We start from the raw sequence: 121,896 nt of genomic DNA, 5'->3' as shown, positions 1-121,896 counted from the left end.
AGAGAGTCATTTCTCACCAAAATTTACCATTTCTGGTGAGATTGGGTGATAAAGGGAATGAGCCAATAAATTTTTTTTTTTTCAAAATTTTGTATTTTCTCCCTATTTTCCATCAAAATTCTCAATCCAAATGAAAGATTTGGCTAGAAATCACAATCTTTTATTTTTTTTCCCTTTTAAAATCACTTCATCCAAAAGCTTTGTTAGGTTACTTTCTCCGTCCCGATTTGTTTGTTCTTTTTCACTATTTGGGACATTTTACAAAAAAATTGTTTATATGTTCGTTATATATATAATGTTTTGTATATGCAATATGGATCTTGTTTAATAAATCTCGATTAGGCCTATAATTGTATAAAATATTATGGATTGTGAGATATAGAAAATTTTTTAAAAGACACGTTTGTCAAAATTAGACAAACAAATTGGGACGGAGTGAGTCTGCTAGCAGTATGTGCTATTTGCCTTGGGGTTAAAAAGGTCATTTTTCCGCGATCTATACCTCGATGAGGGGAGCGCGTGGGTGAAGTAGTAGTAATAACGAAAGGACAGGGACTGTAGTGTCGACGTCGGCGATTAATTCGGGGTTTTCCCCTCGTTTTTCGGGTTGTTTTTTTTGGTTTTCCCGGTTCCTCCGCACACGCTGACAACTACTACTACTGTTTTACCGGTAAACCGGCCTAATAACTCACATTTGCCATTGTTAGCAATTTTCTTTAATCACGGGAAAAAGGGTGATTATAAATTGTTTTCATAAGCGGCGGAAAATTCCACTTTTCTACCATCACATTTCTCGATCCTACCGTATGTTTATTGTTCATCTGAACCGTTCATCTTGGAGACTTCATTCCAAAAATAAACTTGATCGAACATCGATAGGAGTATTAAAAATTAAATTTTTCTTTGTAAAATGGATAGTGTATCTTTATTATTATTAACAGAAATTAGATCGTCCATTATATAAATCAAAATTCTAATTTTGAAATATTTATCGACTTCCGACCATGTTGATTTTTTGCATGGCAATACTATATCGCGGGTCTTAAAATATGAACGGTTCAGATCACAACAATAGGCATTTGGTGGGGTCCATAATAGGCGGAGGTGACAAAGTAGGGTTTAATACCGACGGTGGATAGAATTTATTCGCAAAAAGAAGAGGGCGAAAGTAAAACTATTTTCAAAAGGTCCAAAATATTATTTAGACTGAAATTATTGCATCGGGGCCGCCGTTAGTCAGGTAGACGGGAGGATTGGTCCTCCAAAATTAATCAAAGTGTACTTAAGCTGGTCTGAGCACTTGAGAGTTATCGAGAAGAAATATTAGCGGCAATTTTTCTTGTACGAAAATGGTAGTTATGCTTTTTCCCGTTAGTTTTTGTCCCTCTTTTGTTGGGCGTTTACTAGAATAATATGTAGCAAATTTTTTTTATTTTTTATTGTTATAGTACTACGTAATGCAGCTTGATTGATAATTAAGGAGTTTCATGGATCCGCAGTTGGTTGAAGTTGAAACCATGTATTTTGAAATTTAACTTGAACATCTTAAAGGAGCTTGCACATCTACAGAATTAGTTCAACAAATTTCATCTTTCATCAGGCCGGCGGTTTCATAATTCGCCGTTAGGGAATATACTCCCCGTGAAGGATATATGGAGTTTTGTTTGTGCTCCAGCTTTAACTGGGCTTCTCCACTAGTAGCCGGTGAAATTGAGCCTCCTGAATTAATCGAGCGCGTAAACTGGCCGGTCTGGACACATGAGTTAAGTTTTGCACTCAAATTTGTGCTGTTAAGTGGCACTGTTAGAAACAAACTCCTTTGATCATTTTCTTGCACACACCAAGGGAACAAGAAACCTAGGATATGCCTCGCAGTCACCCCTATCTCCAATGACATGAAGAACTAGCTAGCTAGTAGGGTTGGCACCCTCTTCAAATGCATGAGGTGATAGACCTTTCGTTGTTAGTGTGGTCTCGTGGTTGGCATGTTAGTTGGAGTTAATACCCGCTCGTACGCCTCTTTGTTTGATCGGATATAAGTATTGATTTTGATTTTACAGTAAAGTGATCGCAATTAATTAGTGTTTCGTTAAATATTTTAAATTTTCATCGAGAAAAAATAGAACGACTTTCGTAATGGACTAAAATTTTAGGACTGCAGGCCAGGAATATCTTTTTTCTTTATTATTCTCTGTCATTGCGATGATTATCAAACCAAGTTACGTTATTTTTAGTCACCTTGATAACTTTTTTCCGTTGATAAAATTAGCTGTACGTTCGGGCAATCGTCCCAAAGGAGTTAATAGCATCAACGAAGTTTCAAATCTGAGACATTAGGGGTGGGAGTCAACCCCGAAGTCCCGGCCGGCCCCTGGCTACTATATTGTCACCTTGATCATAACATGATATATATAGATTTCAATTACAATACAAGTAATTAATTAATTAATTCTATAACATGCTACGAGGAGTTAACACCACCAACGAGTTTTCGAACCTAAGACATTAGGTGGGAACCAAACCGTGAAGTCCTGCCCGGCCCTTGGCTGCTATGTCACCTTGATCATAACATGCTACAGATTAAAATGACTACAATAAAAGTTTTAATTTATTCTTTTTTTTAATAATTGAGGAATAATCCTATAGCCGAATTATAATTGGACCTGACTGTGCAATTCAAACCTTGGAAGGAACTAGGGCGGCCACACAAGTCACGGCCCCCTACTTACTATTAGGATACTCACCCGGTGGGAAATCGAATTCCTGACCAAGGAGAGTACTCCCCAAGTCAGTCATTCGCTTTTACCACTGGGACAACCCCTAAGTGATGTGTAAGTAGTACTCCAGTAATTTATTCTATCTTGTTTTTGTCAAGTTTAATTAAATTCCAAATCAAGTACTCCCTACACTGCCCAGAGCCCTAGCTAGGTGAAGGCAGTTGGGAAATTTGTTTGTTGTTTTGCTGGTTGTAAGTGCAGTGTTTGGACTGTCCAGGCAAGCAGCTAGCTGGTGTTTTCAGGTGGCAGGCAGGCTGCATGGGGTGGTTGGGTTGACCTGCAATTTCTATTAATTAATTTTAACGGGTGTTGTGCACCACTCAATGAATTCTATTATTAGTATTATTTTGCTTAATTTTAAATTTTCCCCACAACAACGCATGGTAAGACTTTGTTTTGTATCTCTTGAAAGCATATGAAGTGAAATTCTCTTTGAAATGAAGCACAGATCATTCTTTAATCATTCTTAATTTTAATTTTAATTTTTTGTTTAGTCAAATAAGTGGTAAGTTTTAACCATTAATGTTGGTACTTTTACTTTATAGGGACTCCTAGCTAGCCTCTTTGACCTACGACTACACTCGTAGAGCCTTTGAATCGCAATGGGATCTCCCTAGAGAGCGGTGCAGAGCGGTCGATCATCTCGGCAATCGACTGTTTGGATCTTAACCGAGTAATGAATAGTTTAAATTTGTATGTGATTTGTTTGTGCTCAATCAGATTCGGTCCGAGCCATCAGTGCTGAGATGAACGGCCAGATCGGCCGCACTGCATTCGCTCGGCACGGAACTGCTCTGCAGCATCCCGGGTCCGAATCGCTATTGTCATGAACTGAAATAGGTCCTTAATAATGTTTAGAAACCAATGGCCTGCTCTGTATGTTTGGTAATTTGCTTCCAGGGGCTTAATTTATAAGTTCTTAATTATTGTTTCAATTGAAACTTTTCCATGCAAGTTTTTTAACCTCAATCTTTTCGTTTTGAATTTTGAAAACAAGTACGGCTATATTTAATGAAGTTCTTGCTCTTCCATCAAAAAAATTAATTAAGTACAACTACATTATCATTTTGTTAGAATTTTTGAAAAGTTTCAAAAACTATTACTAAAACAAAACTAATACTACAAAACTCTTTTGATGTTTTGAATCGTTCAATTTTTAGAACCCCTCAAGAAAATCCGTTACGCCAAAACTCATGTTGATTGGAATATACCTTGTATGTTTATGAATTACAGTAATGTTAATAAAAAATAATTGCAACGCTAATCCTAACCAATTTTATCAACACAAATAAACGGCTCCGATCATAAAGAGGGTCCCTCAACATGACGGCCTAATCTCATTTTGAATGGCATGGATCCTTTCCTTTCTTTTTTATACTTCATATATTTTTTTGAAACCACAAAAAAATTTGCAATTTTGCTGAACATCACCTTAATTACACAAATTAGCAATCCTAAGGATTTAGTCAAGTGGTTGTGAAAAAACAATAAGTGCTCCTCCATGAGGTTATATGTTCTATTTCTACAGAGGTCAAACATTTCAAACCTTGAAGTCACTGGGGGTTATACTCAGTCGTTACTTTTAGAACTGCAGAATAAGTCAAGATGTGCGCAAGCTGACCCGGATATGCGGTTGTAAAAAAAAAAAAAAACACAAATCAGCATCCTCAACCTCAAGAGGTTGGCCAAGTGGTATTCGTCACGGACTTAATAGTTTGTTCAATTTTAAGATTTCAGGTTTGATTCTCCTTACCAATAACTATTGAGGCCTTCAATTTACGTTTCTCAATGGAAGGATATATAACCTTGGGTTTTGTCTCAATGGTTGTATCTTTTTGAACGTGAGGTCTAAGGTTCGATTCTTATGAAAAGGAGGTTGACTCTCACCGTAATCTAACATTCTATCGTGTGTAAAAAATAAAAGAAAAGAAAAAATCCATCCTTCTGTTTTGTAGAAGCGTGGGAACACGCCCTATAGGTGTTAGGTGGGCCTAAAACAAATTCTGCCCACTTCCTCTCTCCCCTCTCTATAAAGCATACGCAGCCTAGGGTTGGTTTCATGCCCCCCCCCCCCCCCCCTCTCTCTCTTGTGAGTATGGTGGGCTAGGGTTTCCGAGGGAGAAGATAACTTTCATTCTCTCTCTCTCTCTCTGGTAGAGATTTAGGGTTTGTGGGGGGTTATAGAGAGACAAAGAAGTGGTATTGGGGTGGAATATTAAGCGGTTTGTGGGGGATGTTGGCTGGCTCGATGCACTCACAAGAGAAGATCAAATTGTATCTTCAACAGTGAAGGAATCGGACCAGGCTTCATTCCTCTCAAACCCCATATAATTGCCTCTTTCACTTTGATCCCTTTTTCCCTTCTTATGAGAGAGAGAGAGAAAAGAGAGATGATTTCTTTTCCTAACCAACCCCTCCTTTTCTCTCTCAAAGTCTTCAGGAACTCAACCCATTGGACATGGTTGATGGTAATTCATCTCTCTCTCTCTCTCTCTCTCTCTCTCTCTCTCTCTCTCTATAATTGTATATGGAGTTATGTACGTCTGTGTGTATGTATATTGTTTTGCAGAAAGTACATTTGTAGTTGATTTAAATGGTATCTTTGCCAACCACTTTCTAGCAAAGGGTACCCAAGATAAGAGATGATTTTGACTTGATGCCATTGACTTATGAAAAAGTTACCACAAGTTTTCCAGGTTGACATTTGGATTCTTGCTTTTTCCCCCTCTCTTGTTGTCTCCTTCCACACGTTTTTGTTGGTTTCCCCCCTCCCCCCACCCCGGATCCTTCGAGGCTTATGAATATCGAGGACTGGGACTAACTATGGTTGCCGGTTTTTTCTCGTTGTGAAGCCACCGCTCTTTGGCTCCGTTTAATCGTTGTAACTCGTCTCAATGATTAATAAAAAATCTCTTTTGCCGATAAAAAAGAAAAAAATTCCGGAACAGATCAAAGCCGAGTTGGGCTTTTCCCAGAGTGAAATCTATGATTGAAATCCTCCTCGAGAATGTCGTTCATTCCAACAATAAAATTTTGGTCGGACAAAAAAATATTGATAAGTGATTTTTAGAATATGCTCGGTTGCATTTTTGCTCCTTTTTGTCCCGGTGATATTTGTACGTGTACGTGTGTTCGATAAAATATAATTTACCCCAAAAAGAATGCGCGTGTACGTGTGTTCGATAAAATATAACTTACCCAAAAAAGAAATGCGTTGAGTGTTTGCTACTGATGTCCCATCAATGTCATTTTTTATCTATTAAACCGTGGATATATAGTTCTAGGTTCACTGATCTGCAAAGATAGATCTAAAATGATCATGGCACGGGTGCAAGTTCCTCGCCACACACAAAAAAAAAGAGCACAAAATAATTCGTACATTATGCATTGTGGTTCGCCAATTACCCACCTTTGAATCGTAGATTGGTGATTTACAGGAGTCCATACATAAATTATTCTTGTCTTTGTATGATGCTTCACATGCACACTCTCTCACATTCAGTACTCAAACTGGTTCCGAACATCCTGTTATTTAAAAAAAAGTCAAGTATTCCCCCAGCTATTATTTGCACCCATGGAAAAGTTGTTTTTTTACTATGATATGACACACTTGGGCTAGATTTCTCAAAAGTTTCCCTTGGGTATTTTTTTACTGCTTTTAGGAGTCGAGTGTATAATAATCAGTTAAGGCGGCACAGAAGATGATGGAAGGGTTTACTGCATGTGAAACCCAATGAACTTTTTCAAACTCTGTGTTTTGTGTTCAGTAATAATCTATCAATTATTTGGGTTTTGTCACAACAACATCCCTACTTATTCTAGCCTTAATTATTCTCTTCATTCACCCTCCTCGTCTTTAATTAACTACTGATTCCCTCTTCTAGGTGCAACCTCTCTCTCTCTCTCTCTCTCTCTCTCTCTTGACTGTTCTTGAGGTTCACAGCTGTTTTTAAGATTGAGTTGTGATGTGTGAAAAAAGTGCATACTAGTAAAAAAGTGAAAATGTATTGAAAAGATAAGAGAATGTATTGCAATGTGTGGGGGTTTTTTTTTTTTTCATTTCCTTTAGCTACTGGGCTGTCAATAGGATATATCCTTTAATTGAACCTGTAATTATAGCTTGATTTTCTTTAGCTTTTGAGTTTTCAGAAATGATTGGGGATATTTAGGCACGTTCCACTAAGAGAAGTACTTACTTTTTGAATTAAAGATATGTATTAGGAGAGAATAATCTTTCTCGTAAAAAGAAAAATAAGAACATTGTTCCGCGCGGGACGCTGACCTTTTAGCAAGTTTTCCTTAGATAGGACATGGAGTATATGCTTTCACTCCAAAGTGAGAATTCTGAATCCAAGGCAAACCCTAGTAGATAGGCCTCAGTTTTCTTCACCGTGGTGTTAAATGCTCTCTCTCTCTCTCTCTCTCTCTCTCTCTCTCTCTCTCTCTCTCTCTCTCTCTCTCTCATTTCTGTTGAGCACTGATCTACTGTATTCAAGGTGAAAGTCATGCATTCATTGCACCCATTAGAAGTTTTACAGTGTAAATATTGGTACAAATGTCCTGTTTGAGTAAACAAAAAAAAAAAAAACACGATGAACATTTAAAATCAGTTGTAATCGAACTTTAATGGTTCATCTGTTTACTGGACTGTCATTTATCATTAATATCCATTTTTCACCTTAAATTCTGGCACTGAACCCATTAGTTTGGTTTTTTTGCGTTTTTCTGCGGAATTATGTAACCGATGAATTCAATGCTCCGGCCCTTACTGTTTTCTAAAAGCATTTAAAGCTCTTGGATGACTTTCATACGGAGAAAGATTCCTTCCCCTGCATAGATATCATCCGAGAGAGAGAGAGAGAGAGAGAGATATATTTTACCCATTCCAGTGGCTAGAGAGAGATTTTACCCATTCCAGGGGCTAGAGAGAGAGAGAGAGAGAGAGAGAGAGAGAGAGAGAGAGAGAGAGAGATATTTTACCCGTTCCAGTGGCTTGAAAAATGCATGCATAAACATATATATGGATCACAGGCCCATAACGTTCACTGTTGTATAATTTATGAAAAAATACTACACCCACTGTTCAATATTCACTGCTCCCCCACCGTTCGTATCTCACCGTTCAAAATTGTTTTGGACGGCTCGGGTTTTAAAAAACTCTTTCAGGAAAGAGTTAGGAAGAGGTTTTTTAAATCAGACCATTAATCGATAAGACGGACGGTGAGATATTGAGCGGTGAATGATGAGCGGTGAGAGTAGTTTGGTTGTAATTTTCGTGACTGAGCTAGCATAAAACTTCTAATTTTGGGGAAAAAACTGGACAATGTTTAGAGTAAATACCTTATTTGGTAATTGGAACTTGCATTTAGATTTATTATGCACAGATAAATGATTATTGAGATTCTTTAGATAATATTTTGCTTACATAACTTTTCAAATATAGCTTGATTTTAATTTTGCTATCTTTCTTGGAAATGCTCTAAATTTAACTAGTGTCATCGTGTGCATGCAAAACTAGATCTATAATTATCAAATTGTAACAATCTTCTGGGTAAATTTAAAATACGCATCCTTATTTAGGTGTGTGTGGTATCACCCTCGTAAATCACTTTGAATTCATTAACATGTATAAAACTTCAAATATTGATTCTGAATTCCTAACTTTTGTGTCAAAATTGTAACGTTTTCTACATATTAACATCAAGCTCAAATTCATACTAACATTTTTTGCATTAATTGTTTTGTCTTCATATTATGGATCTTTAAGAAAATATTATGAATCATTCTGACAAATGTTAATGAATTTCTATGCAAAGGTTATAGAAGTATTATGAATTATAATGCAAAACGTTATGAGTTCAATGAAAGTCAAGAGGGTGCACACCGTAGATAGCTTGCATATGTGAATGTAACAGACCGATCTTTTACAAAACACTAGAAATTGTCTAATTAGATTCCGTTTCGCTAAAATTCTTATTTTTTAAGTACTTATTTTTTGTTTTACGAAACATGTCATTTATTTCTTTTAACGGAACGGTGCCTAATATTGGGGAAGAAGAGTTGATCAGCATAACCCTAGCTATTTGGTGCACGTTATGAGAATAGACTTGGCTTTAGAAAAGTCAAGTACATTTTTGTCAACTTCTTTTTACCCGTTTTGGGTCGTAAATAGTAAGCAAAAGCTGCTAAAAAAACTTCCATGCAATCTTTGAAGACATTTTATTACCTTTTCTAAAGAAAAAACTTTTAATCATTAATTATAAAAAAAAAAACCTTTAAGCAAGATTTTGAATACCGTATTGGATAAAGTATCGGTTTTTCGACGGGTACAGTACAGTGAGATACCGGATACCGTTTTGAATTTATTGTTATTTTCCAACATCAATGAATTTTGTACAACATATACATTTCTTAAAAATAAAAATAAATTAAAAATTAGTCCAATATTGACCGGCACAATCTAGCGGTATTGACCCATATTGACCAATAATCGACTCGAAACGAAATTAAAGGTGTAGGGTATCAAATTTTGTCAATATTCAATACCCAAACCTACCGGCCAGTACCATACTAGATTCAAACCCTTGAGTAAGCGCATGAAACTGCAGGCATACTGGGCCAGTAATGGCGTCTTCTTGTCCCGTGTAACATGCAACTAACTGTTTCCAAGTTCATGCGCCGTAGCTCTTAATAACCTAACTGATCAAATACCAACAACTCCTAGATTCCTATCATCTACAAAATTTATGGTCCATTCAGTCCATAATTGTTTCAAAAACAGTTGTTGTCAGGTTTGAGCACATATAAGCTGAAACATACACCTACCGTACTGGGTCAATAAAACCGTACAAGTGTTGTGTTATTTGGTTCACGAAGTCGGACCCGGGGTGGGGGGAGGGCTGTTGCTAGCTTCAGCCCTCAATTTTACCGTCCAAAAATCTTTTGGATAGTCAAAGAAGTTTTTTTAAAAAATCCGAACCATTGATTGCCAAGACAGACGGTGAGATTAAGCACTGCTGAATGCTGCTATCTCTAAGGGGTGGTGCAATCATGGATGAAGTCATGGATTTTGGGGGGGGAGGGGGGCAATCATGGATTCAAACATCTAAGGGGCGGTGCAATGTTAAATGTCACAAGCATGGGACATAAACTTGTAAAAATTAAATAAAGAGTAGAACACCGAAGCAGAACTAAATTTTTTCTTGACATCAATGTATTCCGAAAACAAATCAATTAATGTCTGATGCATAATTTTTGGCGTCATTAGAGTTTCAAAAAGTGAACGGTTTGAATCACTGGGGTGAGCCGAGCCCATAAATCCTTGAACGGGATCCTTGATTCATTTACTTTGAAGTGCCCAACATACCTGTCATATCTGTTCAATGGGAACTTCTTTTTCAAGAAAAACTAGAGTGGGGCTAGCTAGCAGATCAACATAGGAAAAAAAAACAGTGACAATAATCCAATTTAATTCCCAAATGGTGGATGCATCCACAGCCCATTATCTTGTAATTGTCAGACCCAGATAGGTTAAGACAGGGCTGCTAAACAGCCATTTAGGCTGCAAATGGTGAGTAACTAAGAGGCAAAAAGCAGCAGCACAAGTATGGAATAAGAACGAATCTACAATCACCAAATAATTGCGGCTTTATTTCCTTGTATGAACGGTAAACGAAAGAATTGGATACATGTAACCCTCTATGTGCCAATTTTGCTGTACAAACTCATCAGAAGGCATATATATACAATGCGATAACATTGCTTTATGGTGTGTGGTAAAAAAAATTACACGCGGTTCAAGCATGCTTAATTATACAGAAGACCACAGCTCTACGACCATGATACTTGTGAAAACAAAAAACAATTTACCCACCTTCAGGATTATTCCGATCAGGGAAAACCACTTTATCCAGAAAACCAATGAAACGCTTGGAATACGTCTTGGGATCGACAGAAGAGATCGACGTAGGATCATGTTGCAGCGATTTGTACGCGTGCTCTATTTTCTTCTTCATGTTGTAGTTCTGCAATATATCTATTATGCCCAGATAAATAACAACATCGTAAACCTCAAAGAGTTCCACCTCCACTGAATCGGTCTCTTCCTGCAGAAGCTTGCGATTTGCTTGTGCTGGCATGTTCACTCCTAATTGCACTCGCAACCTAAGGAGATTGGAAATAGTTGGAAATGAAATAATGCTCTCATAGTAAATCAGTTCAATGGATCACCTTTTAGTGCTAGAACAGAGCTAGTAGTTATATGTAAGGGAATGTTTAGGAATTTCCATCTCAGGACCTAGAAAATATTGGTGCTGGTTTGAGATTAACCGTCAGAAAAGTGTCGAGAGCGTCTCCGTGTCCAACACTGTACGTTTCCGGTGAAGTGTCTGTGTTACACATGTAGTAAGCTAGTCGAATTTAGGTTTCTGACAAATATGCGATTAAAAATTGTTATGGTAAAAAGCAAACAAAACTACCTCTCATTATCTGTATCCCATAAAACTCTCTAGCTTTCTCCAGATCTAAGCTCGTTGGGGGAGGGGGATCCAACGCCTACCATTCTCTCCAGCAATGAGGTTCAACTTCGGCGACTTTGGAATCGGTCTCTAACGGCTAATTTTTATTTTGGAGTCACTTGAATTTCTCCTTCCCCTCCCGTTGTGGAATGATTTTGTTTGGTTAACGAAGTTTAGATTTCATCTGTGCCTGAGCTGGGTTCCTTATGTGATTCTCTATTACCAAATCTTTGACTGGCTCTATATATCCCCGACCTTGTTGGTCTGCTTTCGTAGAATGTGTCATTGAGCTTTGCATATGCTTGTAGTCTAGATTTTGGTAGTTTTGGTTTATTCCTGCATCTTGTGATGAAATCTTTGTAATGCCTTCGGGCTTTTGAAATGAAACTGCCTCTTGTTAAAAAGAAAGAACTGTTATGGTTATTCCAGTTTAATGAGTCCCCATTACCAATGTAAGTTAATGGCAAATATGCAACTGGAATGTGATCACTTAATTGAGTACACTGATAAAATAAAGTATGGTTCTCATCCATGTATAAGTTGTTATTTAGCATCCAATGGAACAAAAGAGAATGCCAGCTACTTTATTTTTTAGTATTCTGGCGAAAGGACTGTGAAGAACAACCATGTGACAGCAATAAGAGTGATATTGAAAAGAAAATGTCCTCCAAACCTTCGTAGGTATACCAGTTCTCAAACCGATCGACATGGAATTTAACCAAAAAAGGTATACTCAGATGAAATCATTGAAATATGGTTCCAGGTTTTATGTTTAAAGTGTTAATTAGGACACTGATTAGAAGCAGTAGCAGATGCAGGAATTTCGCAAACAAAGGGGCAAGGCAAAAGTACTGAGATTTTGGAGAAACTATGGAAAAAGTATTTGAATTCGGAAGGAGCTAATGTAAACTTATCATGTTATTGGAGGGGCCAAAATGATAATTACCATTTTCTAGTGCAATATCATTTATACCGTAAAATCATGTGTCCACCCCCATTTAGAATCGTCTGATTTATCATTAGGATTTAATTAAACAGGAGGATAATGTCCTACAAGTTATTGCAAATAGGGAATTCAACTGTCATGCTACACTAGTGAGATTCTTAGTTTAAGAAATGGTAGAACAGAAGGATGGAGTGAAAACTGAGATCCTTCACATACTCCCTCAACCTAACAAATCATGGATAAGTTCTCTGGAAATGGTAACAACAAAAAAAAGAAAGAAAAGACATCCAAAATAAAGAGTTCCTTATAGCTTTTCTTCATACAATCTCTATTTACTATATACGGAAAAAAGTTTCTTTTTTTTCATTTTATGCATGAGGTCCATGACCCCCAACTGAGCTAAGCACGGGTGCATTGGCATGTAGGGTCACTTTACCCCACCGAGTAGAAATAAATTGCTAAAGTACCTTTAACTTGAGTGTTCTATTTCATATTTGATCCCATAAATATTGCCCGATCGCCCCAAAGAACTTTTGGAAACTTAAAACTTTTTGTCTTTTGTCATATCAAACTATAGATGGCTGCAAGTAATTGACCCATTTGTCAATTAATCCTGGCTCCATGCCTTGAGCTAAGCATAGTAAGGAATCAGTACAAGCTAAATAGGTTGAAAATAGAGTTAAGTTGCCAATGAACCAAACAGAGCTTTAAGCTTGATCATGCATCAGCCTTTCTGTTTATATTTGTCCATGTTGATTTATATTTACAAAAATACATACATTCATACGTAGATGTAAACACATATTATAGACATGCAAAAGCAAGGAAAAGGTAAGTTACCTTGCAGTTCCAGGCAGAAGAAGATCAACTTCTTTGTCTCCAACCGAAAATGCTCTCAAAGTCTGCCCTCTACAATGAGGTCCTGGAGCAGTGTTGACAGAGCTGGGTTCATGAGTAACTAGGAGCAGAGCCTTTGGAGGAATCGAGATCTCTTGCGAGTTTGAACCTAAAAAAGGTGATATAAGCTGAAAACCATAAGTTAACTAAAAATACAGAATAAAACTGAAGTCAGGGGGTGATGATTTTCCCCCCCCAAAGTAAGTATGAGCTCGTTTGGACGTATCAGCATGTGAACACTGAATATTCTAGGAAATTACAGTTCACACAAACAGTGACTGTTGCCGATCAAAAAAAAAACAGTGACTGTTGGTCGACTATAAAATCCCATCGCCAATTGACTGAAAAGGAGGTGAAGACTATTTGTTCTCCTTTTGTTATCTTCCAACTATTCCCTTTCTCTGCCAGAAACCATAATCACAAGTACCCATGAAAACAACAATAGAAAACATCACAGCACAAAGGAAGAGGAAGATGGTGAGGCACACAAATGGAGCTGATATACCATTGTCCAGCTAACATCACATAGAGAGTTTATATCCTCACATCCATCTAGTCTTCAAATGAGTAAAAATCAAATTCCATGCACAAAAAATCTAATGTAACATGGTCTACTCAATGACCTTATCAATCACTACTATCGCCAAAAGCAAAGTCCAAGAAAAGAAATAACTCAATGAGCCACAATTTTCGAGATATTATCCAAGCTCAAATATTGACTACACATATGTACTACCACCAATAGAAAATAGATTAGTACAACTCCCAGCAGAAGATCTACACACAGAAAGGGATATCTACCATCAGTTTCATGCGAGGTTTGATGCTTGAGCAGTGCATTGGGGGGTTCCAAGAGCGCATTCAGTTGTTCAGGAGCTCTAAAATGTAATCCCAATAGAAGGCTGTAGTCAATTATCTGTTGAGATTCAAGGAACGTGCAGTCTAGCTTCAGTTGTCTGCAGTATAAGAAGGAAGCAAAAACCTATTAGACCGTGGATGAAGTTATCCGCATGTTCAATGATATGTGGAACAGTCTAAGGTGGTGTTCCAAATCAACAGTAAAAAGAACTTTTAGAAAAAGAAGATTTTTCAAGCTTAAATATAATAAAAATAAAAAATATTTTTTAAATTTTTTTTGCACCGTTTAAAAGATCTCAATGAGATCTATCAAACAAGATCCATATTGGTAGGAAAATTATTTACATAAACACATCATTTTTTGAGCTTGAAAAACCTTCTTTTTCTAAAAGTTCTTTTTACTATTTATTTGGAACACCACCTAAAGCATCAACTCGGAATGACAGAAGTTTGTTCATTCATTTCTTTTCGCTAATTAACTCCACTATTTTGTGAAGTTTTCTTATGGCCTATCTCTTGATGTCACTTCTTCTCGAAGTATAAATGTGTAATATGCAGATATCACAAACTGCAGAAGAAAGGAACGCACTTAAAAAGTGACTCGCGGAGTAATTTGTCCATATGAAATTCATAGGGCAAGTCTTGATCTTTCAAAGTGGTATTCTGGTTGATCTCATCCTGATTTGTGGTTCTTCCCAACGTTGAACCCTTCAAATCGAAACGACTATGTATTCGCAATTCAGTGCAAAACATATTCCCCATGACTACAAACCTTACCTGAAATTGAAATAGATTATAAAAACCTACACTGATCCAAATGTACCAATTTCAGAACTGAAGAATATGAGACCAGTATGATTACAACAAACCTTCCTCCCACATAGCAACGTTATTTGATGGAGGCCAAAAAATTTTGTTATCAGGGTGTTCTCATAGTCTAGTACATGTTCATAATATCTAGGAAGCATCTTCAATAGAATCTGCAGAGCACTAAAGAAATCATGGTCAACCTCTTTTCTTCATGTGGATCGCTAATCAGTAATCACAATATAAGTCAACTGATACATCAATATGAATGTTCCTTGGTGACCTCAAAGTCTTTCAATTGAAACACAAAAATGAGTTGAATTACCGAGTAACCTCTACGACATGGAATGGTTATGTTTGACTGTTGGGTTCATCACATTCTCAACACCCAGTAAACATCACAACACTGAAAAATTCAGGATACTAAAAGCTATAATCAATTCTATCTAATTATCCAAAAGGATCATTCAGCTAGTAGGTAGAGCACGAAAATTGACTTAGAAGATTATCGATGGTGTGATCAATTCTGAAGAGCAGTAGTGATATTACTCTACACTAAGAATGCTAAAGGCAAGAGACTCCTTCTCTGCTTGTACTCATCAGATTTGATCTTTCCTTCATTTAGGGGGGGAGAAACAGTTTCAATATGCACAGCAAATCTTATTACATCTTTCTCCAGGTGAAAATTCTTCTTTCGATCTAAATTTACTACTACCACTATCCTCTCTGAGTCCGTAAAAGGTGTATATTGCACTACGCAAGAGAAGTGTAATTAACAGAAGAAAATACTAGATGTGATTAACTCTACCACATAAAAAGGATTACAAAAACAACCAAGCAATAGGATTGTCACATTTTGCAGTCTTGACAATAAAAAAAGGTGCATTGCAGTTTTTAACCGAACAGAAATTATCTAGCTGGGTTCACATTTTGCAGAATTAGTATGAAATCTGAAGGATCAAAATATCGGGTTCGTTGTCTTGTTTCGGCAAGCATAGAAATGGAAACATTTAGCGACAATTTGGGTAATATTTCAAAAGAGAAAGGACATTGACAATACAAGCAATGTTAGAAACACGAACTAAAAACCTAAGAGCATCAAAGCCAGATAAATGGTAATCAAGTATATTAATATTTATACATCCCTTGAGTAACTCATTAGAAAAAAAATTGCATAAAATAAAAAACCCGTTATGAAATGAAAATTGTGAAGTGTATTCAAATAATTCACATCCGTGTTGACACTACTTCGGTTTTGCTTGTTTTCCAATGCATATCTCTGTATTCTAATGTATTTGTTGGAAATGCTGGAATTTCGTTATGCCATCCGTGTTTCGTTATGGTCTCCTATGTAACAGAACCATTTCAACCATTTCGATGAAAACAAATGCAAATTTTGTTCCTTGCAGAAACAAAAAAAAAAATTTATTAGGAAAAGAAATCAAATCCATAATGCAAGGAAAATGTCATCTCATTTCCATATAACGAAGTTTCATGCAAGATTCCTTTTCTCCTTTCATGTGATAAATATTAAGTGGAGATAATCTGACTACTAAATTCAAGTGCAGAAGCAATTATACTAACATGCTGGAAGAATGTATTGTACTTTCAAACCTTCAGTTCAGATCTTCGTAAAGTCTTAATGAAGAATCTATCATCATGAGAAATATAGAAAATGCTGCCACTTTTCCCTGGAGAAGAAAGTTCCCTTAGACCATCGTCACCACAGATGGACATCATGTACTCTGCAGCATCGAGCTTGAACATCTCCCTCAAGTTCCTATGAATATCCATGCATGGTTCAAGTCATTAAAAAATGACCATCATGCTCTAAGAAAAGGTACTAAAAACATAGGGCTTGGGCATTCACAACATGATAGCATACGGAACAAGAAAGATACATCCTTTAAGTAACATATATTAATTCCAAAATATAGAGAATGGATAGGGGCTGTGGAGGAAAGTCCTTAGATGTATAACGCATGGACATATGATGGGAATACCATTGGACGAACCAGTAGGGCACGGCAAAACTAAGATGACTTTGATCTAGGGAAAAAAGAGGTTTGTCTTTCCCATCCACGTGAGATGCTAGATTTTTGGTTCATATCAAATGTGAGCTTCTAACAAAACGTTACAATACAAAGGAAACAAATGTCTAGTATTCTGGGGTTGGACGCCTATCACATACCCTTGTTATAACAGGTGGACACAGTTACAATTGGAAGAGTTCATGTCACACTGGTCATGCTAAGACGTGTGTAGCATCACCATATCGATAAATACCTGAATACCATAGGGCAGTAGTCCTTCCAATAGAAGTCAATAGAATGATGCGAAGGTGTAAACTGGGAGCCCTTCCTTGGAAAATACATTTGTATTCTAGCTCGTTCTCCAAAATCTGAAGCTCTCACTTCACGCATTGGTACTGGGGTAATCTTTCCAACAGTGTACCTGTAAACTTCAAATCAGATGTTCCAGCAATGAAGAATAAGAAAACAATAGAACAACAAACAAATAGGAAGCACTTTCACGGACACCAGCTCAGATACTCCAAATGACAACCAAACAAATTATTAATAGTAGCACCCATGGTAATACTAGAAGGATAAAAAACTTTTTCTTCAGTTTGATTACCTGATACCAAGTTGCAGATTAAGCCTTAAATAGTAACTCTTATGACCTTCAAAAATGTCCACACATGACCTCTTTTTCACTTCTTTCGTATGATGTTTTCTCCGCTGTTTACTTTTGAATGTACTTCTTCGAATCCTCTCTTTAATCAACACTCCTTGCATGTATTCCCTATCAAATACAACAGTAGTATTATCCAGCATGTCATGCTCACCTCCATCAGAGGAATGAGATAACATGTGTGAAGTGTCACAAGATGAAAACTCTCTGATGGAATCGCGACTACTCGAACCCCCATCCAGTGATGCAGTCCTGTGTGATATTCGACCAGAACCTCTTACAACACTGCTAATAGAAATCTTCTCAGAAAGACTACGCTTGACGCCAGGACTTGTAACCCTGTCCTGCAAATCCTGGGATGAACTATGAGATAGCAACTCTTTCCTCTTGCCCTTGTCTCTGTCAAAGCTACACAACCTTCGTAGTGACGGATGTTTGCTTCCAGCAGGATAGTATGTTCCTTGGCCATCCTTTAGGCCCGTAGTCCATGTCCCGAAATAATAACTACCATCTGCAAACCTGTAACATCCTGAACCATGTCTAAACCCATTCAACCAAAACCCATCAAAACGATCTCCATTTTCCCATTTCATAACCCCTCTTCCACACATTTTCCCACCCTTCCAATTTCCAATATACGTGTTACCATTACTCCATGAATACCAACCACTGCCTTCATACACTCCCTCTTTCCATGAACCATCGTAAACATCAGAATTACAGTACTCTTTTCTACCAAGTCCGTGTTGAACATTCATCCTCCAGTCACCTCTGTAGATAGACCCATCAGAACAGGTTAAGGTGCCAAAACCGTGAAGGTAACCCCCAGAGAAGTCACCCTCATAAGTTGCACCTGAAGGCCAGAAAATCTGTCCTTTCCCAGTCATTTTTCCCTCTTCCCACTCACCCTCGTACACCGTTCCATCCGACCAAGTGTACCTACCTCTGCGATGGGGAAAGATTCCCTTGAAATTACCAACATAGCTGTCTCCTTCTAAGAAGAGTTTTTCGCTCCTGAAAGTACATGGTAGACTTCAACCAAATAATCAACAAAATTACCGTGTACTTTAGAATGAATATTTTTTTTGAACGGCGAAAAAGGATTTTATTAATCTTTGAATGTGAATACAAACTGCCATTTTATCACCATAGGGAAACACAGAGGCTATAGAGTTACAAAAGAAAAACCTTTCGCTGCTCTCCATGAGTGGTGTGTAATAACGGATGTAGCAGTCCTTTTTGACTTTTATGAACTCATCTTAAACATCCTGCCCAACTTTAAGCAATGAGACAGAATCTCTTCAATACTAGATCATGATGCTCTGAACAATGAAAATAATTTTCGTATGAAAACTGCAAAAACAACCTTTTAAACACAGTGACTATGAGAACCCTTGAAAGAATCCAATTCGACTGTACTACAAAAGAATTACTGGGTTTTTATGCTTTTTATCCTTTCAACTGAAAGGCATGGCTGAAAAATAATGGCTGCACATAGGGTACTACCTTGAAGGAAAAACAATGGCTTCCTTTGTATTATGTTCTTGTTGTGCTACATGTGATTCATTTCGTAGAAAGATGTTGAAATTCCACAAAAATATACATCTCTATTTCCAAAATAAGTGAACTAGTGGGAGGCACACAATTCTTGAACAAGGATATACATGTATCCATTCTGTTTTTTAAAACATGAATAGCCAGCTACCTGTCTTACCTAAATCAGGCCGAAACATATGGATAATGCCAGACATATAAGATAAGCATTCGTGCACATTTTATTATGTTCTTGTTGTGCTACGTGTGATTCATTTCATAAAAAGATGTTGAAATTACACAAAAATATACATCTCTAATTCCAAAATAAGTGAACTAGTGGGAGCCACGCAATTCTTGAACAAGGATATATGTGTATCCATGCTGTATTTTAAAAACATGAATAGCTACCTGTCTTACCAAAATCAGGCCGAAATATATGGATAATGCCAGACATATAAGATAAGCATTCGTGCACATAAGTAGAGCTTTAGGCATTTGAAGTTCACATCAAGTTTTCATTTTACCGTACGTCTATTTGTCTATTTGTCCAAAAGGTGGGGGAAAAGAAACAGGACATAGAGAGTGCTAATATAAACTCCCCCTGCCCAAAATCATTGTTCGGTCCCAAATTGAGAGCTAAAAATCATTCCCAAAATGAGAACTACAAATCATTCATTTTTGTCAAAGAAAATTCAAACTTTTTTCATAAATTCAAGGAACTCATTGATATCAAGCAACTTTCCGGATATCCGAAGTTCCAGGTTCGTTCGGAAAATTTTTCAACGAACTCGAGGTGAGCTCGAGCTCAATGAAAATTTGACGAGCCGAGCTCGAGCCAAACTTGCTGATGAATCAACCACATACAACATACACAGCTCTCTCTCTCTCTCTCTCTCTCTCCCTCTCTCTCTCTCTCTCTCCCTCTCTCTCTCTCTCTCACATGATTAAACATCGATTATCAGTGCTATAGAACACGGATGATTACACTAACTCAGTAACTCTACACCTATACGATCGATTCTATTGAATTAGATATCACAATTTCTGTTCAATTCAATTACAATGGTTAAAGATTCAAACCAACTCACCTGCAACAGATTGATCGGACCATCCAGTGAATGAAACCAATCGGAACCCTAGATGTTCAACACCAACCGAATCAACAACAGAATTCTCTGTCCAAAAATCTCTCTCTCTCTCTCTCTCTCTCTCTTCCCCCTCTCTTGTACTGTTGCCTGTAAATTAAGCTTGACAAACAGTTCTATGTTCTCCTCGTCTTTTGTCTTCTCTTCCCCTGTTCCGCACACTACTCTAGAAGAATAAAAGAGAGGAAAAGGCCAAAGGCACAAGACATGTGTCGATCATACAGACAGTGGGATCCACCCCTTTTGGAACCGGCCGGTCGAGACCGTGGGCCTCTATTGGGTCGTCGTGAGGGAGGAGATGTGTCCCGGTTGTACAGGATTCGCGTGGCGTTGGAATGTCTGCCACGGAAAGCATAAAAACAAAAGTTATGTTTTGGGCGGGCGGGCGGGGTGCGGCTCTCTGTTCCCCATTCTCGATCCTAATCTCGTGGGGTCCATCAAATACATTTTGCCCCACTTTGTTCTGTTTTTTCGAATAACTCGGTTGTGGGAACCACCTTAAGGCTAAGGTGGTGGGCCATAGCTCATGTGGTTTTCCGGAAAACACAAAAAAAAAAAAAAAAAAGAAAGAAAAAAAGCGGGGGGGGGGGGGGGGGGGGGGGGGGGGGGGGGGGGGGGGGGGGGTGTGTGTGTGTTCTGTTTGTTTGAGTGCTGCGGCGTAAAATATTTTCAAGTAAAATGTTTTACTTATTTTTCAGTGTTTGGTTTTAAGATTTTTTATTAATTAGATGAAAATGACTTAGTTTAACTTAAATCTTCGATAAGTTATTTTTCGAAATGATCCTGCTGTCTTCCACTGCAAGACCCACGTTCAATTCTCTCTCCTGAATTGAATTCCATCGTTAAAGTTTGTTTTTTGGAAAAAAAAATTTACATTGAAACAAATAGCCCAATTCATTTTTTCCTTTAGCCCAATCTATTCTACCAACCCATTTTGGCCCAGTCCTCTCAACCACTCTGTTAAGATACGTTCTTTCTTTTCTATGTTCTCTCCCTCTCTACTACCGTCAAGGGCTGGGTTTTTGATGATTTTTCAGAGTTGAAAATCCAGTTTAATCAACTCAAGGAACTTTAGGAAACCTGTGCTTGATGTTCTTAAATCGAACTTTAGGCGCATTAAAAACACCATTGCATTAACTCTTAACAAATAGATATCTGATGTCCTCACTCGTTACAATCTACACTATGCGAGGTCAAGGATATGATGGTGCTACAATATGCGCGGTACATAGAATGGATTACATGCCTTATTTCTTAGAGATTGCCCATATGCACATTATATACACTGTTTTGCCCACTAAATTTTTTTTTGATTTAGCCCAGGCAGAATCAATTGTTAGTTCTGCCCTTGGTTGTCTAAATCAGTTTACGTCCACTCCGATTGATCTCGGCTCAATTGCATTGCCTACTTGCGAGAACACAATTAAAGCTGGCCCTGTTCCATATCGAAAGTCTATATAAATGATCTTGTTATATAAAAAACATTGTGGGTTGGACTGTTACTAGTACCTTGGGCTTAAGTATTTTGGGTCATAGGGCTTGTGAATCAAAATCAAGTTATTGGGCTAGTGGCCTGCTTGGGGCATTACAAATGGTATCAGAGCAATTGTGTAGGACTTGGTTTGGTAATTTTAGTGCTCAACCTTTCGCGCCCTCACAAGGCTATAAAGGTGGATGATCTTGGGTATATAACCGGCAACAAAAGAATTGATATTGCTTGAGACCTTCAGAGGAAACAAACTCCTAAGTCCATGTCTTGAACGCGGGGTTCATTGATCCTGTGTGCTATTTTCCCTGTTCAAAACCAATCATCTGGTTTGTAAACAGCTCTTGCAAGGGTTCTCTCAACTTAGATCCTTAGTTAATGCTTATGCATTGCCTTCTATGTGTTTGACATGTGAAATTGTCCCAATTTGGACTGTGTTACAGGAACTGATTTTACACCATGAATGTCCATATGAAATTTCAACTGGGTATTATCCTAGTTTGTAGAAGAAAGACGAACAATTTTGCTCGAGTTCAACTTGCAACTTTATGTGCTTGACCACCTGAACTATTGTTTGTAGGTTTTGTTTTATCAAGTTTGCTAAATGGCTTAGGATACTTTTGGGTGAAATCTCATGTCGGTTATGCAATAAATGGACAAGATTGACATACTTAAACTTTGAAGATATGACTAAGGCTGTTGCCTGTACAATTAGTTTATAGGCACTTTTCTCTTTTTGTACCTCACCCAACAAAAGAAGCAAGGATTTGCCTAATGGTAGGTAATACGTCGAGAAGTTAGTGGCAACTTGCCACTGGCAAGGAAACAACATAATTTGAATTTTGAGATGACTTGGCATATATCTTTTGTTTTGGCACGCTGTTGATCTGGTTGGTTTGTCATGTATTTTTAAAGAAATGTGGACCCTAAGAGAAAACTATCGAGAGGACTCGGGTTGATTGTCCTGGTAAATGCGACTTTTGTGGGTGCAAACACAAATATCATCTTTTAGGTTTCTGCTTCTGTCAAGTACCGAACATTAGCACGTAGAAGCAGTTGACTGGTGACTAGCATGAGCAAGTGAGCTCCTTCCTACTTGAAAACAACCATAGGTAAAACTGGTTCTTTTACATGGTCCTCAATCTCCAATCATATTTCTCCAAGTTTGTTTTTCAAAATCCAGTTTGTGAGCTTCAAATGCTTCTCTAAAATTCAGTTTTTGAGCTTGAACACACTCCTAAAACCCACTTGGGAAAACTTTTCTTTTCCCTCACTTGCCTTAATTCACTCTCTGAACCACTTTCTTGTAAGTTTTCAAGTTCTAACTCTTTACCAGAATAGCAAAAGCAAGAAGAAGAATATAAGAGTGTAGCTAAAGGCAGGAACTCAAAGCTTTTCTGCTAGCTTTGTTTCCATCTTTGTCTGGAACAGCCTAATGTACCTCGATCTCCATTGTACCAACCATTGGTAAAGAAATGTAATAGGAAGTAGACTCTCTTGATGATCGGAACTCGGAAGTGTGAATAGAAATGGTTAGAGAGGGGTAGCTGGGTAGGAAAGTAGGATGATTATCTTGTGGGGTAGGGAGCTGGGATTATGCTTTTACAGTTTATGGCATTCTGGTAGATTATAATTTAGGAAAATGCATGTTGAACTGCCAAAAGAATCAACTTGTCGGGCTTCTGTATTCATTTACAGGTGAAAATTACTGTAATGGTCATTGCACATGTTCTTGCTTACTGATTCTTTTCTTTAAGTTGCATGTTCTATATTACTCAATGCTAAACCTTGTTTCTACGTCACTAGTCCTACTCCTACTCATGAAATATGGCAACATTTACACTGTGATGGGGAAGAACTGCGTAGAAGGTGAAAAAAAAAATGTTAGTTCATGATCAGGACAAATATAATATTGTCGCAGACTTAGCGAATCAATGGTCAAAAACATATGGGATATCGATCGGATAGGATTGTATCTGACCATGCATTTCTCACATTAGGATCAAGTTCCACAGTACTATCCGCACTGCACTGTTCACTTGAATCCATTACCGAATGCAACTTGCCAAACCTGATTCCCCATCTCTACCCTTCCTTTTGCCTCTAGATAACAAAGCTCGTACCAAACTGATGAAGATCAAGTATTACCAAATCTATACAATATCTTCCTTGATGCCTCTGTATCTTCCATACTTAGCCAGTTAGCCTCGAATTGTCCTCAACTTTATCAATGACAGCCCTTCCGGGTTCCACAGGCATGTATGCAAAAATGTACAAAATCCTTCTTGAAATTCGGCATGTAAATATCCTTGCCCTTTTTGTAGTCCAAATTTTTTCTGCAAATCAAGACAAGTGGACCCAAATTTGATATGTTGATTTTCAAAGAGTTGCCTTATAAGAGCATCTCCAATGCACCCTCCATTCCTCTATTTCTTCATTTGAGAGGATCATTTTTGGAAGAAATACCATTCCAACCCATCCTCTATTTTCTCCTCCATTTGAGAGGATCAAGTTTGGTACTCCAAATATGGAGGATGGAGAAAAAAATAGAGGATGTCCTCCATTTCACTATTCACCCTCACCAAATCCCATTTTGTTCATCAAATTAGTTTTGATACAGTAATCATTTATAAAATTGGTACCAATCAAAAGATATGTACAATATCTTCAAAATAAGACCTATATTGAGTATTTTTTTTAATGAAGTTAGAAAAATGAAAATTTGACTTTTGGAGGGAAAGTGGGGAAGTTTGAGATTTGGGATGAGTTTTTAAAGAAATAGAAGGAGAAATAGAGTATTGGGTTGGAGTTAGATTTCCTCCAAAATCGCTTTTGCAATAAAATATATTATTTTAATACTCTCAAATGAAGAAATGAAGGCAAAAATAGAGTATTAAATTGGAAATGCTCTAAATGTAAAAGATCCTTTGACAGTGACACACCCAGATTCCCGTCTTCATCCACTTATTGGAAGACCAACTTGTAAGCTTGATCATTATATCCCATGTGGGTCCAGACAGGGTGTTGCAGCACTATGTTGGAATTTGTCCCATATCGGTTAATTATCACCTCGAAAACTAGTATATGAGCCTGGACGGCCTCTGCCCTCATCGCTAATTGGTATTGCATTGGATGCTTTAACATGGTATTAGAGCTAGATTTTCAGAGGCTTTTCCTCTTTATTTGTGCCATAGTTGCACTTTGTTTGATTGTGATCCAGTATGTTTTGGATCCTTTGTTGACTTCTCCACTTGCGAGTCGGGGGTCGCACATTCAGAGGAGTGTTAGAAGTGTTAGACATCGGTTAATTATCACCTCAAAAACTAATATATGAGCCTAGAATAGAGGCGGCTCTACATAGAGCCTTCCATGGTCAACTGAACACCCTAACAAAATTTTTTTGCTTAGAATATATGTAAAAATTATGGGCTAACCTTTTTTTGAACACCCAATTTAAATATCAATGAACACCTAATTCTAATAGTTTTGAACACTTGAATCAAAAAGAATTGAACACTCAACCTAAAATCAGTTGAACAATCAATCATAACCCAATTACGGCCCATCAATCCACGTAATTCATATTTGAACATTAAACACATTAATTACTTCAAATAAAACTCATAATCATAATAATGAAATTGAAAAAGAAAGAGAAAAAAAAGAATCTATTGGTGTAAGTATTATGCTCTGTGTTACCTCTCCACCTTTATTATCGATGGTCTAAATGTGTTAATTCCACATTCATGACAATTATAACTACTTCATTGGTTTTTGTCTTATTAGCTAATAGAATTTACGGACATAGCTTTAAAAAAATTCAACTCCATTGCAAACTCCGTTAACTTGAATAATATTTCTTCAAATTTCAGACTACGATAGAAAATTAAATCTCCTCATGTTATCCTCAAGAACACCATATTTTCGAGAAGGTCAGTCTCAACATACTCACTATAGTTTCTTTCAAAAGTGTTTTAGTAGATTAATACGCCGATAAAACGTTGGCACAAAATATGAGATCTCATCTAAGACAACTGTAAAAAAAATCCTCCTCCATTCTCAAAACAATATCTACTATGCAACTTTCAAAAAATTTGAAAAAACAAGTATATATTTTTAAGTTATCATTTTGCCTCGTAGTTAATTTTTTTTAGAATAAAGGCTATTTTTTTTACCGCACTATTTATACTAGTATATGACATTTTGTACTTATATTATTGGTTAAGAGATTAGCCAGTAGAGTTAAAGGTAATTTCTGAACACTCTATTACAAATTCCTGGAGCCGCCACTAGCCTAGATGGCCTCTCCCATCGTTGCCAATTGGTATTTCCTTGGATGCTTTAACACACTGCATCCCATTCCACTGAGGCTTATGCTTTTGACATGCTCAGAGTCCAACCTTGTTTGTTATGGTAGCCGTAATGGATGGTGTGGGACAGAAGAGGATGCAATTCGATATGACAGTGTCAGTGGTTTTGGAATCTACATTGTGTTTGCAGAAAAGTATTTCGACAACTGTGAAGTGAACCGTTTCGGTTTTTAATTTCTTGGTTGGGTTCAGAGCACTTATCAGGTGTGATTTTGTGCATTGCAAGGTGCATGCAAGCCTTGCCTCCCATCCTTATTCTCTTGCCTACTTTCACTTGGAAATCTATGGCCTCTCTCTGATAGTATTTTACAATCAGTTCGCTGTGTTCGATGAAAAGAGCAGTGGTGACTTGCAAGCAGGGCCGGCTCAAGAGTTTTGAGCGCCTAAGGCCAAATTAAAAAAAGTTTACCCCTAATATTTAACAATTTTTACAGTAACGATAAAAATACGAGAAAGCAAAATCAATTTAAAATTCTACTAATTATTACATACGAACACAAAATACAAAGTTTTTAAATAGGCAAATATATATTATCTCAATTATGCATGAGTATCACTTGAATACTACTTGTCTTGCATTTCTAGAAGCAAAAGTTCTTCATGACAAATTCCTTCACTTGAAATCCACATCTACGGAAACACAACCTAACAATCTATGTGACCTTTTCTTGCTGAGAAAATAAATGAAAATAGTACTACGTTAAATTTCAGATCATCTACTACATTACGAGAAATAAAAACTCATGTATTCTTCTATCGCTCGTAATCAATAGGTGGATCAAGCTCAATTTGAGTGCTTTTACATTTCGTACATGTCTAGATCCGATGATTTCAACCACATCAAAAGAGCCCAAAATCTCCAATGCAAACAAATCTAGGGCAAAATACCTCAGATCCAGATTAAAAAGAGAGAGAAAAGAACAGCTTAATTCTCATAAATTATTGCACTCAGATCCGATCAAATGCGATATAACAAGACGCACGAAATGAATGAATTGCAGTAAATAAAGTTAAAATTGTGAGACGTAACGCAAATGCATTGACAACAAGGATCGGCGATTGGTTTACCCATCATGAGGGAATAGACGAGAAGGTAATTGTTCTTGAAGGAATTGATGGGCTGAGATGTGTTGATCCGATCCTTCTTGTGCTTGCTTGCTCTAGACCTGCCACTACGGCCGCGAGGAATCCGAGAAGGTAATTGTTTAGTCAATTTGAGGCTATAATGGAAAAAATGTGCCAGAGATTTGGTTTTCTTTTTTTTCGAAAATGGACTAATTAGTTCTCTGATTTACAAAAATGTCATCGAGTTTTTGGGTCATCTGAGTTTTTGGGCCTTTATTTGCATGTTGGATGACATTTTTTTTATGGTATTGGGCTAAAAAAGAGTCATAGTCAAACCCAAATACTAAAAAAATTGGAGTGCCCCAAAAATTGGACGACATTTTTAGGGTGCCCAAGGCCCAGGCCTTGGGTTGGGCCGGCCCTGCTCACAAGTGATCAAGGTTGGTAACACGAGAAGTCGATGAGGTAAACGTAATTGAATTTGGAAGAAAACTTGTAGTTGATATGGTTAAAGGTATTAAAGCGTGGAGGAAGAGTAGGAGGATGAGAGTGGTAAGGAAGTACACGGTGTCGATCGGTGGTGATGGATGAATGTATAAGAAAGAGAAATTTGCAAAACAGTAAACACAATTAAATCGTGACATTTTCTTCTCTCTCTCACACACACTTGTGGAGATGTGTAGAGACCCGTAAATTCGTAAAATCTATTTAAATGTTTTATAAGGAATAAAAAGGAGGAAATTGATTTGAAATATCGAGAATTGGGGCTAAAGTGATAAGGTGTTGCAATGGAGGGGTGAAAGTGTGATGTGTGTGTAGTGTGTATATTGTGAGGTTGTAGGGAATAACTTTCCCATTCTCCACTCTCTCACTCTCCCGACTCCTCCCTCTCTCGGCTCTCATCTCTCACTCTCACTCTCACTCTCACTCAAATTCCACCCAAATCACCCAAAATCCTTACAAACCAGCCTTTAATCATTCACTCTTACGCGGATTGTGGCCCGTCCTTCGCTGGTTTGAGCTTGGTGGAGGCGTATTCCATTCGGTTTCAAAATTTGAGGCTAGGGCTTGGAAAACCCTTAAAATTCGTCCTTTAATCTTGAGGTTGGGAGTTCTAACTATCAATATATGTTTATGACTTGTTTCTTGTAGCTTGATTCTTGCCATTGATCGTTGTTGATATTGTTGTGGTTGTTGTTGTTGAGAAACCCATTGAAATCTGCAGAAAATCTGCTCGAACAGCTATGTTATCGATACCTTTACGTTACCAAGCCCAGAAAACCCGTTGTTATCGATACCATTTTCATAGGTATCGATACCTTTGAACTCCAAAACCCAGAAAATCTATTGTTATCGATACCTTTGGCCTTTGTAATCAATACCCTTGCGTCTGGAATGATTCTGGACCAAATGGTATCAATACCATTTCCCTTGTTATCGATACTTGTTGCTTATCTCCAGCTTTTGCTGTTTTGATTTGTACTTCACCGTTTTGATTTTCAATCACTTCCAACCCATTCTAATACTCCTCGAATGATCCCTTAACTTGAATACTCGTACGTATCTATGACCTTAATGCTCATTTGAACTTGATTTCACGAGAATCATTTTATAAATGAAAGTTGGATTTGAACGATACGAGCGTGTTGATAAAAGGATTTTGAAACTTACAGACACGACGAGAACATTCAAGACATCCCGAATGGGTAAAGAGCCTGGCAGAGGACATCGGGGTCCTTTAATTGGCCCGGTATGAGCTATACGCTCGTGATTGATACTTCAGGACATCCCGAATGGGTAACGAGCCTAGCAGAGGACATTGGGGTCCTTTAATTGGCTCAGTAAGAGCTTCGGCTCATGACACGTGTACGAGACACATTTGACATATGGTGTTTTCAAAGTTTGTTCTGTAAGACACACGATTGGTTTTGGAAACGAAAGGTTGATGTTGAATTGTTATTGTTGTTCTCCCATTGGATATTGTAACCTTTGTTCATCCTATGACCGTTCCTGCATTTCATCTGCATACATTGTTAGATTAGAACTTTCTACTGGGCTAGTGTTGCTCAAACCTTACATTATATTTCAGGTACTAACCTTGGGCAGTAGTTGCATGCTTGGAGTGCTTGAGCGTGGACACTCTTTTGAAAGCTAACATTGAAGAAGTTACTTAGCCATCTTTGTAAATCACTTTTTGGAAGATGTATTTGTAACTTTATTTGATACTTTTGTTGGTTTCGGAGCCATTGAGCCAATGATGTACTTTTTGTAAACATTTGAACTTTAAAGTGTAATTTATGGAAATAGACTTGTTAAATCCTTTTTGGGATATCATAAGGATAATTGTGAGGTTTTATTTATGAAAATCCTTTATCATTATGTTTAAAATCGAGGGTGTAACAAGATGTTTAAGCACAATGAGATGCAGCTACCTGTTTTCCACAAAAAGTGCAAAACTAATTTAGCTAATATTGCGGGCGTTCCAAAACCAAATGACGGTCCAAACTTGTAGTCAAGGCCTAATTGCCTCGATCTGACTTCTAATCGACGATTGTGCTAGACCTAAAGGGTAAGGCTTGGAGAAGGTTCGTTGTTTGCCTTTGCTGGATAAGGATTTGAAATTTCCTAATCGTTGCTAGAAAATGGAAAGAAAGATAAATGAAACTGAAGTTGAATCAAACGAATTCCATTAACAGTTTAACAAAGTTTAGGTGCAAGGATTACAATAAGAAAAGTTTTAACTACTTTGCAGTGAATTCAAGCATTGTTCGTGAAAAGAAGGAATGAAAATATGGTTGCATAAGCCGTGGGCTCTTGAGGTCGTGGACCCTTAACAAGGCCTTCTGTCTTGGAATTTATAGGCATCCACTTCTGGACCTTGGCAGCTTGAGCAGCTTCAAAAACGTCCAATGAATGTGCACCAACTCCCCTTTTCTTGCATTTTACTCCAAGATCTTTGTTGACATCTTTGCCTGAGGTCTGCAATATCCCTTTTCATGAGGCCTGCAATATCCCTTTTCAGGCCCAATTCTTGCCAAAATGGAGATATTGGGGACTTCCAAGACTGAAGACCAAGACCTTTCTGCAAACCCGTAGATCCCTCAGTTATTTTTTTTTCACTTTCGAGGTACTTTAAAGGCTCCGGATTGGTCCATTAAGGGAGCAGCTTCGACACAAAAGGAATTTTTGGGACTTGATCCATCTTTCCTCGTGCAACAAGCTGAACAAGGCCAAGGTAAGCTACTTGTGAGCAGCTTCCTTTTAGCCGGCCACGAGTTGAAGGCCCACCTTGAAACTTGTGGCATGGGACCCATTCCTTCTCTTAGCAAGCTTCTCCTTAAGCCTTAAGCTACCCCTTTTCTAGAGACTTCATCAAGATTCTACACAAAAGAATACTGTCCCGGGGCCCCGAAACGCTGGGCCTCGCATAGGGCTCGTTATGATTCCTTCATAAATCCAATCCATGTAGGACCCAGGCCTCCTGTCTCGCCCCTGGTCCTTTAAGAACAAGCCTGCCCTGATATTGGTTGATTTGGACCTACTGAGAAAGATGACCTAAACAGGGGTTGGACGCACTACTTCTAGGCCTAAACGACCTTTGTTGAATTTTTATTGCAAAGGTTCAGGCCTTGTCATACTTCCCTAAATATTGGCCATGAATCTGGGCCATGCTCTACATCAAGAATGGGCAAACCAAGGCTCTGGGCTTGAGTGAGAGCTTCTTTTAATTTCACTACTGACCTTTAGCACCATAGATGGTGTCTAACAGTCATTTCTTTATTTCGGCCAAAATTGGGTGTAAACACTACCATAAATACAAGCATGTGAATCATCAATAAACAAGCCCATCACAATGTGGTCCATATATCTGGCCATGATTCTTTTGTTTTTTTTGATCAAATGTGGTCCATGATTCAACAAGTTAGAAAACTAGAAAAACATATAATTGAACAGTACTACTTATGGAGACTATGACTGAACAATCGGAGTACATTTCCCCTTTTCTCTTCTATCACATGGTGCAAGTTGTTACGTGTCATGGGGGGCGTTGCGTAGTCTTTTGCGTATCATAGTTGGCCTTTGCGTAGTTCTATGATTATATCATGGTTGATTGGTTGGCCTTTGTCTTCTATCATGGTCGGCCTCTGTCTGGCTGGCCTTCCTATAATGGGCTGAAAGATGTGGGAAAAATCAATCTATGACGTCCCCTCTTAGTTTATGGCAAAGACCAACCCTCCTCCATCAGTTATATATATATATGTCAATGCATAATCTGTTTGTGCACAACGACTACCCAAAGAATTATTCTTCCATTTGAGAAAATGTGCATATCACAACTTCTATTCTTCTCCTTCATTCTGAGTGCACATGTAGCCAATGGGTACGTACAGAATTCCTTCTCTTTTCCTAGAGCTAATTCACTGCGTTTCTTTTTTTTTCTTTTCCATTTTGGCTGTGTCTTTGATGGTGTTTGTTTCTGAAGAGAAACGGACACGAACACGTATTCACCGTGGGTGGCAGACATGAGATGGGGGGATCATGTCACAGTTGGTCAAGTTCCAATTTTCCGTCGATGCCTTGTTCATGTTTATTTTGTAATTGGGTCAAGTATTATTTTCGTGTTTGGGCTAAATGTCATATTTGTAATGGGCTAGCTCAATTTATTTTGTTATTATGCTTATTTGTTAGGTAAAGCCCAAGTCTATTATCTTGTTTAAGGATCCCACGTTTGATTGTCAGATTAGTTTTATGGAGGATTGGAAAAAATGGGATTACGAATGAAGATGGAGAGGACAAGTGAAGTCGACTGGATAATAGATGGGGTTACGTGAATACTAAAATTAGTTGGGCTGTGTTTGGTTAGAGTTGGGAAAATGGGATAAAGACGATGAAGATTACTTTTGACCGTTGGATGCGGAGGGAGATAATAAGGAGGAGGGGGACTAAGCTAATATATTACACATCTCTCCCGGATGTTAATCCCCCACATGGGGTACTAAATGGACAACTAGTCTCACCTTGTCCAGTCCAATGATTAATCGTGGATGTAGCAAACACGGGACTTAGGAATAATGGAAAGCATGTAGGCCGTTGTGTTCTCCCTAATCCTAATCCCACCTTCTAGTCCAGAATAGTATTTTGAATGTAAAAGAACAGCAGCTAACTAAGAGTTGCCCCCTAGCCCTATTTCCCCTGTTTTCCTCTTCTACTGTTTTGGGCAACCACTATTTGCTCCATTTTCTTGCATCTACTCCTCTAAAATTCAAGATTAGGTTAGGGTAAAACCAACATTTACCGATGTTGAACGAATTTGTAACCAGCTATTAAATAACGTGAGGGAATTTGAACCCTTTTTGTTTTTTGAAGATGAAGGGTATTTGCACTTTTTTTTTATATTCATAGTGACTACTGAAAAAATTATTCTTTCATTTGAGAAAATGTGCATACCACAACTTCTATTCTTCTCCTTCATCCTGTGTGCATATGTAGGCAATGGGTACGTATGGAATTTCCTCTTTTCTTATTAGAGCTAATTCATTGTGTTCTTTTTTTTTTTTTTGCTTCTTGGTCTGTTTCTTTGATGGTTTGTTTCTGAAGAGAAACGGACACAGAAAAGAACGCTTATTCACCACGGGTGGCAGACACGACGGTTTTTGAGGGAGATGGGGGATCATATCACAGTTGGTCAAGTTCCAATTTCCCATTACTTGGTGAGTCTAAGGTTGGTGCTGGAATTCTTCTTCTGCATCCACATGGCTTTGTTCTGCCCCACTATGCAGATTCCAAGAAGATTAGTTATGTTCTTCAAGGTAAACTCTTCCCTAACTTCATTCACGTATATACTTCGTTTGCACCGAGAATCACTGTTTATTTAGTCAGAATTCTTGCTTGTTACGATTAAGTTAATGGTTCAAGTCTTGCCATACGTATGATCGCTTCGTTCTCCATCAGGCAATGCTTACCAAAAGATAGAGATAGATGCATATATACTTTGTAATGCTACTACACAATATGTAGAACAATTTTATCTCTTTGCTTGGCAAAATAATCATTTGAGTGACTTTTCAACATTAGGATCTGAATCGGAAGGCCCTTGTTTGACCTTAAACACTAGTTCAATAGCCAGAAATCGGAAGGCCCGACATTCCACATGAACATTATCCTGTAATAAACTCGATAACTATAAGAGAACACTAGAAAACCATGAAAAGAGGGAGGGGAAGAAAAGAAGACAAACGAATTTTCATGTATTTGTTTAGCAAGAGATCAGTGGTAAAAAGTGCAAGAATTTCATTCCCCTACAGTGCATATATTCACTGTTATTCGTTGTTCGTTAGAGCTGTTCTTTTTTTTCCCGGGTAACTTCTTTTTTGTAATATGGTAATTTTAGTTGAAATGGGTATGTTGAATTTAGGGAGATAGTAAGAAAAAATTCTGATGGCTTTCATTGTGTGAAAGAATATCTTGCCTCCTAATCAATCAAACATATGCGACAAAATATGTTTCTATTTCCCTTTCAAGTCTTTCGCTTCACTTTCTACCACTTTCACCTTTTATGATTCCTCAGGGAGTTGTACAGTTGGAATGGTGTCCCCTAGCGCTTCCAAAGAAAAGGTGGTGGTGATTAAGGAAGGAGATGCGATACCAATACCTATTGGACTAGTCTCGTGGTGGTTCAATGCTGGGGACTCTGATACAGTCATCGTATTCATCGGGGAAACTTCCATATCTCAAATTTCAGGCGAAATGACCTATTCCTTCTTGACCGGGACTGTAGGTGTCTTGAGGGGTTTCTCGACGGAATTCATCTCCAAAGCTTATAACTTGAACCCAAACGAAGCAAACAAGCTGGTGGAGAACCAAACAGGTGAAGAAACAAATTATCCAAGACTTAGTTATTACGTGGATGGATAACTCATTTCACATTCGAGTTTGGTTCACCAATTTCAAAGCTCATTTTCTAAGAAAAACCTTGTTTTTTGGAAATCTTTGAGAAATTTTTTTCCTTTCTCGAGAAGAACATCCAAATGATGGAGACGATTTTTCGAAAAAGAAAATACAAGATATGATAACCATGAGTGTTTTGCTTTTAGCAATGATTTTTGAGAAGTTTTGCTTTTAACAAGAACGAAACAAGGCGGCCGGGCCAGCTGAATCTTTAAGCACAAGTTCGCATGAACGAAATGTATACTATGTGAGGTTTTTCTTTTTCTGTCTCAAAAACTGTTATATTCTGTGAGAATTGAGATCAATTTTCTGGTAACAGGAGGCGTGGCCGTCAAGCTCAGCGAAGGAATTCAAATCCCCCAGCCACAAAATTACGCCGAAAACTATGATGAATTTGCTTCGACTTTAACAACAGCAGTCGAGTTTACATCACTTGAACAAGTCGGACTCAGTTTCAAGCACGTCAAGCTTGGTGGAAATGCAGTGTTCCAGCCTGCCTACGTGACGGATTTGGTTCAAGTGGCTTACGTTATCAAAGGCAGCGGAAGGGTCCAATTTGCCGGTGCCAACGGTGAGAAATTGCTCGACGCGACAGTGAAGGCAGGTGAATTGTTTGTGGTTCCGCGGTTTGTTGTGGCAATAGAAATTGCAGATGCGCAAGGAATGGAGTATTTATCAGTCTTAACATCGTCAAAGTAAGCATTCACGGAACTAGAAATTCGTATCAACTTCTAAAAGCTAATTAAAGAAAATATGTTCATTACCAACGCTAATTATCCAACTATTTAATTTAACGCAACTTTAGAAGGTCAAGAATTCAAATCTCGCTAACGTGCATTTTGTGATGATATAATTTTTGCGCTCGTCTCTCATTTGCAGGCCTGTGATTTGGGAGTTAAGTGGCAAGACATCAATTTGGAAAGCTTTCTCCCCTGTGATTCTGCAAGCTTCTCTGTCTGTCAGTCCAGAGTTTGCCCACATTTTCTTGGCCAACACGGTTCCCATGCCTACGAAGATTGAACTCTAATCAGATCAGATCTTAAGCATCAGGATCCCAGTGAAGCATTGCGATTTACTCATTCTTATAATGTTGTATTTGCTTTCTAAGAAATAAATTGACAGTTGAGCTCTTTTTTTATTCTCGAGTATGATCGATACACAGGTAAGTAAAAAGTTTGTCCAAAACTTTAACAAAACGATGTCACTATCGGCTTACTTTTCATTTTGAAACAGAACGCAATCGATTTGTTTTTTGTTTTTTGTTTTTTTGTTTTGGAACGACACATAACGCAATCGATGATCATTATGATTTTTGAACTTGCACTGTCCAAATCAATTTGGGAAGAATTTGCAGAGAAAATTGCACTGTCTCAATCCCAATACCTATATCCAAGTTATCCCATCTTAAACCTTAAAATGGCCTCCAGCAACCACTTGCCACCAACTAAATCCACCAGTGGCAACCCACTCCAACACCTTCCCATCCTTCAACAACCTTTCCCAACACCTCCCCTCCCTCCAAATCTTTCAAAAACTACTGGGGCCTGTCTCCCTCCGATGAACGACGCTTAACGATATACCACAATGTATGTTCGGTGGCATAAAATGAAGATCACAAATCGATTTTTATGGCCTATTACCAATAAAAACAACAGGGTTAACATAAGCCCCAACACAAACAAAAAAGAGGAATATGGAAATATTGATACCATTAGAGGTAGCTAGAGTGGGCTGGACTTTGGGGTAGGTAGAGTAGGATCGGGCTGCTGCTTTTTTCAGAACTAGGGGTTTGGTTTTAAAAGTCTATCTATGGTACATCAAAGTGTTTTGGTGCATCCGTGCAAGGTATCCCAAAAATGAATTGTGCTAAGTATTCCATACGGAGTGGTAACAATTCCAGTGCAATGGTAAGTATATTACCACTGAATTCGGGGTTCATGACAACACGTGTGTTGGGCCCTTTTGGGCCGTCCGTGCTCAGTAATGGACGACCTAGATTTCATCTTGACCGAACAGATCTCAGCCATCGACCAAGATAAAATCTGAGCCATCTATTGCCGAGCACGAACTACCCAGATTGGTCCAACATGCATGTTGTCCCTAAGCATGCTCCCCCAATTCCTTACCGGTCCATATAGAATACTTACAACTGTATATCGAAAATACTTACCACAACTCACCTTCGATACCATACAGCAAAACATGTTTTTCAACCCATCACAATGACAATGAGTGCTTCGTTTTTAAGAATGATTTTTAGCAAATGCCATTCAAAACTCACCGTGAAAACAAAAACCAAACCAGGCACGCCAGTTGAATCTTTTAAGTGCAAGTTTGCACTCTGTTTGGTTTAACATTTTGAGAGTTACTTTTAACTCTCGGCACAGTTTCTAATAAATCTTTCTCTCTATCTCTCTCCATTCATTACCACTCCAACTCTCAAAAATAACTTTCTAAAATGTAAACCAAACAAAGCCGACCCTCTAACTATTACTAGTTGCAGCGTATCAGATCCAACTAAAAAGTTTAAGCTACTCTGATTAATGAATTCGTTCGCTTTGAAGATCTAAAACTATAATCATGCAAAAAATCATGTTCATCGATCACATTTTTGTTTTTTGGGTGAAATATTTATATTTTTGTCAACACATTGCTATTACTAAAACCGAACAAAAAAATGGATTTGATCCGGTGTGACTGAGTCCGTTTTCCTTATTTAAAATTTGTTTCCAAAAGACATTGAGCGATGCCCGATGAATATGATTTTTGGTATGATTAAAGTTCAGGACGAGACCTACAAAAGCTAACAGATTAGATCATCAAAGCGAACCAACCACTAGCCCATAAAATGGGTTGGATTTAGAATTAGATTTTTTGAAATGCGGATTTATAGAATCAGATGATGTCTAGATTTTTGTCATACCTAACTGCCTTTGCAATATCAATAACAAAAAGTCTAAGATACACAACAATCCAACTATTGTAGTTAGATTGTTGTATATATAGTCAGAAGGGTTGGATTTAGAATTAGGTTGGTGTCGATTGTGTTGGATTTAGAACTTGGATGATGTGTAGATTTTTTCTACAGAAAAAATGATTGGTACACACTACATTTATACAGATTCAATCACACTCCTCTCATATATATGTGGGCCTCACCATGTGAACTCCATGCGTGTGGCCCGCTTGGATGATGTATATGATCGGGTGAGATTGGATATGTGCAAATTTGGTGCGTAAGTAGAATAAAACTTTTCCACTTGTGACCCAAAAAAAACCGAACGGGTGGATACATAACAAAAATTCCCGAACCGCCGACTGTACCGGTCCGATACCCGGTCCGTTATTCAGAAGCTGGAACCGCCCTATGTGGCGGGAAAAGTTCTCCGCTCCCACATCCCTTCATCTGCCTTCTCTCTCTCTCTCTCTCTCTCTCTCCATTTCTACCTATTCCGCCATTTGCATTTGATTCTCACTCCAGACCCATGTCGAAGTTCGAGTACCCTCGTCTCCGGCGTGCCGAAATCATCGGATTCCTAGCCGAATCACACATCGAAGACCGCATCGCCGAATCCGACCTCCGCAACCCCAACCCCGACTTCATCCTCAACCTCTACACCAAAATCTTAATCCACCTCGATTCTCTTACGTACCTTCACAAAACCCTAATCTCGGAGCACCACGCGCAGTGCTCTAGGGGCATTCCCCATCACGAGGGCCACTCGGTGGTCGAGCCCGCACCTATATGTGGTGGAGAAGCCCTTGCGTGACAGTGTTCCAGGGGAATTTTCCGTCACACATCGACGTGAGGCCACTTCATGGTGGAGCCCGCACCTAGATGTGGTTGGAGAAGCCCCTTGGTGCACTACGTGGCAGTGCTCCCGGAGCAACTTATGATTTTACAATTTCTAGGGTTTGCTAGGCAGTTAATCCAACTCTGTGTTTTTTGCCATTTTCTGTTTCAGGGAAGACTACGGGCAAGTTGATTTCGCTGCCTTGGAACAGCTGGAGAACCCGGACCTCCACGTGGACTCGGTTCGGACCATGAATTTGTTTAGAAAGATCAAGGAGGTTCTGGCTGCTCTGGATTGTCCTAAGAAATTTAACCTCAGGGATCTGATAAAGCCTGACGCGGACAGGACGGAGTTGTTTCTTAGTGCCCTGCTCAATTTCTGTATCCATAGGTAATTTTGCTGCTTAATTCATAGTAGTAGTTTAGGAAATTAAGTCGATGTTATGTGGAATTTTTGTATTGTGTAACATAGAACTTTATAAGTCCAGTTTTGGTGGTTGTTTTCAGGTTCAAATTTTGCAAGAAGCGATTCTGAAACATTTCTGGGTGACATTTTTAATCTTGCTTGGGGATGAGTTTTTTGAATTAAGAAAAGTTTTCAGATTTTCGAAAACCATGTTTGCTCTGTAATTTTTTTTGCTAAGCCAAAAAGGGTGGAGGAGGAGGCAACTGGGCATAGCAACCCTCCTCTGGGTGTGACCATAGGGACTCCAGACCCGCAGAAGGGACCAAAGAGCTATCTCAGCTACCGCCCCACCAAAGGCTAGTGGACCACAACCGGGCTTCACAGGATAACCAAGTTCGAGAAGGCGTTGTTAGCATGACTTGCCCGTGACGTCCTGGACACCCAAACCCCGTGGGAGTGAGCCATGAACCACTAGGCCACCACCCTTGGTGGTGTTTGCTCCATAATTAGTAACATGTAATCGCTAACCGTTTTATTTTGAAAACGGTTTTCTGGAAGAAGTTATGCAAAAGTGAATCATAGCAGCTAAATAAACAAGATAGTTCTTGCTAAGCTATTCTACGGAGAATGATGTGTACATAGGTTCTATTATGGCATGCCGCATGCTTGGGCATCCTCTGTGCATTTTAGTTATGCATGAATGCGGAAGCAGGATCAATTTACTTCTTAGATATGGGCATGGCCCGCATCTCATTAGTATGATCACTTTGTGATATCTTGGTATTGCTAGAATCTTCTATCTATTCGATTTATCAACAACTAATTTGTGAGATCAAGGAAGATTGACTTCAGCATAGTGTTGGAAAACATGTTTCCTAATTCTTGAAAACCATGTTTGCATCGTTTGTTCAGCCCGAACCATTAAAGGTAATAATTTTTCATCAGTTATCGGGTTGACTGTTTTGAATACAGAAACAAGTACAATCTGCTGACACTGTCAGCGTTTAGTTACTTTAGTACTTCACTAAGTATCAGTGTATTGGGGTTTTGATATTCCTTTGGGTGATGGCTGCTATTTTCTGTCATCTTCCCAATTTTTGCGGTGATTGATTTTATGTTCTGAAGTCTTAAAGACAAGGTACTTATTTAGCTTCAATTTGATGAGTGAATGCACAGCTAGGAGCCTGGGATTGCTTATTTTGAGAAATCACGTGCTAGCTTGTAGACGATAGCTGTGTCTTTAGAAAGAAAGGACATCATGAAGTTTTAACATTTCTTCCGTTTTTAGTGTCATTTATTGTATTTAATGTTTTCAGAGACACGAAAATGAATCTTCTGAGACCAATGGTGGAAGATCTGACCCTTCTTGATGAGAAACGGCAACAGTTGGAGAGCAGGATTTCACAGGTATCTGGGAGGATTCAAACTGCTCAGTTTGAAGTATTCAGTAGATGATTGCAATTTGTATGTGATTACATATTCATCTGTTTTGCAGCTGAATGCAGAGATTGCTGAACAGAATGAACTAAGAGAAAGGGAAATGCCACTTGTTCAGGATGTAGAAGCTAAAGTTAAAGAACTAACCCAGATCATTCCTGGTCTTAACAATCATCAAATGTCCTTGAAGGCTTCTATCAAAAAAATGAAGGAGAAGGCGAAAGAAATGGATGAGAAGGTGTGGTTTTGACCTTTTATTGCTGCTGAATTTGTTTCTTAGTTCATTAATAAAGGGACAACACGTCAGCTTGTTCTTTGCCTTCTTTTTGAGATCATTAATAAAGGGACAACACGTAAAATTTTATGTTCTAGAAAACAAAGCCATGTTGTCTGAGGGTAATAACTAATGTCTAATAAGGTAATTCTTTGAACAAGAATTGTATAAACTATAAAGCTCGTGAAAGCAGTAAGGCTTATGCATTTTTCAAGAATGTATTCAGAACTATATTACAAGCAGAAACAGCAATTTTGATATTGCTGTTGCATTACGTTACAGGTTTCCACGCTAAATTTCATGGCTTCACATTCCGGCTTCCTTCCTAACCTTGTTGTACAGATTGTGTCTTTGTATTCCTTATTTCCCTAATATCTTCCACCGGATTATGCTCAGGAGTATACCCTTATGACTTTGCTTTGTTATTGTCAGAGGTTTTAGTAAAGAATAGTTAGCAAATGGTGAAACTTTTGTTTCTCTCTTGAATTATTGTTGGCGTTTTGGCTTGTGGTATGAAGAGGATCAGAGTCGCTGAAATTTCTGTGTCGGCATTTCGCACCAGAAACTATTTGCTGCTTAAGAGCTTTACCTTTGGTGCCTTATAATTGTGTTGAGATATAACGTTTAGCTTTTGCAGTCTCCCTGTTGTCTTTTTTGTGTGTTTTCAAGTTGTTGACATTCTGGAAAATTGGAAAAAGAAAGGTGGTTGAAGCAAGTTTTGGGGATGGGGTTTCTTCTCAAGATTAGACCTAGTAATAATATTGGTAAATAGAAAAATAGAAGGTTATATATGCTACAGGATTTGCTGTCTCGTTGTAAAAAGTTATATTCAAGTTTTACATTCTAGCAAAACCATATTTAGACAGACTTCCTTAGTAGTTTTAGCCATTAATCATAATTCTATTGGTGTTTTTCTTTCCAGATTTCCAGTGCGGAGTTTGTGCTGGTGCAAAGTGTCCAAGAAAATGCCAGTTTACGCTCTAAAATTGTTCAGTCGCCAGATAAGTTGCAGGTACCTTATATTGCAAATTGCATCATTAAGACATTAAGCTTCAGATACCAATATTTGTTGCAAGGTTCCTTTTGAGCGTATTTGCTGCAGTGCTATCTCTGAAGCCGGTTGAATGAATTGGCAAGAGATAAGCCCGAACCCCAGGCAGAATAGGCAGCGGTTAGAGAAAGGAATGCAATGCTTGTCTCACCTGTGTTTTTCCAACTATCCAAGTTTGACTTAGAGACCAGCTTATGACCAAAACATCTATATGGATGCAATATCCTCGCAATATCCTGGCTCCTGAGGTCCCGTAAAGGGATAATATATCCTTCTTGTTCAATGTTCTGTATTCGAGAAGCCTAAATACAAACAAGCAGGACATAGGGTCAAAAGGGAGGTTTTAAAGTCAAGGATACCCAATTTATCCTGTTTGTCTTTATTAAAGTTCTTTATTTACACATTCAATTCTTGGTCATCTACTGAATAGTGAATACTTCTGATCAGAGAATATTCTGTATTGTGACGGCATCCAACAATAATTTCTCCCATCCTATTTGACCTTCTTCCAACATATGATTTTTGCTTGCAGAGGGCTTTGGAGGAGAAGAAAGTAGTTCGAATTGATGCAAAAAATGCCGAAAGAGCAGCAATGCAGTCGTTTCAGGAGAAAAGTGCAGTTCTTGAGGTTTATATGAAGGTATTTTGAAGTTTTCATTGAAACTCTTATTGCCATTCATTTTGTCAGCTGGTGATATGGTAAGAGTGGTCGAATTACCTGTAGTTACCACTAATAACCGTAAAAGTGGAACAAAGGGATGGGTTAAACTAGAAAGAGGAAGAAGACAGTTCTGTGGCGTTCTTTCTTTAACCTAATACAGCCTTGAACAACATGGTGACAAGGTAATCGATATTGTCCTTTTGCAATATTCTAGTAAAAAATAGGTGATGGGGAATCCCACAAGGCAGTCATGGATATAAGGTGTATATATCTATCCACAACGTTCAAATAAAATATAGATTTAAAGAGCATGAATCACCATAGTTCTAGTTGAAGCAGTAGGTTGATGGTCCCTTTGTTTACTTTCAAATTCTCAGGCTTGCAAGAAATTGTCAAAGAACCTTGCTCAGATGCAGGCAATACAAGAACAGGTATGCTTACATAACATATCTGATTGTGCTCTGAATTTGCGTGGTTGTGTTTTAAAGCTTTAGTCAGTTATTTTCCTCTGATCTAGCCCCTTGGAGTACATGATATGAAGTTTGTATTGAGTAACTGTTTTACATCTTAAAAGTCTCTTATACATTGTTTAGTATTAGTAGCACGATCTTCTTTCACCATATCATTGCTTTTTACTTTAAAATCCACTATACATCCAAGATGTCTTTTTAATTTTTTTGGGGTGAAATTCTTGACATGGACTAGACTGGATGGTTCCTTTTGGTCAATCAATTTACCTACAAAGACTGGACCGTTGCCTTTCTGCAATCAAATTTACCTACAGCCTAGAGAGGCCTTCACCAAAGTTGTGTTGGTGTATATCAACCAGGCATTCAACTACTGCTGAGTATAACTATTGATCTACACGTGCCCTTGACTTTTGACAGGTGAACTCTGCCAAATCCGTTGAAAAAGATGTGAAGGTTCTGAAGGTTAAGCAGAGTGAGGCAGGAATGCTAGATAAGTCGCTCGAGGCCAAGCTTGTTGAACGACAGGGGAAAGGTAGCTTTATTCTCTCTACTTGCAACTCAGGATTTGTAGGTTATACAAGACCCTGAAATAAAATAAAAATACCAATCGCAGTGGAACAGTTGGATGAAATGAGAAAGCAATTAGAAAAAGAAAGAGATATCAGGTGTGAGGAAGCTACTAAGGAACTCAACAATGTGAAGTCAGAAGTGGAAGAGAAGAGGCGAGATCTTGAATCAAGGCAAACTAAGCTTCAAGCTGTAGTTGCAGAGGTATGTTCTTGGGGTTTAAATTCCTGTTTTGGACCACGTAATTTTGATCAGAAGTAGCATTATTCGAGTGTTTTATTGGGGTGTCAATTTACTAGGCTGATGCCATGTCTATGAAGTCAAATTCAGAGAAAGAATCTGGGGCGGCCAAACGGCAAGAGTTATGTCGTAAATCTGAAGAAATTGTGAGTCAGGTCAGTTTTGCCGAACATTTTTCTATTTTTGACTCTGTATTCATTCCTGTCATGGTATTGAAACTAGGGCTACCTTGCTTGGCTTAATCCGCTGCAAACTCCAGAAGGTTAAAAACTTTAATGGTGTTTCAAGTTCCAGTAATTTTTATGTTAACCATTCTTTTAGAACTCAGTGGAAAATCATTATGGTTTGATAATAGCAGCCAATTTGGTGCAGTATGTTAGATGTATATGTTTTGATAGATGTTGCTCTTATGATCTGTGCTAATTTTGAATTTGAAAACGGCTTCTGTATCTCTGGTTGTAGTTTTACGAGTATTCAAACTCCATCGGGGGCTTGTTGCCTAAGAACTGAGGCGGAGCCTTCACTTTGAGCATGGAAGAAGCAGATTCTCCTAACATTTTCAGCTTGCGCCAAGTTCAATAGCTAGTTGACTGCACTGAGACATCTCTGTGAATCATGTTGAATTACAGGAACTTGAACTTAGGAAACCTGTAAATCTAGATATGCTCATAAAGGTAATTTAAAAAAAAAAACAAGAACGATGTGTGCATTAAGGCTTGTCGGTTGAGTGCTTCCCTTGAAAATATTCTCTTTACGCGCTGTTTTGTATAACTATTGGGGGCATGATTATGCATTTTGTTCCGGATGCTGAGTTTTGGCTAGTTCAGTTTTGAGTAAAAGGACCAAGATCTCGAGCAAGCCCAAGCCTTCATATCCCTCCCTGTTTATTTTGGCTTTTTATGAGCAAAATTGAAGAAAAATTATTTCTCTCGTATTGGATCAAGACTAATCATTTTTGGCATTCTGGGTAATGTAGCATACACTAAGCTTTTACTTTTAACTGTCATTCTAGCCAGCATTAGAGATGCTCTTATTGTCTGGCGAACACTCCTACTGTCGATATCTGTGAAAGGTGCATTTTTTTTTTTTTGAAAGGTGCATTTAACTTTTTTCTTTTTTGGGTTTGAGAATATTGAAAATATAAAATACTTGCGAGTGTTTGTCTTAATAACAAATTTAGGTTAACAAAACGTCAATATTCTACTAGTATGGTGCGCGCATCACCTTTGTGTTAGAAGTTAGAACTAGTAACACCATTGATACATTTAGATCCTCTCATAAAGCTGTTCATTTTATAGGTTTTGATGTGTAGTGTTCATGAAAAATTTAAATTGATCGAAAATTATAATCTATCCGAACGAGACCATATTTGTCTAATGAGTTACTTGGTGGTTGGGCTCGGACGGTTTGTGTTTCTTTTCTTTAGACGAACTAAGACAACATTTCAAGTATATACCATACTGTATTTTGGACTACACCATGCGCCACAAAATTGTCACAACTTTAAAAACTTACTACCATCATATCAAACTTTCCCTCTCTCTCCGCACTCAATTATCACACCAAACTCGCACTCTCAATCCTCATTCTTGTGAAATTTAGTAGTTTGATATGTGTTTTAAAAACACTTTAAACTCATATTCGTGATCCCGCTCATGTACGCGACATCTTAGAGAGCATCTCCACTCGTTAACCAATTTTAAACTCAAACTCAAGTTTGAGTAAAAACTCCTTAAATCACAACTTCACTCCTTACCCAAACCCATACCAAATTTGTGGTTTACTCAAACTTTCCCCCAATTTGGTCCTTCATCAAATCCTTCACGGCTGCTTTGTGGTGGTGTTTGTCGCCGGAAGTACCCCGCCGCAGCCGCCGTCGTCAACTCAAGCAGGGATACGTCGCCGGAAGCGGGTTGTGCTCGTCATCGTCAACCATTACCCGACTTAAACCTGACTTGTTGCAGCTCCGGCGACGTTGAGCGGCGGAGGACGGTGGTTAGGGCTTCAAATTTGAGCCAAGGGCTGGATACTCTCGTACCAAACCAAGCTTTGACCCAAAATTTCACTCAAATTTGAGTGAGATGCTCTTACTCCGACAGCCATTATTCTTTTTTTCTTTGCTTTTTTTTCTTTTTTTCCATAGAGAGTGTTTCCCCGCCCTTCTCTCTCCAGTCCGTCCCATATCTCCACGAGTGTTTCTCTCTCTTCCCTCTCTGAAATTCTCTGGACCTGGGTTTTGAACACTCTCAATGAAATGGACACCACCCCCTCCAAAAACCCTACTCTGCACCCTTGTACAACCACTCATGGCCAAAACAAACCCACCTCAGATTTTACCCTACGCACCAATCTTCGAGCTCCTAACCGGCCACAAGATTCCCAACTCCCTCAACCTCGGCCGCCAAGCTCACGCCCACATGCTCCTCCGCGGCCTCCACCCCACCGCCTTCGTCGCCGCCAAAATTGTAGCAATGTACGCCAGCTCAGGTGATTTAAACTCCGCCGCACTTACATTTGCTCACATCACTCACCCATCATCTTTGTTATGCAATTCCATTATTCGGGCTTATACTGTTTGCGGAAAGTTCAAGAAAACAATCGAGACTTACTTCAGAATGCACTTGATTGGTTTGAAAGCTGATTACTTTACGTACCCATTTGTGTTGAAGTCGTGTGCGGACTTGTCGCTGGTAGGCTTTGGTAGATGCGTTCATGGGCACGGTTTGAGAGGAGGGTGGGGTTTTGATATGTATGTTGGGACTTCTTTGATCGATTTTTATGTGAAATGTGGCGAATTGAGTGATGGGAGGAAGGTGTTTGATGAAATGCCTGTGAGAGATGTTTCGTCTTGGAATGTGTTGATTGCTGGTTACATGAGTGACGGAATGATATCTTACGCGGAAGATTTATTTGGAGGGATGGGAGAGAGGAATGTTGTGTCGTGGACCGCGATGATATCAGGGTACACTCAGAACGGGTTTGGGGGACGGGCTTTGTGTTTGTTTAATGAGATGTTGGAAGAGGGGTCGGAGGTGAAGCCCAATTGGTTGACAGTTATGAGTGTGCTCCCCGCGTGTGCCCAATCGGCTGATCTTGAGCAAGGTAGACGAATTCACAAGTTTGCTAGTGGGGTTGGTTTAGACTCGAATCCTTCTGTGAAAACGGCACTAGCTGCAATGTATGCTAAATGTGGGAGCCTCTCTGATGCCCATATCTTATTTATGAGCATGCCTGCAAACAAGAAGGGTTTGGTTGCTTGGAATACCATGATTACGGCGTATGCTTCCCATGGATATGGAATGGAAGCTGTGTCAACTTTTAAGGATATGATAAGAGCTGGGGTTCAACCTGATGAAATCTCATTTACTGGCTTGTTTTGCGGATGCAGCCATTCTGGTCTGGTTGATATTGGCTTAAAATATTTCAACTGCATGACTGCAGTGTATTCAGTAGAACCTAAGCATGAAAATTATGCTTCTGTTGTGGATCTTTTAAGCCGTGCTGGCCGATTATTGGAAGCAAAGCAGCTTATTTCTCAAATGCCGATGCAAGCAGGACCAAGTATCTGGGGTGCATTGTTAGCTGGTTGTAGAAAACACAGGAACTTGGAGATAGCAGAGATAGCAGCCAGAAATCTCTTTGTATTAGAACCGGAGAACAGCGGGAATTATGTTCTGCTCTCAAATATGTACGCAGATGTTGGAATGTGGGAAGAAGTAGACAATTTGAGAGCTCTATTGAAAGCTCAGGGTCTGAGGAAGAATCTAGGGAGCAGTTGGGTTGAGATCAATGGGAAAATGCACTTGTTTCTTGGAGGAGATACATCTCACCCGGACTCGAACAAAATTTACTTGTTGGAGGCATTTCCGGAGAAGATTAAGGCAGCCAGTTACTAACCGGAAATAGTTTTGTGTTGCATATTAGTCAGGAAGGGAGAGAATATTAGCCACAGAGTCACAGTGAGAAGCTGGCGATTGCATTTGGGCTTCTTAGTTCTTAACACCAGCCCAGATAAAGTTTCATAGAGTGACGAAAAACCGTTGGATCTGTGGTGACTCATGAAATTTGTTTCGCAAGTCTACATGCGGGAAATCATTGTAAGAATTGTACATCTGTTCCATCATCTTACAGATGGGGTTTGTTTCTGTTGAAACTATTGGGGATTAAAAGGACGTGCTTTCTAAGATTTTTTTTCCTACTTAACAAAGTACTGATCTCCTACTGTCAAGTGAACTTGTACAATTTGGTTGGATAAGGCTGCATAATCAGAGAGCTTGTTTAGGAAGTCAAGGCACACATAGTAAGGTGCAGCTTGGTTTTGATTAAAATTTGATTCAATTCTTTTGGTCCTTATGGATGAGATGGCGGCCTCAGAATATGAAGGCGGCTTGGTACACCGGTCACTTGTTTTTAGTCTTATCACCACTTTGAGAAGCTAGCCACTGCCAATAATAATAATTCGTTTATTAATTGGTGGGAGAACCTTCAATTCTATGGTGACTGTTGTGTAGCCATGAAGGCTCATTTCGACTTTTGGATAATTGGTGGATAGGTTATGTTTTTATGTTAGTGACACATTAGCATGCTTTTTATTGATCTATTTGAATTTTGGTGATTAACAAACAACAATGTTAATACGAGTGGAGTCGATTATGAATTGCAATGTGGTGATATGTTGGTTCCACATAAGTTATTCTAAAGTCATCACAGTTTTCAAATCCATCAATTAGGGGATGTTGAGTTAGCAAGCATTCTAGAAATGACGTTGAGGCTCAAATGCTTATGATCCTATACTAGAGAAGACTCCGGCGTGACAATCTTGGGCATCATAACCACTATCGACCAGTGTTTTCTTCTAATAAATGTGGCCTGCAATCCATCTGTTGCCCTCCCTCTCCGGTGCCTGAATCCGAAAGGTTAATTGGCAAAGGGCATCAATTTAGTTCGGCCCAGTGCTAGCGATTCTGATTGGCTGTGGTGAAGAAGCTGTGCTCGAGTTCTAGGGTTCTGGTGCTGAGATGGAAAAATATTAGAATGGAACCACAGGTATGGACTCACATGTTTGATTATTTCTATAGAGTAATCATTTATTCCCAACCTTAACTGATGCAGGTGAACCCTTTACGTAAGTGTATATCTAAACATGATTAGTCAACGATAATTTAAAATATTCCATAGGCAGATCATATTGATGATTATATAGTATACTCAATACCTGTACTACTTTCAGCAACTGGCATCATACTTTAGTTAGAATAGCTACACCAGTACAAACTTTCTTTTTTTTCTTTTTCTTTTTCTGAGTGGTTTTTCTTACAATTAGATACTTACTGCATTTGTTCCATGCTTTCTTTACAATCTGAGGTAAAATAGATGAGGAGAAAGTTGCTGCTCATGACGGTAAGATTTGAACACCATGCTTAAGTCTCTGTTTGGTTCGTATTCAATTATCCAAGCAACCCTTTTTTCTTGATGGATAGGACGGCCGCAGCGAACGATACAATAATGCCGGCGCAAACCCCGAAAGTGGTCATATAGAACTGCATAGGGACACCGTCTCTGAAGAGCGGTATGCTGATGTTCATCCCAAGTATACCTCCAATCACAAGGCCTATATTCAGAAGCATTGTTGCTGTGCTCATTACAACTCCAATTTGCAGCAGCTGGTTCTGCTTCTCATCCAATATGATGTTGATGTAGTCCTCCGTATCGTCGACATATTCCCGCATCTAAAGGTACCATGAGGGCAAAAAGATAAAAAGAGAGAGAGTATTAGAACAGCAGACATTCCAGGCGAAATGAAGGGCTAAATACGGTGGGCTTCCCTCGTTATGCCCTGAAACTAAAGGACCTTAGTCCTGCCGAACTTGTCCCTGAATTATCAGGCATAACCATCAATCCCCAAAGGTACCTTAGTTCTGCCGAACTAGTCCCTCAAATGAATGTAGCCTAGAGTTTGAAGATTTGTTTTTAGGCCTATGAACAGATCAGTAGATCTATTGACACATTAGAAAAATCAGTCTTTTGAGTTAGGAAAATTTATAAAAATGGTCCTCCTAGTTTCACCCGAGTCTCATTTTCGTCCTCCAAGTATCAATTGCAACTCTTTTGACCTTTAGTTTGCCAAGTTGGTCCAATTGATAACATTCGTCACTCAAACTGGATGGAAAAATCAAATTGAGGGTAGACGTCATCAATTGAACCAACTTGGTACGAACTGCAACGTCCAAGCTGCCATCAATCTGATTTTTTCCGTCCAGTTTGGCTGACAGAAGTTATCAATTGGACCGATTTGGTACGAAAACCAAACTTGAAGATCAAAAGAGTTGTAATTGATACTTGGAGTACGAAAATGAAACTCGGATGAAACTACGAGGACCATTTATACAAATTTCCCTTTTGAGTTATCAGGATGAATTATGAGTTCTATAAGATAAGAAATAGTGTGCTAAACAATGTGTCCATGGCATCCCATGTTTCGTATGACCGGATTGGAGTGACGATGTATACTGGATATCTTTATCGTAATTTTCTCGCACCTATCCTTTCTCATGGAATTTAGTTATCTTCAAGTTGATCAGCTATAGAATGTCATTGTAGATTCATATTATGCTTTCCCATTGTCGAATCTAGCAATCAAACGGGTGATAGAGAATTTGACAACATACAGTGGATAGTTTGCTCAAGGCTCCTTCCAGTTGGGCAAAGTATGCTTCCAATAGCATCTCCAACTCTTCAACTTTTGGCTTCTGGCCACTTAAGTCTGCACTGCTACTTCTACTGCTCCCTCCGTCTTCATCGCTGAAAAATAACAAGTAGAGAAAGAGACATTATTAAACGGAAAAAAAAAAAAAAAATAGAAAGTTGCATACAAACTTGTATTCATTTTTCCTCATAGTTTTAAAGTGCGACAAAATTTGATTAGTATCTTGCCTGTCATCCTCGGTATCATCTTTTGGTTCCGGTTCTTCAGCGTACTGCTTATTATGCTTATCGGTAAGGTACATTTCCGCCATATCCATATCATCATCCAGTAAATGTTCAAGTTCATCTCTCACCTAAGGACATGATTGTATGTATCATTCCAGTTGCATTTTGTAAAAGCTAATTAAAAGCAATAGAAGCTCATCTCAAGTTTTGCTAATTCTAGAAAAAACAAATTCTCTCGATCGTTATTATACAATGCGTACCTTATTATTCTTCTTTTTTTTCCCAATAAAAGGTACCTTATTATTCTTGAAATCAAGACATAGTTATTACCTTCTGGACGCGGGCATACAGAGCAACAAGACGACTCTTTATAGTTCGAACGCGTTGGAGATTAAGCGTGCTGACACTTACTAATAATTCATCCAAAGCTGGATATGCTTCTTGCTCTAGTGTGCTAGCCTGAATTAACAAACCAAACAAATGAAACGAAAAATCGCGAATTTTTATTTATTTATTTATTTAATGAATAGAGTATTTTCATTTAAGTTCTTTTCGATACATACCTCGGATTCTAGACACTTGCAAACAAATTTTAGGCAAATTTCAAGCACTCTCAACTCAAAAGGTAGGACCTTGGAAGTACCACCATTTTTTGATGAGAAAGTTGGTGAATCCTCCGTTGACTTTTCAATCCCCTCATTATCCTTTGCACAGAAACATGATTAGTTTATCAGGCCTGGTTTAGTCCGGAACACCGGATCTATGAAATTGTCTATCAAAGAAACTGGACAGTTTCACAAATCCGGATCCTATCATGTTTGTTGGTTTATTTGCCTTTCACTGAAAATGTGATAATCTATCTCAAGAAATCGAAGTCAAATGTAAGAACTTCTTTTACATATGATAACTGGTCAAAAGTTGTTGTTCCTGCAAGATCATGAGTTTAAATTCATTCACAAAATTTCGTTTTATGCTAGAGTAATCTACAAGAACTCATGATGTATCTGGGCTGGACTTTATTAACGTATCTGGGTTTTTTAGGCCTCTTGGGTTGTGTATGTTTTTCACTATTTTATCTGGGCACTATAAGCCCTCAGGTTGTATGGGGCTTACCCCTTTGGCTGTTCAGTTTAATTTTTGGTTGGATTCCCTTTCCTTCCCCTAATAAAATGTTATTTTCACTGATTAAAAAAAAAAAAAAAACTCGTGAAACTCTTACCGGTTATCATATTTCATGCACTAATCACTCATCGCGTAATTGTCTTAAAAATTGGAGCTTTGTACAACGAAAAGAGTGGTTAAAAACTATCCAAAATTTTCTTCAAAAGGAAAAAAGGAAGGAAGATAGTAAACAGTTACGTTAGAACGCATATTAGAATGATCAAGATTGCAAAGCTTGTGCTCGAGATCGCTAACGAAAGGAGAAAGACTAGGATCCCTGGGATTGAGAAGCAACATTTCACTTGCAGTGACGATGGCTTTGATGTTTTCCAAGTTCACCACGATGGCGCGCTCCCTGCCAAGCACGGAAGACGGGTACGAGAGCGCCGGGTCAAGAATCCTCAGGTCACGCCCCGGAATCCCCGTCCTGCGCCTGATGTGGTGCTTCCCGGCCTCCTCGATCCGTGACTTCCCGGACACTGAAATCACGAGCCAGGACTTTGATGCGACGTTGGTGGTTCGCCTCGACGCCTGAGGAGGAGGAGGAGGAGGTTCCAGAGTGAGCTCCTTTGAGCTTGAATCATCATCCTCCATGAGTGTATAGTACCTTGTTCTTGGGTGTTTTGAGAGTTTGAATTAAGGAAGCCATTTAACCATCATTCAAATGAATAATTTATTTATTTTTGCTCGATTCAACGAATAATTGTAGTATGATTTAGAGAGCAAATACTTTTAATACCATTTGTTGCAGGATCATTATTTCTTTAGAGTAATCATTTATCCCCAACCTTAACTGATGCAGGTGAACCCTTTACGTAAGTGTATATCTAAACATGATTAGTCAACGATAATTTAAAATATTCCAATCAATAGCTACCCCAGCTACTATTTTTTTTTTTTTTCTTTTTCCCGAGTGTTTTTTCTTATTACAAAGTCTAGTACTACTAGGTACTGCAGCATTTGTTTCATGTTTTCTTTACAATCTGTGGTAAAATAGAGGAGGAGAAACTTGCTGCTGGTGACAGTAACAGTAAGATTTGGAACACGACGCTTAAGTCTCTGTATGGTTCGTATTCAATTATCCAAGCAACCCTTTTTTCTTGATGGATAGGACGGCCACGGCGAATGATACAAGAATGCCGGCGATAACCCCGAAAGTGGTCATATCGAACTGCATAGGGTCACCGTAATCGAAGAGTGGTATGCGGATGTTCATCCCAAGTATACCTGCAATCACAATGCCTATATTCAGAAGCATAATTGCTGTGCTTATTACAACTCCAATTTGCAGCAGCTGGTTCTGCTTCTCATCCAATATGATGTTGATGTAGTCCTCCGTGTCATCGACGTATTCGCGCATCTAAAGGGTACCATGAGGGCAAAAAGATAAAAAAGAGAAAGTATTAGAACAGCAGACATTCCAGGCGAAATGAAGGGCTAAATACGGTTAACTCTTTATGCCCTGAACTAAATGGGAGATAGAGACAACTTTCAGTCCCTGGATTATCAGACACAACCATCTATCCCCAAAGGTACCTGACTTAGTCCTACCGAACTAGTCCCTCAAATGAATGTAGCCTAGAGTTTGAGATTTGTTTTTAGGCTTTTCTACGGATTAATAGATCTATTGACACAAAAGAAAAATCACTGAGTTATCAGGATGAATGAGTTCTATAAGATAAGAAATATAGCGCTAAACAATGTGTCCATGGCATCCCATGTTTCGTACGACCGGATTGGAGTGACGATGTATGCAGGATATCTTTATCTTAATTTTCTCGTACCTACCCTTTCTCGTGAAATTTAGTTATCTTAACGCTGATCAGCTATATAATGTCATTGTAGATTCATATTATGCTTTCCCGTTGTCGAATCGAGCAATCAAACGCGTGATAGAGAGTTTGACAACATACAGTGGATAGTTTGCTCAAGGCTCCTTCCAGTTGGGCAAAGTATGCTTCCAATAACATCTCCAACTCCTCAACTTTTGGCTTCTGGCCACTTAAGTCTGCACTGCTACTTCTACCGCCCCCTCCGTCTTCATCGCTGAAAAATAACAAATAGAAAAAGAGACATGATCGAACGGAAAAGTACAAAAATAAAAAGTTGCATACGAAATTCGTATTCATTGTTCCTCATAGTTTTAAAGAGCTAGTACAAGATTTGATTAGTATCTTGCCTGTCATCCTCGGTATCATCTTTTGGTTCCGGTTCTTCGGCATGCTGCTTATTCTGCTTATCGGTAAGGTACATTTCCGCCATATCCATATCATCATCCAGTAAATGTTCAAGTTCATCTCTCACCTAAGGACATGATTGTATGAGTCATTCCAGTTGCATTTTGTAAAAGCTGATCAAAAGCAATAGAAGCCCATCTCAAGTTGTGCTAATTCCAGAAACGACAAATTCTCGGCCCTCGTTTGAGTTAGATGTGGTGGGATTAGTAATGAGATGAGATTAGAATTGGATTGGTAATGAGATACGATTCCTAATGAAAAGGTCAATCCTATGTGCATGTTTGTTTTGCACGGGATTAATAAAGAGGATTGTTATTTGCATGTTTGTTTTATATAAGATAGGATTGGATTGAAAGTATCCATTTCCATTTTTACAAAAAAAATACCCGATTATTATAAAAATGCTCCATCTTTAAATAAAATATGGAGAAACAAACAAAGAATAAAATTTAAAAATTATTAACCCAAAAAAATGGTATTATTTTCGTTACTTTAACCTGCTCTTTTCTTTTCTTTTTTCTTCTCATATTGCATATTATTTTCTATCCTTTCTCTTTAAAACTAAGTACGAGAAAATTATTTCACTTTTTTTTTTCTTTTTCTTTGTAGGCCATTTTATTTAAAAGTCTGAATGAGATTGGATTACGACCATGATACGACCACTGCACCACACGGCCGTTGCACCCCTGCGAATTCAAGAAACATATTTACCGATATCCGTTGAAGATGATTTTTTGCAGGCCCTATAAAATATCGTTTTGAAATTTATGAATATTTTTCTGTATTTTTGTGGAGCCCGAAGTGGGCCCAATAAAAGTGCGGTGGCCATGCGGTGCTATGACTCTAGACATCCAGTTATAAAAAATAGCATGGGCAATGTGGTAATTTGGCATTAGAAACCATGGGATAGGATTACTAATATCTAGTCCAACATGGTATTATGAATCCCAGGTAAGTATGGGATTACTAATCCGTTGTGATCACTAATCCCTTGTGATCACTAATCCTCCCCTTCTTTTCTTTGTGCAACCAAACAAAGTATTAATGACCCCTCAGGATTAGTAATCTCATCCCAAGGGCCTTGCACACTTCTCAAACAAGCCCACTCAATTATTATACAACTCGTACCTTATTATTCTTAAAATCAAGACAGAGCTATTACCTTTTGGACGCGGGCAGACAGAGCAACAAGACGACTCTTTATAATTCGAACGCGTTGGAGATTAAGCGTGCTGACACTTACTGATAATTCATCCAAAGCGGGATATGCTTCTTGCTCTAGTGTGCTAGCCTGAATTAAACCAACCAAACAAATGAAACAAAAATTGCAGATTTTTTTTTTAATGAACTATGAATTTTTTCATTTAATTTTTTTTCGATACTTACCTCGGATTCTAGACACTTGCAAACAAATTTCAGGCAAATTTCAAGCACTCTGAACTCAAAAGGTAGGACCCTGGAAGTACCACCATTTTTTGATAGGAAAATTGGTGAATCCTCCGTTGACTTTTCAGTCCCCTCATTACCCTTTGCACAGAAACATGATTAGTTTATTAGTACTACCTTCTACTGAAAATGTGATTATCTATCTCAAGAAATCAAAGTCAAATGTAAGAACTTCTTCTACATATGATAACTGGTCAATATTTTTTGTTCCTGCAAGATCATGAGTTCAAATTCATTCACAAAATTTCGTTTTATGCTAGAGTACTAACTCTACAAAAACTCAAACTCGTACCGGTGATCATATTTTATGCACCAATCACTCATCGCGTGGTAAAAGTAGTTGTCTTGTCTTAAAAATCGGAGCTTTGTACAACCAAATGAATACCATCCAAAACTATCCAAAATTTTCTTCAAAAGAAAAAAGGAAGGAAGATGGTAAACACTCACGTTAGAACGCGTATTAGAATTATCAAGACGGCAAAGCTTGTGCTCGAGATCGCTAACGAAAGGAGAAAGACTGGGATCCCTGGGATTGAGGAGCAACATTTCACTTGCAGTGATGATGGCTTTGATGTTTTCCAAGTTCACCACAATGGCGCGCTCCCTGCCAAGCACGGAAGACGGGTACGAGAGCACCGGGTCAAGAATCCTCAGATCACGCGCCGGAATCCCCGTCCTGCGCCTGATGTGGTGCTTCCCGGCCTCCTCGACCCGCGCCTTCCCGAACGCTGAAATCACGAGCCAGGGCTTTGTCCCGATGTTGGTGGTTCGCCTCGACGCCTGACGAGGAGGAGGTGCCAGAGTGATGAGCTCCTCATCAGAGTTCGAATCAATCTGATCCTCCATGAGTGTATAGTGCCTTGACCTTGGTCTTGGGTGTTTGAGAGTTCGAATTAAGGAAGCCATTTAACATCATTAATCGAAATCATTCAATGAATAATTTATTTTATTTTTGTTCGATTCAACGAATAACTTATGATTTAGAGATGAGATATTGCTGATCATTCAATTGTTTTAAATACGAGATTTCTTGCAGGACCATTATTTAATTGGTACGGTTTCCCTACGGAAACTGTACCCCAGATATCTTTTCCGTATTTGAGTACTACTATCTGCACCAACGGTTTCCGTAGGGAAACCGTACCGACGGCCACGCGTGGCCGTCTCCGGCCACCAGACGGCCGATCCGAGCCGTCCAAAAATTTAAAAAAAAAAAAACGAGGGGGCTTACGCGGGAATCAACGACATCCGAGGTGTGTAAGGTGCTTGATCGGAGCACCATTTTTTCCTGTATATATGTATATTCGCGGAAATATACATATATACACGAAAAAAGGGTGCTCGGATCAAGCATCTTACACACCTCAGATGCCGTTAATGCCTGCGTAGGCCCCCTCGTTTTTTTTTTAAAATTTTTGGACAGCTCGGATCGGCCGTCCGGTGGCCGGAGACAGCCACGCGTGGCCGTCGGTACGGTTTCCCTACGGAAACCGTCGGTGCAGATATCTTTTCCGTATTTAATTTTTGTGAATGTAACTAGGGATGGTCTTGACCTGGCCATATGGAATTTGGGACGGCTCAAGTGAGGAATGCCTTCCCAATACAAGATAGTCAATTATTTAATCATAATCTTAAACACTTAACCTGCAAGTTGGTCAATGTGCAAATTGAATTGCAAAGAAGTAGGAACAAAAGGGTATATAGGATACATCAAGGCTCCGTTTACTTGTCAAAAATGTTGCTCGAGAAATGGATTTCCACGCAAAGTGAAGTGAGATGAAATAAACGAAAATAAAATTTGTTTTCATGTGATTTTGCAGGAAAACAAAATTTCTCCCTTTCGCCAGAATCTAGCAACTGGCATCATACTTTAGTTAGAATAGCTACACCAGTACTCACTGTTTTTTTTTTTTCTCTCCCTGAGTGGTTTTTCTTATTACAGTAAGATTTGAACACGACGCATAAGTCTCTGTTTGGTTCGTATTCAATTATCCAAGCAACCCTTTTTTCTTGATGGATAGGACGGCCACAGAGAACGATACAACAATGCCGGCGATAACCCCAAAAGTGGTCATATTGAACTGCATAGGGACACCGTAATCGAAGAGTGGTATGCGGATGTTCATCCCATATATACCTGCAATCACAATGCCTATATTCAGAAGCATAATTGCTGTGCTCATTACAACTCCAATTCGCAGAAGCTGGTTCTGCTTCTCATCCAATATGATGTTGATGTAGTCCTCTGTATCATCGACGTATTCGCGCATCTAAAGGTACCATGAGGGCAAAAAGATAAAAAAGAGAGTATTAGAACAGCAAAACATTCCAGGTGAAATGAAGGAGCTCAATATGGTGGGCTTCACTCGTTATGCCCTCAACTAAATGGGAGATAGAGACAATTTTCAGTCCCTGGATTATCAGACATAACCATCAATCCCCAAAGGTAGTCCTATGAATGTAGCCTAGAGTTTGAAAGATTTGTTTTTAGGCTTTTTTACGGATAAATAGATCTATTGCACATTAGAAAAATCTCCGTCTTCTGAGTTATCAGGATGAATTATGAGTTCTATGAGATAAGAAATATAATGCAAAACAATGTGTCCATGGCATCCCATTTGTTTCGTATGACCGGATTGGAGTGACGATGTGTACTAGATATCTTTATCTTAATTTTCTCGTACCCACCCTTTCTCGTGGAATTTGGTTATCTTAATATTGATCGGCTATATGATGTCATCGTAGATTCGTGTTATGCTTTTCCATTGTCGAATTGAGCAATCAAACGCGTGCTAGAGAATTTGACAACATACAGTGGATAGTTTGCTCAAGGCTCCTTCCAGTTGAGCAAAGTATGCTTCCAATAACATCTCCAACTCTTCAACTTTTGGCTTCTGGCCACTTAAGTCTGCACTGCTACTTCTACTGCTCCCTCCGTCTTCATCGCTGAAAAATAACAAGTAGGGAAAGAGACATCATTAAACGGAAAAAAATAAAAATAAAAAGTTGCATACAAACTTGTATTCATTTTTCCTCATAGTTTTAAAGTGCGACAAAATTTGATTAGTTTCTTGCCTGTCATCCTCGGTATCATCTTTTGGTTCCGGTTCTTCGGCATGCTGCTTATTATGCTTATCGGTAAGGTACATTTCCGCCATATCCATATCATCATCGAGCAAATGTTCAAGTTCATCTCTCACCTATGGACATGATTGTATGTATCATTCCAGTTGCATTTTGTAAAAGCTGATTAAAATCGTTAGAAGCTCATCTCAAGTTGTGCTAATTCCGGAAACGACAAATTCTCAGCTCGATCATTATACAACTCGTACCTTCTTATTTTTCCCCCCTAGAAAATGTACCTTACTAGTCTTGAAATCAAGGCATAGCTATTACCTTTTGGACACGGGCAGACAGAGCAACAAGACGACTCTTTATAATTCGAACGCGTTGGAGATTAAGCGTGCTAACACTTACTGATAATTCATCCAAAGCTGGATATGCTTCTTGCTCTAGTGTGCTAGCCTGAATTAAACAAACCAAACAATTGAAACAAATGAAACGAAAATTGGGTTTTTTTTTTAATATATATTATGAATATGAGTTTTTTTCATTTAAATTCTTTTCAATACATACCTCGGATTCTAGACACTTGCAAACAAATTTCAGGCAAATTTCAAGCACTCTGAACTCAAAAGGCAGGACCTTGGAAGTACCACCATTTTTTGATAGGAAAGCTGGTGAATCCTCCATTGACTTTTGATCAGTCCCCTCATTACCCTTCGATCGCACAGAAACATGATTAGTTTATTAATACCTTTTACTGAAAATGTGATAATCTATCTCAAGAAATCAAAGGCAAACGTACGAACTTCTCTTTTACATATGATAACTGGTCAATATTTGTTGTTCCCGCAAGATCATGAGTTTAAATTCATCAACAAAATTTCGTTTTATGCTAGAGTAATAAATCTACAAGAACTCAAACTCATACCGGTGATAATATTTTATGCACCAATCACTCATCGCGCAGTGACCATAGTTGTCTTAAAAATTGGAGCGTTGTACAACCAAATGGATACCATCCATAATTAGGGGAGGATTCAGCTAAGGCACAGGTGGGTCACAACAGAATGAAATTATCGGGATTTTTTTTGTGTGAATCAAAACAGAATGTAATATATACTTATAAAACTACCTAAAATAAGGCAAGGTTGACGTGTAGATCAACCGGTACGCCATCTAGTCCCTTACCTGAGTGGTTGCGTGTTTGAAACTCGTTGGTGCCTTTGACCATTTGTTTTTTTAACGGCTTAATATGGCTACGCAATTAGGAAGAAAAAACAACTCCTCAAAACTTGAGGCTAGTAAGAGTTGAACCACATTCATTCTGGATTTTAAGTATTTGGTAATACCGCAAAGCCAACACATACACATCTACAAGTTAAACAAACAAAAATATACTGTAATAAGTTGTTTAGTGAAAATGTAAAAACACTATATAGTACATTCATTTTTTACTCGTTATTTATTTTGAACACATGTTTTCTTTTATATTGGATTGTCAGTATTTTTATTAAGTTTATGCTCAAAAGGTAACCCATATGTCCAAATTTTTTGGATCCACCACTATCCGTTACTATCCAAAATTTTCTTCAAAAGCAAAAGATGAAGGAAGATAGTAAACACTTACGTTAGAACGCAAATTAGAATTATCAAGATAGCAAAGCTTGTGCTCAAGATCGCTAACGAAAGGAGAAAGACTGGGATCCCTAGGATTGAGGAGCAACATTTCACTTGCAGTGATGATGGCTTTGATGTTTTCCAAGTTCACCACAATGGCGCGCTCCCTGCCAAGCACGGAAGACGGGTATGAGAGCGCCGGATCAAGAATCCTCAGATCCCGCCCCGGAATCCCAGTCCTGCGCCTGATGTGGTGCTTCCCGGCCTCCTCTACCCGCGCCTCCCCGAACACCGAAATCACGAGCCAGGACTTTGTCGCGATGTTGGTGGTTCGCCTCGACGCCTGACGAGGAGGAGGATGTGCCAGCTGAGTGAGCTCCTTATCAGAGTTTGAATCATCCTGATCCTCCATGAGTGTATAGTCGTACCTTGATCTTGGTCTTGGTGTTCGGGAGTCTGAAGGAAGCCATTTAACCATCATTCAAAATCATTCGATCGATGAATAATTAATTTTATTTTATTCTCGATAAATTCAACGAATAATGCACTATGATACAGAGATGATATTGCTGATCATGCAATTGTTTTAATACGATCGAGATTTGTTAAAGGATCTATCATTCATTTTTGTGAATATATAACTAGGGATGGTCTTGACCTGGCCATATGGAATTTGGGACGGCTCAAGTGAGGAATGCCTTCCAATACAAGATAGTCAATTATTTAATCATAATCTTAAACAATGATCAGACAACATGTTTTATTATTATGATATCAAAAGTAGCTATCTATGCAACTTGTGAGTCAAATCTCAACATGACAAATACATAACAAGTTGAAGTCAATACTTCTTTCTTCGGGGTGTATACTCTCTCCTCTCATATAACATTCATATGGGGTATACATTTAAGTTGGTGGTCTACGTCCGAAATTGTGTATAACCAAAATGGTTGAGATTACAAGAGTACTATATAATTGAATTGCAAAGAAGTAGGAACAAATGGGTATATAGGATACATCAAGGCTCTGTTCAGTTGTCGCGAATGTTGCATGAGAAATGGATTTCCAAAGAAAGTGAAGTGATGTGAAATCAGTGTTCTAAATGGCGGCCTCCGGCACCTCGGTGGTAGGTCGACGCCATGATTTCACCCTCGACGGCTTGTTCTGCGGATAAGGAGATTTGGCGGAGCTTGGTAGCCGTCTTGGCGGAAAGTGCATGGCAGAACTTGGCGATCGTCTTGGTGGGCTTGGTATAGCTTGATTGCCTTAAAAATATTTAAAAAATACATTTTGAAAAAAAAAAATGCCAAATCACTCAGCGGCCTAGGCGTTTGGCTGCGGGTTGCCGAGCGCCATTTAGAACACTGTGTGAAATAAAGGAAAATAAAATTTATTTTTATGTGCGTTCTCTTGACATGAAATTTTGCAAGGAAACGAAAATTTCTTTTTTTTTTTGGCCGAATCTATTTTCCAGGAATTTATTTTTCAGTGAGAAAATTGAAGTTTTGAGTTCTACAACATTATCGGTAATTAAACACACAAAAAGTCACGGGATAATTGATTTTCTCACTCTTTCCGTACAACTGAACAAGGCCCAATGAAACGACTATTACTCTTGACCCATGGTCGTGTCTAGATGTGTTGTTGGACCTTTTTACAAAAATAGCCATACAGATTGACTCTAGTACAAGGTAACTGGGAGCGAGAGAGTGTAGCCAATGTTGCAAAAAGGAAAATGAACACTTATGGGGTGAGAGAGGCTCGAACTCTCGACCTCAGGATAACTCAGAAGCTATGAGACCTACGCGCTAGCCAACTGCGCCACCACCCCATTGTTGTCTGTAAATTCATATGTACGATAATAACAACAAAGTACAAAAATAAACTGCCATGATAATAAAAACTCTCTCTCTCTCTCTCTCTCTCTCTCTCTCTCTCTCTCTCTCTCTCTCTCTCTCTCTCTCTCTCTCCATTTTTCTTTCTATCCACAATTGCCAAACATCGCAAGCCTTAATCCCTACAACCAAAGCAGTCCCTAAAAGTTTTATCCGGATTATTAACAGTCCCTAAAAGTTATTAAGCCTATAATAGGAAACATTATTGAATGACTCTCGGTATCACCACGTGTTGCCTCATTTCATTCTTCACCGCACGTGTGTGTAGGGACTATGGGAAAAGTGTATATACCCCATTGCATGGACTTTAAGATCTTATTGACATAACTTTTTAGGGATTTCTTTAGCACAGTCTTTTATTGTTTTCTAATTCTTACTAGATTTAGATTAAATTTTTCATTACATCATTTGTACGGATGAGAAAAATTGAAAAATAAATAAATAAATTGATGTTGAAAAAAAATCATATAAGATGACAAAAAAAGTCTAAAAAGACTATCTTTTCTATGTAAGATTGTCTTTTTTAGGTCTTTTTCATCATTTTATATGTACTTTTAACTATGATTTATACTTTTAGGGCGTGTTTGATTGCATATTTCATTTTAGGGGGATTCGTATTAAGGTAAGATTAGAATTTGGATTGAGAATGAGGTGGGATTATTAATGAGGGGATGAATCATTTATTCATATTTATTTTGCACATGATTTAATTATAGAATTGTAAAGAACATGTTTGTTTTGGCTAGGATTGAGGTGGGTTTTAGATTGATCTTGCTCAATCCCATGGAAATGGGATTCGTAGTAACAACCTCCATGGTATTGCTAATATCCCCATTTTGAGGATTAATAATCCCATGGGACAACTAGTCACACCCACAAAAACCTAACCAAACAAGGTATAAGGGCATAAGATTATTAATCCAACCCCCCTCCCAAACCTCCTGTCAAACATGGCCTTATACATTTTTAGTTCTTCTTATCGAGCCATAAGACCGTGAGGTAAATACTAATACTTATAATCCAATTTTAAAAAAAAATTATTCCTAATAAAATAGCTCAAAATTTTTAGTTCTTCTTATCTCGAGTCATAAAATATGACCGTGAGGCAGTATTACAGTACTACTTATAATCCAATTTAAAAAAAAATTATTCCTAATAAAACAGCTCAAAAGGGGTCCTATTTTCTGATTTTCTCAGTCCCGAAAATCTTATACCGAGAGATTTTCCAGTCCCAAAATCTCCCTACCGAGGGATTTTTCAATCGGTAGATTGCATGTTTTTTTTTTTTTTTTCTTTAAATTTTAAATTCAACAACCAAAAAATCCCTCGACGGCACAAATCTCCGGTTATAGCGCGCAGTAGTATAAGCTGAGAGTGCGAAATGCTTATGGTGGGAAATATGCCTTCTCCAAGCTACCATCACTGCTACTTCTCCACTCCTCTCTGTCGCCCACTCCATCCCCCTCCACCACCACCAACGCCACCGCTACGACCGCCGTCAAAACTCCTTTGGGCTTCACCGCCGATTCTCTCCCATCGCCGCTCCCCCAACGGTGCCTCTTGGATTCAGAATCTCTCTCACACACCTCCATCTGCCTTGCCTTTCGACCTCTCCCCTCCCCCCATCGACCACGACCTCCTCGTAAACACTCCCACTCTCTTTATCTCTATTAGTTACCTTTGTGTTTATTATGGTTTGAGAATAGCAATTCAACTAATTGATTGAACCTTGAGGGCTCGGTTGATTTTCGGAACTCATTGCGTAGCGCACTTGTAAGATTGGGTAATTAGTTTGAATGCGCCGGCAGTTAGGATGAAGTAATCAATTGATGAGGGGACGGAACCAGGATTTCAAAAATTTAAGGTTCAGAGTATAAAAAAAGTATGATGTTAAATTAATACCCAGTAGAGAGAAACATTGAGGTGATTGGTGAGTTTTTCTTTTCGTGATCCGAGAGAGATGAGTGGCGGGCCTGTTTGTCCTAAAGGAGAAAGAAACGTGTGAGAAAGTCGTCCAAGTTTGTTACTCCTATCTAAATTCTTTTGTATATGACACATTATGGGGCCAACATGTATGTAGAAAAATCATAGGTAATTAAAGGTTTTTTTTTTTTTTCAAATTGGGGGTGGCCGTGGCCCCGGGTAGCCAACCTTTGGTTGTGTCTTTGAGCTTGATGCGATTTTGTGCTAATTGGTTGCAGTTCAATTGCAAGTGGTTGAAATTTGTTTTCGAACTGCTAAATGCTAATGTGTGAATGAGTTGAATAAAGAGAAGTTTATACCAGGTGGTCTAGTTTTGTGAAACCTTCTTGTGATTTTCTGCTATGTGGAAGATTTGGTTATCATTGGCTTTAAAATTCTATTCTTTTGAAGGCTATGGTTTTTCATCATTTGTTACAGGTATCATGAATGTTCCTAATTTGAAATCTCGACTTCCGAACATGTAACTTTCATGGTGCTACCGATCATGTTATTTTGGCTGTAAGCCCATTTCTGCAGTAGACGTGCATGCGGGTCAGTTTGTGTCTATATTGCTGTGACCAGCAGTTCTTGGTAATTGGTTGAGAATTACAATGGTAAAACTCAAAGAAGTTTTTAGGCTATGGTCTAAGGCTTATCAATTATAGTCCACTTATCAGTATGAAACAGCTTCCTTTGTCTTTTGAATTTGACTGCTTAGTTCTGCTGGTGCTCTTACTCCTTCAGTCAGTACTTTACCCTTTTTCAATTCATTTGTTTGGTCTCTGCAGGATACTGTGACTGGTTTTGGGGCGAAGCTATCAGAAGATGGGATAGTTGAAACATTCGACAATGATGATGATGCATTGGATGCAGTTGAGAATGGTGTTGTGGTGTGTGACTACTTTATCTCAACATTTTATAAGTGTAACTAACTGACAGATCCACTTCAGTAGTCTCTGACTGTAACAGTTTAGAATCTTAAGATTGTGGCTTTCGCTTTTAAAAGATTTAATACATGGTTTATGAATCTCTGAGCCTGTTATGCCTTTATTCGAGGTTTTATGTTCCATGATTGAACTTCTGACAATCAAACATAAAATTCTCAACTATGCATGAACCTTGTCCCTTAACAGACTATTAAACTATTTGAAAGGTATCCTTGTTAAATTGGCATTTTATGTGTACCATTCCCTGAATCTCATCCCAAGTATGACTCTCTTGGACGAGATGGCATTTTTGCTTCAACGATCAATACTTATGTTTGCCAATATGTAGTTGCCAATGTTGCTAAAGTTGGACTTTGTTAGTACCTAAAATCAATCACGGGGACTTAGGATATCTGTGAAGTTCATGGGGGGTGAAATTATATAATAACAATCTTCAGTTAGAAGATGAGAAAAGTTCTATTTTTAGGGGTCTTGAGTCTTGACCTTTTTAGGAGTTATCATAGGGTTGATTGCAATTCACACAGAACATGAGTTGTATTCAAAACTCTTAGATCCCTTTAGTTCCATGTTTTATGGATCAGCCGTCTGTTGCAAGATAGGTATATCATGTCAATACATCGATTAGTTTCTGTTTACCTCACATTCTCCTGTCGAAAGATTGTTTCAATCTTGTTGTATCAGGGATCTTGTTTTTGTGATTTGATTTCTGTTTATCGGTAAAGGATAAAAACTCATCTTCTCATCCAACTTGAACGTGAACTTTCTGGAACTCAACCTTAAATGCATTGGACGCATATTTTTACACTGGACAGATTTGCCATAACAGTTAGCCAGAATGATTAAAAGCTTTCCATGACATTTGGTGTTTTAGGTTGTGGACCTTTCACATTTTGGACGAATTCGAGGTAAACTTCCATCTTTCACTTCTTATCCATGACAATTGAGACTCTTTTTTCCTTTTGGTTTCCATTGCGACATGAATTTTGTTAATGAGGGGATTTCTTTGCCATTTCTGGACTGAAAGTGAAAAGTGATGCACCCATTTGAAACTGATGCAAATTGTGTGAATGCCAAGTCCCCTAAGCATTCGTTTTTATACACTTAATGTATATAGATGAATCTGCTGTCACTTAATGATCTCCAAGATCATTCTCCTTGGTGTGTTAGTGACCACCGTATTTAATGTAATTCTTCGCTCCACAGTATACTCCTATCACGAGTTGCCAGATTATCTGAAAATCACCATAAAGGTGTGATTTGATGGATTTAGGAGTTAAAAGGGCACATTTATAAGGATGAGGAACACTAAATTGCGATTAATATTATTCCTTAGTAGCCTCGCATGAGCTTGCAGCCTTTTGAATAGGCTTCAATATTGGAAGTTACTCTGATGTTTGTCACCATTCTAATATAGAAATCCACTTGATGAAAGTTTGATGGAGAACAAGGTAGGATCATGATGCTCAAATGCCAAATTACTGTAGCAGTAGGATACTTTTACCCTACAACTCTCGGATCCCAGTGTTGAAACTTGAAACTAACTTGGTTCTGATACCAAACCTTTGTAGGACAGCTTTAGGAAGCTTGTGTTAATGCTGCATGCAATATGAATCGTGGAGAGTTTTAGTTGTTGGAAGTTTGTCGGGGTTTAAGGTTCTAAGCAGGATACGAAGGTTTCTAGGATTTGAAGATGACTAGTTATGATACTAGTTGTAATTTTTGAAGTAGCAACTTACTGGATTTTCAAAACAAAGGCCCTTTAATGGCTAAATAGTAGCGAACAGCGTACTGTTTAAATGGCTAATTTGAATGCCAGTAAGAAGGATAAGGAATCATGGTTATTTGGGCGTGATTTGATGAGGTTCAGGAGCTGAAAAGGGCACTTTTCTAGGGCTGTGAACAGAAGTTTGAATAGTATCCTATGGATTTGTGCGGGAAGAACAATTTGGGAAAAGAGTATTAGTCCTTCAATGGTGATAGAGAAGATACTATTTTACGGGTTGTATCCCCTGCTTGATTATCTACCCAAATCGAGCAAGGGAGCTGTCACTGTCACCAATGGCTGGCCTGATTCATGAGGAAACTATTGTCAAACTCAAGGATGCAATTCCAAGAGGAATTATGGGCTTCTTTGCTAGCTACATGCTGATCCGCTGTTTTTCTGGAAAATAGTTTGTTGTTATACATGTGCAAAAGAGAACCGGGAATCCTCTCTTTTGCAAGCTTAACAAGAATAATAACCATGGTGAATTTTGCAAAGCAATTTTCATCTTTGGTCATATTTACAGGAATTAGACGACCTATAACTACACTCAACTACCAAACTGCTTAAGATGATAATTTATTGCCCGCTTGAACTTCAATTTTTATCTCAGGTATATCCAATGAGAGAACTCCTTCAGTTATAGATAGTTTTACTGCTTTTCCCATTTTGTGTGTGTTAAGTTGTTAACTGCTAAAAACTTGAGGTTCTTGCTCTTGGCTCTCAGCAAGTAGTCTGATGTTTTTGTTTTACCTCTTTGTCTGACTGTTGTTGGTTAAATTGTCATGAAGTCAGTGGAGAAGACCGTATTCAGTTTCTTCACAACCAAAGTACTGCAAATTTTGAATGTCTTCAGGAAGGACAGGTTGGTTGCTAAGGGATTGGACACTAAAACTCAAGATATTGCCTTTGTTTTTTTACATGAATACAATATTTGATCTTATATTTTAAGTTGGTGGTCGAACAGCCTTAACAGATAGGATTTGATTGGATATGTAGGGATGTGACACTGTTTTTGTGACACCTACAGCTCGCACTATAGATATTGGCCATGCATGGATTATGGTAATCTTCATGCCATCTTTCTTGTATAATAGAGCTTTTCTGAGTTGGCAAAGTTCCTTGATTAGTTTCTTTAATAAGAAGTTTACATGAGTTTACATGCACAGAGGAATGCAGTTACATTGGTAGTCTCACCGATGACCAGTGGAAGCATAACTCAAATGCTGAGGAAGTATGTTTATAATATTATTGTACGTCTTCTGTCGATGTCCTTGTATTCCCTGTTTGATTCTGATTCACATTCTCTTCAGCTTGTCTTCTTTTCCTTGGATGATGTTTAGTTTAGCCACCGAGTTGTACAGTCTTCTTATCATGGTACCTTTTAACTAGAACACAACTAAAGTAGCAGGAAGATTCTTGTGGAAACTTTATGTTCATCTCAAAACCAATTGACAATGAGTGGAGATATCCCTCATGTTATTAAGTGATCACCCATTCCACTCTCAAGCAATGTGGGACTATATTTCCTTAATATCCCCCCTCACGTGCAGCCGTGTTTGAGGTCTGTTACGTGTAGCCTTTTTGCTGGTCTGTCATCGTGGAGTGTGGGTTGTGAATTTTATAAAATGTGGGGTGGAATCGGGCCCCGCTCTGATACCATTTGGAAACTTTATGTCCATCTCAAAACCAATTTGCAATGAGTGGAGAGGTCCCTTATGTTGTTAAGTGATCACCCATTCCACTCTCAAGCAATGTGGGATTATATTTCCTTAATAATTCTCACTCTCTTCCGCTATCCACTAGTTTTTATACGTCCTTATCGTTGTGTTAATTGGCCACTATAAAAGGATCAAATTTATCCTAATTGTTTTGTAATATAAGATTTTTTTTCCCGGCCCCGTTTTCTGGTACCTGGTGGCATGTCGCTTGTTTTGGTTAAGCCTTGATTAAACAATTTCGAATCAATTCTCCCACTACAAGACCACAGCATAAACTTAGGTTCGTAGGATTTCTCATGGAATACTGATTTGCATTATGGAAAATTAGGTGTTGTGGCCTGGTTGACCATTTGACATGGTCCAAGAGTGAGTTTCCAACAAATGTGACATCAATTTGAACACTTCTGTTTCTGAAATTGGTTTCAATTACTTGAATAATAAGGGCAATATGGAAAGTGTTTAAGTCAAAACACATGTAATGAGGTTACCTAAACTTGTAAGTCATGTAATGGTTTAGTGTGTTTTTGTTGATGTTATATGTATTTAATGCACTTTCATGTGGATGCACTCTATTGCTTTCATTAGGAAATGACAGAATTTTTATCAGTTGTCCCCATTCTACATGATAAAATCTGAATTTACTACATATGATGGAATTATGTGGCATTCTTTTCCAATAATAAGAATGCAACTAGTCTTCTTATGTGGGAGTTTGTTCAATTTCTAGGTATGTGTTTTTTGCTGACAAGGTAGAAATTGAAGACATCTCTAAACAAACATGCTTGTTTGTATTAGCGGGAGCCAGAAGCAACCAAGTATGGTGTTGTGAGTTGATATTCATTTTCTTTTGTTTGTCAATGTACATGTTTTTACCCATTTGATATGGTGACATCAGTACTCATAATTCATGATTGTGAATAGGTAATGATGGATCTAAATCTTGGTGATATGGTTGGACAACCGCATGGCACACATAAACATTATACTGTAAGAATCTTCTACTGATTGATCATACACCCTGTGTGAGGAATATTATTTAGTTGTTTCTCTAAAAGCGTAGGGGGGCCACTGTTTCAGTGGTATTGTGTGAGCAGCCACTTTGTGCATATCGCCAAAGGTTAGGTCCGTCTCCAATCTTCCTCCGCCCAAACCCCCAATGATTGGGGACTACATGGGTTCTGTTGTTGTTGTTGTGTTGTTTCTCAAAAAATGTCTGTGTTAATGTCCAGTTTCTGGTTAACATCATGTGTTTAATTTGCTTTTATGTATTAATAACTTACTTCAAGTCAATTTAACAAGGTTTATGGTGATTGGTGGGGTTTAGATGTGGAAATAGGAATAAATCATGAACACAGATGTCATGTTCTCATCATTGCTTCCTGTTGTCATATCCAAGCTTCATTGTACCAGCTGGTTAGATGTGCCTAAAGTTTCGTCCTCCTCCTTCTCCTCCTTTTTTTTTTTTTTTTTGAATTTTTCCTCTTTTAAAAAAATAGTTATGTCTCCAAATTGATTCGATGTGGTTATTTTTTAACTATTTATGGCCCGAAAATTTCTACATATGTGTATATCCCTGTCTTAAATTTTTTGGAACAAGTCAAATTGAAAGTCCTCGTCATCATAGCCTTGTAAATTTTGCCTGAATTCGTACAATGCTGAGCATACATGTTATTGAAGAAACTATTTGTTGAAAGTTCATGCTGAAGTTACTTGTGAGATGTATGGTTGATTACTTGCAAGGGTGCCAGGACCGGTGTAGATGAGCTTGGTGAAAGCTGTGGCAACTTTTGTATAAGAAGATAGAGAATGGTTGTAAGTGATGCTGGGTGATAGAGAATTCAAGAATCTAATACAAGTGGGATCTTAAAAGAGTAGAATCACTAGCTACCCGATGGAATCCCACTAAGGGAATACGAGTCAAAGAACTATTCAGAATAACTGGAGAGCCTTTTATCTTCTGTACGGGGTTTGCTTAAAGCATCATCTTTGAGAAGTCTTCCAAATGAATTTTTCCTTTACACGTAGAGTCTGTCTATAAAACCTGTACAAAAGTAATAAAAATCTGCGTTTTTGCTTTAATGGAAGTCGGAAAAAGTGGCTCAACAGGATATCTGTTCTGTTTGCAGGTGAGCAGGATGCCAGTTACTGTAGCAGCAGGAAATATCATCTCTGAAGAAGGTTTTTCGCTGTTGATGTCACCTGCTGCTGCTGGATCTGTTTGGAAAACTCTTCTAAGTCAAGGTGCAGTTCCGATGGGTTCCAAAGCATGGGAAACATTCAGGGTTTTTCAAGGTCGTTAAATTCTTCACTTATTGTTCTGGCTTGTTTTTCATTTGTTCAATGTTTCTTCACATTCTTTGCATTAGTTTTGAATGTTCTCCGTTTTTTAGTTTGCTGCTTCAAACCCCGTATGATTAGAGTCAGGATTATTCATCAGGTTGTGCAGAATTCTTAAAGTTCATGCCATTTGGCTGTGTTTGCATGAACATCATAATATATATAACCATTTGTTCTCACTAATCGGATTACTTCACCAGCAAAATATCCCAAATATTTCTCTTGATTGATGAATATTTTTGGCAAATTATTCACGAAAATGTATTATTCTTTTAGATGCACGATTGTTGAACAAGAACAAACCATATGTGTAAGAGGGAAAAACAAATTTTATTCTCTCGTGCACGCTGAGCATAGAGGACGGAATGGGCAGAAAAGTAACATGTAAAGAGTATACCTTGTGTGACTATAAATTGGAGTTGCAATCTCATACTATGTTCCACAATCTTGTCCTGCGGTTTCAAGTCACTGCAACCAGCCTTCCCACAAAGAAATGGGAGTAAGGTGATGACACTCCTTCTGCCAAATATTCTCTCATGCATGCTGAGCATAGAGGGCAGAATGGGCAGAAAAGTAACATGTAAAGAGTATACCTTGTGTGACTAGAAATGGGAGTTGCAATCTCATACTATGTTCCATAACCTTGTCCCGCGGTTTCAAGTCACTTGAACCAGCCTTCCCACAAAGAAAGTGGGAGTAACACAATGACGATCATTCTGCCAAATAGCCGTGAATGTAGTAAAAAGACTGGTTGGCTTGCCTTCTTCTCGCCCCTATTCTCATCTTTTTTTCCTCTTCCCGCACCCCTTCCCATTGTCTGGGTAATCAGAAGGAAGATTCTTCATTTTTCTGTGTCTGAGCCCGGGGCAAGGGAGGTGCTTCAGCCCAGATGGTATGGGGCCGACCTATTACCTCTTCTGGAAGAACGAGGCTTGTGCTTTGGATATTGCATTTTATGATATTTTCTTTGTTGATTTTTTCATGTATTAAGGTGGAACCACCCTAACTTATGCAGGAAGGCCAGCTCCTGGTAAAGAGCTCACTGATGAATATAATGTTCTGGAGGCTGGTTTGTGGAATTCCATTTCAATGAACAAAGGTGCTTCATTCCCTCCCTTAAAATATGTGCTCGAACGAATGCTGTTGTGTTTGTCTGAATCCTGAAGTTTCCTCAGGGTGTTATAAGGGACAAGAAACCATTTCTAGACTCATAACTTATGATGGCGTCAAGCAGAGGTTGTGGGGAATTCGTCTATCGTCACCAGTGGAACCAGGCACTCCCATTATAGTGGATGCAAAAAAGGTATAAAGAGTTATTTCATCCTCTAATTTTGATTTGACTACTGAAACACGAGCAAAGTAAGGTTTTTCTGGTCACAATGGAAAGCCTGTCAAATGGTTGGAAATAAATTGAACAATTACCACTGACGATGTAGGTTGGGAAACTGACAAGTTATGCAGCTGGAAGGAATGAATCCGAGCACTTCGGTTTGGGATACATCAAGAGGAAAGCTGCTTCTGAAGGTGATACAGTCAATGTGGGTGACAACGCCGTTGGGACAGTGGTGGAAGTTCCTTTTCTAGCTCGCCAGTGTCCGCCGCTATCAAAAAGCTCGAATTCTTGATTTCAGTGCCAGTGCATTGATTCCCAGTGTTTTTTGGGGAGCTTTTTTCAGGGCGGATTTCCAGTGGTTACTGAAACAGAGCTGTGTCAACTCCTATACATGTTTCAACCCAATAAACATTAAGTCCTCATCATGATAACAATGAGGAATTTGGGAAGTCCCTCAAACTAAATCTTTTTTTTATTATTATTTAAAATTTCGGGATAACTTGTCCGGTCCAATATAACAGAATGCATCTTCTTGTCATTATAACTAGGATACAGATGAAAATCAAGTCATATGAGGATGTAAAATCAACAGAAGAACAGAGCTCTTATCCCTTATCGAGTTTTTCCTACGTTCCAACAGAACTACTTAAATTACCAATCTATCGCGGGATTGGGTGATCACCATTTCAAGGAATTCCTATAACTTGGAATACATTGGTACATGTCATTTTCACATGTCTATAGCTGACTAACAGACCGCCTAAAAAGCTACAAACACTTGCAATTTCACCAGGCAATCAATACAAACGCCTTACAGAAAAAGAAGACGACGACAAAGAAGAAGAAGAAGAACGAAACAAGATTTTGAAGGTCAACAACAATCGTTTAGAATACTAACGACATCAGACAGTTGCTCATCGCTCAACTCTGAAGGGAAACCGACAAGAAACTTGAGCCGGAGATCGCCTCTCCTCCCTCCTTCCTTGGATATCGGCATGCCTTGACCCGGGATTATCTTTTCGTAGCCTGGAAATATGATGTCTTCAAATGACAGTGTCATCTTCTCACCTCCTAGTAGGGGGACAGAGATGGTACAACCAGTTAAAGCCTGGACTAGAGGTACTTCAACTCCAAGCTCCAAGTCATCACCTTCTCTCTTGAAAATTGGATGCCTCTTTTCATCAATGATGAAGATGATGTCTGCTGGGAGAGTGCCTGGCCTTTCATCACCCTTTCCTTCAAATGTGATTTTGGTTCCTTTTTTCCAACCTGGCTTTATTTTTATCTTTAGGATCTCCTCTTCTTGAACAATCATCCTGCACACAAAAATAAATAAATAAAAAATAAATAAATTCATTTTTGCGGTTGAATGTTATTAACAACTTAGTTTTGCAATGAATTCATATAAAATTATCTTGCAAACTTATTTTTCATACAAAAAAAAAAAAAATTGTCCAAAATGATATGTCATGACCTTTTGAGTTGTGTGGTTAAGACTAAGGGTTACCAAGTCAGTTGTCGCATGTCGTTACATGAGACGAGAGCAGGATACTATAAACTTTCATGCAAAATATTAAGTTCAGGCAATTTGAGAGGTGCATAGTGTATAACATTTTCCGTAAAGGATATGTTTTCAATTTGTTCCCAAAATCTTATATAGCTATTGTCAATGAACACAATTTCAGATACAACTGCGTTCGAACAATTTTAGACGCAGTTGTGTCCGGAACCGTGTTCTAAAATTTTGTTCGTAGACATTTTTTTCCAGAAAACAGAGTCACATACCCAGAATCAGAAATAGCATCTCTAGTAATCTTGATCTTCTTCCCACACCCATGGCACAACTCCTCCAACGTGCACTCCAACCTCTTCTCAATCGGCGGCGGCTTCCTCCTCGCCGCTCTCGACTGCGAGTAAATAATCGGCGTCGAGCTCCGCCGGCTCGTCACCTTCGACAACAGAGCCGGCGGAGCCCCGCCGCCGCCACCTCCCGCCGTCGGCGTCCTCGGAGTCGTCGGCGTCCTGGGCGTCATGGGAGTGCTGGTCGGGGTGGCTGCGCCGCTGCTGCTGCTGGTGGACGTGGTTCTCGACAGGAAGTCGGCCGGCGTCGGCGTGGTGCTTCTCCGGCTGGCGTTTCGGGAGAGGGATTTCTTGAGGGCCGGCGTCGGCGTGTGGCTTCTCCGGCTGGATGATCTTGAGAAACGGGAGAAGAAGCTCTCGTCGACGGGTTTGGTTTGGGAAGGTGGGGTTTCCGGCGTGGTGGTTGGGTCGTCGGAGAATTTGTTGGTCTCTTCTTCTCTCTTCTTGGTACTGAGAGCCTGAAATTGGATACAATGACTGCCCATTAAATAGTTTTAAGAGAAAACGACTTACAAACAATAATATTCTTTTCTTTTTCCTTTACGATCACAAAGGCTTCAATGAAACCCACGAGAAAATGACATCCAAACCATTGCTTGATGGAGAGGTTCTAACCTTATAAACTCACCCAAACTTTCTAAATGTGGGAAGCGTCCATGAAATGAACCGAGCAGCTCGCGAGCTCGGCTTGGCTTTGAACAAGTTGAGATTGAGTTTGAGTTTTTAGCTCGTTTATCCACTCAGTTTGTTCGACGATCAAGCTCAGCTCGATTAAGAAGTCTCATTTAGTAAATGATTAAACTCAACTCATTAAAAGCTCGAGCTCAAGTTTTTGGCTCGTTTACAGCCCTAGTGGGAAGCCACCATGTCGCCCTAGTGGGAAGCCACCATGTCGGGAGCAAAGAGTCTCACCGACGAGTATTTATTTAGTGGTCTTGGGGCATCGCAACGTGGTGTCCAACCCTCTTTTTCGCCACACATTTATGTAAGATTATTAGTACAGAACCGCACGGAAATATGTGATGAATAAGGGTGTCAGTGCCCAAAATCACCAAATAGTAGTTTTGTCTCATGCACCCATTAGAAGGGTGGGCACTAGGATGTGTTAAAGGGAGACATCATAGGCTTTATAAAAACTCTCACATGTACATTTTATACAATATGCTAAGTAAAGGGGTCAATTCGTGAGGAGAGCTCAAATAACTTCATGTGTATCCCAATTATTGGCTATTCAATTATATTTAAAGTGGATATTGAAGCTCTTCGGCAAGATTGCGTAATCCCATTAGACCACTCAATCCCTTGAAGCAGAAGGATTCACTTAAGAAGACCAAACCTTAATCAAGGCTACATTTATAGCCACATATGGCTTCCTAAAGCCAGAGTCATTTTCAAATTATTTTTTCTTTGCTTATAGAGTCCAAAATCAATCTTTAGAAAGTCCAGAATATAACCAAAAATCGGCTAAGATGCGTCATCTGTCCGGACATGATTGATTTTCGCCCGGGCGGTATTTTCAGGGAGCTCAGAACCAGAAAACTGCCAGAACAGGCCATGAATCCCGCCCAGGCAGGATTTAACGTACAGGGAATACATATCGAGCCGAAATCCCACAGATTTATTTTTGGCTTTGGAGCGGTTTGTTGCTTGACATTCTACTTAAGCTTGGGGATTAATTCCCCTATTCTACTTGAGCTCGGTTTTGCCTCTGCCCTCAAGGGTGCATGAACAAGATTTTATCCCTTCTCTCGTGGGGCATAAATCACAAAAGGTTTGGATCAAGGGGAGATACATAAACTCGCCCAGTACCTAAAAAAAATAGTCGGAGTTCGTCCCAATCAGAGCAGAGCGGGTTGGGTGACAACGCTGATCCAATTACCTGGTACAAGAATTTTTTTTTGTACCAAATTTTGTCAATGTAGCATTGCTCTTCTTGAAACTAAATGAAACAACAATTTAATAGGCGAATACACGAAAAAAAAATACTTGGAAGTTCATGTTTTCTATAGCATTATGATCCAAAGATAAAATGGGCATGGCTTGGATGAATGAATGAAAAGACGTATTATGCATACGAGAGAGAGAGAGAGAGAGAGAGAGAGAGAGAGAGAGAGAGAGAGAGAGAGAGAGATTTTACCCGGTAGGCTTCATTGATGGCTCTGAACTTGGCTTCAGCTTCATCTTTATTTGATGAATTCTTATCGGGATGCCATCTCATTACAAGGGATTTGTATGCTTTGCTAATATCTAATAGGGATGCGCTTTTCGGGATTCCAAGTACGCTGTGGAAATTCTGTGTACCTCCTGGACTACGTGCAGGATCTCCCATGATGAACAAGAACAAGAAGATGACGAAGAACAGAGGATTAATTAGAATAATCTAGACAGAGAAACAGAGATTGATTGATGGGGTTGGAGAGAGAGAGAGAGAGAGAGAGAGAGAGAGAGAGAGAGAGAGAGAGAGAGAGAGAGAGAGAGAGAAATGGAGAATGATTGAGAGATTTGTCTATGGCCGAACAGGTGTGATGAAGGGAAACCAAACAAATAAGCGTTTATTCAGGGGATCATTGTTTGGAAGATTTTTGTGTTTGTTTGTTTTGTGGGTGTTTTGAGTTAAATACATATATTACCGGTTAGCATGCTTGACTCATTATTCTCTGTTATGTCAAGGTCGTCCTAAGCATTACGGACTACCAAATGATGCCTCCAAAGTTCGGGTTATTCGGAGTACATTTTTAAAAGGAAAAACTGATTCTAAATGGCTGGAATCTAGATACTATTGATTCTTTTTCCGGAACCTTTCTATCTGCAGGTTGCAGCCCCCCAAAACGACTTCGTTTTTTGGGGGTTTTTTTGGCCAATTCAGATATGCAACAAAACTACGCCGGTTTGAGATCCCTAATCCCCTCAAAATATGCCATCCAAAACTCCCCCAAATATTTATTTTAAAACATGCTACGTACGTGAGGAGGCACAAGCTCTAAATATCACAATAAAAAATGGTCAGAGACGAAGCTTGAAGAAAATCACAAACACATTTTGCATGATCCTAAAACTTCTTTTTTGTTGCGCTCTCAAAGAAGGATACGTACGTGAGGCACAAGCTCTAAATATCGAGTTAGCCGTTGATAGCGGTTTATCGGTTAAGGCATCATATGATCTTATTAGTGCCCAATCTGGGGGAGGAGGGAAAACGTAGGCTTCACACTAGATGACCATAGAAGTTACTTGCATGCAAGAAGACAGAGGAGCTTACAATATGGTGAAGCTGGAGCTTTGTTAGGATACTTTCAAACTCGAGCGGTTGAAAATCCTTACTTTTTCTATGACGTTCAATTGGATATTGAGGAAAAGATTACTAATTAATATTTTTTGGGCTGACAATGAGATGATCACAGATTATGGACTCTTCAAACAAATAAAGAGTGTCAGCCACTTGCTATTTTCACCGGCTTTAACCATTTTAGAATGACGGCAATTTTTGGTGCGGCTCTTTTGTATGATGAAACTTCGGAATCTTTTGAATGGTTATTTAAGTCCTTGTGTGCAATGGGGGGGAAAAAGCCCGTGTCCATATTCACAGACCAAGATGCTGCAATGGCCAAGGCAATATTGTCATGCCCGACGTTACTCATGGATTGTGCACTTTTCACCTCAATCAAAATGCTTTGAAGCATTTAGGCCATTTGTTCAAGGATGATTCAGACTTTGGGAAAGAGCTCAATACTTGCATTTTTGGGTACGAGGATGAACAAGAGTTAGAAGAAGGTTGCGAAACTAATTTGATAAAAAAATACAACTTGCAAGATAACATGTGGATGAAGAAAACTTGGGATATTAGAAAGAAGTGGGCACATGTAAACATGAAGTGGTTGTTCACAACGGGAATGCGAAGCACCCAACTAAGTGAGAGCCTAAATGCAAAGATAAAGAAATTTGTGAAGTTTGATCATGCCATTGTTCAATTTTTTACACATTTCGATAGACTTGTTATGGAGAAGTGGGATAACAAAATTGATTCTATATTTGATTCTAGGGAAAAGCTACCAAAACAAAAGTTGAAAAAATCCCCTATGTTAATTCAAGTTGCACAATTTTATACTCCTCCTCTATTTGACTTGTTCCATGATGAGGTTGACTTGTCCCTTTCTTGTAAAGTGAAAAAACACTATGAGTTTGAAGGAGAATTCAAGTGTGTGATCGGCTTGCATGGAAACAAGTCTTTGGACAGCCAGTGTGGAGGAAATATTGAGTTTCTTGTGTCAGGTAGTGTTGAATTGGATGAGTTCGGAGATAATATTTGTTGAGAGGTTCATTGTACTTGTCGAAAATTTGAGAACTTTGGAATTCTTTGTGGTCATGCAATTAAAGGTCTTGATAGAATGAGTGTTATGGAAATTCCCGAAAGTTATATATTACGTCAATGGAGATTAGACTCAAAAGCTTGTGCATCTAAGGATAGCAAAGTTAGCATGGAGGAGGATGATCCTAACTTGGCAAAAGCAGCGCGTTATAGGAATCTTTGTCCCAAAATGGTAAAATTGTGTGCTCGATCGTGTGAATTGAAAGCTGCATATGTGTTCGTAGCCACTGGAGTGGAGGACATGTGTACCAAAGTGGATAAAATGTTGCTTGAGGTGGGAGACTCTATTGATGAGGGAATTGAACAGTTAGAGGGTGATTGATCCTAGGTTTCGAGGAGTCAATAGTTTGAAGACGAAAGCCAGAGTTAACAAATGGAAGGGTAAGCGTTTGAAACCTTGGTATGAGAAGAATGGAAAGAGGAAAAAAGTTACTGCCACACCTACTGGTCTTTATCAGGTATTAACAAATAATGCTTAACTACTTTATTTCAAGTTCTTGTTTTTTACATTATGTAAGAATATGTTGTTGATTTTCTTGTGAATTAGGATGTTCCAATGCCCCATGTGCCCGAAATGATCAATTGCGAATCTAATTTGTCTTCCCAAACATCATTCCATCCACAAAGTTTCGAGGTGTGTAAGACATCTATAATACATTCTTGGTTTGTAGTATAATTTCATTTCGTTTTATTTGCTTCAACGTACTTATCTTCTTATTTCTTTCAGGTGACGGGAGGTGAGACAATCTTGCAAGATGATTATTATTTTTAGTTGATTAGTGCTAGCTCCGAAATAATCCCGACAAAACTAGAATGTGAATGAAGAGGGAGATGCATTTGAGTTGATTTTTGAAGAGGGAACATGCCGCCTTTGTTGAAAAATATTCGACTGAAAAGTGATGAAACATGTATTTTTGACTATCAATTTGTTGGTGGTGAAAAATGGTGTATTTTGACATTTTATCAATTTGTTGGTGGTGAAACATGGTGTATTTTGACATTTTAAATTTGTTGGCAATATATAATTGTTGGCATTATTATGGCTTAGGAGCAATAATCACAGATTATGAGAAAGTTGTGAGATTTGGTTGAATTTAATGAGTTGAGTCTTTTTTTTTTATTGGGAGCAGTTTTGGGAGTTCTGTTAAAGGCCAAAATGCCCCAAAACGACGTCGTTTTGGGACTGTGGAATGCAGTTTTCTTATCTCAAAACGGCGTAGTTTTGTTGCATATCTAAATTGGCCAAAACCCCCCCAAAACGACGTCGTTTTGGGGGGCTGCAACTTGTAGTGATTTCATCTCACTGCAGGGACTCGGACTCCCAGAATTTGTCCATGAGTCATGAAGTGTTTTGTATTTTTTAGCAATGCAGGTAATAGAACACGCGGACACACACACACACACAAAAAAAGGATAACAAAACACCAAACGCAGTTTTCTTGGTCGGAACCGTTTGATGCACATAAATATACATACATCGGACGGTTTCGGACACATTTAGGTTTTGGGCTTCACTTTTCAAGCACAACAAAGTAATAAAACAAGAAAAAATCATCACCACCACCAAGGTGGTAGCCTAGATGGCTAAGGTGTACGTGAGGGTACGTGAAAGTCCTCTGTTACGGATTCGAATTCTGCTTGTGAGTAGTAGTCATGTGAACCAAATGTTGTATGGAGGGTCTTTGGTCCGCTCTAGCACTTTGGTGTGGTTGTGATGACGGGTTCGCCTTCCCAAGTAGTAGTTATGGCTCAAATCGAATATTTTACAGCGGATGGAAACCCCTATGTAACGCCCAAAAGGGGTTGCTGCGCTGATTGTCCATTCTCATCTTTTAACTTGGGAAAGCTTCAAACCAGTTTTTAGAATCACACATTCTTTTGTTCAGGAAAAAAATTAGAAAGAATCTCACATTTCTATTCTACGAACCGTGTAATAATACGTCACCAAATTTTTTTATAGAGTGGCATATGATCGTCATGGAATGGGATGTCAACATAGTTGGAATGTCATACTCGTGTCGTGATGTCTTCCCCTTATCCCGTTTAATCATTGTAACTCTTTACATTTGATTAATATATTTTTTCGCTGTTCAAAATAATTTTTATTTTATTTTATGGAGGCTTATAATGTACGGCCATTAGTACTTTCTCTTACCACATTTCCATGAGACCAACAGTTTCTTTGTCCCATAAAGCAAGCCATGCTGGGTGAAACAAGACAGCAAGTATAGCCTTATTAAATGTCGTAGATTTGACTCTCACCGTCGGCAAAATACCTTCGAGATCACTAAAAGTTTGTTTAATCATTAACTTCATTGTTCCGAAATTAGTCAAGTTGCACATAATTAGCTGGTCCAGACACTTGAGTAGTGAATATGATACATTTTTTTCTGCTCGGGCAATGAGTGAATACGCATGTTATTGTAAGAAGCCACCCATAGATGCCCATGGTACATGCCATGTGAGACCTTCAACAAACATAACACATCTGTTTCTTATCTTAAATGGTAAAAACACATCCCATTTGTGGATTGGGTAAAGTCATAAATGTTGTCCCATCAGTCAATTTTATGCTCTCTACAAGTTGATACCTATGGGTTTTTTGTTTTTTTTTTCTCTCTCTTGGTTCGCTGAGGTCAGGATGTTTGCATCAATTTACGCGCCCCTCAACTATTCTTCTCTTCGGTCCGGTCAAAAGCAGGCTGTACTTCAATTACGATATCACCTTTCGCGTGGCTTAAAAAACCCTAACATTGTCAAATGCACTTCACCCACACACTTCCCACCATTGAACTGGTGGTCCAATGTAACATTTCACTAAACACGATTGACATGTGAAAAGAATCTTAATTAATTAGGATTTTCCTTTTCCAAAGCTTCTTTTTAATCCCTCTCCTCGGTTTCCTTGTTGATGCATACTTTCTACTATTTCTTGCATCTCTCTCCCCCAATGATTGAAATTGAACAATCAAAATCGTGAGGCTCCTAGCCTCCTGACGATCTCATCGACACTTCTTTTCTTTTCTTTTTTACCTCTCTCTTTAAAAAAAGAAGATAATCCTTACCAAAACAGAAGATTCGGGATAGAGATATGCTGAGTACGTCCACCCAAATCAATTCTTTACTTTCCTGTAACATTTTTCCACCACAAGAATTAACACGACAAACCTACTGAAGAGAAGATGTCGATTCTCGTAACGCGAACCTTGCCGACAAGGTACAGGGTTGGAGGCTAGCTAAACAATCTCGACACTCATGCCAAGACCGAGCCACCGCCATTTCTTTTCCCATATATATATTTTCGCAATCTCTTTGAATGGAAAGTTTCGAGTTGGGCCAAAGTTTGTCGATATTTATAAGTTGGGTTTGGGTTTTCTGGACCGGCCTGCCCATCCTCCTATTTATAAGTGTGAGCCCAATTTGAACCTAACACAACCGACCGATGCGTGGGCGTCGTTTTCAGTGCTCTTACAGCAATGCTCCAAAAGCTTGGGTTGCACATATTTTCGAGTGGTGTGTGTTAAAATATTTTTAAAAAAAACAAAAAACGTGGAGCTCGAGAGTAGTGAATAATTAAGCTTAGCCAAAATATTGGACAGTACATTACGTACAACAATTATTTTGCATTAGAGGGGGACCGGGGACCTTATCAGGATGAGGAACATCAACCATTTAATGCAGGTGCTACCCTGCACCTCCCTTGATTCATACTTGAGAGGACCACACTACCCTACCTCTCTCTCTCTCTAGATCTCTCTCTCTCACACACACACCACACCACACCTATTATATTACCCAATACATCTCTCTCTCTCTCTCTCTCTCTCTGAGGTTGTGAAATGAAGAAGAAGGGTAGCCTGAAAAGCCAACATGGCAAGGGGGAGAAACCACGTGAGAATGAAGATGGCAGTGCATCATCAAGACATATAAGCTTAAGATACCTGTCAAAGGTTATTCTCCCTCCATTGGGTGGTGCTTCAAATACTAATTATAACCAAAACCAGGCTGAATCCAAAGGCTGGATCATCTCTCCATTGGATTCCAGATACAGGTCAGTACTCAGACACTTTTTAGTTAGCTACCTAGCTAGAATTGATTCGATCGTTCTTCTTTCTACCACGGAAAGAAGAACGAAACTGGTTGAAAGAATAACGAAACGAAACACGAGCATTTCCAACACACTTAAGAATTTTAACCGGCTAAAGTACAATTTTAAATACTACTCCAACTGTACTATTCTCTATTCGAGCTATATTCATGTACAGTACTAACTAAAATATAATCCAAATGGATTATTTAGCTAAAAAAAAACCCTAAGCAAAATAGAACAGTGCTACATGGTACATACATGCACGCAAATAAAAAAATATTGTGCAAATTATACAAAAGTGAATATTACATGGGCCGTATTCATTATTATGATGGTATCGTTGTCGCTACAGAAGCATGATTCTGGACCGCATATTACATGGCCCATGCATATTCGTTATGATGGTGTAATCGTCACTGCAGAAGCTTGAATCTGGACCGCCCAACTTATTTGTACTTTTCTTCCATTTATTTCGTGTTTCGAATTTTCATCAATCAGAATATTTTTCGACAATATATAGTTGTATTTTGATATGTATGTATGTATGTATGTATGCAGGTGTTGGGAGACATTTATGGTTCTTTTGGTGGCATACATAGCATGGGTATACCCATTCGAGGTTGCATTTCTACATTCTTCTCTGCCGAGGAATTTATTCATCGCCGACAACATCGTTGACCTGTTCTTCGCAGTTGATATTGTGTTGACCTTTTTCGTTGCTTACATTAATCCAAGAACTCACCTACTTGTTCGCGACCCCAGAAAAATCGCCACGAGGTAACGAGTTGAGCCATTTCATATAATCGACATTCGGGTACCATACCTCAACTAATTCCGGTCTCCGGAGACCGTTCACTAGCAGGGACTCCAATTAAATTTAACATTTCATTTCACAACTCTTCGTCAGGCTATTCTGGGATTCGAAAAATTACTACCTCCGTCTTGATTTGTTTGTTCAATTTTGAGAACATAACTTTTTAAAAAACGTAATTATAAATCTTTAACTTCTCAAAAGTTACTCTTTACCTTCTAAAATTTGTTACTTTAAGTCTAAATATACCGGGTCAAACGGGAATTCCATATTTTTTGATCTATTAATTTTTCCAACGAGACAAATATTTTTGTACAATTCAAGAGTCAAAAATAAAATAAGCAAACAAATTAGGACGGAAGGAAGTAGTTGTGATGAACCCCAAGACATCTTTGGTAGCAAAAACAGAAAGGAACCGGATCCCCTTCGATCCAAATTTTTGATTGGATACTGCCAATTAATTAACCGTTGGGATTTACTCTCTGGTCCAAGTTTCGGTAAGAGTTTTTGAGGGAATCCGAATAATTGACTATTCCAATGCATGGTCCAGATTTAGACTGTCTCGTCTAATCCAAAACTCAGACTAAAGAGGATCCGAACCCAAAAAGAAAACTATTGTGATCTAAACTTCCACTACTGTCCCAATCGCAACATGATTAGGTGAATTATGGTGTCTAATCGTTTTGGTAATGGAGGGCTGAATAACTCGTGGCTGCTTTTGGTTGGAGGGATTTTTCTTAAACAAGTAGTGATATGAGTGTACGTTTACCTCTCTACATCTGGTCAAGATTCTAATCCATGTTGAATGAAAATATTGATCCCTTCATCTTTTTTGGTTAATTAGGAGTCCATTCTTTTCTCTTTTAATTGATTACCAGTCCTCCAAGGGTACGGTTGTAGGTTTTGGCAGAAGGTTGGACCACCCACCCTACTACAAGTTACTTGATACCTTCCACACACTGGAACCATGGAGAAATTTTTGGGTGCTGGGTGGGTACGTACCACATCACGCGGCCGACGTGGTATCCTAGCAACACATTCAGGCCGTTCAAAAGTGTATTGGATGGTTCAGATTGAAACACTTTCTCTCATCTCATCCCAACACTCTCTCTCTCATTTTTCTTTCTCCAAATTCGAGCCATCCAAAACCGAAATGGACAGCCCGGATGCGCCGAACAGGCACCACGTGGTACCCGTTCGGCACTGAAAATCTTCTTGGAATGATGTGACAAGCAATATTTGATTTCACCCTTTGGAGAACTTAAATAGCAATTGAATTTGACCTCCGTGATTAAGGAAAGAAGAGAAAGGTAGGAAAACAGGCTACTATAATTCATAAAAGTCCTAACTTCTCTAAGTTTGCAAGTTCGACTATGCCAGAGTAAGGGCTTGTTTGATAACCTAAATTCAGCACATAAAACTGAATCAATTAAGTAATAAGTGATTCAGTAGGTTTGATAACGACATTATACATTGCTTAGCAAATTAAGTGCTACTTAAATATAGGCTAAAAAGTTGAAAAAAATTAAGTAGTTTTGAATTACTTAATTCTGGCTGAATTCTTGTGTACTTGCATTTAATCACCATACCACCATCACAACCACTCCCACCGCCACCACTTTGCCACCATCACCACAACCAACTCCACCACCACCACTTCGCCACCATCATTCTCACCACCACTTTACCACCACCACCAGCACTCCACCACCACCACCACCACCACTCTTCTATCACTCCATCACCAGCACCACCATTACCACAATACCACCACCACCACCACTATCACACCATCGCCGCCACCACAATGCCACCATTGCACAACTATCACTCTATTGACACCACTCACTGTTACCATTATACCATCACTCCACCGCCACCATTACCATTACACCATCACCACCACCACCACTCATTGTCACAGTTACATCACTATCACTCCACCACCACCATTACCCCACTATCGCCAGCACTCCAACACCAACGCTGCCGCTGCTGCCACTCCATCACCACTAACACACCACCACCACAATCACCATTCTACCATTATCATAAGTACATTGTGACCATTAGTTAATTAAGAGAGAATCGGAACTAAAATTAATTTAGTACTTAATATTTTTATCAAACAGCTTGTCAGCTTAAAAAATTCAGCATTCAACTTTCAATATTTAATTTTTCAGCATTCAGTTTCAATTTTATCAAACAGGCCCTAACTTTGAGGTCACTGAAGAAGTTTCCTTCTAGTGTGTTCGTCTAACTAAAATAAGTACTTATTTTTTGAATTAAATGTGATGTATTATGAGAGAATAAATAAATACTTATTTTTTGAATTAAATGTGATGTATAATGAGAGAATAATCTGTTTCGTAAAATGGTAAATAAGTACTTAAAAAATAAAATCTTAGGAGAACGGGGCCTAAATACAAAGTTAGGAATAATCCAACCATGAGTGCAAGAATTAGACCTAACATGATTCGAGATAGGGTGCTATGAAATTAAATAAGGTGGTAATTCTATCCCAAATTATCAATGTGGATTAGTGCAATACTTAATGATCAAGAATTGACAATTGGCACGTTAAATGTGCATTATTAATAAATAACTAAAAATCCACGCACATGAACCCCGAAGAGTTGGCAAAGTGAGCATCAGAAAGCAATAAATGATTGACCATGAAGTCGCATATTCAAATTTCATGGAGGCCAACCATTTCAAATCTTAGGCCACTAGGGATTATGTCTGGTCGTTAATTTCAAGGCCCCGGAATTAATTGAAATATGCGCAAGCTAGCGTGGATATTCGGTTATCAGAATAGATATACCACGCACATGTTTTTGTGAACTATTCATTTCAAACTACACGGATAACAAGTAAGACATATCCTGTTTAGTGGCCCAATTTAAGCCAGAATCACACTGCATAGCAAGTGCGTTTATATACATGTGTGTTTTTTGTCTAGTGGCAAGACGACCACAAGAAACAAAACAAAATAAACAAGCCGAATTTGGTTTGAAAATTCAACGAGCTTAAAATTATGTTTGAGCTTAGCTTGTTAAACGTGCTGACCTTCAATCAAGCCGATCTCGAGTAGCTTCAATTTCTTATACATTACAAGCCGAACGAGCCGAGTAATAGCTGGTTGGAGCTTGGTTTGAAACCTTATTGAGCTTGGAAAAAAATTTGTTCAAGCTTCGTAAATTTGTTGGGAAAGTCTACAATACACACCCCTTAAAAGGATGTACCATGTGCACCTATTTTAAGGTTCATTCATAACATTTTAGTGTGTTTCATAACTTTTGTTCTAGAATTCATAACCTTTCAGCAGCACGATTCGTAACATTTTCATTATGATTCATAATATTTTGGTGTATCTCGTAACCTTTATAGGATTCGTAACTTTTTAGCAATACGATTCGCAACATTTTCTCTACAATTCATAACATTTTTGGGGATGCATATGATAGACACCCAAATAAGAGATGTGTATTGTAGTCTTTCCCAAATTTGTTTATGTAAACATACCAATCTTCAACACGCTTTTACAAATAAAAACACGAGCACGACCTCGAATAGCTTAGTTCGTTTAGCAACCGTAGATCTAGCTACTTCTCAAACCAAAGTGAATCTCCTTGACCAAACCTGCGAAGTGTGGAGACAGAGAGAGATGTAATTTATGCATTTGATTCGAAATATATGCGAGGCTAGTAAATTGTGTGTTGCTTGTGACATACTAAATATGTCCAATGTGTATATATATAGGTACCTGTCAACGTGGTTTGTGATGGACATAGCATCAACAATCCCATTCGAAGCGCTTGCTTACTTTTTCACCGGGAAACACCAGAAGGGACTCTGTTTCTCCCTCCTTGGTTTGCTCCGCTTTTGGCGTATTCGTCGCGTCAAGCAATTTTTCACCAGGTTTTTCAATAACCCTTTACCCACCATTACATTCACATTACTACTACTTTTATTACTAACTTCTAATGATTTCATAATCTGAACTCAAAATGGGTGACAACAATCTTGCAGGCTGGAGAAGGACATCAGATTTAGCTATTTCTGGGTCAGATGTGCTAGGCTCTTATCTGTAAGCTTCCACTCATTCTTTCCTCTTATCTCTCTTTTGGTTAGTTGTTTGTTAATGAATAATAATAACTCATCTCTTGTTTTTCATGAACGAAAAATAAAAAACTGGCAACTTTACCAAACAGAGTCTTATCGTTCCTCTGTTTGTATTCAAGTTTTGTTAGCATACTTCGATAAACGCCCAACGTATAAATGTGGCTTTAGTTTAAGCTTTACTAGTCTTATCACATAAGAATCGGCTCTAACATACATTTGCACAAACACTGTTTACAAATGAATGTATTAAGTGGTTACGTTACCTGGTTACTCTTATCATTGATGAAATAGGTCTTAACTTGAGTTGTCATTTAGGAATTCAATGCGTCTTTTCGCGGGTATTTGCTCTTATTTGTTGGTGTTCGAGTCAGTTTACGAAGAGGATAAAATTTAGAAATTTGCCATTGTGGCTGTGGGTATTGTTTTTGTTTTTTGTAGGTGACAGTGTTCCTAGTGCACTGTGCTGGTTGCATCTACTACTTACTGGCAGACAAGTACCCCCACGGCGGTCGGACTTGGATTGGGTCAGTGATCCCGAACTTCAGGGAAACCAGCCTTACGGTCCGCTACATCTCCGCCCTCTACTGGTCCATAACCACCATGACCACAGTCGGCTACGGCGACATGCACGCCGTCAATGCCACCGAGATGATCTTCATCATCTTCTACATGCTCTTCAACCTCGGCCTCACTGCCTACTTGATTGGCAACATGACTAATTTGGTCGTTGAAGGCACTCGCCGTACCATGGAATTCGTAAGCCCAGCTTTTTGTTTCTTTTTTTGTCTTTGTTCTTGTATTTGGGAGCAACGTCATTTATTTTATTTTCGCGCCTGCTTTACCAGAAAAATGCGGTTTAGCACAAGAATTTGTGATGAAAATAGTTGGTGTGGTGTTAATGCAGAGAAGTAGCATTGAAGCTGCATCAAACTTCGTGTCCCGGAACAGACTGCCTCAAAGGTTGAAGGAACAGATTCTGGCTTATATGTGCTTGAGGTTCAAGGCTGAGAGCTTGAACCAGCAGGAACTGATTGAGCAGCTTCCGAAAACCATATGCAAAGGCATCCGGCAGCACTTGTTTTTCCCGACGGTGGAGAAGGTCTATCTATTCAAGGGTGCCTCAAAGGAGATTCTCCTACTCCTGGTATAGGGAAAAAATACTTATCTAAGTGAGCAATAATATTTTTCAAGCTGAAATTCATGCTGAAATTTGAGTCCATTGACCTGTTCATCTTGAACTGGCCTCCGGGGTTGGCCCATTTTAGGAATTCCGAAACAAACCAAACATATCAGTCAGTTTCAACTTGAGTTTTGGCTTTTAAGTTGCATTTTGCATTGTATTTAATCCATCAGAGTCGAAACATAGTCTTGCCCATACATGCCAGAAATGCTTTGTAAATTTTGCGTATGGAAAAACATACCTAATATCATAATGGTGGAAGGGTGATGCTATGAAAAAACGATACTAACGTACAAAACTTCATCGATAATGACGTGACTCCATACAACGGAAATCTCAAGGCCTTTGTCATTGTGTTTTACAGTTGCTAAATAATCCCACAGCATTTTGTATGAACTTCATATGCTATAATTGTGTACGAGTTTCATTTTCCATAACGTGTCAAGGAAAGAAACGGAAACCTCATAGGTAAACCAAATCAGACCCAAATTCAGGCATCATAGCATGATTACACTGGTGCAAGTCTCAACAATCTTTGAACGCTACCCAATTGTTTTTTCCGGCCAGTTTTGTGTCCTGAAGGCTGCAGTTCTTTTTTTGTCCTGTTAGAGCTTGCAAGAGTTCCCTTCAACATGTTTAAGTTTCGGTAAAACTCTTGTGAACCCTCCAGGTGTGTTGTATGCCATGATGAATAGTAATTTACATCTAATCGTCATAATTTATCAGGTTGCAGATATGAAGGCAGAGTACGTACCCCCTAGAGAGGATGTGATAATGCACAACGATGTCCCGGAGGATGTTTACATAATAGCATCCGGAGAGGTGGAAATGATCAGCTGCGAGATGGAGAAAGAGACAGTGGTTGGGAGCTTGCAGTCAGGGGACATATTTGGAGAAGTAGGTGCACTTTGTTGCAGGCCTCAGAGCTTTACTTACCGAACCAAGACCCTCTCACAGCTACTCAGGCTCAAAACCAGTGCCCTGATGGAAGCGATGCAGATCAAACAAGACGACAATGTCACCATGTTCAAGAACTTCCTTCAGGTTGGGTATTGATACTATGGTGGAACAAAAAAATGGAGTTCCAAAATATGGAATATGTTATGGTATAAGAAACAAATGATGAATCAATATTGCAAATTTGAAAAATAGTTCATCTTCATATGCTTTTTGGTTAGAAATGATAAAGACGCAAATTTGTCTCGTCATTCTGCTTAAATTGCTAGAATGAATGCCCCGTGCACTATTCTTGTAATAATCTGAAGAGTTTTTTCAACTTGCAAGTTGACGAAGCTAGGCAATAACTCTACATGCCTGTTAAAGTTTCCTTTACTTCCAAACGGGCAACTATAATCCTTTCGAGATTTACATTGTTGGTTATATTGAATAACCCTGTTGACAGCATCACAAAAAGCTCAAGGATGTGAAAATTGGAGATATATGGCTTGAGGGTGGGGAAGAAGATGATGACCCAAACATGTCTGTCAACTTGCTCACTGTCACCGATACTGGCAATGCCGCCTTCCTTGATGAGCTTCTTAAGGCAGGGTTGGATCCTGACATTGGAGACTCCAGAGGAAGAACCCCACTGGTATGACTTTCCATATATTATGCAATGAAAATCTCTTTCTTTGTTTCCTATGCATCTCTTTGTTAATTGAAAAGACTTCACAGAAAGCGATACGACCGTTTGGACCTTGTGGAGACTCTTACAGAATAAATGAGTACCCTAGAACTAGGGATGTGTGCACCGAATGGAACTTAGAATATGTAAATGAGCGCGAAAAGCCGAAAACGTACTATAGCATTTGTCGCTCCGATGATCTTTGAATTGGTCTCCCGTCGACCAACTTTTCATAAATAAAACTTCATTATTTTAATTGTTCATTTCTATCGGCTTTTAATACATTGTAAACCTTATTTATCAATATATAATTTGTTTTAATCCGATTTAATATGAGAGCGATACAACCGTTTTACTGGAATAATTTATTTTTCGATCAATGGAGGGTAAAATGGTCATGTATTTTGATGTACAAAATACTATTCATCGAAACCAACTTGGTAGGAAAGTAGATTGAACAAGCTTTCTAATGGTTCAAGCCACGCGCAAATTGGAGTTCGGAGTGTCTGGGGCAAGTTCGCAAAGTTGGACTTGTTGTGCCAAGTTCAGGATGCTTTTGGGGCGCATAGGATTGCGCCTGAGGCGCATTAATGCTGCATTACATGTAAAACTTTGCGGACTTGCACCGGACACTTCCAAACTCCAATTTGCGCGTGGTTTGAACTATTAGAAAGCTTGTCTAATCTAATTTCTATCCCAAGTAGTTTGGATCAAAAATCATTTGTATATCAAATGAAGTGACCATTTTACCCTCGATGGATCAAAATAAGATTCATTCAGGTAAAATGCGTCTATGTTTCTCATTCCGGCCTGTTATCTTGGTTGTATCAGCATTGAGAGGCCAGAAAACAATCGAATGCAAGTAGCCCACGAATACCCAGTTTTTTCCTCCTTTTCCTTTAGTAGGTAATACTGTTGTTTTTTGTAGTGATGTTTCCAATTTCATTTCTTCGTATACACCAGCACATTGCAGCATCAAAAGGGTATGAAGAGTGTGTACTGGTACTTCTCAAGCATGCTTGTAACATTCACCACAGAGGTAAAAGCACTTGAACTTTATTGATTTCTCTTTCACAAACTTTCTATCCAATTCCTTAGGAGTTTTTCTTTTTCATTTCTTTCGGGTAAAATTTAATTCAAATTATCATGCAACTTGTTACGGCAGATATTGATGGAAACACTGCACTATGGGATGCAATATCAGTAAAGCACCATTCAATTTTCCGGATACTTTACCACTGGGCTGCCATATCTGACCCTCACACAGCTGGTGACCTCTTATGCACGGCTTCAAAGAGAAACAATATAATGGTGATGAAGGAGCTATTAAAACACGGATTGCATGTGGACTCAAGGGACCGCCATGGCAAAACAGCCCTCCAAATCGCCATGGCAGAAAACCACCAAGACATGGTGAAGCTCCTTGTGATGAATGGCGCAGATGTGGGTGAAACGGATCCATCCGATCTTCCTTGGGCGAATTTGAATGAAATGCTGCAGAAAAGGGAGGTTGGGTACCGGGTAACCTTGCCCGATGCATTGCCAAAGGGAGTGATTTCGAGGGGGGAAGAAGGGGAAGAAAAGAACAATTTGGGAAGGTTAAAGGGGATGTCTTCTCCAAGAGTTAGCATATATCGAGGACACCCTGTGATGAGAAGGGATAGTTGTTGCACTGAAGCTGGGAGGCTCATTAGGTTGCCAAACTCACTAGTGGAGCTCAAAAGCATTGCGGGTACATTTACTTTTCCAATACCCCTCTCTTTTTGTAGTTTGTTCGCCAATACTAAACATTTTAGATAAGTAATCAGAATGTTATGCCGGCAGCACTACAATCATTATTGATAGGACCGGCACTTCAAAGTAATAAATGATGTGCTGCCGCACTGGATTCTGAACATCTTTCTGTGTTACAGTATAGTTTGTCCACCCTTCACCTCTACCAAGTGGTAGAATTTAAAATCATGTTATCCACTCCCTAGTTTCAGCTCCATAATTTGAGAACTTAGTTAATGGAGGGAACAATGTCAGTTCAGGCTTACGTCCAGGTCCAATACTAAGAAGACCACCTGCAGATCAGGTCCTAATGAACATCGCTTCCATGTAAAGACTTTTGGCCATTTTGTCCCATAATACTCACGCACATCCAATATCATATTATCACACTTCCACTGTTCCAATGTAATATTCTCAGACTTCCATTGTAAAATTCTCACACTCCCACGGGAGCAAGCCAACAATAAGACAAAAGGACCTAAACATGCATGGAAAAACCAAAGGTAAATAAGTCTACATCATGCTTAATTAGGCAACAAGAACTAATCATGCCTTAATTTCTACTGACTTAATCATTTTTACAGATTGAATTGAACCATTTTAGTACTTAACGAGGTCACTCTGTATTTCAGATCAAATTCTTCATTTCTAATGGTGCAATTGTTTCTACTGTTCTCTGGCAGGTGAAAAGTTTGGATTTGATGCAAGAAATGCATTGGTTTTCAATGAACAAGGAGCAGAAATTGACTCCACTGAAGTGATCAGAGATAATGACAAGCTTTACATAGTTGAAGACTCAAATTCTCTACTGTAATCAAAGATCATCCAGACAAAGAACTTACTATAATTCTCAAGCAACCCTATGTATGACTAATGACTATACACTTCTTATATACACTAGCCTCAATGGCAGGGGAGTATTAGTGTGTCTCCTATATATCTGTAAGCTGCTAATATGGCCCATCGTTGATTGTGGACGTAGACGGCTCGGATTACGCACTACCCCCTGTGCACTACAGGGTCCCAGAGTTTGGAATTTATATACATGTATACTCAATGATTGTAACCATAAATCTAACATCAGATATGAATTATTCGAATTTTTCTTATGCTAATTTCTTGTTATGTGGGAATACAACAATCTATGTCAAGTGTCCCTTTACCGTCCTTTTCCCTGTTTTTGCTCTTCAATTATATGTCTATTTTTCACAGCAATGCAAGGAGTGGTTCAACCTTAGATAGAACGCAAGCATGAAGTATAGCCATAGCTTCAGACCGCAAGATTGAAGAGGTGTGGATTTCTGTGCAAAGCCATCAATAAGTTTACCCTTCCAATCCTTAAAAAAATCAGTCTTAAGGATGCATCACAGTTGATCTTAAAACCACCCTTCCTAGGAGTGGTCCAACTAAATGAACTTCCAAAATCAGATTGAGCACTGGCTTCTGGAGTCGATTAAGGTCAAATCTAGCTGAAGCAGCTCTCTAGATGACCTGGATTGGATCCCTAGGCATTGCAAAATCTAGAGCTTCCCTAAGTATTACTCAACTAGAATCTCTTGTAAGTTTAGAAGTTAAAAGAGATGGATGGCTGGGAGCTTGTAACAGGTAGGAGGAGATGTTCAAGATCACAAGGAATATGGCTAGCAAGATGATCACAGTCTTTATGGACAATCTCTGTGAAGGCATGGATGAGGAATGGATGGAACAAATTTTCCTTAGGTATGTTGAGTAAGTTTGGTTTTGTAAGGTTTGGATTAAGAGAGAATGCCTAACAGCTATCAATGACAAAGAGCTTGGGTCAGGGTGGCTTTGGAGGAGTTGTGGCGGCACTAATGATCATAGTTGTAATGTGGTGGCAGTAGATTGAAATATAGAAGATACTATCAATCCTTTTTAGTGTTCTCGTTTGGAAATATTCTCAATTTTCATTGTGTTGATAGTATTAGACCCCCAAATTTGAATTTGAAAATATTTAAGCCCCGGTTTGGGCAAATGTCAATGATGAAACGGTTTTTTCTAAGCTTTGATGAAGTGTGGCTACTCTATGAACACTGTGAACCAATTATGCAATAAAGAAATACCTTAGAATTAGGAATTTGATTATTACCAAATGAAATGTAGAACCTATTTTAACCTTGGTGGTTTCGACGTTTTTTGTAGTTGTCTTGTTTCTACCCAATTTTAGTGAACGAAATGCACATATTTTTATGGTTGAATTCCACCATCTTTAGTACTTTAAAAACACTATTTCTTGATATATAATGGGTCTTGATCCAATTTAAAATGAGAAACATACACGTGTTTTACCGGAATGAATCTTATTTTAACCCATCGAGAGTAAAATGGTCACTTCCTTTGATGTACAAATGATTTTTTATCCAAACTACTTCAGCTAGAAAATAAATTTGATAAGCTTTCTAACGGTTCAAACCACGCGCAAATTGGAGTTCTGGAGTATCCGGGGTAAGTCTACAAAATTTCACATATTATGCAGCATTAATACACCTCAGGCGCAATCCTATGCGCCCAGGCGCATTTCGATGCGCCCCGGGCGCTCTGCCAAACAAGTCCAACTTTGCGAACTTGCCCCGGTCACTCCGGAACTCCAATTTGCGCGTGGTTTGAACGGTTAGAAAGCTTGTTCATTCTACTTTCCTACCAAGTTGGTTTCGATGAAAAGTATTTTCTACATCAAAATACATGACCATTTTACCCTCCATTGGTCGGAAAAAAAAATTTCAAGTAAAACGCTCGTATCGCTCTCATTTTGAATCAAATTAAGACAAATTATAAAATGATAGATAAGGTTAATAAAAAATGATGAAAACGAACAATTAAAATAAAGAAGTTCTATCTATGAAAGTTGGTTGAAGGGAGACCGATTCAAAGATCATCGGAGCGACAAAGGCTAAATTACGTTTTGGCACCCATTTACACATTCTAAGTTCATTCATTTACACATTCTAAGTTCATTCAATGCACACATCCCTAGTTCTAGGGAACTCGTTCATTGTGTAAGAGTGTCCACAAGGTTCATAGGGCTCTCCGCACGTCATTAAATAATCAAAAATCGTTTCATCATCAGGATTCTAGCTGAAGCAGTGGATTGGATCCCCAGGCATTGCAAAATCCTGAGCTTCCCTAAGTATTACTCAACTAGAATCTCTTGTAAGTTTAGAAGTTAAAAGAGATGGATGATTGGGAGCTTGTAACAGGTAGGAGGAAATGTTCAAGATCACAAGGAACTATGGCTAGCAAGAGGATCGCAGTATTTATGGACAATCTTTGTGACGGCATGGATGAGGAATGGATGGAACAAAATTTCAGTAGAGATGTTGAGTATGTAGAGGTAGCAATTCCAGCAAAGAGATTATCCAGGAATAACTCTAAGTTTGGTTTTGTAAGGTTTGGACTAAGAGAGAATGCCAAACAGCTATAAATGATTTGAATGGAGTTAGCATAAGAGGTCATAAAATACATGCAAAGCTCGCAAAATTCCCTTGGAAGTTCCCGGGATGAGTGAAAAATGGACTAGAAAGCAATCAGAAGACGGTGGTTACTGATGAGTCGAACAAAAGGAACATGGGCATGGAGACCTATTGGCAACAATTAGCAACAAAGATGAATAGGGAGAAGGAGATTCATTTGCAGAAGCTGTCAAAGGCAACTTGGTCAACACCTCTTGAACCATCAATGATAGAGAGCTTGGCTCAGGGTGGCTTTGGAGGAGTTTTGTAGCAGAATTGAAATCATTGAATTCACTGGAAATAGTAAGGGAGGGAGGCAATTTTACATGAGAATTGAGAAAGGTCTTGAGATCCCTATTCAAGGATGGAACACTGAAACCATGTCCAAGATTGGGAAGTTCTAGGGGAAGGCCATCACTAAGGATGAAGAGACCATGAAGGGACTTTCCTTCATCTCAGGGAAGGCTCAAATCTTAACAGAACAGAAGGATGTCATTAACCAGACTATATTCCATGGAGTCGGGTTGGAGTCGAATGGTGGTTTTGGCCTATAATTCTCATGTGGCTTCTTCTTCTGTACCTGGCCCCAGTAGAGCATGTTAAAGAAGCTAGCTCAACATGGGGCACAAGCCCAAAACTGGGTTCATGTTATGATGGTGATGACAGAGGTGATTAGCAGAATTGTGGATGCCTACAGGAGTTTGTATGAAGAAAGGATTCCCAAGGTGATTGAGATCCCAAATTGACTAGTTTGGCCTCATCCTAAGGTTTAGAGGTTTGTTTTGGACGGCTCAGACGCGCTTCCGGGTACCACGTGCACAATACCCTATTTGCATCCGAAAATTTCTGATTGAGGCGATTTCATTGACTTAAAAAAAAAAAAAATGGAGAGGCAACGTTGTTGCAGAAGGGACAAGGTATGAAGGACTTCAATTATTTTCAAAAACAAGATGAAAGCGGTGGATCTATCTATGCAAGGAAGGAAATTTACTTCGCCTGACTATGATATTAGTGAATGGTGGAGTAGGTTAGGCAAAACCTTCATGCATCTTGAGCGGTTGGAAGAATTTAAATTTAAATGAAACTTTAATACTTTTTTTTAGTTTTATTCCACAATATTGAATAGTATTACTTTCAATAGCCTCTTTCTTGATATAAAATAAGTTTTGTTCCAATTTTACATGAGTGGTTAGAGGATTTTTCAAAAAATGATTTGTTTTTCTACCTGTTGAGGGTAAAATCGTCTTGTTTTCTAACTTGTATAAAGAACCACTTGGGATGTAAAGTTTGCTCAACAAGCTTTTCAACGGTTCGGACCACGAGCAAATTGGAGTTAGGGAGTTTCCGTGGCGAGCCCACGAAATTTGACCTGTTGCTCAACTTTTTAGTGTGTCTCAGGCGCAATACCTTGCTCCTCGGGCGCACTTAAATGCGCCCCAGGCACGTCCTCCAAACCTGTTGCGCAACTTTTTAGTTTGCCTCAGGCGCAATGCCTTGCTCCTCGGGTGCACTTCAATGCGTCCCGGGCGTGTCCTTGAAACCTGTTACACAACAATGCTCCTCGGGCGCACTTCAATGCTCACCGGGCGCATCCTTGAAATCTCACCAAAATTTTCAAACTCATCACGGAAACTCCCGAACTCCGATTTGTGCGTTGTTCGACCTGTTAAAAAGTTTGTCGAATCTACTTTATAACTAATTTTTTTGGGGTCAAAAACAATTTGTGCATAAAGAGATATGACCATTTTACTCTCAGAGGGTTGAAAAATAAATTATTTCGATTAAACGACCGCAACTTGCTCATTTTAAATCAGATCAAGTTCTATTATATATCGACAAAAAGGGTTTCTCAAGTATTTAAAGAAAGTAGAATCCAACCATACAAATAGAAAAATTTTGTTTATAAAAAGTAGGTTGAAAGCAGTCCACTGCAAAGATCGTCAATCACCCATTACTACCACCGTAACATGCATCACCCCTCCACCACCATCACTTCACCACCTAGACCACTATCACTTGACCACCACTACCACCACACTTCCACTCTACCACAACCACTATTGCCACCAGACCTCAACTCCACAACCATGCAAAACACGTTTGGACGGCTCAGACGCGCTTCCGTGTACCACATGCACAATACCCTATTTGAACTCGAAATGGGTTCAAACAATATCTTGCAGGCTGGAAAAGGACATCAGGTTTAGCTATTTCTGGGTCAGATGTGCTAGGCTCTCATCTGTAAGCTTCCGCTCATTATTTCCTCTCTCTCTCTTTTGGTTAGTTGTTTGTTAATGAATACTAATAACTCTTTTCTTGTTTTTCATAAACAAAAAACTGGCTACTTTACCAAACAGAGCCCTATCGTTCTGCTGTTTGTATTCAAGTTTTGTTAGCATGCTTCGATAAACGCCCTACGTATAAATGTGGCTTTGGTTTAAGCTTTACTAGTCATATCATTGATGAAATAGGTCTTAACTTGAGTTGTCATTTAGGAATTAAATGTGTCTTTTTGCGGATATTTGCTCTTATTCGTTGGTGTTTGAGTCAGTTTACGAAGAGGTATTTGCTCTTATTCGTTGTCTTCAAGTCAGTTTACGAAGAGGATAAAATTAGAAATTTGCCATTGTGGCTGTGGGTATTGTTGTTTTTTGTAGATGACAGTGTTCCAAGTGCACTGTGCTGGTTGCATCTACTACTTACTGGCAGACAAATACCCCCACGGCGGTCGGACTTGGATTGGGCCAGTGATCCCGAACTTCAGGGAACCAGCCTCAGGGTCCGCTACATCTCCGCCCTCTACTGGTCCATAACCACCGTGACCACGGTCGGCTATGGCGACATGCACGCCGTCAACGCCACCGAGATGATCTTCATCATCTTTTATATGATCTTCAACCTCGGCCTCACTGCTTACTTGATTGGCAACATGACTAATTTGGTCGTTAAAGGCACTCGTCGTACCATGGAATTCGTAAACCCAGCTGTTTGTTTCTTTTTTTGTCTTTGTTCTTGTATTTGGGAGCAACGTCATTTATTTTATTTTCGCGCCTGCTTTACCAGAAAAATACGGTTTAGCACAAGAATTTGTGATGAAAATAGTTGGTGTGGTGTTAATGCAGAGAAGTAGCATTGAAGCTGCATCAAACTTCGTGTCCCGGAACAGACTGCCACCAAGGTTGAAGGAACAGATACTGGCTTATATGTGCTTGAGGTTCAAGGCTGAGAGCTTGAACCAGTAGGAACTGATTGAGCAGCTTCCGAAAACCATATGCGAAGGCATCCGACAGAACTTGTTTTTCTCGATGGTGGAGAAGGTCTATCTGTTCAACGGTGTCTCAAAGGTGATTCACCTATTCCTGGTATGGGGAAAGAAAAACTTTTCTAAGTAAGCAATATTTTTAAAGCTGAAATTTGATTCACCTATTCCTGGATGTTTACATAAGAGCATCCGGAGAGATGGAAATGATCAGCTGCGAGATGGAGAAAGAGAGAGTGGTGGGAGCTTGCAGTCAGGAGACATATTTGGAGAAGTAGGTGCACTTTGTCGCAGGCCTCAAAGCTTTACTTACCGAACCAAGACCCTCTCACAGCTACTCAGGCTCAAAACCAGTGCCCTGATGGAAGCGATGCAGATCAAACAAGATGACAATGTCACCATGTTCAAGAACTTCCATCAGGCTGGATATTGATACTAAGATGCAAAGTTCCCATTTTGTCTATTAAGATCGTATGGTGGAACAAAAAAATGAAGTTCCAAAATATGGAATTTGTTATGGTATAAGAAACACATAATGAATCAATATTGCAAATTTGAATAATAGTTCATCTTCGTCTGCTTTTTGGTTAGAAATGATAAAGACGCAAATTTGTCACGTCATGCTGCTTTTTTTCTAGAATGAATGCCCCGCGCACTATTCTTGTAATAATCTGAAGAGTTTTTCGAAGTTGCAAGTTGACGAAGCTAGACAATAACTCTACATGCCTGTTAAAGTTTCCTTTAATTCCAAACGGGCAACTGTAATCCTTTCAAGATTTACATTGTTGGTTGTAATGAATAACCCTGTTGACAGCATCAGACAAAGCTCAAAGATCTGAAAATTGGAGATATATGGCTTGAGGGTGGGGAAGAAGATGATGACCCAAACATGTCTGTCAACTTACTCACTGTCGCCGATACTGGCAATGCCGCCTTCCTTGATGAGCTTCCTAAGGCAGGGTTGGATCCTGACATTGGAGACTCCAGAGGAAGAACCCCACTGGTATGACTTTCCATATATTATGCAATGAAAATTTCTTTCTTTGTTTCCTATGCATCTCTATCTTAATTGAAAGACTTCACAGAAAACGACCATTTGAACCTTGTGGAGACTCTTACAGAATAAACGAGTACCCTAGAACTAGGGATGTGTGCACCGAATGGAACTTAGAATGTGTAAATGAGCGCGAAAAGCGAAAACGTACTTTAGTATTTGTCTCTCCGATGATCTTTGAATTGGTCTCCCTTTGACCAACTTTTCATAAATAAAACTTCATTATTTTAATTGTTCGTTTCCATCAGCTTTTAATACAATGTAATCCTTATTTATCAATATATAATTTGTCTTAACCCGATTTAATATGAGAGCGATACGACCGTTTTACTTGAATAATTTATTTTTCGATCAATTGAGGGTAAAATGGTCATGTATTTTGAAGTACAAAATACTTTTCATCAAAACCAACTTGGTAGGAAAGTAGATTGAACAAGCTTTCTAACAGTTCGAACCACGCGGAAATTGGAGTTTGGGAGTGTCTGGAGCAAGTTCGCGAAGTTGGACTTGTTGTGTAGAGTTCAGGATGTGCCTGGGCGCAAAGGATTGAGCCTGAGGCGCATTAATGCTGCATAACATGTCAAACTTTGCGGACTTGCACCAGACACTTCCGAACTCCAATTTGCATGTGGTTTGAACAGTTAGAAAACTTGTCCAATTTACTTTCTATCTCAAGTAGTTCGGATTAAAAATCATATGTATATCAAATGAAGTGACCATTTTTACCCTCGATGGCTCAAAACAAGATTCATTCCGGTAAAATACGTCTATGTTTCTCATTCCGGCCTGCTATCTTGGTTGTATCAGCATTGAGAGGCCAGAAAACAATCCAATGCAAGTAGCCCACGAATACCCAGTTTTTTCCTCCTTTTCCTTTAGTAGGTAATACTGTTGTTTTTTGTAGTGATGTTTCCAATTTCATTTCTTCGTATACACCAGCACATTGCAGCATCAAAAGGGCATGAAGAGTGTGAACTGGTACTTCTCAAGCATGCTTGTAACATTCACAACAGAGGTAAAAGCACTTGAACTGTATTGATTTCTCTTTCACAAACTTTCTATCCAATTCACTAGGACTTTTTCTTTTTCATTTCTTTCGGGTAAAATTTAATTCGAATTATCATACAACTTGTTATGGCAGATATTGATGGAAACACTGCACTATGGGATGCAATATTAGCAAAGCACCATTCAATTTTCCGGATACTTTACCACTGGGCTGTCATATTCACACAGCCAGTGACCTCTTATTCACAGCTTCAAAGAGAAACAATATAATGGTGATGAAGGAGCTATTAAAACACGGATTGCACGTGGACTCAACGGACTGCCACAGCAAAACAGCCCTCCGAATCGCCATGGCAGGAAACCACCAAGACATGGTGATGCTCATTGTGATGAATGGCGTAGATGTGGGTGAAACGGATCCATCCGATCTTCCTTGGGCGAATTTGAATGAAATGCTGCAGAAAAGGGAGGTGGGGTACCGGGTGACCGTGCCCAATGCATTGACAAAGGGAGTGATTTTGAGGGGGGAAGAAGGAGAAGAAGAGGACAATTTGGGAAGGTTAAAGGGGATGTCTTCTCCAAGAGTTAGCATATATCGAGGACACCCTGTGGTGAGGAGGGATAGTTGTTGCACTGAAGCTGGGAGGCTCATTAGATTTTCAAATTCACTCGTGGACCTCAAAAGCATTGCAGATACATTGAATTTTCAAATACCCCTCTCTTCTTGTAGTTTGTTTGCTAATACTAAACATTTTAGAAAAGTAATCAGAATGTTGTGCCGGCAGCACTACAATCATTATAGATAGGACCGGCACTTCAAAGTAATGAATGATGTGCTGCCGCACTGCATTCTGAACATCTTTCTGTGTTACGGTATAGTTTGTCCACCCTTCACCTGTACCAAGTGGTAGAATTTAAAGTCATGTTATCAGCTCCCAAGTTTCAGCTCCAAAATTTGAGACCTTAATTAATGAAGGGAACAATGTCAGTTCAGGCTTACTTCCAGGTCCAATATTAAGAAGACCACCTGCAGATCAAGTCCAAATGAACATCGCTTCCGTGTAAAGACTTTAGGCCATTTGTCCCATAATACTCACGCACATCCACTATCATATTATCACACTTCCACTGTTCCAATGTAATATTCTCAGACTTCCACAGTAAAATTCTCACACTCCCACCGGAGCAAGCCAACAATAAGACAAAAGGACCTACACAAGCATGGAAAAAACAAAGGTAAATAAGTCCACCATCATGCTTATTTAGGCAACAAGAACTAATCATGCCTTAATTTCTATGACTTAATCATTTTTACAGATTGAATTGAACCATCTTAGTACTTAAGAAGGTCACTCTGTATTTCAGATCAAACTCTTTATTTCTAATGGCGCAATTGTTTCTACTTTTCTCTGGTAGGTGAAAAGTTTGGATTTGATGCAAGAAATGCATTGGTTTTTCGATGAACAAGGAGCAGAAATTGACTCCACTGAAGTGATCAGAGATAATGACATGCTTTACATAGTTGAAGACTCAAATTCTCTAATGTAATCAAAGATCATCTAGACAAAGAACTTACTATGATTCTCAAGCAACCCTATGTATGACTAATGACTATACACTACTTATATACACTAGCCTCAATGGTAGGGGAGTATTAGTGTCTCCTATATATCTGTAAGTTGCTAATATGGCCCATCGTTGATTGTGGACATGGACAGCTCAGATTACGCACTACAGCCTGCAGTGCACCTCTGCACTACAGGGTCCCCGAGTTTGGAATTCATATATACGTGTATACTTAATGATTGTGACCATAAATCTAACATCAGATATGAAATATTCGAATGTTTCTTATGCTAATTTCTTGTTATGTGGGAAAACAACAATCTATGTCGAGTGTCCCTTTACTGTCCTTTTCATTGTTTTTGCTCTTCAATTATATGTCTATTTTTCACAGCAATGCAAGGAGTGGTTCAACCTTAGATAGAACGCAAGCATGACGTATAGCCATAGCTTCAGACCACAAGATTGAAGAGGCGTGGATTTCTGCGCAAAGTCATCAATAAGTTTACCCTTCCAATCCTGAAAAAAATCAGTCTTAAGGATGCATCACAATTGATCTTAAAACCACCCTTCCTAGGAGTGGTCCAACTAAATGAACTTCCAAAATCAGATTGAGGGCCGGCTTCTGGAGTTGATTAGAGGTCAAATCTAGCTGAAGCAGCTCTCTGGATGACATGGATTGGATCCCCAGGCATTGCAAAATCCAGAGCTTCCCTAAGTATTACTCAACTAGAATCTCTTGTAAGTTTAGAAGTTAAAAGAGATGGATGGCAGGAAGCTTGTAACAGGTAGGAGGAGATGTTCAAGATCACAAGGAGTATGGCTGGCAAGAGGATCGCAGTCTTTATGGACAATCTCTGTGAAGGCATAGATGAGGAATGAATGGAACAAATTTTCAGTAGGTATGTTGAGTAAGTTTGGTTTTGTAAGGTTTGGATTAAGAAAGAATGCCAACAGCTATCAATGATAGAAGGCTTGGGTCAGGGTGGCTTTGGAGGAGTTGTGGCGGCACTAAAGATCGTAGTTGTAATGTGGTGGCCGTAGATTGAAATATAGAAGATACTGGCAATCCTTTTCAGTGTTCTCGTGAGGAAATATTCTCAATTTTCATTGTGTTGATAGTTTTAGACACCCAAATTTGAATTTGAAAATATTTAAGCCCTGGTTTCGGCAAATGTTGATGATGAAACAGTTTTTCCCAAGCTTTGATGAAGTGTGGCTGCTCTATGAACACTGTGAACCAATTAAGCAAAGAAGAAATACCTTAGAATTAGGAATTTTATTGTTACCAAATGAAACGTAGAACCTGTTTTAGCCTTAGTGGCTTCGACGTTTTTTGTAGTTGTCTTGTTTCTACCAAGTTTTCATGAACGAAATGCACATATTTTTATGGTTGAATTCCACCATCTTTAGTACTTTAAAACACTATTTCTTGATATATAATGGGTCTTGATCCAATTTAAAATTAGAAACATACACGTGTTTTACCAGAATGAATTTTATTTTTAACCCATCGAGAGTAAAATGGTCACTTCCTTTGATGTACAAATGATTTTTTATCCAAACTATTTGGGCTAGAAAATAAATTTGACAAGCTTTCTAACGGTTCAAACCACACGTAAATTGGAGCTCGGGAGTGTCCGGGGCAAGTCTGCAAAATTTGACATATTATGCAGCATTAATGCGCCTCAGGTGCAATCCTATGAGCCCAGGCGCATTTCAATGCGCCCTGGGCGCATCCTAAACTCTGCACAACAAGTCCAACTTTGCGTACTTGCCCTGGACACTCCCGAACTCCAATTTGCGCGTGGTTTGAACCGTTAGAAAGCTTGTTCATTCTACTTTTCTTCCAAGTTGGTTTCAATGAAAAGTATTTTGTACATCAAAGTACATGACCATTTTACCCTCCATTGGTCAAAAAAAAATTATTCAAGTGAAGCGCTCATATCGCTCTCATTTAAAATCGGATTAAGACAAATAATAAAATGATAGATAAGGTTTTAACTGTAATAAAAGATGATGAAAATGAACAATTAAAATAATTAAGTTCTATTTATGAAAAGTTGGTTGAATGGAGACCGATTCAAAGATCATAGGAGCGACAAAGGCTAAAGTACGTTTTGGCACCCATTTACACATTCTAAGTTCCATTCAATGCACACATCCCTAGTTCTAGGGAACTCATTCACTCTGTAAGAGTGTCCACAAGGTTCATAGGGCTCTCCGCACTTCATTGTATAATCAGAAATCGTTTCATCATCAGGATTCTAGCTAAAGCAGTGGATTGGATCCCCAGGCATTGCAAAATCCTGAGCTTCCCTAAGTATTACTCAACTAGAATCTCTGGTAAGTTTAGAAGTTAAAAGAGATGGATGACTGGGAGCTTGTAACAGGTAGGAGGAGATGTTCAAGATCACAAGGAACTATGGCTAGCAATTAAGAGGATCCATGTCTTTATGGACAATCTCTGTGATGGCATGGATGAGGAATGGATGGAACAAATTTTCAGTTGAGATGTTGAGTATGTAGAGGTAGCAATTCCAGCGAAGAGATTATCCAGGAATAACTCTAAGTTTGGTTTTGTAAGGTTTGGATTAAGAGAGAATGCCAAACAGCTATAAATGATTTGAATGGAGTTAGCATAAGAGGTCATAAAATACATGCAAAGCTCGCAAAATTCCCTTGGAAGTTACTGGGATGAGTGAAAAATGGACTGGAAAGCAATCAGAAGACGGTGGTTACTGATGAGTCGAACAAAAGGAACATGGGCATGGAGACCTATTGGCAACAATTAGCAACAAAGATGAATAGGGAGAAGGAGATTCATTTGCAGAAGCTGTCAAAGGCAACTTGGCCAACACCTCTTGAACCATCAATGATAGAGAGCTTGGTGCAGGGTGGCTTTGGAGGAGTTTTGTAGCAGAATTGAAATCATTGAATTCACTGGAAATAGTAAGGGAGGGAGGCAATTTTACATGAGAATTGAGAAAGGTCCTGAGATCCAGGTGAGGTCAATTGGTGGTAACCTAAGCTGGATGAATATTTGGTTCTCCAATGTATGTAAATAGCAACCCAATATGACCTTGCAGCAAAAAAGGATGGTTTGGCTAGATTGTTAAGGGATCCCTATTCAAGGATGGAACACTGAAACCATGTCCAAGATTGGGAAGTTATGGGGGGAAGGCCATCACTAAGGATGAAGAGACCATGAAGGGACTTTCCTTCATCTCAGGGAAGGCTTAAATCTTAACAGAACATATGGATGTCACTAACCAGACCATATTCCATGGAGTCGGGTTCGAGTCGAATGGAGGTTTTGGCCTATAATTCTCATGTGGCTTCTCGTGTACCTGGCCCCAGCAGAGTCAATGAGATTGACATGATAAAGAAGCTAACTCAACATGGGGCACAAACCCAAAACTGGGTTCATGTTATGATGGTGATGACAGAGGTGAAGAAAGGATTCCCGAGGTATCTATGCAATGAAGAAAATTTACTTCGCCGAACTATGATATTGGTGAATGGTGGAGTAGGTTAGGCAGACTCTTCATGCATCTTGAGTGGTTGGAGGAATTTAAATTTAAATGAAACTTTAATACTTCTTTTGTTTTATTCCACAATATTGTATAGTATTACTTTCAATAGCCTCTTTCTTGATATAAAATAGGTTTTGTTCCAATTTTACATGAGTGGTTAGAGGATTTTTCAAAAAATGATTTATTTTTCTACTTGTTGAGGGTAAAATCGTCATGTCCTCTAACTTGTATAAAAAAATTGATGCAAACCACTTGGGGTGCAAAGTCAGCTCAACAAGCTTTTCAACGGTTCGGACCACGAGCAAATCGGAGTTCGGGAGTTTTCGTGGCGAGCCCACGAAGTTTGACCTATTGCGCAACTTTTTAGTGCGCCTCAGGCGCAATACCCTGCTCCTCGGGCGCACTTAAATGCGCAACAATGCTCCTCGGGCGCACTTCAATGTGCCTAAGGCACATCCTTGAAATTTCACCAAATTTTGCGAACTCGCCACGGAAACTCCCGAACTCCGTTTTTTGTGTGGTTTGAACCATTAAAAAGCTTGTTGAATCTACTTTATAACGAATTTTTTTCGGGTCAAAAACAAATTGTACATCAAGAGATATGACCATTTTACTCTCAGAGGGTTGAAAAATAAATTATTTCGATGAAACAACCGCAACTTGCTCATTTTAAATCGGATCAAGTTCTATTATATATCGACAAAAAGTGTTTCTCAAGTATTTAAATAAAGTAGAATCCAACCATACAAATAGCAAAATTCTTTTTATAAAAGTGGGTTTAAAGCAGTCCACTGCAAAGATCGTCAATCACCCATCACTACCAACTTAACATGCATCACCCCTCCTCCACCTAGACCGCTATCACTTGACCACCACTACCACCACACTTCCGCTCTACCACAACCACTATTGCCACCAGACCTCAACTCCACAACCATGCCATGAAGCAGTCCACTGCAAAGATCGTCAATCACCCATTACTACCACCGTAACATGCATCACCCCTCCACCATCTAGACCACTGTCACTTGACCACCACTACCACCACAGTTCCGCTCTATCACAACCACTATTGCCACCAGACCTCAACTCCACAACCATGCCATGAAGATTGAGAATTGCTGTAACAACCCGATATTTTTATTAAAAATAATATCATATAATTAGTATTATTGATAATAAAAATTAATTATTCTTTAATAGGATATATTTATACAAACATAATTATTCTAATCTAATTATCCTATTTCATTTTTTTAATTGCATGCATGCATATTACGAATTTCTTTCCACCTTTCCCTCTCCTACTCAGACTCTACTCCTTCTCCCTGATTATCTCCACCCTTATTTTCGTTCATCTCAAGCCCTAGTATTAGAATCCTTTTTAAACTCAACTTTCATCAACTTTTATAAAAATTCCCTTATATATACCCTATAACCCCGACCCTAGGGCACACCACGCCACTCCCCATATTTCACCAGTCCAGAGAGAGAGAGAAATTGGAGAAAAATCGAACTCCAATCAATGGAGTTCTAGAGAGAGAAAAAGAGAGAGAGAAAAATGGGTTTCCTTTCCGGAGCCAATCGAAACCCGAATTGACCATTCCAATCTCTTCCTTCAATCCCAAGCATCCCCAAGCATCATTCAATTCGAGCCCAAAGTCCCCCGATCGCCAAAACCGTAGTCGTCTTCTCCAAAAATCAAGTTTCGTTCTAAAATCAATTCGGCCCGAACCAAGGTAGTATAATCCCTTCCAAACACTCCTCTAAGTATATGAAGTGTTTTTATGCGTAACCCTATGCCCTAAATGGACCCATGCATCAAAACCGTGACGAAAAACCAAAAAAACCGAACCTGGACCGTACCTTGCGGCCGCAACCTGCGGACCGCAAGAACCAGTCGTGAGTTCGCGGCTAGGCTTCCCACCGCAACCTTTGACCGGTCAGACCTTGCGGTTTGACCTGTTTCGTTTCGAATTGACTTTTCGACCTTTCGAACATCGTTTTCGACCCTCGAACTATTTTTCCTAGACTTTTCACACTCCAAAGATCATAACTTGTTAAGATCATATTTTTTTTTATTTAATTATCTATTTATTAAATTATTTGTTCGTTATCTATCAAAGTTTACAAACGAAAAATATTTGCGACCCTCCAAACAACGTTTTAACACCCAAACTAATTTTTTCTAGACTTCTTGCATCTCAAAGATAATATCTTGTTAAGATAATATTTTTTTTTATTTAATTTACTATTTATTGTAATTTCTATAGCGTTTTCAATCAAAAATTCTTTACGACCTTATAACCTTATTATAAATGCCCGAATAATTTTATTTAGACTCTCTATATTTTGAAGATGAAATCTTGTTAACAGTAGCATATTTTAATTTGTAAATTATTTATTATCTATTTACTTCACTTTCGGCCACCTTATTTAAACGTCTTTATTTAAATTACTCCCGTGACCTTCCGGACCCAACTTTTGACTCTCGACTAGTTGTATAGGACCTGTAGGACTCTTATTTAGGTCATGATAAATGTTTCAATATTTTTATCCAATTAATGTATTTAATTAGTTTTTAATTAATCTATTATCTTAGAATTAATTAATAAAAGCCTAGGAAATTTTCCTTTCAAATTCCTTTTAAAACTCTTACTTTATTGTTGACATTATGACTATACAAGATTAAGGGCAACGGCCCGTTCATAATAAGTTGCGTGATTACATTGTTTATTAATTGTTTTAATTATTATTGATTTGTTGTATATTGCATCGATTTGAGTGATAGATTGGACCCTAGAGACATGGGATGGTATGCGAGTAGAATTCACCTAGACGATACTAGATAATGGATGAATTGGAAAGTTCTATTTCTAGATTGCCTGCAGGCGTGATGTTGAGATTTGTGATGAGATTGAAACTGGCGTGTGTCCAGTGATGAGTTGATAAACTGGCGTGTGTCCAGTGCTGGCGTGTGCCCAGTGATGATTTGATAAACTGGCGTGCGTCCAGAGATGATGGTGAGTGGTATATAAGATAGGCGAACCCTAGTTGTGATTCAGGCATGATAAGCTTTCCCCTTGTTGTCGTTATTGGGATGCATACTCGGTACATAACTTAGATGCATCTGCGACAGCAAAGGGAAGTGACCTCATGGGACCGAGCATGGCTAGCGGTTGAGGGAGGAAAGATTCCGCGGAGGAGATCTTAGATTTCACGTCAAGTTAATGGATAGTAATGAACTGATTTATGTGGAACAAACTCTGTATTACTTTTTCGCACTATTATTATTCCTGCTGCTTGCTATCTGTAAAGTAAGAAGGGTAGTTGGGTTGGATTATACTTCGGGGTGAACTTGTTCACTCAGGTACGGATTGCCTGGCTTCCGTGCCAGATTTTGCAGATAATCAAGAAGAGACACCAAATCCTGAAGGTGAACAGTTTTATGCTGAAGAGAACCCAGAGGTGGGAGTCGAGCCAGAATATGCTTGGGACCCGTATCAAACTTAGAAGATGGCTCTGTTATTTTGTTTAGTTATTACCACAAAGACTATTTTCAGTATTTCTGCGATAATTTGTAATAGACGAAACTTTAGGGTATTATCTGGTTTGGATTTTAAATTTTAATTCAATAAATTTTTTAGAAATTCATATTTAAAACCTCCGATTTTATTTTCAAAAATCGGGGCGTTACAATTGCCATCTCATAATGGTAAATTTGCCTAGGAGCTGTTTGGCAAACCCTTGTTCTTTTTTGGTTAATTAGGAGTCGTTGTCAATCCTCCAAGGGTTGTAGGTTTTGGCAGAAGGTTGGACCACCCACCCTATTACAAGTTACTACTTGATACCTTCCACACACTGGAATGAATGAGAAATTTTTGGATGCCGGATGGGTACCACGTCACTTGGCAGACGTGGTACCCCAGCAACACATCGGGCTGTCCAAAAGTGTATTGGACGGCCCAGATTGAAACACTCTGTCTCCTCTCATCCCAACACTCTCTCTTCTCTTTCTCTCTCCAAATCCGAGCAGTTCAAAACCAAAATGGACGGCCCGGATGCGCCGAGCGGGTACCACGTACCGCTTGGTACTAAAAATCTTCTCGGAATCACGTGTCAAGCAATATTTGATTTCACCTTTTGGAGAATTTGATTAGCAATTGAATTTGACCTCCGTGGTTAAAGAAAGAAGAAGCAGTAGGTAGGAAAAAAGATTACTCTAATCAATAAAAGGTCTAACTCCTTCGAGTTTGCAAGTTCGACTCTCATCACAGCCAGATAACTTTGAGGTCAGTGAAGATTTGCTCGATTTTGATTTCAGGTTTTGGAAAAATAAAAAAAGGTCCAACTTATCACCATGTTTGCATTCTAAATACAAAGTTAGGGATATATAATCCAACCATAAGAGCAAGAATTAGACCTAGCCTGATTCGAGATAGGGGGAGCCATGGAAAAAAGGAGGCGGTAATTCTATCCCAAAATATCAATGTGGCCGATTAGTGCAATACTTAATGATCAAGAATTGACAATTGGCACATTAAACGTGAATTATTAATAAATACTTCTTTCATTCTCATTTTTTAGTCCCAATTCCAATTAATTATATAAGAGAACATAATCATTGCATGTCTAATTCCCATATTTTTTCAGTCTACCATTCAATCATTGCTTTTTAAACTTTTTTATTACTACCGATTTAAAAGTAGGAGGGTAAAATAAAACTTTCTTAACTTTTTGGTTTGGAAGTGAGATACTCCCTCCGTCCGTGTTTGTTAGTCCACAAACTTATTTTTTTCCGTCCCTAATATTTGTCCATGTTTGAAAGTCAATGAGTAAATTGTGTCAATTGTACTCTTTTACCCTTGAATTCAACTATTGAATTAATTGATTGAAGGGTAAACTTGGAAAAATAAGAATTGTACAAACACGGACGAAGGGTGTACTATTTTTTGGACAGCAAAAAGTGTTGACTAGGACTAAAAAAATGGGAACGGATGGAGTAACTAAAGATACCACACACATGAACCCCAAGGGGTTAGCAAAGTGGGCATGAGAAAGCAATAAGCGATTGACCATAAGGTTGCATGTTCGAATTCCATGGACCCAAATCTTGAGCCACTGGGGGTTATGCCTGGTCGTTACCTTCAGAACCTCAGAATTAGTTGAGTTGTGCGCAAGCTGACCCGAATATCCGGTTATCACGCACATGTTTTTATGAACTATTTTATCCATTTCAAACACGGATAACAAGTAAGACATATATCCTGTTTAGTAGCCCAATTGGAGCTGGGATCACACTGCATAGCAATTGTGTTTATATACATGGGTATCTTTTGTCTAGTGACTCTAGTGGCAACAGGACCACAAGAAACAAGACAAAACAAAATACCACAAGAATCAGAAGCAATTCGTCTGGCTAGGGGTGATAAACAAGCCGAATTTGGTTTGAAAATTCAATAAGCTTAAAAAGTATGTTTTAGATTAGCTTGTTAAACGCACCGAGCTTCAAACAAGCCGAACACAAGCCGATCTCGAGTAGCTTTCATTTCTTGTACATTACAAGCCAAACGAGCCGAGTAGTAGTTGGTTGGAGCTTGGTTTGAAACCTTATTGAACTTGAAAAAAAAATGTTCAAGCTTGGTAAATTTGTTTATGTAACAAACCAATCTTGAACAAACTTTTACAAATAAACACAACACAAACTCAAATAGCTCAGTTCCGTTTAGCAACCATAGATCAAGCTATTTCTCAAGCCAAAGTGAATCTCCCTGTTTACCAATTTTTCCTTCGATCAAAATCGACAGAGATTTCGGAAAACAACGCCAATAACAAAAATAACAGCAAATGCAGCTTGTCTCCACAAACGGATTTGAGGTTCCTTGCCGTATTTCAGGACTTCACAGGAAGAGAAATGACGAATGAATCAAATGCTATTTTTTGGTGGTGATGAATTGACTCATAAAAGAAGACCGTCACCCGCCAATCTTCAAGAACGGAATCGACCCATCGATTGGGCGGAGTGGATTGATGGTTTAGTGAAGTGGGGTGGAGCGGAAGAAAAATAACAAATGGACTTTGTTATTTTGCCAAGGTAGAATTGCAATCAAGAATGATGGATCCTCATTGAAAGTAAGAAAATTAAGTTAATCCTACTCCTACTCCTAATTATAACCCAGAAGTAGGTTAGTAAGACAAAATTAAGAACAGCGTTAAGACTTTGATTTGTTTGAGAGATTACAATGAAGCCAAAAGAGGCTATTTATAGGAAACAACAAATGTGTAGGAAATAACTTCCTAACTTCCCACTACTCTTCATTCTTCTAATTTGCTTCCAAGTGTCCAAATAACTTCCCTTCAACTTCAAAGTGTGTAGGACAATGACAAATGTCTTTTTAACTTCCAAATGTGTAGGAGCTGTTTACACCCATTTTTTGCCAAAATTTAGAAAATCAATTTGTTGGTTAGAAGAAGGCCTTGAATGAAGGTCTCAGGCCTTGAAAAGGCTCATGATTGGTCATCCACGAAATCAGGCCGATATGAACGCCACTGATCAAGTTGAATTTCAAAGGCCTGGGCCAAATTTATGCCTAAAATTTCGTTATCACAAGCTCAAGCCCAAGATTGGCTGAAGACTTGGGTTGACCCACTAGATCTGAGTGTTTTATCCAAGCCTAGGCCAGTTCTTAGAAATAATAAGGCCTTCTAAGTGGGCCTAAATCAGTTAAAGCCCAAGTTTTCTTTCCAGACTTGGGCTCGCATGTACAAAGAGAAAAGGCCTATGATGCTCCTCAAGTTCAGGCCCAAGTAATAGATGAGCCTACTTCTTAAAAAAAACATCACATATGGCATTTAATTGGCAGGAAAAGGTCTTAAGCTGCTCACAAGCAGCTCAAAGGCCTAGAATGTTCTTTCTTGGCAGATCTAAGGAAGCTGCTTACAAACAGCTCAAGGCCTGAGTCTCTACTATCCTTCAGCATGAAGTAAGGCTTGGGACACATGGTAGCCATGCATGGAGACAGCCCAAGCAGCTCACAAGCAGCTCATGCCTGCACAAGCAGCTCAAAGGCCTAGAAGTTTCTCTCCAAGCTACTCACAAGCAGCTCAACTAGGCCTGCTGTTTGAAAGCTTAAAGAAAGCAAATGGTAGGGCACAAGTCCCACGAAATCTCTCTTTTCCATATATAAATGTATGTGTATATACATATATATATATATATATATATATATGGAAATACTTAAAAATTGCCAGTGGGCCTTTAAAAGGGGCTCAAGAGTCATTGAAATGGCTAAAAGGCTTGGTAAAATTTTTGCCTTGGTGGGCCCAAGATCTTCTATCCAGGCATTCAAGCAGCTCAAAAGGCCTTCGTGATTCTGCATAGCCAAAATTTCTTTTGCCCTTTTACAAGTTTTTATGCAGGAAATGAGAGTTTTTTCAGGCCTTTTAGACCTCAGCTGATTTCTTGGAGTGGGCAGCAAGGCTTAGATAGGTGGCAATCACTCATTGGAGGAAGTAGGAGCAGCTCAAGCCTAAGCCTTTACCAGGAGGACACTTGGCAGCCATGCATGAAGGCCTGTGGAAGCAGCTCAAGGCCTGGAAGTATTGCTTATAAATACCAGAATTGAAGGCCTTGGCAAAGGTCCACGACCATCAAGCCCACGGCTTATGCAAATTTATTTTTCAATTATCTTCTATCTTTAGGTCTACGACCATCAAGCCCACGGCTTATGCAAATTTATCTTTCAATTATCTTTACTTTCCCGTTCAATCTAGCCAAGCCTAGATTTTATTTCATTTCCTTGTATCCAGACATTGTTAAACCGTTAATAAAGTCCTTTTAATTCTGTTTTAGGCCTTGTTCTACTTTTCTTTCCATTTTTCACACGGTTAGAAAATACTAAATCCTTATCCCGCAAAGGCAAACCACGAACCTCCTCAGGGTCTCCACCCTTAAGCCGTGCACTTTTGTCCAGTTAGAAGTCAAATTGAGGCTTCAAGGCCTTGATACAAATTTGGGCAACAATCCTGCCATGGCACGCCCGCGACTCCAAGCCGAATTGGTTTTGCACTTTTTGTGAGAAACAGGAGCATTGTCTTGCACTTTATTAAAATACAAACAAATAAAAGAAATAAAAACTAGTTATATTATTAATACGAAATAATAAAATAGGAAACATTCTCATAATTGTCACCTTTCTGTCGATCATCGAAATGCGGTGAATATATTGTGCAAACACTCCCTGACCAAACCTGTGAAATGTGGAGACAGAGAGATGTAAGTTTATGCATTTGATTCGAAATACTATATGCGAGGCTAGTAATGTACTAATGTGTGTGTTGTGACATAAATATGTCCAAACGTGTGTGTATATATAGGTACCTGTCAACTTGGTTCGTGATGGACATGGCATCAACGATCCCATTCGAAGAGTTTGCTTACTTTTTCACCGGGAAACACCAAAAGGGACTCTGTTTCTCCCTCCTCGGTTTGCTCTGCTTTTGGCGTCTCTGTATCGTCGAGCAATTTTTCACCAGGTTTTTCAATAACCCTCTTACCCACCATTACATTCACATTACTACTACTTTTATTACCAACTTAATGATTTCAAAATCTGAACTCAAAATGGGTGACAACAATCTTGCAGGCTGGAAAAGGACATCAGGTTTAGCTATTTCTGGGTCAGATGTGCTAGGCTCTTGTCTGTAAGCTTCCACTCTCTCTCTCTCTCTCTCTCTCTCTCTCTCTCTCTCTCTCTCTCTCTCTGTTTGTTGTTTGTTAATGAATACCAATAACACTCCGTTCTTTCACATGAGAGGATCTTAATCGGATAAACGTCCTATGTATAAATGTGGCTTTAGTTTAAGCTTTACTAGTCATATCACATGAGAATCGGCTCTAACACACATTTGCACAAACACCGTTGCGTTTACAAATGAATGTGTAAGTGGTTGCAGGACTAGCAAAACTAAACACGTTACCGGATTACTTTTATCATTGAAATAGGTCTTAACTTGAGTTGTCATTCAGGAATTAAATGAGTCTTTTCGCGGGTTGTGGATGTGGGTATTGTTGTTTACGAAGAGGATAAAATTTAGAAATTTGCCATTGTGGATGTGGGTATTGTTGTTTTATTCGTAGGTGACAGTGTTCCTGGTGCACTGTGCTGGTTGCATCTACTACTTACTGGCAGACAAGTACCCCCACGGCGGTCGGACTTGGATTGGGTCAGTGCTTACTTGATTGGCAACATGACTAATTTGGTCATCGAAGGCACTCGCCATACCATGGAATTCGTAAGCCCAGCTGTTTGTTTCTTTTTTTGTCTTTGTTCTTGTATTTGGGAGCAACGTAATTTATTTTATTTTCGCGCCTGCTTTACCAGAAAAATGCGGTTTAGCACAAGAAGTTTTGATGAAAATAGTTGGTGTGGTGTTAATGCAGAGAAGTAGCATTGAAGCTGCACCAAACTTCGTGTCCTGGAACAGACTGCCTCCAAGGTTGAAGGAACAGGTTCAAGGCTGAGAGCTTGAACCAGCAGGAACTGATTGAGCAGCTTCGGAAAACCATATGCAAAGGCATCCGGCAGCACCTGTTTTTCCTGACGGTGGAGAAGGTCTATCTATTCAAGGGTGTCTCAAAGGAGATTCTCCTACTCTTGGTATGGGGAAAGAAAAACTTATCTAAGTAAGAAATATTTTTAAAGCTGAAATTCGAGTCCATCGACCTCTTTGGCTTGGATTGGCCTCCGGGGTTGGCCCATTTTAGGAATTCCGAAACAAAGCCAAACATATCAGTCAGTTTCAGCTTGAATTTTGGCTTTTAAGTTGAATTCTGCGTTGTATTTAGTCCGTCACAGTTGAAACATAATTTAGCCCATACATGCACAAAATACATTGTAAACTTCGCATATGGAAAAACTTGCCTAATATTACAAAACTTCAACAATAATGACGTGACTCCACACAACGGAAATCTCAAGGCCTTTGTCATTGTGTTTGACAATTGATAAATAAGCACACAGCATTTTGTATGAACTTTGTATGCTGTAACAGTGTAAGAGTTTCATTTTCAATAATGTGTCAAAGAAAGAAACGGAAACCTCATAGGTAAACCAAATCGGACCCAAATCCAGGCATCATAGCATGATTACACTGGTCACTGGTGCAAGTCTCAAAAAATTTTGAATGCTACCCGATTTTTTTTCTGGCCAGTTTTGTGTCCAGAAGGCTGTAGTTCTTTTTTTGTCATGTTAGAGCTTGCAAGAGTCCCCTTCAACATGTTTAAGTTTCAGTAAAACTCTTGCGAACCCTCTCGGTGTGTTATATGCCATGATGAATACTAATTTATATCTAACCGTCATAATTTATCAGGTTGCAGATATGAAGGCAGAGTACATACCGCCTAGAGAGGATGTGATAATGCACAACGATGCCCCGGAGGATGTTTACATAATAGCATCCGGAGAGGTGGATATAATCAGCTGCGAGATGGAGAAAGAGAGAGTGGTTGGGAGCTTGCAGTCAGGGGACATATTTGATACTAAGATGCAAAGTTCCCATTTTGTCTATTAAGATCGTATGGTGGAACAAAAAAATGGAGTTCCAAAATATGGAATATGTTATGGTATAAGAAACACATAATGAATCAATATTGCAAATTTGAATAATAGTTCATCTTCGTATGCTTTTTGGTTAGAAATGATAAAGACGCAAATTTGTCGCGTCATTCTGCTTAAATTGCTAGAATGAATGCCCCGCTGTTTGTGCCACAATTAAGATTTCTATTTTTTACCCGTCGATTAGGTGACACGTGGCAAGGGTAAATATGAGCAAATGTGAGGATAGAATGGACTTGACTTAATGATTCAGAATAGAGGTGAATCGATGGTAAAACTATAAACAGTCTTGTCCATCGATTGACCTATACGTGGCGTATCCTGGTGGCACTTTGGACCGTCGATCGAGTGACAGGTGTCACATGAGCGTGGATCCCATGATTCCACGATTGAAGTGGATGGAAACCGCAATCAACGAGACAATTTTCTCAACGTGGGCATGATCGGCAGTTGAAGGAGGTTCATAATCAGAATCCGAGAAGTTTTCAACTGCCACTTTGGGGGGAAAGTTTTGAATTCAAATGTAATGGGAGGAGGCCTATTTAAGTACAAGTTAGTAGCAGTTTCAGGGACACACAAACAACGCCAATCAGGCCTTTATCTTTTCTTTTCTAGGAGTAGAATTAACTTGTAATTGTTCACTCAATCATCTCGATTGATTGTTCTTCTACTTTGAGGGTTAATAAAGTCCATTTTGTTAATCTTCTTCCATACTTCATCCACTTCATTGTTTGTTTCCAAAGAAGTCCTGAAATACGGCAAGGAACCAAACTCCACTTTTCACATCCACATTCCAGCAAGCTTTACAATACGATTTCCCGTCGATTCTCCGTCGATTGGAAAGAAAACAAGAATTTTTGATAACAATTTTGGCGCTAGAAGGAGGGCCCATTACTAATTTGGAAGTGAGTAATGGCACCAAAGACTAGGAATCAATTGCCAACAGATGGCAACAATGACAATAATTCTGCCAACACTAATGGTGGAAGTGATGCAAATGGAGTCAATATTGGGAATCCAGACCAGAGAAGTCTAGAAGTAGGCCAACCAATTGGTCTAGAAAGTGAGTCACGTGACTTGGTCCAAAAATTTGCGAGGATTTTAAATGATCCAGAAAGTGAAGTAGCCAAAACTCTGATGGCTATGTTTAAGCCAGCAGTGGTTCAAAATCAACCAACGGTGGAAGTCCCAGTTAACGTAAATGTTAACCCTGGACAAACCAGTGGATATGCTAACCGTAGCACTGAAATACCTACTACACAGGTATTTGAAAATCCAACTTTTGAAACTGTTTTTTCCGGCATGAATAGAGTTCCAAATAATGTTAGCAATGGTCAAAACCAGAGTTTTTATCAAAATGTACCAACCATTCTCCCTATGGGAACAGAGACTGGGAACATTGGAAATAATGCCCATGGAGGGCAAAATGCGTATGCAAATATTTTTAGGAATGATAATAGGAATATTCCAGGTATGGCTAATGGTGATCCAAATCTTTATGGGTATGATCCACCAAACGTAAGAAGACAAGATTATCCATATGGATATGATATTAGGCCTGAAACTCTCGTTCCTCCAAATCAAACTGGAAGAATTCAAGAGCCTTATTTAAGGGCTCAACTCACGAATATTATGCAAGACATGTATGGCCCTGGATTACGGAGAATCGAAAAACCTATGTTTAGAAACCCATATCCAAATTGGGTTGATAATGTGCCTTTTCCTAGGCATTATAGAATCCCAGATTTAGTTCTTTTCAATGGAGAAGAAAACCAATCAACAATAGAGCATGTTGGGAGATTTTGCCTGCAAATAGGCGAAGCAGAGTTGGATGAGGCTCTGAAATTAAAATTATTTCCTCATTCTCTTACTAGAACTGCTTTCTCTTGGTTTATTAACTTGCCTCCAAATTCTGTTCATTCATGGAGGGAAATGGAAGAACAGTTCCATACTCAATTCTTTAGGCATGCACCAGAAATTTCAGTAGCGGACTTGGCTAAAATCAAACAAAAGCCTTCAGAGTCTGTTGAACAATATATGAACAGATTCAAAAAGATTAGGAATCAGTGTCATTTTTACATCCCTGAATCTGAAATAGTAAAGATAGCCCAGGAAGGGTTAGATTATGATTTTAAGAAACATTTTACTGGAACTGAGTTTAGAGATTTATTTGATTTTACTTCCAAAGCCATTGGATATGAGGCTATTCTGATGGAAGGAGAGTACAGGAAAAGCAAATCACTTGGAACATATTACCAAGATATAGAGGGTGATGTGGAGATTGATGTCGCCCAAGTGATTGGAAAAACACCAATTGTTTGTGATACTCTGACAAAGGCTGAGAAACCTGTGAATATGCCCTCATCTCATCCTAACAGGAGAAATCAAGCTAATTTCAGACAATACTCATTTGATTTGTCCAAAGCTGATCAATTGTTTGATGAACTAATTAATCAAAAGTTCTTGACTTTGTCACCAGGGCATATGATCCCTCCTGAAAAGGATAGAAAAGGAAAAGATTATTGTAAGTGGCATAATTCTTTCAGACACAATACTAACAACTGTGTTACATTTTGGAATTGTGTGCAGGATCTGATCCAGAAAGGTCTGTTACAATATGCTAAGGGAAATAAAGAAGTGATGGGGATTGATATTGATCCTTTTCCCTTGGTAAAAGTCAACATGGTGACTGCCAGAATGAAGAAAGGAAAAATGGCATCTCACATTGAAAGAAGGATTCAAGAAGAAAAGGAAATTATGGAAGGAGAAGAGGAAGTTCAGATGAGGCAGAAGTTTGAGAATTATTTTTGCCTAAGATGTGATGAGGAAATCAAAAAAGGGGAAGAGGTTGTCGCAGAAAAAGAGTACAATGGTACCTATGCTAAAGGTTCCATTAGATTCAATACCATGGGAAGTAGTGATTTGCAGATTTATGTAGGTCCAAAGTTGATTTTTGAAGGGGAAGACCCTGGAATTTTTATACCCTCTGAATCACTCAAATGGTATGGAGAAGATGATGGACCATTCCTATTTAAAGGATATCCTGTGATTCCAGCATTACCAGGGAAGCCAGATACGGGCCTAATATATCCACCTTCATTTATGAATGGAAGGGGAAGAGGCTTCTACCCAAGAGGTATGAACTCAAGGGGAAGAATGCCTTTTGTCAGAGGTGGATATCAAGGGAGGATGGTAATTCCACCAAATATGGAGCATCATAGATGGGATACAGTAAGACATCCTAAATTCCCAAGTGTAAGGGAATTTGAGCCCATTACTAATACTCAGAAAAGAAGGTTACAAAGGAAGATTTCAGAAAGAGAAAGGAGAGATCAACAGGCGATGATGGATTCAACACAATGGCCTGAAATGAAGGCTAGAGCAGTTCTAAATCGGGCAGTTCCCATGGTATGGACTAGGGAGTCCACTGCACCAACTGAAGCAGTGCCTAAACAGCAGGTAAAGGAAGCTAAAAACCTGGGGGGCAAACAATCAAACCAGCCATCACCCAAAGGCTTGGGGGGCAAAGTTCAAGTGTGTCTCCTGTTCTATCAATTAAGGAGCAAAAGGCAGAATTCAAGAAGAGTTTAAAGGAGAAAATGGCAGAATTTCAACAAGTATTGTTAGAAGATGATGAGGATGATGATCTCCTGTCAGTTAACAGTTCAGACATGATGAAAGAAGATTTCAAAGATGACAAGAATGAAGCAGATTCCCAAAAGTCTACCTCTTTTGGTCAAGCGTTGGATACAATCCAATTCGGGTCAGTCTCCCCTACTAGAATTCATTGCAACATGATTTTAGTTTTGCCTAAAACTTTTCAGGCAAAACCTAATCAACCCACAATCTTAGAAGGGGATGTTGAAGACAAAGCAGATGCCATAGTAAAAATAAGTGAGCAAAAGGAAGACTCAAAAAAGAAGTCTATTCAAATTGAGAAAGACACAAAAGGAAAAGACGTGGTTGTCTTGAGGGCTCCCGAAAATGCCTTGGTTAGGCATTTAAGGCCATTATATATTATGGTTCACATTAATGGGCAACCTGTTAATAAGGTTTTGATTGACAATGGAGCTATAGTAAACATTTTGCCTTCGAAAATGATGAAGATTTTGAATAAAAATGAGTCAGACTTGATTCCAACAGAAGTGACAGTTGGGAACTTTGCAGGAGGATGTTCACCTGCTAAAGGTGTGATTTCTTTACAATTACAGATTGGAAATAGAAAGAAGAATACTACTTTCTTTGTTATTGATTCTTCTTCCAATTATAATGCCTTGTTAGGCAGAGATTGGATTCATATAAATGGGTGTGTTCCCTCTTCTTTACATCAGGCATTAATATTTCTGAAACAAGGAGAGGATAAAGATATCGACGGTATGGAAATTTTCTGGGCAGATAAACATCCATTTAAAGCAGATACCAACAATGTGGAAGCAGGTCTTTATGATGAAGACTTATGGTCAATCAAGGTGGAAGGTTCAGAAGTGAAATCGATGGGAATAAGTGTTACTGAAAGCCAATTCCTTAAATACATTACTGATGGTTTTAAAGAAATAAGTGGAGATTTTGTTAGACCTAACATGATACTAAGGTTTAGTGGTTCTACATCAAAGGTTTCCCATGATCAGTGACAATCTAAGTCATGTGAATGAAGAGTTAGCTACTTTAAAAGCTACTTTTAAGAGATTATTTTCTTTCATTGTATCTAGGAAATTAGAGGCTGATGAGCCTATTTCTTGTAATTGGGCAGACTGCGTAGTTGATGATAGTCCTTTGTCTGTTAAGGAATTAGCTATGGAAGATCTTAAAGCTGCTCCTGCTAAGCTTGATGATTATAAAGCAGAAGTAAAAGATCCATTAGAGGATTTTAATGTAGGAACAGAGGAAGATCCTAGAATTCTTCATGTATGTGCTGCTTTACCTGATGAAATGAAGGATCGTTTGAAGTACTTGTTGTTAGAATTCAAGGATTGCTTTGCTTGGGATTATCCTGATATGCCTGGTTTGAATAGATCACTAGTTGAACATAAAATTCCTATTAAAGAGGACTTTGTCCCATATCAACAGATTCCAAGACAGATGACACCTGAGGTTCAAAAAGAAGTAAAGAAAGAAATGGAACGATTATTTAAGGCCAAATTTATTAGGCCTGTTAAGTATGTTGAATGGATTTCAAATATTGTTCCTGTAATCAAGAAAAATGGCAAGGTTAGAATATGCATTGATTTTAGGAATTTGAATACGGCATCACCAAAAGATGAGTATCACATGCCTGTTGTGGACCATCTAGTGGATGCAACCGCAGGCCATCGATTTCTTTCCTTTATGGATGGTTATTCTGGATATAACCAAATATTCATTGCAGAGGAAGATACACACAAAACTGCATTTAGATGTCCAGGATATATTGGATTATTTGAATGGATTGTTATGGCGTTTGGATTAAAGAATGCAGGAGCAACTTATCAAAGAACAATGAATGTGATTTTTCATGACCTAATTGGAAGGTTTATGGAAGTTTATATTGATGATATAGTGGTAAAATCACATACATTTGATGAGCATATAGACTATTTAAGACAAGTCTTGGTGAGAATGAGACTATATAAGCTGAAAATGAATGCAATGAAATGTGCTTTTGGAGTTACTGCTGGAAATTTTTTGGGATTTCTGGTTCATAAGAAAGGGATTGAGGTTGATAAAGATAAAGCAAAAGCTATAATAGAAGCACAGCTTCCAACAAATAAACAGGAACTCCAACAGTTTCTAGGACAGGTAAATTTTCTTAGGCGATTCATCTCTAATCTGTCTGGAAAAACTCTTGCTTTTTCCCCACTCTTAAAGTTAAAATCTCAGAAAGATTTTAAATGGGAGGGAGAACATCAGAAGGCATTTGAGTTTTTAAAGCAATCGTTGGTAAGGCCTCCTGTTTTGATGCCACCAATAAATGGAAAGCCTTTAAAATTATACATCTCAGCAGGACACCAGTCGATTGGTTGTCTTTTGGCTCAAGATAATGAAAATGGCCATGAACAAGCCATATATTATCTTAGTAGGAGATTAAATGAATGTGAGATAAAATACAAGCCTATTGAGAAGCTATGCTTGACATTATACTTTTCTGCCACCAATCTAAGATGTTACATGTTACCATCGACGGTATATGTGATTGCACAAACGGACATCATCAAATATATGTTAACAAGGCC

General features: G+C 38.8%; 11 protein-coding genes, 1 non-coding gene and 2 pseudogenes across 25 annotated transcripts; 6 read left to right on the top strand and 8 right to left on the bottom strand.

The window, feature by feature from the left end:
- Positions 1-10,389: 10,389 nt before the first annotated feature.
- On the bottom strand, positions 10,390-20,342 carry LOC131308797 (phosphatidylinositol 4-phosphate 5-kinase 8). Of its 8 annotated transcripts, none has more exons than XM_058335824.1 (10): positions 19,440-20,342; positions 18,684-18,763; positions 17,439-18,509; positions 17,088-17,255; positions 16,416-16,581; positions 14,864-14,974; positions 14,584-14,771; positions 13,938-14,092; positions 13,080-13,245; positions 10,390-10,940 (listed from the first exon to the last, which is right to left on the bottom strand). In XM_058335824.1, the coding sequence occupies exons 2-10, from the start codon at positions 18,698-18,700 to the stop codon at positions 10,643-10,645; spliced, it is 2,340 nt and encodes a 779-aa protein (XP_058191807.1). In that variant the 5' UTR covers positions 18,701-18,763; positions 19,440-20,342; the 3' UTR covers positions 10,390-10,642. The 8 variants fall into 8 exon arrangements, with proteins under 8 accessions (XP_058191807.1, XP_058191803.1, XP_058191802.1 ...); XM_058335820.1 differs by having other exon boundaries at positions 18,684-18,817; positions 19,449-20,342; XM_058335819.1 differs by having other exon boundaries at positions 18,684-18,817; positions 20,112-20,342.
- Positions 20,343-23,697: 3,355 nt separating this feature from the next.
- Positions 23,698-26,662, bottom strand: LOC131307099 (3-ketoacyl-CoA synthase 7-like; annotated as a pseudogene).
- A 4,520-nt stretch (positions 26,663-31,182) lies between these two features.
- LOC131308796 (12S seed storage globulin 2-like) lies at positions 31,183-35,176 on the top strand. 3 transcript variants are annotated; one of them, XM_058335814.1, is made up of 6 exons: positions 31,326-31,478; positions 31,581-31,611; positions 32,715-32,907; positions 33,666-33,965; positions 34,365-34,740; positions 34,925-35,176. In XM_058335814.1, the coding sequence occupies exons 1-6, from the start codon at positions 31,420-31,422 to the stop codon at positions 35,070-35,072; spliced, it is 1,107 nt and encodes a 368-aa protein (XP_058191797.1). In that variant the 5' UTR covers positions 31,326-31,419; the 3' UTR covers positions 35,073-35,176. The 3 variants fall into 3 exon arrangements, with proteins under 3 accessions (XP_058191798.1, XP_058191797.1, XP_058191799.1); XM_058335815.1 differs by lacking the exon at positions 31,581-31,611 and having other exon boundaries at positions 31,183-31,478; positions 32,696-32,907; XM_058335816.1 differs by lacking the exons at positions 31,326-31,478; positions 31,581-31,611 and adding an exon at positions 32,258-32,594 and having other exon boundaries at positions 32,696-32,907.
- Positions 35,177-37,428: 2,252 nt separating this feature from the next.
- Positions 37,429-43,887, top strand: LOC131308795 (kinetochore protein NUF2 homolog). Its single transcript, XM_058335813.1, has 11 exons — positions 37,429-37,694; positions 38,011-38,229; positions 39,561-39,651; positions 39,740-39,919; positions 40,878-40,967; positions 41,539-41,646; positions 42,045-42,098; positions 42,555-42,669; positions 42,751-42,908; positions 43,004-43,099; positions 43,407-43,887. Exons 1-11 carry the CDS (start codon positions 37,531-37,533, stop codon positions 43,452-43,454), a joined length of 1,323 nt encoding a protein of 440 aa, XP_058191796.1. The 5' UTR covers positions 37,429-37,530; the 3' UTR covers positions 43,455-43,887.
- Positions 43,888-44,594: 707 nt separating this feature from the next.
- On the top strand, positions 44,595-47,604 carry LOC131308789 (pentatricopeptide repeat-containing protein At5g56310-like). The gene has a single exon (XM_058335804.1). It carries the CDS (start codon positions 45,194-45,196, stop codon positions 46,838-46,840), a length of 1,647 nt encoding a protein of 548 aa, XP_058191787.1. The 5' UTR covers positions 44,595-45,193; the 3' UTR covers positions 46,841-47,604.
- A 206-nt stretch (positions 47,605-47,810) lies between these two features.
- On the bottom strand, positions 47,811-51,103 carry LOC131307098 (magnesium transporter MRS2-F-like). Its single transcript, XM_058333515.1, has 7 exons — positions 51,094-51,103; positions 50,773-50,801; positions 50,438-50,578; positions 50,205-50,333; positions 49,878-50,002; positions 49,613-49,745; positions 47,811-48,673 (listed from the first exon to the last, which is right to left on the bottom strand). Exons 1-7 carry the CDS (start codon positions 51,101-51,103, stop codon positions 48,392-48,394), a joined length of 849 nt encoding a protein of 282 aa, XP_058189498.1. The 3' UTR covers positions 47,811-48,391.
- A 76-nt stretch (positions 51,104-51,179) lies between these two features.
- Positions 51,180-51,645, bottom strand: LOC131307097 (magnesium transporter MRS2-3-like). The gene has a single exon (XM_058333514.1). The coding sequence runs from the start codon at positions 51,627-51,629 to the stop codon at positions 51,180-51,182; it is 450 nt and encodes a 149-aa protein (XP_058189497.1). The 5' UTR covers positions 51,630-51,645.
- A 227-nt stretch (positions 51,646-51,872) lies between these two features.
- LOC131308792 (magnesium transporter MRS2-F-like) lies at positions 51,873-55,742 on the bottom strand. 3 transcript variants are annotated; one of them, XM_058335809.1, is made up of 6 exons: positions 55,166-55,742; positions 54,659-54,799; positions 54,435-54,563; positions 53,215-53,339; positions 52,949-53,081; positions 51,873-52,395 (listed from the first exon to the last, which is right to left on the bottom strand). In XM_058335809.1, the coding sequence occupies exons 1-6, from the start codon at positions 55,622-55,624 to the stop codon at positions 52,114-52,116; spliced, it is 1,269 nt and encodes a 422-aa protein (XP_058191792.1). In that variant the 5' UTR covers positions 55,625-55,742; the 3' UTR covers positions 51,873-52,113. The 3 variants fall into 3 exon arrangements, with proteins under 3 accessions (XP_058191792.1, XP_058191793.1, XP_058191794.1); XM_058335810.1 differs by having other exon boundaries at positions 54,516-54,563; XM_058335811.1 differs by lacking the exon at positions 54,435-54,563.
- Positions 55,743-56,507: 765 nt separating this feature from the next.
- On the bottom strand, positions 56,508-59,977 carry LOC131308791 (magnesium transporter MRS2-F-like). Of its 3 annotated transcripts, none has more exons than XM_058335807.1 (6): positions 59,412-59,976; positions 58,355-58,498; positions 58,196-58,243; positions 57,794-57,918; positions 57,532-57,664; positions 56,508-56,988 (listed from the first exon to the last, which is right to left on the bottom strand). In XM_058335807.1, exons 1-6 carry the CDS (start codon positions 59,880-59,882, stop codon positions 56,707-56,709), a joined length of 1,203 nt encoding a protein of 400 aa, XP_058191790.1. In that variant the 5' UTR covers positions 59,883-59,976; the 3' UTR covers positions 56,508-56,706. The 3 variants fall into 3 exon arrangements, with proteins under 3 accessions (XP_058191790.1, XP_058191789.1, XP_058191791.1); XM_058335806.1 differs by having other exon boundaries at positions 56,660-56,988; positions 58,115-58,243; positions 59,412-59,971; XM_058335808.1 differs by lacking the exon at positions 58,196-58,243 and having other exon boundaries at positions 56,660-56,988; positions 59,412-59,977.
- A 1,170-nt stretch (positions 59,978-61,147) lies between these two features.
- On the bottom strand, positions 61,148-61,232 carry TRNAM-CAU (transfer RNA methionine (anticodon CAU)). The gene is given in 2 exon segments: positions 61,148-61,183; positions 61,195-61,232. It is a non-coding gene; the product is annotated as a tRNA-Met (tRNA).
- Positions 61,233-62,612: 1,380 nt separating this feature from the next.
- On the top strand, positions 62,613-71,934 carry LOC131308790 (putative transferase At1g60990, chloroplastic). Its single transcript, XM_058335805.1, has 12 exons — positions 62,613-62,938; positions 64,047-64,148; positions 65,077-65,110; positions 66,759-66,832; positions 66,967-67,032; positions 67,137-67,201; positions 68,416-68,503; positions 68,610-68,675; positions 69,815-69,980; positions 71,041-71,124; positions 71,201-71,328; positions 71,462-71,934. The coding sequence occupies exons 1-12, from the start codon at positions 62,678-62,680 to the stop codon at positions 71,648-71,650; spliced, it is 1,323 nt and encodes a 440-aa protein (XP_058191788.1). The 5' UTR covers positions 62,613-62,677; the 3' UTR covers positions 71,651-71,934.
- A 77-nt stretch (positions 71,935-72,011) lies between these two features.
- On the bottom strand, positions 72,012-75,664 carry LOC131308794 (protein psi1-like). Its single transcript, XM_058335812.1, has 3 exons — positions 75,356-75,664; positions 73,144-73,676; positions 72,012-72,674 (listed from the first exon to the last, which is right to left on the bottom strand). The coding sequence occupies exons 1-3, from the start codon at positions 75,545-75,547 to the stop codon at positions 72,230-72,232; spliced, it is 1,170 nt and encodes a 389-aa protein (XP_058191795.1). The 5' UTR covers positions 75,548-75,664; the 3' UTR covers positions 72,012-72,229.
- A 5,624-nt stretch (positions 75,665-81,288) lies between these two features.
- LOC131308786 (potassium channel AKT2/3) lies at positions 81,289-92,322 on the top strand. Its single transcript, XM_058335802.1, has 11 exons — positions 81,289-81,632; positions 82,230-82,448; positions 86,245-86,403; positions 86,515-86,572; positions 87,046-87,363; positions 87,512-87,751; positions 88,514-88,831; positions 89,190-89,378; positions 90,375-90,450; positions 90,577-91,143; positions 91,868-92,322. Exons 1-11 carry the CDS (start codon positions 81,421-81,423, stop codon positions 91,996-91,998), a joined length of 2,487 nt encoding a protein of 828 aa, XP_058191785.1. The 5' UTR covers positions 81,289-81,420; the 3' UTR covers positions 91,999-92,322.
- Positions 92,323-98,414: 6,092 nt separating this feature from the next.
- On the top strand, positions 98,415-100,981 carry LOC131307096 (potassium channel AKT2/3-like; annotated as a pseudogene).
- The last annotated feature ends 20,915 nt before the right edge of the window (positions 100,982-121,896 follow it).

Source organism: Rhododendron vialii, chromosome 11a, assembly GCF_030253575.1.
Source record: "Rhododendron vialii isolate Sample 1 chromosome 11a, ASM3025357v1".
NCBI lineage: Eukaryota > Viridiplantae > Streptophyta > Magnoliopsida > Ericales > Ericaceae > Rhododendron > Rhododendron vialii.
Note: the sequence above shows the minus strand (reverse complement) of the source record. Positions and strands in the feature narration are given on the sequence as shown.

Bases quoted from the DNA above. Each gene is read 5' to 3' on its own strand.
- LOC131308795 (XM_058335813.1), top strand. From the start codon at position 37,531: ATGTCGAAGTTCGAGTACCCTCGTCTCCGGCGTGCCGAAATCATCGGA. The intron at 37,695-38,010 runs GTACCTTCACAA...TTTCTGTTTCAG, and splicing joins ATCCACCTCGATTCTCTTAC to GGAAGACTACGGGCAAGTTG. The intron at 42,099-42,554 runs GTATGCTTACAT...GACTTTTGACAG, and splicing joins TGCAGGCAATACAAGAACAG to GTGAACTCTGCCAAATCCGT.
- LOC131308786 (XM_058335802.1), top strand. From the start codon at position 81,421: ATGAAGAAGAAGGGTAGCCTGAAAAGCCAACATGGCAAGGGGGAGAAA. The intron at 86,404-86,514 runs GTTTTTCAATAA...ACAATCTTGCAG, and splicing joins GTCAAGCAATTTTTCACCAG to GCTGGAGAAGGACATCAGAT. The intron at 89,379-90,374 runs GTATGACTTTCC...CGTATACACCAG, and splicing joins CCAGAGGAAGAACCCCACTG to CACATTGCAGCATCAAAAGG.
- LOC131308792 (XM_058335809.1), bottom strand. From the start codon at position 55,624: ATGGCTTCCTTAATTCGAACTCTCAAACACCCAAGACCAAGGTCAAGG. The intron at 54,800-55,165 runs GTGAGTGTTTAC...TTCTGTGCAAAG, and splicing joins ATTCTAATACGCGTTCTAAC to GGTAATGAGGGGACTGAAAA. The intron at 52,396-52,948 runs GTATGTTGTCAA...GGTACCCTTTAG, and splicing joins CCTTGAGCAAACTATCCACT to ATGCGCGAATACGTCGATGA.
- LOC131307097 (XM_058333514.1), bottom strand. From the start codon at position 51,629: ATGGAGGATGATGATTCAAGCTCAAAGGAGCTCACTCTGGAACCTCCT.
- LOC131308796 (XM_058335814.1), top strand. From the start codon at position 31,420: ATGTGCATATCACAACTTCTATTCTTCTCCTTCATTCTGAGTGCACAT. The intron at 31,479-31,580 runs GTACGTACAGAA...TTGTTTCTGAAG, and splicing joins AGTGCACATGTAGCCAATGG to AGAAACGGACACGAACACGT. The intron at 31,612-32,714 runs GTGGCAGACATG...GACACAGAAAAG, and splicing joins CGAACACGTATTCACCGTGG to AACGCTTATTCACCACGGGT.
- LOC131307098 (XM_058333515.1), bottom strand. The intron at 50,579-50,772 runs GTAAAAGAAGTT...TTCTGTGCAAAG, and splicing joins CTTTTGACCAGTTATCATAT to GATAATGAGGGGATTGAAAA. The intron at 48,674-49,612 runs GTATGTTGTCAA...TGGTACCTTTAG, and splicing joins CCTTGAGCAAACTATCCACT to ATGCGGGAATATGTCGACGA.
- LOC131308794 (XM_058335812.1), bottom strand. From the start codon at position 75,547: ATGGGAGATCCTGCACGTAGTCCAGGAGGTACACAGAATTTCCACAGC. The intron at 73,677-75,355 runs GTAAAATCTCTC...ATCCAATTTCAG, and splicing joins CCATCAATGAAGCCTACCGG to GCTCTCAGTACCAAGAAGAG. The intron at 72,675-73,143 runs GTATGTGACTCT...TTTTGTGTGCAG, and splicing joins GATGCTATTTCTGATTCTGG to GATGATTGTTCAAGAAGAGG.
- LOC131308790 (XM_058335805.1), top strand. From the start codon at position 62,678: ATGCTTATGGTGGGAAATATGCCTTCTCCAAGCTACCATCACTGCTAC. The intron at 62,939-64,046 runs GTAAACACTCCC...TGGTCTCTGCAG, and splicing joins CCATCGACCACGACCTCCTC to GATACTGTGACTGGTTTTGG. The intron at 66,833-66,966 runs GTTGGTTGCTAA...TTGGATATGTAG, and splicing joins AATGTCTTCAGGAAGGACAG to GGATGTGACACTGTTTTTGT.
- LOC131308797 (XM_058335817.1), bottom strand. From the start codon at position 20,142: ATGGTCCGATCAATCTGTTGCAG. The intron at 17,256-17,438 runs GTAATCAAACTG...TGAAGTTTACAG, and splicing joins AATCTGCAACTTGGTATCAG to GTACACTGTTGGAAAGATTA. The intron at 14,772-14,863 runs GTTTGTTGTAAT...TTTCAATTTCAG, and splicing joins CGTTGCTATGTGGGAGGAAG to GTAAGGTTTGTAGTCATGGG.
- LOC131308789 (XM_058335804.1), top strand. From the start codon at position 45,194: ATGAAATGGACACCACCCCCTCCAAAAACCCTACTCTGCACCCTTGTA.
- LOC131308791 (XM_058335806.1), bottom strand. From the start codon at position 59,882: ATGATGGTTAAATGGCTTCCTTCAGACTCCCGAACACCAAGACCAAGA. The intron at 57,919-58,114 runs GTAATAGCTATG...TCATGTCCATAG, and splicing joins TGTCTGCCCGTGTCCAAAAG to GTGAGAGATGAACTTGAACA. The intron at 57,665-57,793 runs GCAAGAAACTAA...GTTATTTTTCAG, and splicing joins GATGATACCGAGGATGACAG to CGATGAAGACGGAGGGAGCA.